Source organism: Numenius arquata, chromosome 5, assembly GCF_964106895.1.
Source record: "Numenius arquata chromosome 5, bNumArq3.hap1.1, whole genome shotgun sequence".
Taxonomy (NCBI): Eukaryota; Metazoa; Chordata; class Aves; order Charadriiformes; family Scolopacidae; genus Numenius; species Numenius arquata.
Genome location: NC_133580.1, coordinates 65,382,363 through 65,526,541, shown reverse-complemented (window position 1 = coordinate 65,526,541; position 144,179 = coordinate 65,382,363). Strand labels below are relative to the sequence as shown.

Here is a 144,179-nt window from a genome sequence, read left to right as displayed (position 1 = left end):
AGGGATGGGGCAGCCACAGCTTCTCTGGGTAACCTGTTCCAGTGCCTCACCACCCTCACAGGAAAGAATTTCTTCCTGAGATCTCATCTAAATCTCCCCTCTTTCAATTTAAAACCGTTACCCCTCATCCTATCTCTCCACTCACTGATCAAGAGTCCTTCCCCATCTCTCCTGTAGCCTCTTTAGGGACTGGAAGGGGTTCTAAGGTCTCCCTGGAGCCTTCTCTTCTCCAGGCTGAACACCCTCAACTCTCTCAGCTGTTCTTCACAGGAGAGGTACTCCATCCCTCTGATCATTTTCATGGCCTCCGCTGGACTCATTCCAGCAGGTCCATGTCCTTCCTGTGCTGAGAACTCCAGAGCTGGACACTGTACTCCAGGTGGGGTCTCGCCAGAGCAGAGCAGGGGCAGAATCACCTCCCTAAATGCTGGTCACACTCCTCACATGGACAGTCCTACATCTTCCCTGTGAAGGACAGTGCCCTCACCGGGATACGGCAAAGTTAAGGAAACAATCTCAAGGTTCAATACCTCGAGAGGATGAAGTCATGGATGACAATACTCAGAGAAAAACTCGTTAAAGTGGAAAACATCTATACACAATTGTAAACATAACTGCAATTAGATACCTGTATATGCTGCGGCTGTTGTCATGAACTAAGCTTCTGAAAAGCTGGAGTAGTCTACAGAGACCAGCAGCCATTTTAATTTCATTTCAGTGAATAAAAATAATGCCCTCTTTCTCTCTGATGGAGCTTTATTTTTGTTCCTATTTTCTTGTCCTTAATTTAGAATGAGAGTCATCCCAACAAGAAAATATCTGATTGCTCTTTGAATGCAGGGAAACAGAACGGAACAGATTAGCTAGGTGGTTTGCTGGTACCGATGCCTGTTGCTGGAATCTTTTGTCAGAAAAGTATTTTAGGAAAGCCGGTAGAATCTGTCAAGTCCTCAACATTAGTCTCTTTCTCTCTAACAGTATTTCCACAGATTAATTAACTCAAATGTCATTCTCTTATAGCTGTACGCACTCCACAGAAGAGTACTTGGTAGCTGCTGTGTGTTTTGGATCAAACAAAGCTCTGCAGGGATACAATCATAACTCCTGTAAATTACTATTGCAGTGGAATGCTACAGAATAAGCTTTTCAGATATATTCTGGGAAACATCTTAGCACAAATACCTTTCCAGAGCAAAAGGTTCACCATGGCCCTTTCTTCACCGCTCAAGGCAATCTGCAGCTGCCTTTCTGTATGCATTCTGAGGGTGAAAGACGCTGCCTTTTAGTAGAGATGACACCCACTTTGGCCATTACATCTCAGTGGAAATATTTTATTTCAGGACATTCATACCTAAGGTACAGCTATATAACATTTATTTAGCGACATGGGAGGTTGTTATGAATAACTCCTGTTTGTTTAGTTAACCTGCATCGTGTAAACAGCCATTCTCCTGTGGGGTCTTGCAGGTTTGGCCCTGGCACCCCAACCCTTGAAAATCAGACCCGAGATTAACCTCCACATTCAAAAATATGTCAAAGCCATTCAGTGACTTCTACAAAATTCTTACTCTGTTGAGGCAGATCTCCTTGTATCTTCAAAAACATAAATGTGTCTTTATCTTCAGGGAATAAAACAAAACAGAGCTGATACGGCCGTGTTGGTCAGTATGAACATAAGTGCTAGAGTATGGTTCACCAGGCTCAAATGCTGCCAAGAGACTCCAAACAAACTTTCATTGCCCCTTACTGATTTTAGTAAGTCTGAGTCTGTCTTTACCCTCATCAATGGCTCTTCCCTCCTTAACATCCATCCGCAGTGACAAAAGTTCACAATCTCTTTTTCAAAGGTTTTTCCTTTCCATTGCCATTCCTAAAATAAGACCAAGAGAAGGGTGTAGCTCTAATCTCCTTCCAAATGGTGTAATGATTTCCCCGTTGCAATTTTTCCTGCCGTGGTTAGAACGCAAAGCAATTATCCACTGGCATTTGAGGGTAAATGACACCTAATATAAAACCTACGTAGGTAAATCAGTAAATATACAAAGAAATAGCAAAAACACCTTGGAAAATCCCATTTCATATTTGAACCTCACGCAAAGCAAGTCTGAATATTAGATTTATTTTAACACAAAAAAACCACTATCCAGTATAATATAATTATTGTAGAAGCCAGAGGGATAAAAAGTCCTCCGAATTCTTGCCATTCTCTGAGCAACTACTAAACTAACAGTTAAAAGAGGCTGAACGCTTTCTAGACTAATATAGGGAAGCATTATGACAATCCTGCTCCTGAGCTTAAATCAGCATGGGTATATTAAAATAATGTCACATAATTTTCCTCATGAAACTATCATTTCGCTGTTACCTGGAGGGATACTGTAAGATACACTATAGTACTATAAATGTAAATATTCTGTACACCAGCGTTCCATGAGAATGGAAACTTAATGATGTTTATATTACAACATCACTGCTGGAGTTAGGGTTGTATTAGCATTTCTGTGATAACCCACCCCACCATTTCCCAGAGGTTTATAACTCAACTGTAAAAATTTACTACAAGCTGAAATTTAACGTATCAAGTCCACCCCAGGAGCAATTTTTTTTTTCAAAAAGGAGACAGCCATCTGCACATTTTGAGATGCAGAATGTATGTATAAATATGTTAAACACGCTTTTTGGTATTCAATTTGATTTAAAGAAAAAAAAACCTACTGATAAAATGGTTTTAAGAAGAAAAAAAAATCCGTAACCACAGCCTGATCTGAAGGTATCAAGTGGAAAAATATGATGAACAATTAAAACATAACTTCAGAAAACAGTTTATGAACAGTCAAAGTAACTACTAGGAATAAAAGCTGATGAAAAATGCCAAGATCCTGAATTTCTTTAATGTGTGTTTATTTTTCTACCTTGTAAAGACCTAATTTTCATCCTGTTCTGTTTGAGGACACAGCATTGATTTTGCTGGTACAGCTACAGATTCAGTCCCTGAGTTATTGATATGCTTTTAAAATACAGAATACACTGTAATGTAAGCTGAGCCATAAGAGAGTTTCTTCTCCTGAAACACACTTCTTTCTCCCCAGATCTCAGCGTTTCCATACCTCAGACTTAGCTCACCCTGGTAGCCACCGTGTTCAGCTCAAATCCCAAGTAGTTGGTAGGGATCAAAGCCTTCAGCTCCTTATTCTAGTGCCTATAGGTTTTGAGGCTAGTTCTCAAGATGCCTTTTGTTTGCTGAGATCATACCTAATACGACTAAGATAGACACGATTCTTTCTGTGTCTCCACCTGTATTGTGAAGCTTCGATACTCACTTTTATTTCCATTGATTTTTCTTTGTTATTGCTGCTATATACATTTTAGCTTCTTGAATATAAATGAGGTTTATTGCTAAGGCCTACGTTATTGCCGTGAGCTGTTCTAAGGAAATGTAAACTATTTTTTTTCCTGTAAGACTCTGGGAATGATCCGAGCCCAAGCTCAATACATATTTTTCCTCAGAATAACCCTGAAGTTCTGCAGCATAGCCCAAAACTGGGAAATTGGGGGTGGGTGAACACATGCAAATTTGAAACTAGGATTTCAGAACTACCTTACCCTTTGTTTTCAGAAGATCAAATTATCCCTGTGAAGCTTCATTTTTTGTCTTGAAAGTTAAGAGGAATTTTGGAATTGCCAGAGTCATTCAAAAGGTAGTCAGAATAGACCTTGAGAAGGCAGGACCTGAGCATGAGCATTATAGACAGATCTCTGCCAAAAGTAGTTTTAAGAAACCCTTGGTGATGTAGACACCCTGCCTTTCTCCAGCAGTCCTTGTCCGCCCACCAAGTGGTCAGGAACCCAACAACTAGCCTAGTCCAGGTGACTAGCCCATCTGAAGGAGAGGAGGAATAACAGAGCTCCAAGTGAAGTTTAAATTCAAAATCTGACCTTCTCACCACCAGACACTTACTTTCCAGGCAAGTTGTATATTGGCTCTGCAGTCTCAAGTCTTGCCAGCTTTGATAAAGTTGCTACTTCCCACTTTCAGAGGGCCTTTTTTCCTAATATTTCTCATTTTTTCCTCTTACAGCTCCCTTAGCAGATGCGCTGAATGATAGTGTTATACAACTCAGCCTGGAGAACTCTCATGGAAATCAATTTGGCTAATGCACACACAGCATAAAAGGGGATATTTAACTGCAAAGAGGACGGGTTTTTTTTCCCCTGGACTGGAGAACAAGAGCAATCATTTGAGCTAGAGTTTCTATATGGAAGTTGGAGAGAAGTGATGGTTTCCCCATGGATTAACATTTCCTGACTTTGCTCTTCACACAAAGGTTACAACTACTTATGCTATATGCAAGCTATGCATAATAATTAGGAACAGGGCACACTGTCTAACTCATCATACTTGTTAGCATTTCAATACAGCTATCGTTTTAATCCTTGAATTTCTAATGTCAACAGTAGCTGCTTAGAGTTGTCATTGAAATCTTTAATTTCTCTCCTCTTCATACCGCATCTATGTGCACACATTGTTTCATTGATTATGGTTTGGCATCTCTTCCAGGTTTTTATAACCTTGCAGTAGATTTATGTACATGAAAACTTACACTGGCAACCTAGTACATGTTATACAAGAGAGGAGTTAGATTTGAATGAAAAGTATTGAAGTTACTTAAGATCCCATCCAGCAGGATTATATAGCATAATAAAGGTCAGCTGTGATGCATACTATTATGTTAACAGGCAGAAGGATGTGTAGTAGATGATGGGGGGGGGGTTATTTATTATAAAAGCAGGTCATGCTTTAGGAATAAGTTTCAGATAGCAGTAGACAGACAGTGACTGGATTATGGTAGGCTTATGGGGAAAATAAAAACATTTTCATATCAGATGAAACAATCATTTTAAAACTGGAGTTAGAGTCCCAAATCCTCACAGGGCACAGAAAAATTCCTGAGGAGCTTTAGGAAGAAGCTTTTGTAAGGGCTCTGAGCCGGCGTGGCTGTTTCCATCAGCAGGTTTCCTCATAGTGGATCTATCCATTCACATTAAACTCACACTGAAAAGTCCTCACAGTGACTTTTGCACATCGTGCATCCAGAATACAAGAATTTGCTGTGATGTACCATAGTCAGTAACAACTAACAAAATCAGGACATTCCCTGATAATTAAAAATAAGCATTTGGGGCATTTTTTTGACCCAACATGGCCTCCATCACCATTCTTCCAGATTTTCTGTGGTTTGGAAAAGAAAGGGGGAAGAATTTCTCTTCTCTGCAGTTTCTTTATGGAAAGTGATGAGTGTTAAAAGGTACTTAAGATCCTGTACAAGTCAGTTCTGAAACACAGTTCATGCATTACTTATGAGATTTTGCTGCAATGTAAATCTGAGTGATTTTCGTTTGTTCCCTTGGTCTTAAATGAAACAACATTTACTAAGTCCAAGGAATCATTTTTCAGAGTTCGAGTTCTGAGGAGAAATGTGTGGTATGGTAAAAATTATTAATAAAAAATAAATACATGTCCAAGCAAATAAAGCTCCTGCACTACGAAACTTCACATTTGTCTGTATTAATGTTTAATGCATTTGTAAAAAGCAGTCCTGCTTTGCAGAGTACAGCCACAAAAGTGTCCTGCAACCTACTAGCACTTACGATCACAGCATGGGTCCAAAGAGGATTGCTAGAAATGCATCATCCGTGTTTGATAGATCAGATGAACTGTACAGAGTATATTAAAGCCGTATTATAGTTACTAACAGGAAAGTGAAGGCAAAAATATTTCTGGATTAGCTCTAAAATAAGATACTGACTTATCATTTGATTGGCTTAAGCACACGTAGGAAACTAGCAGTAGGTGTTGGATCTTGCTAAAATAACTCATTTCTGACCTACAGAAACCAATTGCACAACAGGGAGCTAAAAAAATAATTTAAAAAAATTACACTAATCATAATATTTTATAAATGGCATGTCTTTCCATTATAATAAAACAAAACAAAATACACCTTGAAAGATGCTGAAGTGCTCTGCCATAACTAGTTTACACCTGTGCTATTGAGAGCAAAGCATAGCCCCATAGCTCCTTAGGCATCTTTATAAAATGCCTAATAATTTATCCGGAATATTTTCTTCCATCTCTGAGTTACTACGATACGTAGCATTTAAAAACAATATGAATTTAGAACACAGGCAGGATATATTTGCTTTGTCATTTATTCAGATGGCTTCTACCAGAGTTATTTCAGTGATATTGCTGCTGTTCCTGCATTTGTGTCCAGGTAGGAGTACCATGATCTGCCAGAGCAATCGAAAATATTTCCAACTACAAGATATTTCAATTTCTACAGAAAAAGATGTTTTAAAGGGGTTTTGTTATATGCAAACATTATAGATATGAGTAAAAATTAAAATTAAAGCACCTAATCGAGTAATTGCACAGAATTTTAAAGAAGTGTTAATATTTGCAGTAAATGCGATCCCAAATAAACATGTTAGATTCGGACACCTTGTAGAAACGTAAGCTCAAGTTATTCTCCCTTGAAAGATCAAAAAAGGGCAGGGGATCTGACCATAGTCTCAAGCTTGTTATACATACACACACATGATTAGTTACAATCTGAACTTGAGACTTGAATTCTTTGTTATTGGACAAAAGCTTAATCCTCCAAACTTCTTGGGGAAATAGCTTTAAACAGGTGAAAATAAAACACAATTAACGAAGAAGCAAAAGGATATGAAGAGCCATTTGAGGCAGCAGTGCACCAAAAAAAAAAAAAAGTCAAAATAAAATAAGTTTTCCAACCTGAATAAATCTTTGTGGGAAAGACTAAAATCAAAAAGGATAAGTGGAAGAAATTAAACAGATCTAAAATTATGAGAGCACTAGAAAACACAATACAATAAACTTCAAGCCAGCCTCTTGGGGAAAGATTAAAAATAAGAATTGTAAACTATATGAGAAGTATTTTGTAGAAACTGTACCTTGTTCAAAAATAAAGCAATCTAACTTATCTTCCCAGATGCAATATTCTGCAGTTTAATTTGGTAAGCTAAGTATTGGTTTTGATCTTTTGGCTGATTTCTGCCTAACTGGCTTTAATCATAATGTTTACTTTTAATTGACACTCAGCAATTCTTCATTATGTAAAATGGCTCAAAAATATCTTGAAGTCAGAACAACCAATTAAAACGCTGTTCAGAAAGTCTCAAAATACTAAAGAAGAGGTTCCAAAAAGGTCACAAACTTTTTCTGTCAAAGGAGGGGTCCAGAATGACTTACAATCTGCTCTCCTAGTGAGTGGCTCACACGCAAGAGAAGCAGGGCATACCCCACCACATCTTCAAAACTTTTTATGATTGAGCTGTAATTTGTGAGATAAGAAGTTTTTCAAATATATGCCATGTGATTAGGAATGCACTTTCGTGCGTTGCACAGAATTCACGTGCGTGTGTTTGTAAGGCAAATTGGTCTCAGAGGGGGATTTTCCAAAGTGTGCGGCATAATGGGGCTCAAGGGACCAAGAAGATGCTGAGCTTTTCCAAAAAAGTATGATAAAGTCAGTCAGACCAAGATTTCCTCCTATCAGATTCCCTAGGATTCTAGTCTCAGTCAGGGTAAACTCCCATTCACAGGATAGAATGGGTGGAAAGTTGAAGTACTGGAATATTTACCAGTTTAATTTACCATTTAATTTGGCAGCAAGAAGTTAAGCCAAGGTCTCCAGTTTCACAGGAGAGTTTACATCCAAGAATAAAACGTTCATGGGTGTCGTTGTGGTAGCTTCGATACGCACCGTAATAAAGCAGTGGAGACACAGTGAGAGATTGGCAACCACATACTTTCAGCCCCCAGAGAGTTTGATTTTTAGCTGTGAGCCCCTGTGTTGTTGCATATGTAGCTGAAGAGATGCAAGTATATTCATTTTATTCTTAGTATGCTACAATGACGCCTAGATTTTACTTTGTAGTTAGTCCTTTAGGGAGTAGCTCTCAGGCTGATTATGTTGGGAAACTTCCCAGGAAAGGGTCATTCAACCTTTCTATCCTCTCTCTCCTGTCCCCCTCTGCCTCAGCCACCTCTCTTCCTCCTGAAGTTTTCTGCTTCACATCAAAAGTTTACTGTTATTGTGAAGCGATGGGAATCAAGGACAAGGGAGAGAGCTGGCTCTATCAGAGCCTGTGTTGAAAAGTTCCCAAGGAAGTGGAAGAGAGGGAAGAAAGATGAATCGCTGCAATACAAGGTAAAGAAGTTGGAGGATGGGAGGCAAGGATTTTTGGACAAGCCAGTAGAAAAGGGGGTGAGGTATACACATATTTACACACATATTATATTTGAGGGGCAAAAGGAATTAAGATTGCATAATGTTTCTGACATCTACTGCAATAAGCTATTCATTAAAACCTTGCTCTACCTCCATTCAGCCCATTTCTTGGTACCATTTCAAAATGAACTCAGGCTTAAATAAAAGAGTTATAGAAAATACCTGCAAAGCTCTTCAGAATGAGTACAATAGGCAACAACTTTTTGGAATGACAGAGAGAACGTTGATATGTTGAGGCACTTCATCCATTTAAAACCTTTCTCCCTTTTATCAAGTGTGTTTTAATTTTTATAAGTTCCTAGAGCTAGAAAGAGGCCTCTTTAATTATAAATGTGAAAGAATAAATACAAATCTTTAGCTTGCAACACTTCACTTCAGATTTGAGAATAAATGTGATTTAGAATATTCCTTTATTGTATATCAGTTGTTAGTCACTGGAAGTCAAAGCCGCCGAAGATTGAAAGAACAATCTAACCAGCTTGGCTTTGAGAAATTCAGGGCAACTGAGAGGCTCCTCTCAGGCAAAGACACGACATACAGATGTCCTAGAATTCATTTGGAAGGAACGCTGTGCGCTCCAATATGCATTTCTGCAGGTAAAAATACAAACTATAAGCAGAGAAAAAAAAAAAAAAAAGTAAAGCCTGCTCGTTGCAATCCTATAAATATTCCTTTAAATCAAAAGGAGGTATACTTGCTAATATCCAGTCTGATGTCCCATTTTTTAAGACTCTCGGACGGGAGCAAACTTTTTCCATTTTCTCTTCAACGCTACAGGGATCATTAACAAAGATGAGAAGTCACCACAATAACAATAAAGCCCCGGTTGTGTCTCCAAACATATGCGGGCAATTCCAACACTGCAAAAGCAATAGCCTGGGCTTCAGCCAGAAATGGAAACAGCAAGGCAGAGATTGCATGTCGGTGATATGAACAGACAGGACTGCAGCTCTGCCAGTCATCTCACCATCTGGGCTTGGATGGGGCATGGAAATACAGGTCTGGAACACAAGCTATTTCCCCTAGCCACAAAAACAACAGCATCTCCTTGACCCTGCACAGCGGTAGATGTTAGGTAGCATTTAAACGAAATAAGTGTATGGATCAGGACAGGGAGTGGAACCGGTACCTTTGTGCTAACCCTTCTCCTCTGAGAAGCAGCAGCTCTGGTTTCTCTGATCCGCTTAGCCTGGAAATAGATTGAAAAATCAAGAAGGTAAGATGAAGACCAGCTGCTCAATGGTATCAATTCAAAGTGATTCCACCAGCTTTTCAGCAGACGGAGTATCGACTGTGCCATATCTGCGAGTCAACATCAGTAACAGCAGTGTGAAACTTCGGTGTTTTGCTGAGACGTAACAAGGGGAATAGGTGTTGAGTAGCAGGGGGAAGGAAAACAGAGTTCAAATTATGCATAAGCCTTGACCATGCGTGGATCTTGCACATTTTTGCAGCTTTCTTCTAATTCTATGGAATTTCACCTTCGAGTGTTGTAGGGGTGAGGGGAAGAAAAAAGCACAACTCTAGCTGTCCCTGAAACAGAGAAATCCTGCAAGTTTGAATCATGTTCAAAAAGCAAGCAAGAAAGCCAGAGACGCAGTAAGATCAGAAATGAAAAGTGATGCTTCTAATCACTCCTTACACAAGAAACACCTCAATTTGGGGGTGAGAGTTATTGCCCTCCTCCCCTCACCACAACCTGACACATGAAATACAACAGAAACAGCAGAAGGGACCAGAATACCCCGTTAGGAACTAAACTAAAAGACCATACCATCAAAAGGTGAGAGGTCTGCTTGGGGCCAAAAGTGCTGACAACCACCATCTCCCTTGAATTTATCAACTGCAAGTCCTCCTCCCGTTGGATTCTCTCCACAAACTTCAGACAACATCACTGCATAGATGACAATGGTCACATCTCCTCTCACAACCAGGAGGACAAGGAACATCGTACCCAAGAATTCAAGCCTAATTAAATTTATATTCCTGCCAGGTTTAAAAAAAAAATGCGCATATATATATATGTATATCCTGAAATACTGAGTCTTGAGCCTTATATATGTATCTTTACCTAGGCTGGTGCTAAGCTTGGAGATCTCATCACAGGAATTTTGATCTTCTTCTGGACACATGTAGAGCCTGTTATGTGAGGATCACAGGATAATTCAGCTTGGAAGGGACCTCAGGAGGTCTCTTGTCCAATCTCCTGCTCATAGCCGGGCCAGCTCTGAGGTCAGACTGCTGGAGCCCAGCTCCATCCGCTTGATGACCTCCTCGTAGGTACTGGGAGCTGCTGTTAGGTGTCCCCAAAGCCATCTCTTCTCCCGGCTGAAGAAGCCCAGTTCCCTCCATCTCTCCTCACAGGGCAAGCCCCCTCACCAACTTTAAAGTAGTTGAACATCAGCTTCTACATAGAAATAGAGTACATCACAAATTCCTTCATTCATCCAGTAACAATTTATGGAAGAAATACAACAGAAAGGTTAGAAATGAGGTAAGATACGCTTTTTGGTAGTAGTGCTAAGATCTATATTGGTGCAGTCAAATGCCAAACTGCTACATAGAAAATTATTGCTATAGCATCTCATATAGAAGATAATTCATAAAAATCACAGGAAAATTCAGGTTGGAAGGAGGTAATCTAGACCAACCTCCTTCCCAGAGCAAGGTCAGCTATGAAGTCAGGGTTTTAATTCTTCAGTCATCCATTATCACTGGCAGGAGATGAAGGATTCAACCTTATTTTCCAAAAATCCATTTCTTGCTAACTCACATTTCATTATAGGATTCTAAGGAACGAAAATAATTCAATATGAACATGGGAATTATAAGACAAGAGGGAGGGGTAGCCATCTGTAGTAGAACACGCTGCTCCTGTTTACATTCATCTCATCAGTTTGTTTACAGTGAACCCTCCTAACCTCTCCTTGCTAGATAGGATGCCTTCCCTTTGTGTTATGCAGGCTTATGCTTGAAGTCAGAATAAGCAGATGGAAAGAAAAGTTTTAACAACAAGAGTGCTCTTCCATTGTACTTACAATGACGAAACAGTACAAAGTGTCAGCAGTAGGCAGAGTCTGCTGCCATCCATGACATTAGGTATGTTGCTGGTTTTCTTGAATCCAGAGTAGGCTGTTTCTGAGCAACTCGAAACATGCAGAAAAAAATTTAAAAAAAAAAAAAAAAACACCTAGTCAACTGAGGACAAAATTCAAAGGAAGGCTTTCATTCCACGTCCTATCCTTTTGTATCAAATAAATATAAAAGAGGTAGTCAACTTACAGCCTTGGTTCAGAGGTAGCTCACAAGCACAATTCATCTACCTCTCCACTTGCTGTCTTTCAGTCAGAAGCACCTTCGGCACAGGCAGGAAGGGAAATGAATGCCTCAAAGAGGCAATTACAACCTGCTTCTAGCTGACCTCCTCAGAGTTAAATTCAGGTGCAGCAGTTTCTGGACTCTCCTTCTAGACATTCCTGAACTCCTAGGATTGCTGGAGGACCTCTGGCAGCTCTCTGAGGAACGTCAAGGTTCCTGCTGCTGCCAGGAAAGGATGGCTGCAGGAAGCTGCATCTTCTAGCAAGGTCCAGCATCTTCTAAAAAGATCTGGCAGCTGTTCTTGATCAAAGGCTGTCCGAGCTCTCATCAGGAGATTAGGAAGGGTCCACTACCCTTTCAGCAGGTGCCAGAGAGAGGCCTAGAATGCAGAAGTTTCTGCAGAAGGTGGCCAAAAAATCTTTATATGTAGCTATGCAGTGGCAGTGACACGACATAGGGCACAATCCCCATCAGTGACTGGGACAACTAACCCTGTCACCCTCTTTGGTGACTGAAGACTGCTTGGAGGAGACAGGATCCACCCAACCAAGTGGAGCAAAAGCATCTTTGCCAACAGGCTGGCCAACCTGGTGAAGAGAGCTTTAAACTAGGCACAAGGGGGCCAGGAGAGATCATAGAATCATAGAACGGTTAGAGTTGGAAGGGACCTTAAAGATCATCGATGGCAACACCCAATACAGCAAGGAGTTGGACGGAGTTGGCAAGTAAAGCATGCAGCGTGATGTGGACAAGAGACACCTCAATCAACGGAACTGGGCTGAAGGGGCCACCCCAAATATATGCAGATCGAAATCAATAATGTTGTAGTAAGTGTCTGCTACCATCCACCTGATCAAGAGGAAATATGGGATTTTGTGGCCTTCTTTAGCCACCTGGAATAAGCCTCACATGCACAGGCCCTGGTCTTCATACAGACTTTGACCAGCCCAATATCTGCTGGAGGAAAAATACAGCAGGGCACAAACAATTGTGAATGTCTCAGGTGTGCACTGAAGATGACTTCCTGACACCCAGTGATCAGTCAAAAAAGGGGAGGTGCTCTGTTGGACCTTATACTTACAAACAAGGAAGAGCTGATTATGGGTGTAAAGGTTGGGGGCAGCCTTGGCTGCAGTGACCATGAGATGTGGAGTTCAGGATCCATGGAGAAGGGAACAAGGCAAATAGCAGGATCACAGCCCTGGAATTAAGGAGAGCAGACTATGGCTTGTTCAGGGATCTGCTTGGAACAATCACATGGAATATGACACTGGAAAGAAGGGTCCGGGAGAACCATTTGATTTTTCAAGGATCACTTCCTCCAAGCCCAAGAACGGTCCATCGCAACAAGCAGAAAGTCAAGCAAAGATGGCAGGAAGCTCCTGAAAAACTTGGCTATCCAAAAGAATAATAAGAGGTGGCAACAGGGACAGGTGACCCGGGAGGAATACAGAGATACTGAGCAGCGATGGGGTTAGGTACACTAAAACCCATTTGAAGCAGAATCTGGCAGGGAATCTACAGGGTGGTCTCCTGGTATGTGCTAGGAAGAGTGTTTCCAGCAGCCTGAGAGAGCTGATTTTTAATTCTCCACTCAGCACTGGTGAAGCCACTGACTCCTGGGTCGAGTCCTGGAATCCCCAGTGCAGGAGAGACATGGACATACTGGAGCAAGTCCATTTAAGGGCCGTGAAGATGATTAAGGGTCTGGAGCCTCTCTCCTATGAGGAAAGGCTGAAAGAGCTGGGATTTTTCACCTGGAGAAAAAAAAGGCTCACACTTGATGGTGTGAGTAAAGAAGGTGGAGACAGACTCTTCTCAGTGATACCAACCACAAGACCACATACATTAAACAACATTTAACCATTAGGGAAAAACAAAGAAAGAAAAAACCCACCTTTTTACTGTGAGGGAGATTTAACTTTGGAACAGGTTGCAGAGCCTTGGTCCTTGGAGATATTCAAAAATCCCATTTGACACAGCCCTGAGCCACCTGCTCTATCTGACCCTGCTTGGAGCAGGGGGGCTGGACTGGATGGTCTCCAGATGTCCCTCTCTCACTTCAATGAGTCTGTGGGTTTGTGATTAGTTTGATCGCCTTTCTAAACACGTGACCAAAGCTCAGGAACCTTTCATCACATCTCATGTGCACTTGTGGTGACTCAATGGGAACACTTCTCTGTTTTAGCTCTATTACAAGGGTGCGTTCACATCCATAGCAGGAGAGGATCACGACCTACAAGCCCTGGAGTACTGTAGGAACACGTGTACGTCGCACTGCGCCGGAAACATTGGGAACCGCTGACGGAGTAGATTCTTTTAGTTAAAAAGCCTAAGTGGTAACAGAAACTTTATAATTAGCTACGGATTCAAAGATGTATTTGCTGGCAGTGGAACACACAGGAAGACTTACTCTGATTTACAGTAATTTGCCACTGAGGGTTTCAAACTTCACCAAAAAAAAAAAAAGAAAAATCTAATGAGTTCATAATATAACAGCAGAGATGAGGAAACTCCCCAGGAAGGTTTTCTGTGTTGGAATATTTTTACATCCTTTCTCCACTCTGATTACATACAAGACTGTACTTGCTGGCAAAAGAATTAGGAAGATTGAAAAGATATTCACTGGACTCAATGATGAAAAAAAATGGCTGTCTAGTTTGCAAAATATTCCTAGTTTTCAAATTATTTTTTTTTTATTTCACACTGGTTTGAATCAGGATTTTTTTTTAAAAAAAAAAAAAGACCAGACCCAAAAGAGAAAATTCCATTGCAGACCAAGCCATTGACTCTGGAGCTTGCAAAGGAAAGCAGAGATGGAGGTTCACTCTCCTGCTCTGAATTAAGTAAAGCAGGGCCTTGAAGTTTGGTCTCCAGAATCCCAGTCAATGCCTCGTGGGAAAATTCAGTGGAATATGTTAAGCAAAAAAAAAAAAAAGTCTATGGTACTAATATGACTTTTCTATCCCTGTACAATATCAAGCACTGGAATTAATCAGAGTTCTAAGATTCATACAGTTTAACTTTCTAGCACTTATCACTTTTTAAAATTTTATAGAAAACATAAAAATAAGCAAAAAAGAAGTTGAAATCCAAAGGGAGGTATTTCTAAATGAGGGTTTGTTTGTTTTATGAGGGAATCTTTTCTACCACCAAGCACACTGCACAGGATGATTACAGTGTCAACAGAAGTCCTTTTTAGGAGAGCAAGGCATTCTGTGAGATGAATTAGGTTAATTTTAAGAATAAAAAAGAACAAGACAAAATAAGAAGCACCCAAAAAATCAAAAAGTTAAAACATATAATACCTGTTTGTGAATCTTATACCACCACATGTTACAGTTACATGATGTGTATATACACATACCCGCACACATGCCCAGAGATATGTGGTATCACTGCTGTTTGCACAGACACACCAAAGTTGGCTTTAAAGTAATTAGATAGTTGTTGCTATCAGCGTAATCACAGCAGCTCAGTGTAGAGCGGAAGATTTACCTTAGAAGCTTACTCAAGACCCTTCGGTAGCTCCTACCAAGACCTACGCTTTCAAAGCAATACTAATAACTATATTTGTCATAGAAAGTTTAAACCTAACCTCATACATTGGCACAAGGTGTAGTTATTCAATACCACTGGAAGGGTATTCTCTAACACATAAACCATCCGTGGACAGACAAAGAGAAGGAGCAGACCATTGAGCTGCCAAAGAGGCAGCGAACTCGTAAGCTTATACCACTTTTACCATCAAGAAACATCTACCTGCATCTGAGTTCAAAGGTTCACATCACAATGTTTCAGAAGGTACAGTCTTACCTGGCTAAGAAGCGGTCACAGCAGGGATTGGGGAGCCTGTAAGAGTGAGACATTCATTTCAGACACCTGAGACCCATTGACCAAAACATCCTTTAGGATCAACTGTCTGGTCAGTCTCTGCCTCTCCCCCAAGCCCAGGGTAACCAAAGCCCAGAAGCATCTTAAAGAATCATAGAATGGTTCGGGTTGGAAGGGATCTTAAAAATCATCGAGTTCCGACCCCCCTGCCATAGGCAGGGACACCTCCCACAAGAGCAGGTTGCTCAGTTCCATCCAGCCTGGTCTTGAACACCTCCAGGGATGGGACATCTTGAGGGATCCCAGGATGTGGCAGGAGCTATGAAATTCAAGCTCTTCAATCTAGCTTCCCTCCAGAAAGCAGAGAGGTAAATGGATCGACAACTAATTGTTTCAACCGCCCGTGTTGTTTAATCACCAATTAGACCTCATTTCTCATCTGCTAAACTCAACCTATCGATTTCCAGTCAGGCAGACTTCTTGTTTACTGTAAAGATGTGCCTCCTCTCAGCTCAGAGAAAGCAGCCACGTGTGGGTCCCACTTGTGCCCCACGGCAACCCGGCAGCCCCATGAGCACCCAGCTCTGCCCGTGCCTAGATGTCCACCCGAGGAGCAGGATGTTTTTATGAGAGGCAGAGCTGCACGCCTACAGGTCTGAGAGCTCGGGGCTGAAGCAGGCTCAGAGCAAGCATCTGACTATGCAGACACTACAGCTGAAAGCAGCCCTTGGGTCCTGCCTGCAGAGCTCTCTGCTCCCATCGGTTTTCTAAATTTTTCAGATTTTTCTTAGAATAATTTTACATAAGAGGTCAGGATGGCAGTTGAGGTAGGTATAGCTACATACCCCTTCATATATTCGGTATTCCTGATGCTGAGACACCTTCCTGACAAAGTTTGATTAAAACCACTGTTTCCACAAAACAGCTTCAACAAAATAGTATTTCCTGACCCCAAAAAAAAAATTTAAAAAAATTTTTAAAAAGTGCATCCAGTAATGTTGAACAGTTCCACCAACTCCTTAAAATAAGTAAAAGCATCAGTATCGGGAACAGTGAATTGCAGTCAAAGGCACAGTAGAGGTAGGGAAAAAAGCAAAGAGTGACAACGCAGCCCACAAATGAAACTCAAAAGAAACTTTTGCCTTTATTGTCTGGCTATTTCTATTTTGTATGCTAACCTGTATAAACCTATTGTTGTTGTGAGACATCAAGTCATCTCAGCTGTGTACTGTACACTTCCCTGTTGCAGAGAACTGAATGGGTCATTCTTATCTACCTTTTCACAGTTTATATAGCTTACTGAGACTACGAAATCAAATTTTTAGCAAAAGGATGGTCTGTCATTTTGTGGAAAGAAATATATAATAAAGCTATGCTTCTGTTAGTTTATCTGCATCTATCAGACCAATCTGATCACTTCTAAGCTTTCCTAAACTATTTGGAAGGAAACACTCTGTTAGAATTAGGAGTTATGATTATTATGTCCTTCTAATATGCTTAACAAGACAAATCATTACAGAATTCAAACACTTTGGCAAACATATATTTCTGGCAGGGGAACGGACATTAACATGGCAGCAAAAGCAGTTTTTCATGCTCAGGAGACACTCTAGAGGGCTGCCCTGGACAGAACTTTAGTTCTGGATGGGCTTAAGTCAGATAAAACCAGCTGAAAGAAATAAAAGAAACAAGAATGTGGGAGAACAGAAATTTCAACACCTCTTATGAAGAAATGGGAAAAAAAAATGCAAACCTACCATCACAGATAGCTGCAGAGACAGAGGCTGATTAACAAAAAAAAAAATATAACATCTGATCCTGTATTTGGCTAGATGCTGAAAAGCAAAGTCCATTTATTTAGAAGAACAAGAAGACAACGATACAATCTGTTTAGAACAAGAATGTAATTTTCAGTTGCATGTCCACTTTCAGCAAGTGCAGTTGCTGGGGGAAAAACAGGAATCGAATCACACTTGCTGCTAAATACATATTTAATTGCTTATGTTTTTTTTATATTTTGTTTTGCACCAGACTGTTTACTCTGCTCATGATGATGTGGAATTAAGTGTTGCAAAGTTTTCTGCTTCCCTTCCTCAGTCTTAAAGTGCCCCCTAGTGCACGCTTGAGGAGATATCCCAGCCCGATACAGTGGTGCCAGAGTCGAGCACACAGGATATTCTGGCGGATTTTATTTCGCGTGGAAATATTTCATTATCTCGCTCCAGCCGATTCCACTGAATTTTAGTGGCTGAAGTGGATTCTGCACCTCTGGGGACGTGAATCAGTAAAAGTGAATCCAGTAAGGTCCTAGATTGATGGAATGGAAGAAATACCGCTCCTTTCTAGCCTTCTAACCCACGCAGCTGTGACAGAGGAGACCTTGTCACCGAGGCTGGAGCACTGTGGTGTCAGCTCTGGGCTCTGTCTCCCACCCACCAGGACACTTCCAGTGCCATCATCCCAATGCAGCGGGTCCGGATCCTGCCCAGGGCCCATCACCAGCCCTGCAGGGGACACCCAGACCCCCTTTTCCCTTATCCATAGGATAAGACCCTATGACTCTGCTTAGATTTAGGAAAAAAGAAGTTAAGGAACAGATTTACCTCTCGTCTGAGGCTTTGGACTGGAGTGCCAGGGCCTGGTGTCCATCCATGGAGTTACAGCATCAGAGTAAGCAGCTCCAGCAACAGATATTGCTGAAAACTGCAGTTATTTAACCACACACAGACACGGGATTTTACATCGTCATAACAGCTCGTGTTTTCCTCAGTGGTGAAGAAAATCACCAGTGCCCTGTGACACAGTAAAAGGAAGAGAAAAGAGGGATTATCCCATTTTTAATCACAAAAATAAAGAGAGATGACTTACTCAAAAACCTGTCAAGAATAACATGAAAAATCGAAATTTCCTTAGCTTTTGATTACCTGACTTTTGCTTGAACCACAGACTTTTCCCTCTCTTCCAAAACAGGGTATGTCCAAAATGAGCTCTGCTTTTCACTCCCTGATAATCTTAACACTGCAGTGGTACAAAAGATCTTGTTTCTCAGGTGCTTGAATATTACTCCTGATGTACAGGGATCTACCTGTCTTTCGTGATATGTTGTGATAAGCTAATTTCTTCTGTAGAGTTTTCCTGGAAAGAAATTGTGCTGCAGTATGGAAGTCAAATGGAAATACACTCTTACAACATTTTCAGCTGCACAATAAATTTAAAAAAAAAAAAAAAATTAAAAAATTAAGAGAGTCCTTCAGTCATCACTATCACATATAAACCCCCAAACAATTGAGGATCAATAACTGTATCCAGGTGACAAAATGTCCTTACAAATAGAGCAGCATCACCTGTGGCATGGTTTCTAACTGCTTTCCCCATCCCTCCCCCACAGAAATCACTTCACCTGGTTAAATATTTCACTGATGAGAAGAATATAAATTCCTAAACAGAAGACACTGCACATGCACATCAAGAATATTTTAATTCCTCTCAGAGTTTTCTTCTCTTTGGGATTAAATCAGAGTTCATACCATGACTCTACATTTTGTGGTTTTATTAATTTGTGTCTAATTACTTAGAAAGCTATTTTGGCTTGATGTTATTCCTACTTGGGTTCTGTTAAAAGATCTTCAACAGCTGTTCCAGATCAGTGTAAGAATTGATTTCACATCCATTTTATCATCAGAATTAATGAAGAGAAAGAAGCATCTGACTTGCTGTGTGGTCCATGGCAAGTGGTTTTGTCTCTCCTTGAGTTTCTACATCAGTACCACCCTTCACGGAAACTTATCAGGAATCACTCTTTTTATAGTCGTACAGTTATAAACACAAAAAAAATGCAGAGAAAATAACCAAATGCATTCTTACATGCATCTTATAGTGGAGTATCTAAAATTTGTCTAGTGCCGATTCCAAATATTTTAAAATGTCATCAGATCGTAGATAATAGGACCCAAAAGATCATTAGTCCATCTGGTCAAACCAAGACAATAAGACCTTGTACTACAAGATTTGAAAACTCCCTATCACGCCACAGCAAGAAGTGTTAGGCAGTAATGAATTAATTTATTTACACTTGCCACAAGCAGCTTGTTCTCTCATTCTCTTCCCTGTAACCAAATTATATATGCAAAGCAGGATCTGGTAGGATTGTTTTTCCCTGCATAAATATATACATGCTGCTGTGTGCTTGTATTAGAGAAGTCAAGGTCAAAAAAGTATACTTACCATTTGAAGCAGCAACTCCCACTGTGGTTCCTATAGGAGACAATTACACAAACTCTACAGAAACAGACCTTGCTTTCATGCTGAAGAACAGCACTTGGCCAGAGAGCCAAAGTGTCTGTGTCTGAAGGGTTTCTTATGAAACTTAGAACGATAGAATGGTTTGGTTTGGAAGGGACCAACACCTGGAGGTGTTCAAGGCCAGGCTGGATGGGGCTTTGAGCAACCTGGTCTGGTGGGAGGTGTCCCTGCCCATGGCAGGGGGGTTGGAACTCCATGATCTTTAAGGTCCCTTCCAACCCAAACCATTCTATCATTTACATTCAGCTACAGTTGTGCTTTCAGGGCCTACCTCTGGATCATTGTGATGGGAGTTGTATCACCTCACGCAACTAACCAACGCACTACGCCATGCATTAAATTGCTCGTATCTTAGCTCAGCTCTTTCTAGATATTGTCAGGTTGCATAATGCTGCCGCCAACTACACCATCCTAATGGATCTTTGTAACATCTCCATGTAAACTTTAAGTAGGTCTGGAAGAGGATTGGACCACGCGAGAGATCAGTTAGCAGACACATGGTACTCTTGGTACTAATTTTGCCTTGGAGCAAATACATAAAAGTCCTGTATTTACAGCCAAAATCTAAAGTGGACACATCAACAGAATAATCACAGACACAATTTCATCATCAAACTGAAATTAAAATGCGGACTGTAATTTTAATATACCTTCTGCTGTTCATACTCTAGCTCCAAGCAAGAGCAGCAGCCTGCAAAGTGGCCCTCAAGGACCACCTAAAGCTAAGGCTAACACGGGATCTCCATTTTGCAGCTCTTCTGTCAGTCGCTTCCTTTCCAGCCATTGGTCTAAAAATTGCCTTTTTATCTGTGGACATTTCGACTTCAGAAAACCACTCCAGTAGTTTTAGTTTAGAACAACTATGTCAGCCCCCCTCTTGCCTGAGCTATATCATATTTTCCTCAGTCAGACCTACTTGATCCAATGCATCCAGTTCACTGGTTCTTGTGGCATCCACATTCGGAGCCCTGTGCCTTTCCAATATGTCAACAAACAAACAGAAAAACAAGTCAGACTGTGACAAATGTCAAACTTCGCAAAACAGAGAGAAGCTGGGACAGGATTTACGACAGACAGCACATCTCAAAATTTCATGTAAGGGTTGAACAATGAACTTCTGTTTGTGAGTTGCGTGGTCCAATTTGTAGATGCTGTTCTGTAATTTCACACGTGCACACAAACAAATGAGAAAAAAAAAGGTATGTTACTTTTCTCTTTCAAAAGAAAAACAGTTTAATCCTGGATCTGAAAGTTTTCTGGATGCCCAGAGGCAGTGATAAAACCTAACATCTACCCTACCTGCCAATGTTTGTGTACAGATAACTCATCTAGAATCACAAGGGGTTTGGCTCTGTTTTAATCTAGCAACTGTTCCTGAGGATTTCCATCACGTTTACACAAATGCGAATGTTTTCCATGCATTGTTGCACACCAGCAACATTTTCCAATGTATTTCTCCAATAAATTTGTACAGAAGACCACAGCAGGAAATTCTACATGCCCCATTGGGCTAGCAATCATTAAATATACAACATCCTAATGAAAGGCAGTTTACAGTACCAGCAAAGAACTTTTCACACGCTGAAAACCAGTTTCTCAGCTTTTGAAAGCCACATAAAAAGGCTTCCAGCTGCCATACAATATTTGCAACCAAACAAAAACTAATCCTTGGCAAATGTCTTCGCAAAAAATAACTACAGAGAATAATAAAGTGGTTAAAAATGGAGTCAACACCAAGAGGAAAAACAAACATTAAAACAATGCTTTTTAGCCCCTTTTCCCATTTCAAATTTGTATGACTCACTCTTCCACGTCATCCTCCCACCTGTGCAAACTTTGAGGCGATATACCAATCCATTTCCAGTCCTTCCACGCAAACAGATAATAACAACCGTCCTGGACACAGCCAGATCTCACATATCTCAGCATCCAACAGTACACAGTCCCCATCCAGTTCAGCAGAAGCCTAGTGCAGGCTGAGAGTAGTATTTCAACATTTAACTACGTTTTTCGTAAAAACATGGTCAATTCACGAGTGAATTTCCTTTCAAAAACGTGACCAAGACAGGGGCGTGCAGATTCCCAGGACTCTTGCCTTCCCTTCCCCCTTGGCCGTGCGTAGACCACAGGGCAGCATGACCATGATTATGACCTGGACACTAGTGAGAGAGAGTAGAAACCTTTCAAAAGGGTTTGCATTTCATTCTTTTTCAACTGCAGGAGCTAGTCAGCAAGACAGACGATGGCATTAGCCCCCTCCGATACAGCTAGAGGAGGACCTACACCCAGAGGAGGAAGGCCCAAGGGCAAGCGAGGCCAGTGAGGTTGAATGGGGAGTATTTGGGGTTGTTATGGGTCGGGCATCAGCAGGACAGCAAAGACCATGCTTGGCCATGCACCAAGGTACAAATCCAACCTGGCAAGAGGTAGACGATTTGAATCAACATCAAAGGCTTTATTCACAAAGCCCTCCTCCACATCCTACTCCAAAAAAAGTATCTCGGCATTTGGGAAGGAAACTCAACATGATACATGTGGAACAAGCCCTTGTGGGAGCGAGTCCATCACGCTGCCCTCTCAGTAGGAATTAATCCTCCCAGCCAAAGCCTGCATTCCCAGACAGCCAACTGCAAATTTCTCAGAGCAGACAGTGAGTTTGCAGCTATGTGATATGACTTAATACAGAGCCAAAGGGGATGCCACGCATCTGACCTATTTTAAAACACAAAGTGTGGAAACAACTCTCAGCAAGAAAATATGAGCTTTACTTTCAAGTGCAGGCAGGCCAAAGCAGCCCAATTATTTACCACCCAAGATGCTAAGGAGGAAAATAAGTCTCTCAGTTTCCAGCGTTGTTACAGAATCTCAGAAATATTCATGTCTCTAATTAGTAGATGATGATCCTCATATCCTTCACTAATGCTCTCCCCTCCCATTTTTTTTCCTGGTCATCAGCAAGCTCAAATTATAAATCTCATGAACTGACCCCATTTAATACAGCAATGTTTTTGTCTAGATTGTGTTACGTTATTTTCTTATTTACTTTGGAAATAAGTAATATGTTACTTAAACATAAATTAGTTGGCATCAGAAAGATGCAATGTCAGAAAGCAATAATAAAGGGACCAATGTGTGTTTAACTTTCAACTCAGCTTTAATTTTGTAGTTCCAAAAAAGAAAAATAGGCTTTTCCTGCTTTCTCCATCAAAGCAAGCAAAAATATCACTAGTGCAGAAACAATACATTGCAAACGTACAAAAATTATTTCCCTATTTCTTTAAGGCTGTCCCCAAGAACTCCCTATGAAAAAAAAAAAACAAACCAAACCCACACCAAAAAAAAAACCCAAGTAGAGGGTTCTTTTAAGAATTTTGACTTAAACATGTCTTTTTCCCTTGTTGTATTTTTAAACACAGGGAACAAAATTGCTATTTGTAACTTGCACCTTAAAAAAAAAAAAATAAATAAAATAAATCAACGTCAGTGTGTTTTTTCTTCTCTCTCTCGTAAAGGAACTTGTGCAAGAATCACCTTTCAGCATATCTGCTAAGATTATTGGCCTGGTCATAAAAAAAAAGAAAAAAAAAGAAGCAAAATAAAAGCACAAGTGTCTAACGCTAGAACTGCCTAAGGTAGCAAGAGCCAGCCAGGAGCCTGCCTCCAGTGACATCTATGAAGATGTCCCTTCACAAAAAGGAAATGTTTGCTCCCTCTCATCGCTGATTTTAGTAAGATTCATTGGCGGAGACAGCTATTCATGCAGAGCAGTTATGATCCCCTCAGACTTTCATTGACCTTCAGGGAATTACAAAAGAAGGAACGGATTTCAGTTCCTGGAAAGGAGGAGGGAGAAAGGCGAACTGCCTTCCCCCCCTTCGCAGGGTAAAGGTAAATACTTCAACAGAAAGAGCTCTGATGCTATAAAAGAGTTCCTAACAGCAGGGAAAGAAGGCATCAAATCAACCGCTGTCATTTTAAATATTTCCTACAAAGGAGGAAATATGCTTTAGTGCAATGAGATATCCAGCAGCGGATTTTTATGTAGCACGCTCAAGAATTAATCTCTATGTTCAACCCTGCACTACCACTGCTGAGTCAGCACCATTCTTTTAAATGACCTGATTCTGTAATCCCATTATTAATATCATGAAAATGACTTTCCTCTCTGCTGTTTTGTGCTCTCAATGGAAAGCCACGGAACCAAAATGCATTAGCTCTCGCAGGTCTCCTCTAGGATTATTTGCATCAATACAAACTGAATTAATCATGGAGACATTTGAATAATCACCACTCGCATGCTAGTGCCAGAGCTATGTTAGGAGCTGCGGTTCACTTCTGTAAAATGTTGCATTTTATTTGTGTTATCATCATCTGAACCATGCATATTTTAGCATTCTCTATCAGGATGATATCTTGCAATCTACGTTGTCATTCTTTGCTTATTTCCTGGCGTATTCTATACACTCTGCCTGCTTTATGTTCTCTAATCAGCAAGCCTAAATTTTTAAGTGGCACATGTTTAAATTTATGCATCTGAGGAGGGGAGTTCATTACAAGAAGTAAACAGAAGAAATACCAACATAATGGAGGCTCCCTTTATTTTTGCAAGAACGTTGACTCAGCCTTTGATTTGCAGCGTTTTATATAGCTACAGCTTTTAACTGCTGAGAGGAGAGAGTCTACCATGTTACCAGAGGGTTGCTTTGATGGCCAGTAAAATTTAACTCTTATTTCTGAGCAGTGCTGTAATTCAAGGGGGCTGCAAATGTGAAGAGTGAAGTGCTCTAGAAAGAAAAAAAAAAAAAAAAAATACCCATGATAAAATTGTCCAGTTCTAATCCAACCGAGGTGGTAACCAGAGGGTTCAAGGCAATTTACGGAGCTTGTTTAGCAATCTAAACCCTAAAGGCTTCAGCATTTGTAGCAAGGTATTAATAACTATTTTAAATGCGAAAGAGCCTCAGACAGCCAGTATCAGAACTCTGACAGAAGTGCTGTACAGTTTGTTAGCATATTTATTCTGCAAAATAAATTAAAAAAAAAAAAAAAACCAAACATGCTTCATGAAACAAAAGCAACCAAAATTCTCACAAGACAAAGGGCATGCTAGGAGCTCATCAGACGCTGGGATATACTGCTGAAAAAAATCACAAATCGCTCAAAAATAATGCATAAACACATATGAAAGACATATGCAACAGGCACAACAATTGTGATAACAAGCAAAAGCAGGAGTGAAACAAATTACTTGCTCTGAAAATAATCGTAGAAAAATATGTTTATGTCACCGTTAAACATGGTTGAAGCAAGTTAACGAAAGAAAGATATCCTTATCCAAGAGAACTCAGAATAACTAGGGTGCCACACAGTTGCCATGGGCTCTGGAGGAAGGATGGAGGCAGTAGCCACTTTGAGTCCTTCCAGCTTTCAGGCCACCTGTGTTGGAACATAAGCATGTTTTCCAAAAGACACAAAATTTCATGATGCAAACACCCTCTAAGCAAAACTCTGGAAACAATAAAGGAATCGCCATGCCAGAAGTAATAAAACTGGAATAGCAAAAAGCAAAAATGTATTAAAAACATCCAACCAAAACAAACATTGACTTTCAGTGGAGTAAATATATTCATCTCCGCCTGAGAGGCGGCAAGACCTATCATTTATGAGGGGCAAGGCCTTTCATGAAAGTACAACAGCCAATTTACACAAACATTCAACTGGGCTATTTTCTCGTTAATTTTCTTCTGAAACGTTTTTTGCTCTTTGTATGTGGAAAACAATGCTTCATAAAAGTCCACACAGGGAAAAAAAAATAAATAAATAAAATCAAGTATTTAATCCTACCCTGTTACTGTACAGTTCCAGTTACCATAACAACTTGCTGTAGCTCTTCTCATAATAGGCTTAGGGGGTAGCTTGTCCACAAAACCATTTTGTGAGTGGAGCTACCATGAGTATGCTATTCCACATCCATGCAGCCTCTCTGTTGCCAAGAGTCAAATCTATTTCATTTTAAGTGTGAATATAATTCTCAATATTTTGTGATTTCACACCTAGAAAAGTCAGACTACAGGAAATGTTAGTAATCACATCACTTATCACTCAATGTGGCATTGGATTCATCATTTAAAAATAAATAAATCAGCCTTTACGCTACCGGTGCTCATCAAATGCTTCAGTTTTTCACTCTGCTTATAGCAGGAAATAGACAGTATTTTAAATACATACGTGAATTTGTAGCTATATTTTCAGTCAGCTCACCAGTTCACTTACACCAAATCTATAGTTCTTTCATTTCTATATTTTAAAATTAAATGTTATTTACGCCTGCACTGTACAGCAACTCTTTCTTGGGTATCTTTAATTCTTGTTCTTTAAGAAAGTACTGCAGCTATGGAGAACGATTGTGAAAACTGCCAAAATCCTGTGGGTAAAGTTGAAAACACGGTGCTCAGTTTGGCTCTTTAGTATTTTTTGGAGCTCCGTTTCACAATACAGACATTCTTTGATGTAATTTATTATTAAATATCAGTTTCCCTCAGCCTAATTCTGGTAGGAAGTGTTTGTACAGAAGCTAAGATGGAGCTTGATGTCAAAGTATTTGGTTTGAAAGAAGGATCCTCAAAATATCTTTTAGGTGTTTTGATCTCTAATAATTCCTTTATGAATTATCTTTTCAAGATAATTATTCTCAGTGCCTCAGTGCAAGGGAAAATGTCTACACTCAACCTAGATCCAAGACTCAATGGCATCTCAAAGTAGCAGAGGAGAGGTGCCCTCGCTAATTCTACAGGATCAATACCGCAAGATGGGGTGAAAGTCTGGGTGGTGATGACTTCCCCACAAGAGGGAAATCTTAAATACTCACCAACATGCCTGTGTTTCTAGGAACCAGGATGAAGGTGGGCAGCGCTCCTGACCTACAGAGATGCAACACCCCCACAGTTCCACTGGTTTTCTGTGCAATTTTCTGTACTCTGAGACATTTTAACCACTTTGTCAATGGAAACAACAAAATTAGAGTCCATTTGCAGGATTTTTTTGTAATTTCTTTGATTCCTTTTTAAAGGCGTTTCCTAATCTAAATCCTCCCCCACTGAAGATTATTTCTATCTAAGTCATTTGTATCTGCAGAGTTTTTTCGGCTCTTCAGATTTGAGGTGTGTCATTTTATGAAGCTTGATGTTTAAAGCATTCCTGAATCAAATTAAACAACGTGACATACTTGGACTTAATTTGATGTGCAAAGACCATTATTATCTAGTTAGCAATCTCCTCTCAACTGTATGTATTTTAAGAAGATCACTACGGGAAAAAATCTACAGTGTCACAGTGCCCATACAGGTCATTAGCTAACACAGTAGCTATCCTTAACCATGGATAGAATTTTGTCTTTTAAAATAACAAGTGACGAAGAACAGCAAGATTTTTTTGGATGTAGGCATCCTAGGTGGTTCTAGTCTAATTGATTAGCCTTCCCTGAACAGAAGTGGCAGGGCAGCAAACACCACTTTGCTGATCTCAGCTCAGCTCTGACATCAGTAAAGTCCCTGCTGCAAACTTAACGAAGGACGGGGAAGCACAATGAGCAGAATTTTATTTCGGACCCATTAAAATGCTGGAGGTTGCATTGTCAAATAAAACCAGAAAAATGGATATGAAAAGCAATTATTTCCAACTTTAAATATTACGATGAAGAAATGTAAACTAAAATAAAAACGTACTTGAAGTTTCCTTGGAAAAACAGCAATATCGAATTCTTGGAAATTCATTAATCTCTACAATATGGTCTGGCTTAATGTTGCAAATTCCTCAAGACACATAACTAAGCAGCCTTCTGTGGAGGGAAATGCCGTGTAAAAGAGAAAGAAGAGGAGAGGAAATAACATCAGTAGAAACTGAAGGTTATCAGAGCCTTACAATTCTAGTTACCTCCGTGGTCAAGTTAACAGGTTTTCATTGTATATAAACTAATGCCTCATTTCTATTAAGAAACAGATGTGGGATCCATGGCAATCACTAACCACTAGACAATCCACTTAAATGAGGGACCAAATAAACACTCCTTTAGGAACATAAAGTTGTTGTCCGAGACACTGCTCTCTAAGACTTTCATACATTTTCTTCATACATCTGGCATACATAGGAACAGGACAGTGCCAGAGAAACTCTTGCCTCATCATGACCCTCCTCTGAACAAGCCCTGCCCAGAAGAGCCTCAGCACTGCCCACTCAGCCTCAGCATCATTTCAAAGATCAAGAATGCTAAAGGCATTCATATCCCAAGATGCTGTAACAGCTACACATCTACAAAAGACATGAAGAACCAAGTGCAAAGCCACATTCAAGGATACATGGAAAGTCAGCTGTATTGACATAACATGAAAAACACGTTTGACCAAGTGAGATTCTCCTTTATAGAACCATAGAATGGTTTGAGTTGGAAGGGACTTTAAAGATCATCCAGTTCCAACCCCCTGCCATGGGCAGGAACACCTCCCACTAGACCAGGTTGCTTAAAGCCCCATCCAGCCTGGTCTTGAACACCTCCAGGGATGGGGCAGCCACAGCTTCTCTGGGCAACCTGTTCCAGTGTCTCACCACCCTCACAGGAAAGAATTTCTTCCTGAGATCTAATCTAAATCTCCCTTCCTTCAATTTAAAACCATTACCCCTCGTCCTATGGCTCCCCTCCCTGATCAGGAGTCCCTCCCCATCTCTCCTGTATCCCCCTTTAGGGACTGGAAGGGGCTCTAAGGTCTCCCCGGAGCCTTCTCTTCTCCAGGCTGAACACCCTCAACTCTTACAGCCTGTCTTCATAGGAGAGGTGCTCCAGCCCTCTGAGCATCTTCGTGGCCCTCTGCTGGACCTGTTCCACCAGATCCATGTCCTTTTTATATTGGGGACTCCAAAGTTGGACACAGTACTCCAGGTGAGGTCTCATGAGAGCAGAATAGAGGTAGAATCACCTCCCTCGTCCTGCTGGCCACACTTATGCTATTCTAAACCCAGGCTTCATGCTGTATCTCTTAACAAGAAGCTGGATGTTGCACCAATTCATAACAGCCTGAGTAGCACTGCTTGCAAATTGCTTCCAAGGAAGTAAGCACTTAGGAATTTGTTGGAAACCTGATTAGATGGTGAAATGAATCAGTGTTAGAACTGCAATAGACTTTGATCAGTTTAAAAATGGCTTGTTTGAACATTTGAAATCATTAGCAAGGTGCAAATGGGAGTGATATAATATAGCGTTGAGAGCAATTAGATTGGAGTTCATTTTGTAGTGTCTATTGAGTACATTATTTTTATCTGTTTTAGAAACATTATAATACTTGCATAATGGATGCGACACCCATTCTCCTTGAACGCTATTACAGATGTCTTTTCAGTAATTTTCATACACATGAAAGCAGCAGTAAAAATAGTATTTGCTCATAACTTGATCTTTCTCTGAGAGAAAGCTGAAGATTTCAGTGGATCAAATACTTATTCTGCCTTCCAAGCTCTTTAGACATTTATCCAAAGATCTACTAAAGCAATCAATGCAGATGGAAATGAAACTTTAAGACCTAGAAGGTATATAGATTGATTTGGTTTAGAAAAATCCAACTACACAAATAGAACACAACTTCTTTAGAAGATACCATTAATCTGGAAGTTACAGCTCCAGTTTCACCCAAAATTTAGACTATTACTTTTACAATAAAGTCAAGTAAAATGAACATGCTCCAGAGAGATTCTATTCAAAAAGACAGTGATCAAAGTCCCAGAGATTTCTGACATTTATCAAATAAATTTCATATTTTCTATGTGAAATTATGATGGTTGCCTCCCTGGAGTCCTGCCTCCTTCTCCAATAATGAAAACTTAAAGCTCTCTCATACCACATTGCAGCAAAAAGCAGTTAGGAAATATAGCTGTTTTAATAGCAGCCTGTAGGAAAATAAACACATTGATTGTAGTGGTTTGAAAACCAGGATACATAGCTCAAGAAGTGACCCACTGACAGACAACAGGGTTTTCAACATCTTGTTGTTCCACCTAGTTAAATATTTTCTTTCATCAGAGCAGATCACATTAAGGGCCTGATCCGAACCATCTCAAACTCAACAGCAGCCTTTCCATTGTTATTAGTAAGCTTTGGATCAGACACCTAAGCATGGAAGTTTATATACATGAAATAAAAAGTAATAGAAACCAGCAGTAGGACTGCCTACATATGGTCTTTGTGCAAAGAGCAAAAAACATGCAGAAACATACTAGTAAATGGGGAGGATGAGGGTTTTTTCTAATGGCTGTGTTCACCATGAGTCATTTCTAATATACAACATTTACCATTAAATGGACCACCTCAGTCTTTCGAGTAGTTTTCCTCACTCTACCTGTGTGCAAGGTATGGAAGTACTTTAATCTTCATTTATATATAAAAACTTGAGATGCTGAAATACGGTCACGAACAGAAATCTTGTGGCAGTAAAGGAAGCTACTAAGACAAACCACAAAGTTCATGCAACCAACATTTTCATCCCCACCTCTTAAGTCTTTTGCTTACTCAGGCACTGGTGCGATATTTGTCTCTGTACCATTCCCAGTCAAAAAGCCACACCTTCCTTCAAGGAAGCATCAGGAGTTCAGACCAGTGGCACCAGCGTGCTCCACAGTGGCTCTGGATGGGCATTAATCCCAAATCGGAGGACGATCGCCTGTTTCTCAAAGTCCTAACCCAGGTTCCACAAGCAGATTTTTGTCGTTTCTAGGGCAGCACTGACATGGGAATCTGCTTTTGGCACTTCCCATCCCTGGAGGTGTTCAAGGCCAGGCTGGATGGGGCTTTGAGCAACCTGGTCTAGTGGGAGGTGTCCCTGCCCAGGTCAGGGGGTTGGAACTGGATGATCTTTAAGGTCCCTTCCAACCCAAACCATTCTATGATTCTATGGTTATCTAGAGCACCAGCAGCAGCTCTGCTGACAGGTCGGAGGAAAGCAGCGTAAAGGCAGAAACCTGCACCATTTAATGTTGTAAAAGCTCCTCATCTGCCAGATAATTTATGCCTTTTACTGAACTTTGCCTAAATCCTTAGAACAAACATATTAACTATATACCGAATCAGTTTCAAGTAAATGACGACTTCTGCTCTGATACCAAGCTTTCACTCGGGAGCTTAAATTTTTGTTGTCAGGCAAATCAAAACCTGCTGTTCCCCTTGTTAGCACTCCACAGCTATCGAACTATTACTTCTCATTCAAACCCTTCCTAAAAGCTCAGCTTGCTTCAACATACAACTGGGGGGGGAAGGGGGGACGGACGACTAAATCCATGAACTTCACTCATTCCGCTTTTTCAGTCAGATATTTCATAACAGCCACACAGTGAGCACGGTCTTTGTCGTATGTTTTGTAAAGCAGAGAGTACACCAATAATCAGTAAAAGTAGCAATAAAAGGTTAAGAAACAGAGTCGAGCTAATCAGAAAAAGAGGTTTTCCCAGCATCATAGGTATTTCCGATACTTTTTTGTTACTGGGTTTCCCTCCTGGAGGACATGGCGACACGGAGGGCAGAGCAAAGCAAAGGCAATCCAGCTCACGAGCTACCTCTAGTTCCCATGAGGCGGCTGAGAAGAACAAGATTAAGTGGAATCGTCCCAAAACATTTCAACTATGAGTTATTTTTCCAAAGAAAAATGTTTCGTTTTGCCTGTGCAAAATCCAGAATTGTATAAATTAAAAGTTTTCTGTAGAAAATTGGCCATGTTCAAAAAGTAACAACAATCACATTTTTCTTCTGCAGATGGCCAGATGGAAAATAAACCAACAAGCTTTTAAACACCATTTGTCCATCCTAGGTAGTTTCATTGTTATGAAGAGGGAAGGGTTTTTAATATTATTTTCTTTTAAACAATCAGGCCTACAAGAACATCAAGTCACTTAAAACAGAACCAGTAAAATAAAACCAAGAAAATTCTGCCCTTGTTGGAAGATAGGTAAAATCAAATAAAAGCCAACAACAGTGAAAGCAAGATGATTTCAGAGAGAGAGTTAAATAGAGAGAAGCTCCCAGAGGACCTTACTAACAGATGTGGATAGTATATTACGCCATTGTTATCAGGCAAAAACTATTCTCTTTGCTTGTAAATTAAGTTAATGTGTCAGTATCAATACTTGGGGATTTGAATAGTAAAACAGATTTCAATTACCAGCACATTCCTGTACCTGGTGAGGATGGAGCCCATCGTATCAGGATGCATCTTGCAGAGTATCAGCCACCTACAAGTGATTTCCCTGTTCATCCACCTCCACGGCTCGCAGGAGAGCGGAACGGGAGCAGGGGAGGGAGGGGAAGGTGGGGTGGGTGGCAGCAACACTGCTTCTAATGGGGGGCCCTCAACTGAGCCCCCACCTAGGGTCCCAACACCACCCATGTGGCAGGGCTGAAAGACAAGAAAAATTAGAACCACAGAATGGTTTGGGTTGGAAGGTACTTTAAAGATCGTCAAGTTCCAACCCCCCTGCCATGGGCAGGGACACCTCCCACTAGACCAGGTTGCTCAAAGCCCCATCCAGCCTGGCCTTGAACACCTCCAGGGATGGGACATCCACAGCTTCTCTGGGCAACCTGTTCCAGTGTCTCACCACCCTCACAGGAAAGAATTTCCTCCTAAGATCTCATCTAAATCTCCCCTCTTCCAATTTAAAACCATTACCCCTTGTCCTGGTACTACATTTCCTGACAAAGAGTCCCTCTCCAGCTCTCCTGTAGGCTCCCATCAGATATTGGAAGGCTGCTATGAGGTCTCCCCAGGAGCCTTCTCTTCTCCAGGCTGAACAACCCCAGCTCTCTCAGCCTGTCTTCACAGCAGAGGTGCTCCATCCCTCTGATCATCTTCATGGCCCTCTGCTGACCCATTCCAACAGGTCCATGGCCTTCCTGTGTTGAGGACTCCAGAGCTGGACACAGTACTCCAGGTGGGGTCTCACCAGAGCAGAGTAGAGGGGTAGAATCACCTCCCGCGACCTGCTGGCCACACTTCTCTTGATGCAGCCCAGGATGTGGTTGGCTTTCTGGGTTGCCAGTGCGCACTGCTGGCTCATGCTGAGCTTCTCATCCATGAGCACTCCCAAGTCCTTCTCCTCAGGGCTGCTCTCAATGCATTCTCCGCCCAACCTGTATTTGTGCCTGGAATTGCCACGTCCCAGGTGCAGGACCCTGCACTTGGCTTGGTTGAACTTCATGCGATTTGCACGAGCCCATCTCTCAAGCCTGTCCAGGTCCCTCTGGATGGCATCCCCTCCCTACAGGGTGTTGACCGCACGATCGAGCTTGGTGTCGTCGGCAAACTTGCTGAGGGTGCACTCTATCCCACTGTCCATGTCTCCAACAAAGATGCCTCCAACTAGGTTGCTCAAAGCCCCATCCAGCCTGGTCTTGAACACCTCCAGGGATGGGGCAGCCACAGCTTCTCTGGGCAACCTGTTCCAGCGTCCCACCACCCTCACAGGAAAGAATTTTTTCCTAAGATCTCATCTAAATCTCCCCTCTTTCAGTTTAAAACCATTACCCCTCATCCTATCACTACATTCCCTGATAAAGAGTAAATTAGGGCCATCCTATACAGCAGTCAATTGAAAATATCCCCAGGACTGATCCGAACAGACAGGGCAGAGCTCAGGGCTGTAACACACACACAAGTGGTGAGAGGCAGCACTCGGGGGTCTCACGTCTGATCCAGCCAAGAGAGAAGGAACCAAAAAGCTTCCTCAGATCATCTATGTTCTCCAGTTTGACACCCCCCCCAATGATGGGCCTGGCTGGTGGCATCTCCCTTCATCTGGCCAAGGACCCCCTACCCTTCATATTCATGTCCCCTGAGAACTTCCTTTTGCCAGATCCAAGTGACGCAAACCAGGCCAGGATGCTCCTCAGTAGAAACAAGGAGCTTTTCCCCCATCTCTACAGAAAAAAAAAAACAAACAGGAAACTTGTATAATTAGTTAATTTAGACCCTGTAATGAACGTTGTCTTATGTTCTGACATTAAAGGATGTAAGAATCATTTAAAACCTGGAAGGCAAACCCACTGTTGGTGCAAACAGCTGACTTCAGTGACATTCAGCTTGTTTATGCAAGCAGCAAATTTGGCCTGCGTGTACTTTTTGCTCAACGCTTCTGTCAAACAATGCAGAGCAAACAATATTTGGCTTCGTCTCACTCTGGGCAGACCGACTATTTGCACCCAGGACTTTTTTTTCTTTGCCCGCCAGTTTGAATTTTCCCCCAGCCCAGGCTTTGATGTACCTTTATAACAGCTGCAAAACACATTTCATGCCAAGGAGCAATTTGCAGGCACAGCACTAGACATTTCAGAGCATTGCCAGTTATTCATACAGTATTTTTTTTGGCAGCTTTTTGAAATATACCACCATAGAACTGTCGTCTCTCACAGTAACAAGTATTTTCATGCATTTGTCTTGTCTGTGAAAATAATTTATAATTTTTTTTACCACAACAGAGAACTCATCCTAGCAACACAGAAATCTTAAATCTGATAGTTTGCTTTTAATAGGGCTAATTCTAAAGCAGTCTTAATGAAAGCTATTTTGACTCGCGTGTACAAAACATCTCTTGCAGGTAACAGAAAGAAGGCAACAACAACGAAAAAAAAAACCCTTACATCTCCCACTGCATGCTTCAGCTGACCTACCTTCCCCCAGGGAAAGAATGCAATGCCTGATAAATCATATGCATGCTGTGAAAACCAAGACTCATCTCTCTGTGCCTGCTTTTCCTGCACAAAATGTACAAAGAAGTGCTTCTAATTTGGATAATAATTCCACATAAGAAAAGGTTTCTGTTAAGCAGGCATAGGTCATACGTACTCATTCAATTGAAACTCCTAAAACCAGGCTAAGGAGGCTCTGAACTTTGTAATTTATGAGTGATTTCACCATAAAGAAATGGTAAATCATTTATTATTTTTTTTTTAAAAACCCATACCTTGCACTCATACTTGACTCCCAGCAGCATTAACAGCCAAAACCAAAACTGTTCACAGCAGCTTTCCTGAATGAGGAGAGTTTCCATCACAAGCTAGCTTCTGGAGCATGAGAGGATCACTTAATTCAGTTGCCTTTTAAGACCACAATGTACTTCCTACAAAGCTGTCCAAGGACAGTTTCATCACAGAATTTAAATTCCATTGATGTTCAACTTAGTAATCCATTCCAACAGGGCACCATTTCTAGCCTTCTATCTTTCCTCAGTTCAGCAGGAACATCACTGTTTCGTCACTTTTTGTTTCACATCACAGGAGGCTCAGCCATCACCCTGAGCTACGTTTTCAACGTAGGAATCAGACATCCAAATCTCATGTTCTGGAAGACGTCCATCTCCGCTCACCAAACCCTCCCCACCTCAGTCACCTTGTCAAACAAAACCCCATCTCACCAGACTTAAAGGCAGCCTGATATTCTGGCTTTTAGGAAAGTACTAATTCATCCCTGGGGCGTGGGCTGGAGGCACTTCCAGGAGAACCTCTTGAGAAGAGCTACCTGCAGCAAGTTTCAGCTCACCAGCACAGGTTCCTTCTGTCCTGGAAGGCAGGTCAGCCCTGGTTGTCCAGGAAGGGACGTCCTTCCCCCCATCTGCTCCAGCCCCAGAACCTCTTTGGGAAAACAGAGAAAAGGAGAACCGCTGCCAATTCACCACTCTGCTCCTGCCCCCTCGTGCACCGTCCCCAGCTGCCAAGCGATTTGATATTCAGTTGGCAGCAAGCGTCTTGTTCTCTCGGAGAAAGTAAGCTAATTGGCTTCATTATTACTGTTGTTTCTCATATCCCATTTGTGCTTTGTGCCACTTGGCTCTTTTGATCATTCATCTTAAATATACACAGACTTCAATCCATTTAAGATTTATCAGTGTTGTATTCTGCAGGTTAATACTCTTGCCGGAAAGTAAGATTTCTTACAGTTTGATAGTATTTGGATAAGGAGTCAGCGCCTCCCTTTGCACCTTATTTACTTTTCCCCCTCCCTCCGTATATCAGTTAATAAAAAAATATGGATGCAAAGTGTGAGAAAATCTTACGAGATAAGAGCAACTGCAGATACATACAGAGAAGTTAAACACCATCACCTAGAAAATCAATAGCAAAGTCAGAAAAACTTCCAATCTCTTGATCTAAATCCTAGACAGACTCGGGGGGGGAAAAAAAAAAAAAAAAAAAAAGTACTTTATTTCTAACATCACCTTTCATTTATGACATATTTCTCATTTCAGTTACCTGAAATACTTTCAACAGTGAAAGAAAAAATACATGATAAGCTCTCCTTTATTTTCCTGGTTTAGTTTTAAATTAAAAAGAAGAACCTAGCATGATCCCTAAATCCTATATTTCAAAATTTAGGTTTGATTAAAAAAAGGAGATATCAAATGGACAGTAGAAAGTGTGGAAGTTTTTTGTTTAAATGAGGCGATTTTTATTAAAAAATGGAAGAAAAATCTCTACAAGTATTTCTCAACTGTATCTTGCTAAAGATACAGAGATATAAAATACAAACATTTGACTCCAATTTGGTGTCCAGAATAATAACTGCATAAGAACAATAGTCAAAACATAAAGATTGAGTTTTCAGGATCTTCTAACACAGAAAACTTTGCTTGGAAGCATTTTTGGCTAACTATTTGATAGATTAAAGAGATACATATACCCAAAATGATCAGAGCAGATAGCGCAGCAACTGGGTAGCCTTCAAGTTGTCATTTAAGAGACTCAGACAGCAAAAAAAAAAAAAAATAAAAAAATAATTCAGCCAGCAAAGCAGCTGGATGCGTAATTTATTTCCAGTCTCTTTTCTCATATTGAAGACTATTCCCTCTGTCATAGCAGCAACATTCATTATATTTGGAGTAGTGAAACAAGGCAAACATCATCACCACCACGCTGTAATTGGCCCAGGGGAGGGTGGCATTAAGGCATGTCGGTTCTTTCAGTCGGAGGAAGATTGTGGCTCGTCCCTCCATTGACCCCCACCCAGAAACAGCTCTGCAGCCGAGAGCTCCTACACCTTTCCTTGTAGCTATTAGTCTATCCCATCAAGCTTAGATATCCTAAAACACAGTAAGCAAACCCAAAACGAGCAGTCAGTCATCCCTACTGGATTCCACTCCGGCTTGTAACAAATTGTGGTTTTTATGAGCAATTACAATTAAATCATTTTGTGATGAAACTTTTATTGAGAGGCACCATAGGAACAAAACCAGCAGCATAATTCAATTTGTTTTCTCACTAAAGATACATTGTTGATCAGTATTTTTCAAATCAAGGCCTTCCACCCTTGTGTCTTGTAAAAGACAGAGGACATTTCTCTAACCTCATTAAGTTCATAACAAAGACCAGAAGGAATACTGTCTTCAGTTTTCAAAAGATGACATATGGTGTGTTCCACAGGATTGTCAGAACTAATCTCTGAAATCTTCACCTTAAATTGGCTGACAACTGTGCTAAGCTAAATTTATTTTTGTATTAACCCTTAGGAATACAAGCACTTTCTAGATTGCCAGCAAACAGTAAAACTAGTAACCTTTGCAATTCTATCTCGCTCTTTGTCTGAAAGCCTCAAGGCAGAGTACGTGTGCCAATCTTCAGAACATCCAGTAGGAGCGACACCAAAGCCACTTTAAACGTACATACATAGAGTAACAAATAGAGCAAATTAAATGGCAAGGTAAGGAAGGACATGGACCTGTTGGAGCGGGTCCAGCGGAGGGCCATGAAGATGATCAGAGGGATGGAGCACCTCCCCTATGAAGACAGGCTGAGACAGTTGGGGTTGTTCAGCCTGGAGAAGAGAAGGCTCCGGGGAGACCTCATAGCAGCCTTCCAATATCTGAAGGGAGCCTACAGGAGAGCCGGAGAGGGACTCTTTGTCAGGAAGTGGAGTGGCAGGACAAGGGGTAACAGTTTTAAATTGGAAGAGGGGAGATTTAGATTAGATATTAGGAGGAAATTCTTTCCTGTGAGGGTGGTGAGACACTGGAACAGGTTGTCCAGAGAAGCTGTGGATGCCCCATCCCTGGAGATGTTCAAGGCCAGGCTGGATGGGGCTTTGAGCAACCTGCTCTAATGGAGGTGTCCCTGCCCATGGCAGGGGGGTTGGAACTCGATGATCTTTAAGGTCCCTTCCAACTCTAACCATTCTATGATAAGATTGCAATTCAAGGACAGACTAATGGAGCTAATTTCCCAATTCCTAGCTCGTAGCTGGAGACAGTCTTACTGTTAAAGGAAGACTTTCCCAAATGTTTGCCAGACCCTCTACAGTATCAGCATCAGCCAGTTTGAAAACTTCTGAAAACTACCATTTTCACCTTCACAGAAAGCCATCCACACAAGGCAGCCCAGTCTTGTGGGCTTTATAAAAGCTGTTCTGGCTGGGACCCAAAAAGATATTAATTCTAACACTTCCATTCATTTATGTCAAGAATTTGATGAAGCCTGGGAGACCTCTGCCTTGTTAGAGAACCAAATTGCTATCGTCCTGAGCAAGGACCTTTAAGTGAGATGCTCAAAAATATTAAGTAACTTGTTTCCTCTACCCAACCACCCGCCCCAAATCTATAAATGGATAAAACATCATCCTGTACTTCACAGATTCTATGAGGAAAGCTGATTAAATACTAAAAGACTCGGTTATTACAGCCAGCAATCACATAGACAGGACAGGACTTTAGTGAAAGGAAAGTTTTTCCATTAAGCTCAGAGTCACCAGGTAAAACTTCTCCTTCCATCATTCCAGATGGTCTCTCCCAGCTTTTTCTCAAGGTTGTTTCCAGCATTACTCTGCACAGCGTGTGAGGCTATCGAAAAAGATCAATAAGATCAGTGAACACTAGAAAAATCAGTTTTAACAACACTTCCAGACTTATATTTCTCAGAAACCAGACAATGTAGGCGTTCTTTAGCTTAGTAGCCAAGAAAAGGAAAGCTTCCATCTCTAGAAATCATGTCCCTTTGATCACTTCTTGATCAGACACAACAGCTCCCCTCAACTTCACCTAGAGAAGTTGCCTTAAACCTTCCTAGGTTTTCTTTGCACTAAGGTGTATCACAACATAATGCTGTTCCAAGGAGAGGTATTTTTCTCATAAAACATTTGACTACAAGGAAAAAAAAAAAAACCACAACCTTTTTGGAACAAGGAATATCTGTTGTCCCCAAGGTATTTTTTGTCCCCTTAACCACGAGTTAGAGATTCCTACACATTTTTAACTCTAAACCTAGCTCCTCACAGCTTCTTCCTAGCTGTATTTCCATAAGCAGCTACAACCCATACTTATTTTTGATCTGCACATTCATTGTGTTTGACTGTAGTATTAGAAATCGCAGCCCATCTAGGTATAGCTTTTTTTTTTCCTTTATCCGACTCCTGTTTATTATGGCTAACAAGAATTTGCCTCTGCATTCTCCCCAAGCTGTGAAAGTGTGGTTATTCAATAAGGATACATAAAGATAGTTCCGGAGACAATCTCAGATTCAACAAAAAAAGTAGAGGCATTCACTTCATGAACAAAAAAGAAAAAAAAAACTTTAGCTGGTGTTGTTCAGGCAACAACATCAACCCTCACGCAGTCTTTGGGAGACAGCCCTTGGATTCTCTGTGAATAAAGAGTCTTCAGAGCCAGAAACACCCTGTCACGCACCAAAAATTAATCTTGCAAGCTCCTCTAGGCAGAGAGGAAGAAACAAAGAAAACGTTCAAGTCCCTCTTCCATCACACACACATAATACACAAGTGGAGGAGCAAAAATAACACCGGCACAAACCCTTCATCTAGCAGCTCATCACCCTCCGTCGGAACTGCTAAAGCAAAGACTTTGTGTCAGCTTGGTATTGATCGCAGATGGAAATCACTTCACCATTTTCCCCGCACAAAGAGACTCGCCGTGAAACTGCGAGCATTTTTGTGCTCTAAAAGTTACTCGCTCCACAACACAAAAGAGGCTTTAGCTTCAACAGTCCCGAAAATTAGGCCGCTAACTCCATTGTGCCGCAGCCTATATTCAAAACTTGCTGCGTTCAAAAGCATTAGAAATGCCTATCTACTGCTCAAAACCATACCTGTTGATTTTATGGAGGGTTTTGTTTTGTTTTGTTTTGCTGCTGTACAGTCATAATAGCATAGGTATGTCTAGATATTTGTCAAATTTATTTCAATTATTCCCTAAAAGTTAATGGTAACCTTTTGCAGTAGGCTAGTACAAGTTCAGTGTCTATAGACTTTTTTAGAGAGCTCTGCAAGAGGCATCCTCGAAAGGAATACAGACATTATTGATGAAATTCACATCATCAAAATACATGAAGCGTTACACCGGAGAATACTGTCAGGCTGTAAGATCAGACAGGCACAGTTGGCCAATAATTAATATCACTGCACTGACAAGTGCATGCGTGTGTATATACTGAAAATGAGTTATATGCATAAAATGTTTATACCTTGCATAATATCAATTTCAATACAAAGTAATATGTAACATGAATTATTCTCCCCTGCAATGATAATGGCTTCCAGTTAGACCTCGCATACAGTAAAAGCTCGTGCCTGTGCCAAAGTGCTAAGTGAACACAAGACTGTATCAGCAAAGCACTCGAGAGCCACCAGGCCTTGGGTTCTCAAACATCTTTGAATCCAAGCATTTTTTACACCAGCTATATTGGCAAAAGTACTCTGCTTTTAAACCAAAGCCTTGACCTTTCTGGGGCAGCAAAACCCTCTACCGTGTGTTGTCATTTTCAAAGACAGGCAGAAATAGCCCTTTCTGTAGCAGGTTCACAGAAAGGAACTCCAGTTCATTTTCAAGTGAAATACAAACCTATTTTCCCCAGCAAAGCAGCGAAAGGGTAGGGAAATGGTTGCTGCTGGCCCTGTAAGATGTTGTCTACTAGGTGAAGCTACATAACTGGCCAGGGTCTAGGTGTCCCAAGCCATGTTTAGGACAACCTCCAAAAAGCACAAAGAGTGTTAAGGTTCTGTATGCCCTAGCTTGCAGAGTCTTTCCTACTGGTTCCAGTGGTCCAATTGGTTTTACAGTTCCTGGCCACCCTCCAGTAGGCTCAGACTCCCAAAATGCGTTCAGCCCTGTCTCTTTGGGAGGGGGAGCAGCTCTCAAACAACAGTAAGCTCTTGTATGAGCTGCTGGAAACAGAGACAGCCCAACAGAAGAGGACACTCTCACCCCTCCCTCATGACATTTCCAGGCTTCGGTGTTTTAGCAAAAGGTTCATAGAATCATAGAACAGTTTGGGTTGGAAGGGACCTTAAAGATCATCCAGTTCCAACTCCCCCTGCCATGGGCAGGGACACTTCCCACCAGACCAGGCTGCTCAAAGCCCCATCCAGCCTGGCCTTGAACACCTCCAGAGATGGGGCAGCCACAGCTTCTCTGGGCAACCTGTTCCAGTGTCTCACCACCCTCACAGGAAAGAGTTTCTTCCTAATATCTCATCTAAATCTCCGCTCTTTCAGTTTAAAACCATTACCCCTTGTCCTATTGCTACAAATGTCCTACTGTTCATCTTCATGACCACAACATGCTTCGAATTCTCCTTGATGACTGATGAACAGGACCCCACACACATCTGTTGCCTTCCCTTGACTTTCAATTCAGCAAAGCTTTAACTAAATCCCATCATTTAAATAATCATGACACTAACATGAACATTTGCCACGACTATGTTGCTTACTATTCTTGTATCTCCATCAGGTTCATTTAACTTACAGCATCTCCGAGATGAGGACTAATTATTGCTTTGTGTTTGCACTCCAACATGATTGAGCCCTACTTACGAGCGTTTAAGATAATAATTGCATACTTATATAAATTGCCACAGAGACAATTCAGGCACAACTACTTTTCTTCAGTGCATGTAAAAAAAAAATCTCACTTTGCTGTTATTTGGAAAACAAGATACAGCATTGAGGATGATAGGAATTAGCAAATATATATATACACACACACACATATATCAAAGTCCCTGTCTAAAAACTTCAGGACCTAGCATCAAATTTTCATGCCTAAGCCTGTTCCTATCTGAACCAACTCTCTAGTGAAGGCAGAAAACAATTAAATGAAGCTCATGAAGTAGCCATCCTTGAATTTTTGGTTGAAGATGAAATTGCATGCAATTTTTACTATTTATTTTCCACTATTTGGGGTTGAATTAACTTGGTATTTGCAAGATGTAGACATCATTTGAGTCTAAACCAGACATTACGTCTGATCTGGCCTCAAGTACACGATCAAGTCCCTACTGTTTATCCAGGGGAGCAGGTTTTTTTGCACGGAAAATAAGTAAAAATGTTAATAGCTCCACTTTCACCCAATATTTTGTATAAATGATGGCATACATTAATGGGACACAAGCTTTCCAAAGAGTTAATGATAGAAACATTTCAGCATTCATGCATCAGTGTTTCAAATTTATTTCTAATAGCATCACAACTAATTATTTGTTTTGTTCTCCATTAGACTATGACGGGTTGAGTTTTGGGTTTTTCTAAAGTGAAGAATCTGAGAAAAAGTGGATATTTTAATCTAAAAACAAAATTAATTACCTAAATTTAAAGTAAATCTAAATCTAAAGTAAATATAAAACTACACAAAACGATTATGAGACAGTTAATGTGGTACAGAAATTAAATTAACCTTCCTCACTCAACATCCCATGAGGAAGAAAGCTGGTCTATCAAGATCAGCTATAATTGTTTCATGCGGATGAAACCAAACAATTCAGAACTGATCGTGTAATTCACAGTTAGTGTGCGGGTGTTAATGTGCAACACCTACGTGAGATAGGCTCTATTGATACATTTTGAAAACCCAAACCCTATTTTTTTTTTGTAGTAATTGTTTAGAGTGATGAGGTTGAAGCTTTAGTTTAGCATCTTAGAAATGCCAAATCAGAATTTGAACAACTTAATACATTGTTGTACTAAACACCCCAGTTTTTTCAGAGAACAGGAGAATGTTTCCTGAGATGTTATGGATTAAGACATTAAAATGTGGGAAAGCATAACTGTGCCCCCTTGTGTGCATTAGTAACATCATACGACATGTCTCTAACACACTACCTGCTCGTCTGCCAGCTTAGTTTTCACTTTCTGAAACTTTTCCCGAAATTTAGCTAACTCTGAGAATAATTCCATAATGAGCAGCACAAATGTGACAGGTAAGAGGCAGCAGAGGGAGATGTACCGTAGGCCAGCCCTCCATCCCCGCCGCTCCCCGGCGCTGTTTGCCCGCGATACCCTCCAACACCCCTTGCAGGCAGAGGAAATTAAAAAGCCGAATTCGAGCTGAAGGGAAGAACAAAGTGAAATACGCCCGCAGCACACGACTCATTCAATATTCGCTGCCCCCGGGCCAGCCATGCTGGGGAACACCACCACAGGCTGTGCTTAAAGCCGCCTTTAATATGCTTAGCATAAGCCTTTTTTTTTAATTTTTTTTTTTTTTTTTTTTTTAAATAAGCTATACTGAGCGAGGAGATTTTTTTTTTTTTTTTAATTAACAATAACGGAGCACAGTCTCCAGAACTCCAATGAGTCCTTCCAAATAATGAGGAGTAGTTGGAGTGACAGCCCCTGAGCTTTTCTAACTTTGCTGTCACTGGAAAATGACATGGGCTGGAGTATTCCGCTCTGTCCACGGGCTGATGTACCCCCTCAGAGGAGAGCTATTGAAGATCTTCAGGCAAATTTGTCCCCCATTCAGAGTGACGTGACTAAATACGACTTAGACGAAGTCAAAACCAGAAGTTACCGATTCTCTCTGCTTTTAAACAAGTTCATTTTGAGGTACCACATGGATGAACAGAGCACACGAAAGTCTCCCTGGGTACAGCGCTGAAGTTCTCTTTGTAAACAAGCTAGGTTCCCAAATAATTGGAAAAAAAAAAAAAAAAAAAAAAGGATTTCTAATTTAGACAATAAGGTTTAATTTTATAAAGATCATGGGTTCGATACTAAGGAAGAAGAGAAAAAATAAAACACCACAACAACAAATTTTAGGAGGATTTCAGTGTGTAAAGCAGGGAACAGTTTTCTTTGTTCCCTCCCTCTGCCCACCAGAGTATTTATACGCTTGGCAGAGTGGGACAGAGCAGTACCTTAAAACAGTAAGTAGGATATAATTGTTTTAAAATATATTTCAGTACTGACTAGGTCTGACTACCTCACCACAAGTGTTAGTGTCCAAATTGTTGGTCTACAGGAGAAGGGAGTCTCTACAGATGGTTGCTTGGCCTTTGTAGGAGGTTGAAGAACGTATTAGACCTTTTTCCCCACCCACATGTCCTGTTCTCCCTATTGCTGGCTTTCTGGTTATCATAACCAATAAAAACAGAGAACTGCAGGCTAAACAGCGTTCCCAGACATGGAAATAACATTGCAAATATTGGGATTAAGGCAAAGGACACAAACTTGTAGCCCCCAAAAGACAGTACCTAGAAATTGTGAGGAGGTACGTAAGTATATTCTCATACACAGACACACGCACACAAGAAACAGAAGGTGATGCCTAAGACACCATCTTTCAGAATTTCAAAAGGAATAGGATCTGACCCTTGAAAAAGGGCAAAAAAAAGTTTCTGAAAAAGTATTGTGTGACATTGAAAATACATTACCAAGCTACAAACGCGGTAGCTGCATTAGGTAACCGGTGTATTCTCTTTTCTGTCTGTATGACCTGTATAGTCTCTCCAAAGACACTCACCTCCCTGTGGTTGTAAGTTGTCCCTTCTGTGGTGTGTGACCAACCACGTGTGCTGCTTCAGGAAGTTCATTTGAGACACGCAGACCCATAGAAACCAGAACAAACTGTGCCAGGGAGGCTGCTTTTGGGGCAATCTGCCCCGTTTTTACCTTCCCCATTCCAGCCACCATTGTAGAGGAGGAAGAACATAAAAAGGAGAAAAACCCCAGAGCCTACAAAAGAAAAATTAACAAAATGGCAAATCTAGGTCTGCAGAGGTGCAGGTAGAGCCTCATTGCCAGAAATGGAGGAACCTGGGACAAGTTCAACCATCCTAAATATTAGGAATTATAGACAACTTTGCTGTCTAAAATCCTTCCACACCGATTACCATGAATAAGTATCATATTTTAAGAATCTGTGCAGGTGAAGGACATGGAAATTATTTTTGTAATCGGATTTTGAAGTGTCTGGGTTTTTTTCTTTCATGTTGATTGGACACTTTGAAGAATCAAAGGGCCATCTTGTCTAGACCATGCTTTTGCAGAGAAAGGTGGGACCAGATGGCCCTTGAGGTCCCTTCCAACGTGGTATTCTATGATTCTTGAATAGTGTGGCCTTTTCACAGAAGACATCAGATATTCACGTGTATTACTCAGCAGACGTTATAAACGCTAAAAAACTTCTGAAATACAGGCAAAATTGGTATTGAGCTACATCAAGAGAAGCTTAAAAACCTATTTCAACATGTAATGGAGAGAGTTTTAGCATATTGAACAAACTTTAAAAATCCCATTCTTGTGCTGGGTGCAGAAAAAAAAAAAAAAAAAACAAAACACAAATTACCCCCTGAAGCCAGAGAATCTGCTTTGATAAGAGTTTTATGTGGCTAAGCATGATTTAAGATGGAACAGTCTTTTTTTTCCATGTAATTTTCTGTTTCTCCCCATTCTCCCTCCACTCCAGAAGTTCGTTTTCAAGCGAATCAAGAGAAGTAGTTTTCCCCTTGAACTGGATTTTAAACACTCAGCATTACAACTCTGTTAAGTAAGACTGTAAGCACAAGTGCTTCCCTCAGCCAGAAAAATCTGTTGTGAGAAGTAAAATTTTAAAACTGTTTAGCTCTCAGGTAGCATCTTCACTTTGATTGCCTTTTTTTTTTTTTTTAATAAAATAAGAAAGAAAATTTCATAACTCCTGAATAATCCAGTTGGCAAACGGATCCAGTCTGCTCAAGGAACTCCAATCCCCTATGCGCCACCTTTCTAATCTTGACTTTGCCATTTTCAGTCATTGATGATGTTCCAGCGTTAATCATTCCTCAAAAGCCGAGGAACGATGCACCTGCATGGATTTTGAAGTAGAAGGTTGACTCTTTATTAGCTGTGAGGCGATCCTCCTCTCCCAAAAACCTGAGACCTTACTGGGTCTAGGCTGAAGTTAAACCATCTCTTACACCAGCCAAGGGATCATCGTTAGCACTTTGAAAGCAAATCCCTTGACTCCTCTCCTCCTTATGAGGATAAGAATATGCCAGCTATACCCTAAGACCCTGTTCATTATTTACTCCGGGAAGATGGTTTTCCTCAGCTTTACCTTCTTTAGAAGAGTTGTAAATGGATAAACTGTGCCCCTGTAATATGAAACAAATCCTATTCTCACTTCCCTTTAAAGCAAAAATGTCCCTAAAATGCAAATAAAGACAGAGCCAGCTGCTCTCTCTTCTCCCAGACGGAGGAAAACACTTCAGGCCAAAAATACACAGGCAAATCCGATATTTAGGGTCTGGGCAGGATCTCCACTGTATAGGAGAAGGGCAGCAGAACAACTGTCTGATCCTCAGGAGTGCCTTAAATGAAGAAAAGACTTGTCAGATTGCCAGCGGCTGCAGGAGGAAGACCAGACCCTCTCCTCCTTCGAAACTGGTGTAAGGAGAGTTAATGTCCCATAAACAGCACATTTTAAGGGCAAAGCTCTAAGGTCACTTTAGCTAGAGACACATTTTAGGTAAGCCAACAATGATTAAATATAATGATTAATAACTAAGCCATATCCCAGCACACAAACTCCACTGAAACGCCTTTTAATTCTGAAATATTTATCTTAATTCTCTCTGAGGAGAGTAACCTCCACTAACGCAGGCTCAGCATTTACTGGATTTGAGATGCTGCACAGACTATACGTCTTTCCTCAGATAACATTTTGAGAACTACTCAACTTTAAGTTATTTTTTCTGCCTGTCAGCTGGAAATAGAACTTCCTCCAAAGGCTCTTTGTAGGTCTAAAATCATCACAAATTTTTATACTGCGTGTCCTAAAGCATTCTTACGCAATCACAGGTTTCTCACACCTCTCTTCCCTCTGCGGGTCATACCAGATAAGATGTTACAACCATCCCCTAAAACGGCCTGTGCCTCTGTTAAAATACGTTTTCCAGGAAGAAAAGCTTCAAATTGAGGATAAAAAAAAAAAATAATAATAATAATAATAATTCTGAAAACTGACTTCTCTCTTTTGATTAAAAAGGCAAAATATTTGAGCAAATCCTTTTTACTGAGGGACCTGCAGGTTTTCTCAGCGAAACTACAGCAGCCCCACCAGGCAGCTGGGTTTAGGTTCTGGAGACAGCCCTGGCTGGGCTTCTCCCAAGGGTTTCGATGGCATCAAGGCAGGTCCCCAGGGTGGGCAGGAGTAAGCACAGCACACGGGTTTCAAGAGGCAAAGCAAATCATTTCAGCCACCGCGCGCGAGTGTAAAACACTGACAGGATATTGCTAAAGGAAAATGAGGGGAACAGCCATACAGAGGAAGGTCAAAACACACACGCCGACACCTCGGAGAGAAGCAAAGCCCGTTTTTCTTAATGCCGCGTTAATAAGGGGCGGAATAGATACCCATACTGTTTGCAGCTCATAAATAAAATTACGTGCGATACTTGGTGAAGTGGTGGGTGTAAAGGTTTCGCTTACGCTTTTCTCCTGCATAAAAAGCAAAGTCAAAAACCTTTTGTAAGATAGCTGCATTAACATTAAAAAGATGTAAAAGTCTGACATTCTTCTGCTACAAAGAGCAGCTACAGAGGGTAGGAACCCTCACCTCCCGAGCAGCACTTCACGTTACTCAGTAGCAAACCCCTGCGGAAAACACATTAAAAAATATTAGCATAGAGCTTCCCCACTTCACAGAGAACAGAATCTCCTCGCGGTGACTAGAGCAAGCCAGAAGAAAAACGATGTCGCAAAAGGTGACCTCAGCATAGTTTTATAGAGAAGCGATAACATAAACCTATTCTCCCAAAATAGAACAGCACAAGAACTGCGGTTACAAGCTGAAGAGGATTAGTTCAATTGCCCTATAAGCAAGGAGAAAGTGTTTTGTTTAAAACGAAGAAACTACAAATTAAGAAGTATGGTGGCATTAAGCAGAATTCGGTTTGGTACGACCTCTCCCATCGACGACAGGCTATGAGTAATCTACAGAAGCACCAGTCTTGTCATATCAAGCAGGGCATAGCGGCATTAATGCTGCAGACCTTCAGGACTCCCTGATGATAAATGGGGGCGTTGCAGTCGCAGCAGTTCACATGCAGAGCCCCAAAAATCCCTTGAGAGTCAAAATATTCCCACAAAACTACATCACGGATTACAGTACCGTAAAGTAAACACAGTGGATTCCTAACAAACAAATTGAGCAATTCGATGCAGTCTTCAATTTTATTCAGTAATCGGGTTGATTTATTTTTTTTTTTTTTTCAAGAAGCGGCAAGAGTACAAATTCATACCAGTTTTCGTCAATAAAAAGCTGCCTTTATAGTCTATAGAAATGCTAAACTTGTAGGCTTGGAGGATTTATACATAAATAAAGCTGAAGCTCAAAAAAAAGCAAAGTATTCTTCCATTCCTGTTAAAAAAAATATTTAAGAGTCTTTGAGCCAAGTTGACTGGCAGGTTTTTTTTCATAAATTCAAATATTTGTTTTTTCCTGAAACTTTTACCCTTACCACTTTAGTCCTCCCCGATCCCCCTTCCCCTGCACGTTCCCCCCATCAGCTTGTGCGGTTCTACCGACCCCCTGCAACATCCTGGACCCTCACTTCTGCATCCTTACTGGCTACAACATCCCAGTTTGCCTGCAGTTTCCTGAGAGGCCTTCAAGTTATGTTTCTCTGTCGGGCCTGTGTCCCTCTATTTTGGTTAGTGCTTCCCCCCGTCTCCTTCTCATCACATTTGGCAAGGTCCTTGACCAGATAATCTTGCAGAAATAAGTGTTCCCAGGTTCCCCCGCACGCTTTATCAGTTAGCATCGCATACCCCTACCTACTCCCACATACCCTTACAAACTTCTGACTGATGTTAAGTGAAATCAAGTAAAAAAAATTTAAAAATGCACTTCAAAAGTATCCATGGATAAATTGCCATGGGAGTCTTCCACCTTCTATTTTTGCTTCTGTTCTGCTCAGACAAGGACCGTCTTCATACTCGTGTAGAGAATTTATACTCCCTGCATTTACAAAGTGGCTCCATTTTATTTCAAAGAATCCTTCGGGGAGGAAACTTATACTCAGTGTGAGTAAAGGGTACTTTCAACTCAAAATACAAGGCAGATTCTACTGCAGTAAGCCAACCTTAGAGGAGAAAAAAAAAAAATAAAAAAATCTAGCTGCTCCACAAACCAAAGGCAAGCAGTTAGTCAACAGTTCTACTTTCTAAGAGAAGGAGGAAACTTTGAGGAGAGGTTTGCAAGCCAATGCTATAGCTACTTCATTCTCTTTTTAAACCACTAAAAATGTAGAAATGTTTTTGGTCCAGTGTAGCATAATTTTGAAAGAAAGCTTGTTGTGTTTTCCCTCATCTTCCAATAGTTCTAGTTACATGCCCAGCTACCTCTCCCCACCTTGCAAAGAGCAGCAACATCGGGCTCTGGAGAAGCACCACGCAATAGTGCTTAAAACTTCCACAACAGCAACTCTGCTACAAAATTTACAACAGATGGTAAGCACAGGGAGAGGATTTTTTCCCAAATAGGTTTCATTTGGGAATAGCAATAACATGCTGGCCAAGGATGGCCAGGGAGTATAAAACATGGGCAATGAGAACACATAGAATCACAGAATGGTTTGGGTTGGAAGGGACCTTAAAGATCACCGAGTTCCAACCCCCTGCCATGGGCAGGGACACCTCCCACCAGACCAGGTTGCTCAAAGCCCCATCCAGCCTGGCCTTGAACACCTCCAGGGATGGGGCAGCCACAGCTTCTCTGGGCAACCTGTTCCAGTGCCTCACCACCCTCACAGGAAAGAATTTCTTCCTAATATCTCATCTAAATCTCCCCTCTTTCAATTTAAAACTGTTACCCCTCGTCCTACGGCTCCCCTCCCTGATCAAGAGTCCCTCCCCATCTCTCCTGTAGCCCCTTTAGGGACTGGAAGGGGCTCTAAGGTCGCCCTGGAGCCTTCTCTTCTCCAGGCTGAAGTGGGCATAGACCCCGTGTCTCTTCTCCATACTAAACAGAAGAACTGGCATCATTAAAGCTGGAGAAAGAGGGAAAACATGACATCTTTGGAATTCTCTACTCACCTCCACAGCTGCAGAAAGAGTTTCTAGACTTCAAGTGTATGATCTCCTGAAAAGTCTAATTTACTTCTCTTGAAAGCTTTGTTTTTCCTCTAATCTAAAATTCAGAAGCACTGTCAGGGGGACACAAGAGATTATCCTTAAAATTTATTACATTGAGTGACAAAGAAATTACAGCCAATGATCCAAACCAAAATTATTTGAATTAGAGGATCTAGTGTGGAGCTTTTGTGGGAGCGTTGATCTGGATAACCACGTAACCATCGGACCAGCTCAATCCTTCCAGGCTATCACAACGCACCCGACGGACAGAACCCACAGACGCTCAGCAAACACATTTTAGCTTAAAAGAGCTGGTTCCCTACAAACGTGTCTGAAGCGCCCCAGCTCCCTGTTTAACATGCGTTTTGTGTTAGTATTTAATCCCTCCATAAGCAGAGGGCTTGACACAACGCTGTTGGAAAGATTAACCCTTCCCCCAGCCCCTCCTGGGGAACTATACGTACGTGGCAGTTCATACACGTACCCAAAAAGTTGCTCCAAGTATCAGCGTTTCACAGCAATTGGACTTTACAAAAATATTCTGCAGCTTCTAATTGAGTCAGGCAGGTTTTGTGAACAAAGGCTTTTTTTTTATTATTATTATTTTTTGTCCCCCCTCTTAAAAAAAAAAAACCCTACGGCTTATGAATCCTACCTGCTTACTGATAAATTTGACACTATTGGAAAAATAAGGCAGCTGATTCAGGAAACAAAAATTATTCACGCTGGGGAGCTATACATCATTAACCATTTTTTGTTTCTTAATCTGTTCTTCCTGTGCTGTAGATAGAACAATTCTGCCACCTAGAGAAAAAGCCAGGCCTGAGATAAGAAAGATTTGGTTAAACACGCACTATCTGCTTGACTAATTTGAAATGGGGGACATACCTTGCATAGCAGATATATTAAATGCAAATATTATAGGTTTATTCATTTTTTAAATCATGCTACAAAATATTTAGTAGGCTGCTTGCTATCAAAACCAGCAGCAGTGCCAGAGAACTAGGTGAAATATATGATAAATACAGTTGAGATCATTTACATTTTTATTGGCCCTTTCGTTACACACATCTCCAAATATTTCCAAAACTTCACAAAGTAGTTCTCCATTTGCCCATATAAATAGGATAGAACTCCCTTAACAAGGTTTTAAATTAGGAATTAGTCTATTTGGGCAAATAAGGAAATTGTAACCCAATTTAACAGAAAAATGGTTCCAGTTCATATATATATATCTATATCTCACATTTCCAAATATTTCTATTTCTGAAGCCAAAAAACTGCTGCCAGTTGATATGTAAAACACTGTCTATTAGCTGGGAGGGGGAGAGTGAGGTAATGGCAAGGCAGAGTAATCCCTTAAAAAGGACTGATGATCCTTAGTTTAATTTATATAAAAGCTAGGATATTAGCAACTTATTAATATGAACTAAGGCATCTACCTCCAGTTCTCCAGCTCACAAGGGTGAAGAACTGATGCCTCCTTGGATATGAATCTGTGGTTTTAAAGATTCAGATAAATTTAAAGCAATAAATCATCCTATTCTGAGGGCTGAAAGGGCGTGCGCTGAGCTCTTCCATGAGCAGTTATGTCAAAGTACCAAATAGCACATAATTTTTCCTCTAGTGACTGAAATACATTTGTCATGGCGGTAGATGGAGATTTACTTCCAACTAAACAGACTAAAAATATGACCCCACCTGGAATATTGTGTCCAGCTTTGGAGTCCTCAACACAGGAAGGACATGGACCTGTTGGAACGGGTCCAGTGGAGGGCCACGAAGATGATCAGAGGAATGGAGCACCTCCCCTATGAAGACAGGCTGAGAGAGCTGGGTTGTTCAGCCTGGAGAAGAGAAGGCTCCAGGGAGACCTCATAGCAGCCTTCCAATATCTGATGGGAGCCTACAGGAGAGCCGGAGAGGGACTCTTTGTCAGGAAGTGTAGTGACAGCACAAGGGGTAATGGTTTTAAATTGGAAGAGGGGAGATTTAGATGAGATAGTAGGAAGAAATTCTTTCCTGTGAGGGTGGTGAGACACTGGAACAGGTTGCCCAGAGAAGCTGTGGCTGCCCCATCCCTGGAGGTGTTCAAGGCCAGGCTGGATGGGGCTTTGAGCAACCTGGTCTAGTGGGAGGTGTCCCTGCCCATGGCAGGGGGGTTGGAACTCGATGATCTTTAAGGTCCCTTCCAGCTCTAACCATTCTATGATTTTCTTTCTCTAGGTTCTGTCTCTCAGACACCCTAAGAAGGGTGTGCAAGGTTAATCCCCCAGCTCACCAAGCGCTGGTTGAAAAGGCATGGACAAGAATTCCTTTCAGAGGAAGGTTTGGGATGTAACCTCCAGAATACAAAGTCTTTAAAATATTTGTTGCTAGAAGCCAGGAGGGTTTGCCAGATAAAGCATCTGTCTTTTCACAGTTCTCTTTCTTAAACACCTGCTACTCCTGGAGACCAGATAGCGAGATAGCTGGACCTTGGCAGGAGCCGTGATGGCCATCCTTCACGTGGTTGAGTTTGTGATAGGAAAAGCACCAAGAATGAGTTGTTGCTGGAATTAAAAACAGCCTGTGTTTATTGGCAATAATGTGTTGCACCGGATGCACATAGCACACTTCATCTGAGGATCTAAGTGTTTTGCAAACATTAATTAAGCTCTGCACTGCTGTTATGATTCACAGAATGCCATTATCACACCCAAGGGATGCAGGAAAGACAGGCATTGAAGCAGAGTATAGGGAAGCAAGCCCTTGAAAGCACAATGACTCTGGTTCCATTTCGGATCACATCAACCTACATCCATCCCAGGACAAAGGAAGTAAAGTCAAGGATTACTCAGAACAGAGCATTTCATTTTTACATGATTTGGGAAGCAGAGATGCTTTAAAAAAGTACTCACTTCTTCTGACCATTCTTACTTTTCTTGTCACTTGAGAGATTATATATTAACATTTCCCTAATAACAGTCCTTTTATTATTTCTGTTTATTCTAATCTCGTCCTGACCTTGAGTACATTCACCTTTCTTTCCAAATCTGCTAGTCTTGACTTACTTCCAATTATTTGTCCTTTAAGTATCACATTTCCTCCAAACACCCTATCACTCACATTCTTTCCTTCTTCTTTCACTTGACACTCCCCACCCACACCCCCAAGAAGCCGGAGAACATTTTCCTCTGTCAGCCTTTACTGTTTCCCTGGGGAGCAGATCACAGAATCACAGAATTCTCAGAGTTGGAAGGGACCTCTAGAGATCATCTAGTCCAACTCCCCTGCTGAAGCAGGATTCCCCAGAGCACATTACTCAGGACTGCATCAAGGCAGGTCTTGAAAATCTCCAGAGAAGGGGACTCCATGACTCTATTGCTAGGAACGGGGAGTACACAGGCATAGGAAATCTCAGGAGCAGAGAGCAGCAACCAGCACCCATTGTCCTCCACTGCTTCCTTTCTTCTATCTCCATTGAAGCAGAAACGCACTGAAGGATGTGTCCTCAGAGTTTCAATAACTGGTGTGGTTTGTGATAGGTCTTTATAGTATCAGTCATGGCATCAACAGGAAGCCAGCATGACTGAGCACCTCTCCGAAGGGCCCGTACACCAACACTCATAACACGCAGAATGGACATTAAGACTTCGATGTCTACATGCAGGCCTACCATCTCACTGGGACCATGGGAATGTGGTGGGACAGCTCACACAACTCAACTGCGGTAATGGGTGGATACAGGGCATGATGCTGAGGAGGTAGTGTTGCCCTTGATGTGGGAGCACTGCAGGGATGCGTGGAGCTCTGCCTGGGGATGGGCGACAAGCCCCTGACAGCTTATGGGTCAGAATCATAGAACGGGTTGGGTTGGAAGGGACCTTAAAGATCACCGAGTTCCAACCCCCTGCCATGGGCAGGGACACCTCCCACCAGACCAGGTTGCTCAAAGCCCCATCCAGCCTGGCCTTGAACACCTCCAGGGATGGGGCAGCCACAGCTTCTCTGGGCAACCTCTTCCAGTGCCTCACCACCCTCACAGGAAAGAATTTCTTCCTAATATCTCATCTAAATCTCCCCTCTTTCAGTTTAAAACCATTACCCCTCGTCCTATCGCCCCCACTCCCTGATCAAGAGTCCCTCCCCATCTCTTCTGTAGGCTCCCTTCAGGTATTGGAAGGGGCTATAAATTCTCCCTGGAGCCTTCTCTTCTCCAGGCCGAACACCCCCAACTCTCTCAGCCTGTCATAAGAAAGCCACAATAAGAAAGGCTTCTACAGGCATATCAGTAACTTAGGGAAGAAATTCCATGAAAGGAAGTTCCAAGAACTTCCAACAAGGGCCTGCTGAATGGGACGCACAGCACATGGTGACAGCCAGCGCGGATACAGCTGAGGTACTCGATGCCTGCTATACTTCAGTCCTTACCAGCAAGATCTGTCTTCTCAGGTCCCTGAAACGAGCAGCTAAGTCTAGAGCATGGAAAACTTACTGTCAGTAGAAAAGGGACGCAGACAGGAGTGCTGAGAGAACTGGCCAATGTCATTGTGAGACCACTGTCAATTCTCTTTGAAAGGTCGTGATGATTGCGGAAGGTTCCTGAGGGCTGGAAGACAGCAAGTGTCACACCTTTCAAAGGACAAGGAGCAATATCTGCGGAGCTCCAGGCCAATTGACCTCACCTCAAACCCTGGCAAGGTGATGGAGCAAATAATCCTGGAAGCCATTCCCAAGCACACGAAGGACAGGGAGGTGATGAGTCAGGATGAATTTACAGAGCAGGAATCGCGCCTGAACAGCCCAATTGCCTTCCACAATAAAGCGATGAGTTCAGGGAGTGAGGAGAGAGCAGTGGATATGGTTTCTCTTGACTTGAGCAAGGCTTTTGACAGTCTCCCATAACTTTCTTACAGACGAACTGACAAAATGCAGGCTAGATAAGTGGACAATAAAGTAGATTGAAAAGTGGCTGAACTGCCAGGCTCAAAGCCGTCGTTGTGACCATCAGCACAAAGCCCGAGGCCATTCGCTGATGTTGTAGCCCTGAGGTTACTACTGAGGCCGGTACTGTCTAACCTCTCCATTAATGAGCTGGAAGATGGGACAGAGCACACCAACAGCAAGTCTGCGGATGATAGACGATGGGGAGGAGTGGCTGATACACCAGATGGGTGCGCTGCCACTCCAAGGGACCTCAACAGCCTGGAGAAATGAGCCAACAGGAACCTCATGAAATTCCGGAAAGGGAAATTTCAAGTCCTGTATTTGGGGAGAAATAACCCCGTGCACCAGCACAGGCTCGGGAGCAGCTGAAAGGAAAGCAGCTCTGCAGAGAAGGGCCAGGGAATCCAAGAAACTGAACGTGAGTCAGCACTGTACCCTTGAAACAAAGACCAACAGCCTCCAGGGTGCACTAGAAAGAGCCTTACCAGCAGGTAGAGGGAGATGATACCTCCAACCGTTGATACACACCGTAAGTGCTGTGACCAGTCCCGCGCTACCAAGTCCAAGAGAGAGATGGACAAACTGGAGCAGCTCCGGCACAGGGCCAGGAAGATGACTGCAGGACAGGAACATCTGAAGAGCGGCTCAGAGCCGAGATTTAGTTGGAGAAGAGAAGGCTCAGGAGGACCTTATCAATGTGCATCAATACCTGATGAGAGCAAGACTGAGCTCTTCACACTCTTCACAGCGGTGCAGAGTGAAAGAACACAAGGTAACGGCCATAAATTCAAATAGGAATTTCCACTCAAAGAAAATACTATTTTTACACAGAGGCAAATCACACACTGGTACAGGCTGCCCAGAGAGACACTGTGGGGTCTCCAGCTGTGGAGATATTCAAACTGAACACGGTCCTGAGCAACCTGCTGTAGGCGACCCTGCCTTCAGTAGGGGTGTTAGATTAGACAGTCTCCAGTGATTCCTTCCAATCCTACAAGTTCTGTGATTCAGGTTGAGCGGTGAGAATAAATTTTAAAAAGGGAACTTTTTTTGTTTGTTTGTTTCAAAATCAACATATGGAAAGAGATCCAGAGATTGCTAGAGATTCTCAGGAAACACACACTAACTGCAACCCACAGGCAGGTTAAGCCATCAGTCGCCTCACCCAGAATAAGATCTCAGGATACTTTTGAAGCACGTGGTGGTCTTACTGAGCACGTCGAGTTCCGATGAGGTCAAGACACAAGACCCTTTCTCAGGAAAGGAAATACAAACTCCAGAAACGGGGACTACACTTTAGCAGAGTACGTGTGTTAATGCCTTCAGCTCACGAGCAGCAATGACAGGACAAGCTTAAACATCCCTCTCTCCTGTATGTGTGCCCTCCATTAATTTAGAGAGGTTTTTAGACTAACTAGCAACACGGGTGTGAAATAGATAGAGAGCACAGTTTGTGATGGTTCCACATCACTCACACTTTATATTCTCAGTACATCTGGGTCTCGTCCTTCCCTCCACCACGTCACTTTATGAAACTCCTTGTTTAAGATGAAGGAAGGTCAAACCTGCTTCGTATATTATGCTCTTTCCTGGCTTTGCATTTTACTTGCCACTCACTATTTTATTTTCTTTTTCTCCCCTGAAAATGAATAGATTAGCGTATCCTGAAAGACAGAGCAGAGTTTAATGTAGCTTTGAAAATCAATACTTTTCTTTGCAAGAGAAAATGCTTAGCTCTCAGGAGAGCTTTATCCCTTAATCTGGGGAATTATTAATAATATCTAGAATTCAGAATGGTACTTTCAATTAAGAGAAGCTTAACATTCATTCAACCCCTTGCAGGGGTTGCACCCGCTATTACCTTTATTTTACGGAACAACTGAACTGTCTAATTTAAAGTCACAAAGCAAGTAAGTGACAGTAAGAATGAGATTTCAACTTTCTGTCTGAAACTTAACTAAACGTGTTATCTACATGTATTCATTAAAGCAAAGATCCAAAGGTACTACCCTTTGTCAATACTCACCTCTGAAGGGACAGAAAACAACAGAAATCTTTCACTTCGAGGTGATAATATGCAAAAAAACAGAATTTTTCACTTGAAAGATTCACTGCTCTAAGGTATTAGTGGGAATTTATATGGACCCGTAGCCATATATTTATTTTATACATATATATATGTATATACAGTTAGCTGAAGTTGAGTTTGAAGCAGAAAATTTCAATTTTCTTTTAAGTAAGTTGTTTGGGTGGTTTTCTCAAAACGTAGAAAGCACAACCAGCAGCAGCCCAGGCGAAGCGATCGAACACGAGCTTGGAGCGCGCTGGGAAAGCTCAGCCAGGGCTGCTTCCTCCCGCTGCTGAAACGGGAAAGAACAAAGTCCTACTGGTTGGTTAAAAGCAGCTCTGAAAGATCTGTAGTTCTGTAGAGTGTTTCCAGAGCAGCCATCGTGCCACATAAGATGAAGGCCACGGAAAGAAAGGTACACGAAGCAAAATTCTTCACAGTTGTGAGCAAGGCATTACTGCTATGTTTTACCACTAAAAAAAAACAGAAATGAAGAACACCAGACTACCACATTTTCATAGAAGCATGGAATGGTTTGGGTTGGAAGGGACCTCAAAGACCGAGTTCCAACCCCCCTGCCATGGGCAGGGACACCTCCCACCAGACCAGGTTGCTCAAAGCCCCATCCAGCCTGGCCTTGAACACCTCCAGGGATGGGGCAGCCACAACAATATTCACCAAGGAGAGGGAAATGATTTGCAACAGTGCAGAGTATACGTAATGGTAAGTTATATTCTTATGCTATAGACACAAAGTGCAGTCTCACACACAACAGCCATTTCCTACGTATTTCTACAATCCAATTCTCCAGAGCTGCGGAGCGCTAAAAATTCAGTAATTAAGGTTTTGGTTACACTTCCAGCCTGACTTAGCAAGAATTTGCTAGTTCCAGCTGGCCATATGATACTACCAGAGATGGGGGCACAAGTGTAATAGAAACATTAGTAATAATCATAGAATCATCCAGGTTGGAAAAGACCCTTGGGATCATCAAGTCCAACCATCCACCCTACACTACAAAGTTCTTCTCTATATCATATCCCCCAACACCACATCTAAACGGCTCTTAAACACATCCAGGGATGGTGACTCCACCACCTCCCTGGGCAGCCTATTCCAATGCCCGACCACTCTTTCTGTGAAAAATTCTTTCCTAATGTTCAGTCTAAACCTACCCTGTTGGAGCTTGAAGCCATTCCCTCTCGTTCTGTCATTAATTACCTGTGCGAAGAGACCAGCACCAACCTCTCTACAGTGTCCTTTCAAGTAGTTGTAGAGAGTGATGAGGTCTCCCCTCAGCCTCCTCTTCCTCATACTAAACAGTCCCAGCTCCTTCAACCGCTCTTCATATGATTTGTTTTCCAGGCCCTTCACCAGCTTCGTTGCCCTCCTCTGCACTCGCTCCAGCACCTCGATATCTCTCTTGGATTGAGGTGCCCAAAACTGGACACAATACTCCAGGTGTGGTCTCACCAGTGCTGAGTACAGGGGCACAATCACCTCCCTACTTCTGCTGGTATAATCTATTAATCTGGTGATAATGCTGGTATTATCTACTAATATATAATCTTATTGGAATGCACTTAATTTGGAAGAAATCCCCAAGGTAACACGCATGAGCTATAATTTCAAGTTGGTGAGTGTGTGTAGCATTATTTAAGCGTTTCAAATTTACAGGATACTATTTTAAACCTACTTAAAACCCAAAGGTTGTTGGTAAGTCTTTCGGGTGCCCGTACCAGTAAGCTCTAAAAATTCACGAAGGCTTCCAATTATAGATTCACAATCCAACAGCATTTTCCTGAAAAGTAATAGCAATACGATCTTTGAATTCCCTGAATTCCTTTGAATTCTAGAAGAATCTCCTATTCTTCTCTTCCCCCTCCCAGATTCCTCATTGCTCCAACTACACCCTATAATAGAGAATTGATCAAATCAGGTGTCCTTTGCTGCCACAATCCCCTTTTCTTGTGTGGAAAAGCATCCGCTGGTAGGACACACAGATTTCCCCGAGTTCTTCAGCAGGCAAGTTACCAACGTGATGTATCATGAACACAGCACCAAAACAGTGATTTCACCAGTGCAAGACCCTCAAGGAAAAAAAAAAAAAAAAAAAAATAGAGAAAACAGCGGGTTTTTCAGCTGGGTTCAGGCTGCATTTAAAGTGTGGGAACTATTTGTTTAACTTCCAAGTCTTTCTGTTCAAACGAATATTTGACTTCTCCCAAACAGGGAATACAGTAAGAAATAAAAGGCTTTTTTTTTTTTTTTTTTTCCCCACTAACAGCTAAGAAATTGAGCCGCCTGCCTAGTTTATATAATTCTTTGTAGAGAAGTCATCCTCTAACGTGCATACCAATTTTCCCTCGTGAAAAAGGAGCAGCAATAAGAACCAGCAAGTTGAACGTTAGCATATTTGCCACCTCGCTGTCAAATCCCAACGTGTGAATTACAGTGCCGCTTTCTCCGCTGATGTTCGGAATTCAACATATGCCAGCTTACACAGCGCTTGGAGATGAAGAGCATCTTTAAAAAGGGATGGAAAACATACACGCCCCCTTCTTCCTTCCAGAACAAAAAGAAGAAAATTAACATTTGGTTGTAGCGCAACAAAAAAATCCATCACAGCTCTTTGATAATGGGTTTGTCCGAGCTCCCCTGGAAAATCGGACACTCGAGAATTCTTAACCACAGTAGATACAAATCCAAAATAGCCTTTGCAGTTGCAGTGAACTAACTCCAGGGAAGGCTGAACTATTTCCTGTACAAATCCCAGAAAGGATTGCTTCCACAGGAATATGGAAAGGTCTGGCAAAAGCCAAAAAGACAAGATGTGAACCAAAAATACGTCTCCTTTTACCCACAGCTGTGCACGGCAGGTAAGCAGCGTGGGGCAAACACTCTTCCCGAGTTTAGCAAAGGGTATATCCGAGAGAATCTAGGGAGAGGAATGAATGAGTGAGTACGTGTTATTGGGAATCTTAACGCTTAATTTCAGTAGCTCTAGATAAAACGGGAAGCATGAGCAGCAGAACTATATTCCCTGCTATACACCCAGGAGTGAGGAATAGGAAAGAATACAGCCTTTAGCTGTGTTTAGGGAAAAAGCCAGCAGGTGTTTCTGCTTTTTGCTCCCAAATTACAAGATCTCCAGATATTCCTCAAATTATTCCCGTTCAGCATTATAATAATGAGGGCCCTCAACAGAGCAGGAGTCTCTTCAGCCACGTGGAGGAGCCCAGTTTGGTTTTCTCTTTAGCTTGCTCTACGAGTACACTCCATCTCTCGATATGATTGATTCAAAAAGAACAAAGTTAGCTCTTATAAGAGAAATTAGCATCGCAGCAGCTAATGATTACCTCGCACAACTGGCCATAGTTTAAATGTCTTTATCGCTGTATTTTCTACGAACCCAAGTCCAATCCTGACATTGAGTATGTTCAGGTTGATGAGCAGCTCAAGACCAAATTCTATGTTGCCCTGCCAAGCCTCTTTCCTGACTTCCAAATTCCATCTAGAGCATTCTAGGGATCAAGGAGCTGACGTTTCTAACATATATTTATCAAATCTGATCATTGAACCACTCTTCTACACTTGTTTATACAAATTCCATCTTTAATGAAGTTAAATACTGGTAAATCTAGTATGGAGCCTTGAGGTGCCTTCCTGTTCCCACCAGCTATGCAAATATTACTCCTTTTAATTTCTTAACTCTTGGCTGCCATGCCACGAACACTTCCTTTTGTGGCCCTTTGCAAGGGCAACTACTGTGTCTTCCTTTATTCCCACTACTTTGGGATGCTGAAGGACAAAGTAATACTAATTTTTTCTTTTCAAGAAAACAACCTGCAAGTAACTAGAGCTCCTTCAAAGCTTTTTCTTAATTTATATCGGTGTAATTTAGATAGAAAAAGCCTCAATATTTTGGTGAAGGAGAATTTTCTCCACTTTCTGCAGAGCCTCAATGAAAACTGGTCTACTTGTCCATGGCTAATATTAGCAATGGCACTGAGCAGTCGCTCAGACACACGATCCCTAGCCATGCCCAGTAACGGTGGCCAGACCTGCTGGGAATGAAGTATTCCAGGCTTGACAAAACAAAATTCCAATTAAAAAACAAAACAAACAAAACAAAACCCACCTTTGAACTTGCAAAAAAAACCCAAAAAAACAAAAAAACCCCAAAAACAAACCCCTTAGGTTTGCCTGCAACATGAGGAGACACAAAAGGAAAGCAGCAGAGGTATCCCAGGCCTGATGTAGCCACTGGAGGTTGCAGAGGTGCGATGAAGGGCATAAACTGCACCAGCAGAAACTCTTCTTTGTGTTACACGAGACAAAGAGAAGTCAGATTTAGTACAAAACACAGCTTCATGTTGAGGTAGATGCTGGGAGTGATGGGCTGAGCAGAGAAAGAATTTTCTTTTTTTTTTTTTAATCTTTTTTTTTCTTATCAAAAGAAATCAAAACCACTGATACACAACTAATTGTTACATTTAGCTATTTTACACCAGAAAACTTGCCTTAAAAGGCTGGATTCTTTCCTATTTGAAGTTTCTCTACTGAGGTTTTTGGGCTTGGGTGTTTTTTGTTTTTGTTTTTGTTTTTTTTTTTTACTTCTACATATTAAATTTGGAGGTTTTGTTGTTTACAAATCTGAAGACATATATTAGCAAGGCAGAAACTATACAGTTAAAGCACACCCGTGGCTGAACAGCTCAGCAATGCCTACACATCCGAATGCAAGGACCTTTTAAAGTGTCACGAACATCATTAGAAGAAGCCCCCATCCAGAAGGCCCTTTGCTTGTTAGGCACCGGTGATACATTTTTTTATGAACTTTCATCAAATCTCAGTGTTTCTTTCTGATGTCTTATGTTCTTATTTCTTATGGCAGAAATTAATCAAAATCTCTGGCTTGTCACCCAGGCTGTTACATGCTCGAGCTAGGCAATCGCATCCTAAAAAAAGAAAACACTTTAATCACCACAGGGTTTGGTGGTTGGCTGGTTTTTTCTTGTAGAGATTTAGGGTAGCCATCTATCTTAGAGCATTCCCGGCAGATAACGTCGGTGGTATATCGCCACTGGAGACAGAATGCTAATTCTAAAGTTTTATTTAGCTTTCTCAAACTATTTTCTCTAAAATTGCTACAAAAAGATTAACACATCCTATAGGTTGAGCGGAAAGTAGAATGGAAATTCCACCCACCCCCCCCCCAAGCTGTATTTTCATTCACAATCCTCTTTAGGATTTTATCTCCACACCTTAAAAACGGGGTGTATTTCACAAGATCAGGAGTAAAGGGCAGGGGATGCTTCAGCAATTACAAAGTCTGCGTTTTGAACTTCCCTCATATATACCTCATCTTTCCAATCATTCTTCCAGACTCCAGCATTTCAGAGAAGAAACAAATAATGGTATATTCTCTCTCTTCTCCCCAGCCCCTTTTTTCACTCCCACACGTATTCAGATCCCTTCACCCACGTGCTGTAATTGTGACTTACAATTTCTGGAATATTTTCCTATTGCTAAGCCTCCCCTGTAAAAAACCAATGAGAAAAACTGGAGAACGAGTAGTTTTTAAGATGGAAGTGGTATAACAGAACAAATGGAAATCCAGCACAAGGTTCAGAAATTGCCCCCAGAGTGCTAGCAGCCACTAGCTGAAAGATAAGACCTCTTAGAACACGGACAAACCCTGGCCTTCAGAAGTCAACTATATTTATATTTTAGATTCATGAGTTCACCACTTCTCCTCTTGGAAACAATGGGGAAAAAGTGGTAATTTTAAGTACAGAAGTAGAAGAGAAACAGGACCGAAGCAGACAAGTACTGCAGCACCAAGCTGATAAGAAGCTCCACTAAACTTTACTTTGAATACAGAAAAATTCCTTGAATATGGAAATATTTTCTGCTGTACAGCTACATTAGCAGAGACTTAGCGCATCCTTACCAGGCACTCAAAAAGAAAAGGAAATATGGGAGACCTTTATGAAACTGGCCCAGAATTAGCTTAACCAGGAGCACTCTATGCTTAGGAGCAGCTCGATGACCGAAGGACCTTAGAGGAGACTAACTGTCATCCTTCTACCCTCCAGGGTAGAGGGTTCACACCCTCCAGGGCAAGGAGGAGGCTACACAATTCCACAAGTAATGCCATCACCCAGTGGAAACGGCCAAACCATCAGTTTAAAAGCCTAAATTTGACAGGGTAAGGAAATTGGACTTGAATTCAATAGTAACCAAAAGCAGTTCATCTAAGAAAAAAAAATATCTGACTTCAGTGAGCGAACACCAGCTCGCTGAAGTTGTTAATTAACCAAAGTTCAGCAATATCCCCTGGGATTAGAATGCTCTTTGTTCCACTTGCTCGGGTGCCAAGTCTTGCGGTAAAATAAAGAGTTTTCTCATAAGCAACGCTGTAATAGCTCAATCAAAATTTGCAGGAGAAACGAACAGCAGGTCCCCAACGCAAAGGTATTTAGCTCTCCGAAGACGCAGAACCGATTTAAATATATACACTTTTTCCATCGGTAACAGTCTTAACCAAGAACACTAAGGACAAACCGAAGTGAAAGGAGCGACCAACTCACACCCACCAAGTTCCTGCTACTGAACAGGGCCGTACTGGACAACTGAAAATAATATATATGCAATTACCAATACCCTATTTTTATTGAGGTAACAGCGACATTTGTTTCACGCTAAGTTTTCTAAACACAATTCGTATCGATCCCATGGTCCACACCATTAGTGTCGCTAATTTATCTCACTGCAATCTTGTCACCTCTGCACAGAGGGGACTTTTGCTTACAAGAGAAGCCGCTTTTTAAAAAGCTATTTTTGACGTATAGCTGGTGCTTCTTCCTTCTCAGAGTTGCTACGGTTATAAGGAACATTTAACCAACAGCAAGGGCATTTTCTTTTATCTTGGTAGAGAGCCACGGGTTCTCAAACTAATCCTCACGCTCAAAATCACAAGGCTCTGCACTATTGCAACAGTCACTTGGAAAGGCTTTTCGCCTTGTTTGGAGGTAAAAAAAAAACAACAAACCCACAAAATCCCAAATCTTCAAAATATGAAGCCACTTAAACTCAGAAAGGCTCTTTTTCAAGCGAAAGCAGTAAGACTCAGGAATTCCAAGCCTGAATTCCAAACCTGTCTCCACCTTGCCCTTCCCAGTACGATCGCTTCGATAACAGCATGAAGTAAAGAAATATTGGCCAGAATCATAAGCGGAACAAAGAAAATCGATCTCAAGTTTAAAAAAAAAATAAATAAAATAAATAAAATCTAAGTCCATATACTCTGGGAACAGTCTGAGATGAGTTAACGTTACATAACATTTTCACTAACACAGTTTCACTTTTCAAAACGGAAGTCAGATTTATTCAACATTAAGTGTAACAACACATCAGAAATCAATATCCACTTATAAAATAAAGCAAAGTAACATGAATAAACATAGGAAAATACTGTCTGAGACTCTCCAAGCAGGACATTTCTCATAAGACTCACAGGAAAAAAAAAAAAAATAAAAAAGGAAAAAAATAAGATTTTTATATGCAAAACAGACTCAATTCCCAAAAACTCAGTTTTGGTTTTTTTTTTTTTCCAGTTGTAAAGCAATATATAGCTAATGGGAGGGAAACCAGAAAGGGGAATGAAATGCATCATGCTGTACAACACCAAATACTCCAGCTGCATTTGTGTACAGCACCCACAACATGCAGCCGATGAGGTTAAAAGCAAGTTCAGGGTGTGTTTGTATTAGAGAGACAGAAACCAGTCAGTCTGAGGGCTTTGTTTCTTATTTTAGTTCAACTAATGAAAACAAACAGAAGCCGAGAGCAAACAGAGGAAGAGCAGAATCTGCGTGAAGGACAACCCTTCCCAGAACAGGAGAGCATCTTAAGTTAAGGTTTGGATTGTGCACGTATTTACTTGGTCTTGGTCCTCTTCTTGCTGTGTCATTGGAACATCCCTCGATCCAAGGACAGGCTCTATGCAAATATCTACATTTTTATAAAGCTGTAATTAAACAAAACAAGGCAAGCCGTTCAAACGCTGTTAATCTTTTAAGTCAGGCATTAATATGCTGAACGCTCACTACAACTCAACGTTATTTAAATTAAAAACAAAAACAGGGCAAGGCATCTCCCAAATATCCTTGCTGAAATGTACGGTATTTTAATTGGTTTTGTTGCTTGGAGGAGAGCAACGTGAAAATACACATGCTACCGAATTCATTTCATTAAGAACTATTTCAACAATTCTTTTAGACAAAAAGCTGGGATCTTTGTTGTTTCCAGTCGGTTCGCAGCCTGACAGATTTCTCTTGCCAGTCTTTTTTTTTTTTTTTTTTTTTTCTTTTAAAAACAGCAATTTCTTTTTTAAACAAACCCCCAAGATCTCCTACAGCTTCTGTCAGCTATTGAAAAGCAAGCAAGCACAGCGCACATGCAAGTTATTAGAATCAAACAGCCAAATATAATTAACCACAAAGTTCCAAGCAGTAAGTACATCTACGTTCCCCTGGGGAGACTCGGTCTTAGTGGGAGATGGATTTGAAAAGCTGGTGAAGAACTGGCGTTACCCCGTTCACTCCAGAAGTTCTCTGCCTTCCACCCAAAGACTTCCAGGAACCCATTCCACCACCCAACAGGCTAATAAGCTAGTACAAATATTCAGGATTTTAATTCATTTCAGTGAGAATGGACCGATGGCTGACGATTGAAGACTGACTTTTTTCGGGCTGGACATACCGACCTTGATTTTAAATGAATTCGAGTCTGAAAATAATTGTGCAGCATCAAGCTAAGATACAAATCAAGAACAAACTAAGGAGAATTTCGGAAGGATAACTTTACCACTCGTACACGAATTGCACCAGTGGATGCTGTACCTAGTTCAACTGAAGTACAGCAGTGGTTTTGCAACAATTTCCAACCATGATCTAGGCTTTAAAAAGCAAAAACCTGGCACTTATCTATTAGTATTTCTCAGCTGAATAAAAAATAGCGTATTCTAAACACGAACATGAGTCAACTATCGGTACATGGGTGGGGTTTTTTTTGTAACAGTAGAGGGATCACAAAGAATTGAGTTGAATTAAAACAAAAGGAATGTAAAGGCGAAAGTCATCATTCAGATGTCTTTTAGCCCATAATAAACCAAAACTGACTTTAAGACACATCAGTGAAATCGTTATTTGAAACTGCTCTGAGGTCTGGAAATCACACAAGTTAGTGCTGTAACTACCAAATTTAATGCTGCTGGGTCAAAAACGGAGTAGAAATATGAAGGTAAGGCCCCGCACGGTAAAGAATAAAAGTTTCTCTTGGATAAAGAGTTACTGCTCTGAAAGTTTTGAGACTGAATGCGCATCTCATCTCCAGCAATATAAATTGTAAGCATTCCTCAAGTCTTCTGACTTAGGAGCAGATGAAATACCTTTGAACTCTGCATCCTCTGCAACCAGCAAGAGGAACTTCTTCTGACCCTGCTCAAATTTGCTTTCCTTAACATCTAAGCAGAGACCAACCTTCCCAACTTTCCATTTCGGAGCAGCAGAGAACACACACACCGTTTGGAAAACTTGGGGTTCAAAGCTGTAGAGGATAAAAAAAACCCAAACATAAATCGATTCCATTTTATTTCGGAAAGACTGAAGTGGACTGATAAGTACTGCATATGTAATGCAAGGGGCAAGAGCAAATTGGGACTTTTTTAAAGGTTAATATTGTTACAATTTTGTATGAATCAGTGTGTTCCGTTTAGGCACTGAGCGGGGTTTTGGGTCAGCATCATCTCTCAAGGGCTGGAAGGGAAAAACTGTGTTCAAAAGGTGTACGACACCGGTGAAGCCTCAAAGAAAGTTCACCTGAACGTTGACCTGCTGCCGGGCAGCCAAACGACTGGCAAAAGCCTTTTTTTTTGGGGGGGGTGTGGGAATCGGTTCTACCAACATCTGTGTTTAAGCCACTAGTAGAAAAGTTCACCAGCGCTTAGAATCCGACAGCCTCAGGGGGCTTAACCGTTACTCAACCGAGATAAAACATCCAGGACTGAAACGCCTGGAGCAGCTCTGAGAAAGCAGCGTTTAAACCATGACATAGACACTTCGGTCAGTGCAACTGGAACCGATTAGAAACCCACGTTCATCCTACTTAACGTATTGCACAAGGCCATAAGCAAATAGTAAAGGGGTCCAAGAACCAGGAATTCTCCATTTGACTTTTTAAAGAAAAAAAAAAACAAACTTTTTTTTTCCCAAGTTAAGCATTCGGTTTATTTATACTCCTCCCCCCTGCTTGTAAAGAAATGAAAATTAAACACTTCTTTGCATACATTATAAAATTAAGGTAGTAATCCCTCTCCAGCAATGCATCTTGGAAATGGAATGAAACTCTCCTGAAGCTCTAAAAACTGGTGGTATGAGAAACGCTGATTAGAGATCATCTCTTTCCTGTGTGTGCTGTTTTCCTATATACTGGGAAGCAAAAGGGCAAAATATTAAAAGCTTCAATTTCTAATTAATTTTACCTTTCTAGACTTTCAATCAGCTGTAAGCTAATGCCAAACTCAAGCTGGCATCCGTAAGTATCATAAGAAAACTTAAGGTGAGTGTCCTTCGCTTCACCACCTTCAAGGCTTCCAAGCGAGGAACTGGATTCTTACCATAACGTTATTACCTTCACTATGTGGATGGAGAATCTTCTCTTTCAGCAAATTGCCCACCAGAAAGCGGAGGGTAATTTGCTCCCCAGGTACCAGTGAAGCGGGGAAAGAAAAGCTGATGTGTACCTGGAACTGTCAATGAGCAATTTGAAATTCCATCATCAAGCAGGGAAAAAAAAAATTAAAAAAAAAAAATCAGCAATTGTTTTAATCTCAAAGTCCACCGTAAACTGGTGAAAAGCATTCCCCGTGGCAACCAGAAATGCCTTTCCTAAATTTTTTTATGCTATTAGGAAAAAGTATCACATATCTTTAGTAAGAATTGTAGAAAGGTATGGGTTTGTTCAAGGTTTGGAAGAATGAGGGTGGGGTTTTTTTTTCTTCTTCTATTTATAGAACCCCACACTTGACACTTCTTCCTTTTACAGGTGAAAGACAAAATGGTAACCTCTTCAGGGAGAACCTTTCAGGCAGTTTCCACAAAGGGGCTGCTGTCCTGACAAGGGACTTTAACAAAATAGTTAAGAAAGCAAAAATCCTTATCTTCTGAAAAATACTGGAGAATTTAAAATAGAACATGGATTTTAGCTACAAAAGCCCAAAAAAAAAAAAAATTACTCTGATCACAACCATTCTGAGCTCAGAGCTTTGGAAGTCCTCAGCCATTAAAGGATGATGACATTAGATGATTTTGTCTCAAATAACTAACAACAGAGGAAAAACGGAGGACCTTGTAAAGCACATGAGATGTTGACATCCTCCAGGTACTTCAATGTTAAGATGTTTGCCAGCGAGGATCTACCTCGGAGTCAGTTCTCTCAACACACCTTAGCAACAGGAAGCTAACAGTTTGAAGACGAGCATTTCTACAGTATATACCTATATATACATATATACAGTATATAGCAGGAGCAATGCAAGTCACGTACTGGATGAATTCAGGTGGCAAGATGAGCATGTGGTCTATTAAAATAATTAAAAAAAAAAAAAACAACTCCAACATACCATGCTCGCCACTTCTGGTCACCTTAACTGAAGCTTTCAGTTCTATAATATTAATTAAGTAGCAGCTACAACGTTGCAGGACAGCTGGTGATAAACTGAGCATTGAGAGCAGTCATTTTTGGTTTGCCATTTGAAGCCAAAAATGCCTACGATAATGTCATCAGATTTGTCTGTACACCGCCATGACATTTTTTTGCCAGAAGACAATCAAATTGTGTATTTAAAAAAATATTTAACGTTTAAACTCAAGAGGCAATGAAGAGTCCAACACCTCCTCTACTTCAGTTTTTAGTTATACTTACTACAGAAAACTGGATTTGTCTGGTTTGGCTTCTCAATACTTGAGTTTTCCTGACTTGGATGTCAGGATTAAGAAGTGCTGTCCTCCCACTCCTCAGTACCACATGTATTTTCCCCCCCACGTGTAAATATGTGTATCAAACGTCTATCAATATATATTTTCACGTGCATCAAAATGCAGCTTCATCTTCTTTGGTAACAATAAGAGACAGAGTTCCTCAAATCTCACACTGCAAGATCTACTACATCCAGATCCAGATTTTACTTTAAACTCAATTATTGCTACAGCCTTCTCAAGTGCAGACATCAAAACTGAACGTTTTCCTGGTAGTAGTCCTCTCCACGCTGTTTGGGAGGCAAAAATAAGTTCCCTGTTTTTACGTATTTTTTTTTCCCTTTGTACATGTTCAAGTACTTCGTCAGGCTTTTAACTACAACTCCGAAGGCTCAGCACTGAGATCCTTCTCTGGCACAAGTCTCTTTGCATTGCTGCTTTTTTTTGTCTACTACATACAGAGCATACAATCTTCGTTTGAAGAGAGCATTTTTACCTTGTGGTTTTTTTTTTTTGCAACTATAGCTGTCCAACTTGCTGATTCAGAGAATACTGGAACAATATCGTATTCTCGTTATTTTCTATTCCACCAATTTTTCTCTTCTCCAAACTTTATCGAATGGTTGATTCCTCCTATGCTTTTCTCTATAGATGACATACAAACAATCTTTTTGTTAGACAGTAAAACTCTGGATTCCTGCTGTTAAGGAATTAATCAATGTACCAGGACTTTTAAGGTACTTGCACATGGAAGGTCTCCATCCCATTTTCTAACCCTTCTAACTATTTCTCTACCCTTCTGTTAACATCACCAGCACAGAACTAACACATCAGTGCAGCGGAACCTAAATAGAAAGTGATAGGAGAAAAAAAAAAAAAACAACCATGTATCACTTGATTTTAATTAGCTACAGGTTTTGAGGGCTTCTTACTAGAAAAAAAGAATTTAGGCAGTCAGTGAATTAATCTTTCATACAGTACAGCGTGTACGTACTGGCAAGAAGCGAGCCCCCTAATCACAGGTCCCTGGCAGTGGTACCTGTTACTGAGGCAACCACAACACCCCGATGGAAGAGCTGAAACCATTTATCATCACTGGGTAAAATTGCTTGCGTTCACTAGAGCAAGAAGTATTTCTTCGGAATGTACCTCAAAAGAAACCCCTGCTCAGTATTAACGTTTTCAGACAAACTGAGTAAAAGGCACTGTTGCTCAAGCAGTACATTTGTTGTCTCCAACTGTTTCAAAAATAATAAAAAATAAAAAGATGTTTTTGAACAACTAGCTACTGTTGCCCTAAGAAAGCTTCCTTGTTAACTTGCAGTAATTTCGCCTCTCCCTATAAAAGCTTAACATAAAAACTGCTTTTATCTGAAGCATGTCGAGTCTCACCTTTATATCTATCTTTATATCTAAAATTATGAGTTAGTATAACAGTATGCATTATAAAATTATACCATTTACTTCAGACATGTCTGAACAGCTAGATCTTCAAACTATACAAAAATAAAGTGTATGAAATCTTACAAAAGGAGGACATTAAGACATTAAGAGCTAATCCAAAAAATATAATAACTTATACAGAGCAGTAAGCATAAGCAATGTAGCCTACAACAGCTTTCAATTAACAGGATCTCTGAAACACGTCTGTAACAAGCATCAGCTAAAATTGGAACATTCCCAAGCAAATAATGTTTCCAATTTATTATCTTTACCACAGTACAAACTTTCACAAACCCAGTGTCCATTGTCTGTCAGTCTGTAAACAAAAGCTACTATCCCCCCTCCTTATTTTAAGAGGGTGAATATTTTCAGTCCTCGGTCAAGTTTCATATCCATCACTTGCATAAGGAATCAAGAGCCTCTTCTCTTGTTAAATTACTTTTTCTTCTTTTTTTTTTTTTTTTGTGTGTCATACAGCCTGCAGTGAAGTAAAATCACAGTGAATGTCCTGGGAAAAACATGATCTTTACAGCAGGACTTGAACCATTCTAATAATAAATGCATCTAACAAAGCTTCCCATAATAAAAGCATGGCATTTCCATTTCCAGAAATCAAGTCAATTAGAAATCCTAAGTTCTACATAAAAACCCCAAAAGATCTAAAAGTGAAAAGATTCATCTTCTCAGTCAAATACAAGTCTTTCAGTTTCACTTGCAGAGAGAGACTTTTCCAGTCTGTAAAACAGTAGTGCAATTCAATTTAGTTCTACTTCTTTTATTTCTCTTTAAGTCCAGTAGATAAATGTCCTAGCTCTACGGAAAGATAGGAAGATGCTCCGGTAAACAGAAACTTTGGCAAGCCCAAGAAGGCTTACTAGTCCATTAAAGCTTAGAAGTCCAAAGTGGCTTAAAAATGGTTTATGAACAAACAACAAAAAAACCCCACCAAAACCCAAAGCTAAATTAAAAAAAAAAAAAAACACTAAAAAAGACAAACTAAAAAAAAAAAAAAAAAGAAATAAATAGGCAGAAATGAATGTAAACTGTCTGAACTTTTTAATGATTTCTCATTGACAGCTGGCATGGCCTTTGACAGTACAGTCAGTTAAATATAGTTGACCTACAGAGCATTCCATTAGGGCATCCATTCGCAAATGCGCCAATGGAATTACATTCCTAAAGATTTAAAAAATAAGAGTTCTTATAATGATACTCTAGGTTTCTTCTGCCCACCTCACTTACTCCTCTTCTTAAAGAGGCTTTTTATTTTCGATGGCTTTTTGTTTTTTTCACCATTTTGGTAGAGGTCCTGTGGGATGCTACTTATCCTAGGGACAGAGGCAGCTTCGGGGCTGGGTTTACTATCGCTGCCGGCTGAAGAACAGGAGGTGTGCCGAGGCTTGGGGACTGGGATCCCAGTGGAAAGCTGGTTCATGCTGCAGGACTTCTCCAGGATTCCGTTATAAACTTTGCTCGCAGGACTAAAGATCATGCTCTTAGTTTCTGCCATGCCTACACAGTCAGGAGAGCCCCTAGAAATATCTGCAGTTAGAGAAGAGGAGTCTCCCGTAGATGATTCCTCCAGTGAGAACTCTTCCGGGGATACTTTCTGAGGAGAAAGTGTCTGGTACATCTCAAGGCTTGCTGGAGGAGACTGCTTCCTTCCAATGGATGAATTTAAGGAGTCACATTCCGAACCTGTTTCCTGTACTTCCCTGAGTCAAAGCAAAGAGAGGAGAAAAACATAATGAAACTACTATGTCTTTCATGCCGTTAAAAAGGAAATTAATTTAGAATCATTAACATTAGTCTAAAAGCACCACCCACACTTTTCCTTAGTAGTTAATTAACAAAAAACATTAGTTAAACATTTTAACTTACAACTTGCATTACATCATTTTATTATCTAGACTTAAGATAATTAGTTTGTGCAATCTTGGTTTTGCGGGCAGCAGCATCTGCCCAGAATCAGTCATTTGCATCTCACTTCAAAGAACAAAAAAAAAAAAAAAAAAAAAAAACAAAACACAACTCTTTCTGGCACGTGAAGTCAGAAAAGTTATGAAACGAAAGAAGGAGAATTAAGCCTATCATATACAAAAAGTTTCTTCAGGACAAGTGTCCCTACCTTTCAACAAGCTCATTTGCTCCTTCCAAAAGGAATTTAACCTTTTCCTATGAGGCCATGTAACAAGAGTAGGTACACGCTCAACATGCTGTAAGAATTGTGTTACCATCCATCTTCTCTTCGCCCAGTAGCTGACACTGCTTTTGATCCTAGTTTCAGATGTAAAAGCCAGTAACATATTGTAATGGAGAATCAGGGTTAGTTCAGTGCACCCTGGATTGTAACATTACTTAACTGTATACGACATGCTAGCTATTCACATACACAAACCAGACAAGAACTCGCTCTGTTCCATGTGGACTATAATTATTTATATTATCCTACAGATTACGTTAACTTTTGGCTTGGTCCAAAACGCTAATTCTAAACTGTTAGTCTCAAATAATCCTAGCAGAGTTCCAAAGTGCTGTTTGCTAATCTCCGTACCATTGTTTATCAGCAGAGAAGTAAATGGCTTCCTCCTCCTCTTCAGTTCGATAAAGAGCTGGGCAGCTCGACACAGAAAGGATGTCGGGGTCGGGGGAGTGCAAAGCGTGCTGAGACTGCGGAGACGACGGCACGACATTGCGTCGCGATCGACACAAGCTACTGCTTCTGGCCAGCGTGCTGGGAGGTTTTACAATGGACCCTGAGGCAAAGAAAAAGCAAAACCAAAACCCTCCAAGTGACATTGATGTTACCAGTATCTACTCTCAAGACTCAATAGTAGGTATCTGCTTCAGCCACAGTGATTCTTAAACAACTTGGACATTGCTCGACGGTTCAGAGGGCATGACCTTAGAGATGTACCTTATCCAGTCCCTAAAGGGGGCTACAGGAGAGATGGGGAGGGACTCCTGATCAGCGAGTGAAGCCATAGGACAAGGGGGAACAGTTTTAAACTGAAAGAGGGGAGATTTAGATTAGATATTAGGAGGAAATTCTTTCCTGTGAGGGTGGTGAGACCCTGGAACAGGTTGCCCAGAGAAGCTGTGGCTGCCCCATCCCTGGAGGTGTTCAAGGCCAGGCTGGACGGGGCTTTGAGCAACCTGGTCTAGTGGGAGGTGTCCCTGCCCATGGCAGGGGGGTTGGAACTGGATGATCTTTAAGGTCCCTTCTAGCTCTAACCATTCTATGATTCTATGACACTCTACAGTCAGATGAAGCAGCTCACCGAGACGCAAGTTCCACAGTTTCATGCCTGCCAAATGTTATTCTGACCGTGTGCACCAAAGCTCTGGCTCACTACGCTCTCTTGAGAACAAAGAGAAAGATTCGACTGAAATTCCCAACCCTTTATAAACTAAAAATAGCAGTGCTGAAATTAGTATGTTACACAATATCCTGTATTTCACTTGTGTGGTGATTTGGAGCTTAAAAGAATATGTAAGAGTTTTGCAATGTAGGTAATATCTAACCAAACAGTCAACTGAAATACACTGCATTAGCTCAAAGTTACGTTAGACACGGAAGACCAATTTCATTTATATAACATGACAGAAAATATATAATTCAACCTCATTTTAAGCTCAAGAATTTCCGATTTGATAACACTTTCTTTTGCCAGGCTAACTATGAATTTCTGGAAACAGAAGTACTAATAACGGGTGGAGACAGCAACACAAGACTTGACCAGGAAAGTATCTAACAGGAAGTGACAAACTAAAATGTTCCTAATCCATTTCCTCCCTCAAAAGATGATTAGGCAGCAACAGCTCTATGAAAATAAGTCTACAGACCTGGTTTCAGGCCAGCTGTTATAAGCCTCCAGATTTTTCATACCCCTCCTCAAACTGTCCCACAGAACATATCACTGCTTAGGTAAGACAGACCATACCCTTACTGATGTTCAAAATATTTACCAAACACAACACACTAAAAAAAAAAAAAAATTCCATTATTTTGTAGACAAGGACACCTAGCCTGACAAAATGCATTGTATTTTTTAAGATGCCAGTTTAGCATTGGGTAAATTACAGTTTGGCTTCCTGGAATCTCAGAAAAGGCTGAGTTGCCGTTCTGCTTTCAGTGCAGGAAATCACAGCCTTCACAAACCAGCAAGTAGCTGCACCTTCACCAACACTTAAAGACTTTGTTTCCTGCCGGGCTGAGCAAAAGAGGAAAATTTGCAAGTCCCAACATGAGAGTTGCCATGTAACTCCCAACTTTTCTGATTTTATGTGCGATGAACTCCCCACTGACCTGGAAAAGTAGGTGTTGGCAGCTCAAAAATAAGCTTGTGTCATTACAAAAATATTCCTAAAAGAGCAAATGTGAACTGAGATAAGAGAATAAGAACCCCTTTAGGAAAGTTGTGCTGAGTCTCCAGGTAAATCAGATGCCAACCTACTCACTGATGTAAAAAAGAACAAGACTGCACCATCAGTGAATTTTGGGAGAATTTACAAGCATTTTGGTTCCTTCTAGGTGTATATACAGAGGATTATGAAGGATTCAGCTATGACACTGTAACATATAGAATTTTTTAGTACAATGAAATTCATTAAATCAAGGAATCAGCTGAATCCTAATCAGTCAGTGGAAAAGTAGAAGTTTCGCTATCACCTCACTGTATGACTTTGTTCCAGTCTCGTGCATCTATTTCTTGATCCCCTTTTGTTCTTCAGCTCAGGACTGATTAAATAGATCTATTACTTCACACCATTTTAGCCTATCATCCCAACCGCTGTGGCAAAGAGAAGTCTGTCTGGCAGTCTCCAAATTTTGTCGATCTCAAGATACCAAAGGATGCTGGGGCAAGGAAACATCCCAGACAGTTCCGTTTAGGTCCAGAGACTGAAAACAACCTTGCTCAGAACTGACCTGTCCACACACTGCATTTTGCCTGCAGCTTCATGAGACAAGCCATTTTGCACAGGAGGAAGGAGAGAAGCATTTGTCATTTTGGTCTAAATGAGGGGAATAATTTAGCAGTTACCAAACTAACCTACAATAATTTGACTCCTGAACTGGTTTCAACAACAGATCATTTAGCACGTTTTCCTTCTCTTTCCTCACTCCCAAGTGTTTCCAGTGTTTTTTAACTGCGCAGAAATTTTAAAAGCTAGTAAGTCAAGGAGAAGCTACTTCCCTCGTGGTCAGTTTAGCAAAATCAGGCTCTCACACCTTACCAAAATTCAGAAAAACACATTTAAAGTGTTTCTAATGTTAGTAATATTCAAATAACTTCCATCACTGAGACAACATCCACTATTAATTACTTCCAAATTAACTGAACTTGACCAAAACAATTAAGCCATAGCTGCAAAAGCATAGAGTAAAGTTTCAACTAAGTATGCTCTTACAGACTGTACAGTCCTCTAATTGTTGGTTCCTCTGAACCAACTGCACTTTGCTGTCTGGCTTCACTTCTGAGCAAGACCTGAATGAGAAGAGTGACTGGGAAAAAAAAAACAACAAACCAACAAAACAAATCACAAGTCTGAAGTCTTATATACATATCTAAGTGTTTTTTCGTCTTAGACCACCTGAAAAGTCAAGATAATAAATGGAGCTCTTCATTTTGAAATCACACCAGAGGTTTCTCCCTACCAACTTGGAAGTTTAGCTCTAGGCATCCATATTTTACTGGCACATCCAAGAAATTTGTTGCCAAGTTTTAAATCAAAGCCACAGAATCACAGAATCTTCTTGGTTGGAAGTGACCTTTGAGATCATCGAGTCCAACCGAAAAAAAAAAAGAAGCCAACAACAAAAAAAAACCCAAACAAACAACACAACACTAAACACCAAAACCAAAACAAAACCAAAACAAACGCCCACAACCACAGACCACCCCACCCACAAACAGACACAAACCCACAATCTCAGGCACTAGAGCATGCCCTGAAGTGCCATGTCTACACGCTTCTTAAATACCTCCAGGGACGGCGACTCCACCACCTCCCTGGGCAGGCTGTTCCAGTGCCTGACCACCCTCTCAGTAAAGTCATTCTTCCTGATATCTAACCTAAACCTCCCCTGCCCCAACTTCAGACCATTTCCTCTGGTCCTGCCATTAATCCCTTAGGAGAAGAGGCCAACACCCACCTCTCTACACCCTCCTTTCAGGTAGTTGTAGAGGGCAATGAGGTCCCCCCTCAGTCTCCTCTTCTCCAAACTAAACATGCCCAGTTCCCTCAGCCTCTCCTCATATGGTTTGTTCTCCAGACCCCTCACCAGCTTGGTGGCTCTCCTCTGGACACATTCCAGCAGCTCAATGTCCTTCCTGTAGCGAGGGACCCAGAACTGAACACAGCACTCGAGGTGAGGCCTCACCAGTGCCCAGTACAGAGGCACCATCACTGCCCTGCTCCTGCTGGCCACGCTATTCCTGATACAGGCCAGGATGCCGTTGGCTTTCTTGGCCACCTGGGCACGCTGCTGGCTCATGTTCAGCCGGCTGTCCACCAACACCCCCAGGTCCTTTTCTGCTGGGCAGCTTTCCAGCCACTCTGCCCCAAGCCTGTAGCGTTGCCTGGGGTTGTTGTGACTGAAGCCTTCACAGTGAAGACGACTAGAGAGACACTGTTTTTTAAAATGATCAGAACTTGCAGTAAGTAGATTCACAAGGGGATTAATGACCTTTTCGGTGCAGCATGTAGAAAAAAGGTTGGTACATTCAGAAGAAAAACGTGTGCCCAAGGCACACTAAATGCAGCCAGCCAAGTGGCGACCGTTCTCCTCATGCCAATTTAAAATACAGTTCTAATTTCTCTTGAGAATCCCAATCCTGGAAGAAAAATTGTACACATATGAAAAAGTTTTCTTCCCTACTCACTCCTCAGCTTGATATTGCTTGTTTGAATAGCTACATGGGAGCTCATCTTTTTGATTTGCCTCTAGAGTCCAGTTAAGCACAACTTCCATGAAACAGGCTCTTGTATTGACGCAATGACTCAAGATACGAGGGTGGTCTGAATCCCCAGTGTATATCTTTTGATCATAGTTTAACCAAAGCTGGATTTCCCTCCCTCCCTCCCTCCCTCTAGCACTTGGCCTCTCTGCCTCATGCTCAAACAACCCGCTGTATCCAAAATGCAAACATTCTGCCTGAAAGCTTCCCTTGGAAAACAACATGATTTTGTTCCAGCCACTGAAGAATGCTTGAAAAGCTACGTAGCATGCGGCCTCTCAAAGGGTGTGAGCTTCCCAGTAGCTCAAGGGACTCTAGACTAACTCCATCCCTTCCGTTTGAAAAGAATAAATGTGCTACCAGAAATTCAGCATTACTCATAATCTTTTATCAAAGTCAGAATCCAAGCATGACAAACAGACGTTCAAAACCTTAGCTGATTTACGCCCCGTTTCTCCACTGAAACAGAATAAAGGTCTTTTCTTCATGTTATCTTTATCGCAAAACCCAGATTTCAGTTCATGCAAGTCCTGAAAGATGCATCGGAAATGCTAGACAAATGGTCCTTTTGACTTTGATCCTATCCCGTTTGATTTCAGCACGCTTCTCCCCCCTGACTTTAAAATCCCACACCACCAGAACTTTTCCCCTTTCTTTTTACTGGGCTCACCACTTACCATGAAACTGTGAAACTATTGGAGGAGTATCTTCATCTAAGTCATCGACTCCCCCTGCAATTGGGTAAGGAGGAATGGAAACTCGAGGCATAACTACCCAGCTGTGATCAGAGTAGAGAGAGGAGGTCAAGCTTGGTAGCCCAGAATTGTGCGCTATTTGAAAGCCACAAATCTTCTCAATCTGTTGCCATCGATAAAGACGCTCTCGCAAACATGTCGTCAACTCAGAGAGTGCTTTCCTGGAGAAAAGCACATGTTAAAGTTACGTAGACTGTTCTTAATGATAGAGCAAAGTAACAGAAGTGCAGTCATTCTAGCAAACCAAGAGATCCATTAGGACTACCCAAATATTCACATTTTAGCATCTTTTAAATAGTTTTACTTAAAAGTGCAAAAATCCACCAAGACACTACCTTCCATAAGTCTCAAAAAAAAAATAAAATCCATTCTTCCAGGAATAAATAATCACAAAAGAATATGCGACATGCTAATACTCTTACTTTGCTTCAAGGATTTTATGGTCCACTTCATCCAGGGAGGAGCTGTGTGCAACATGTAATGTTCCAAATACAGTGCTTCTCTTCTTTTTTATCTTTTCTGCCTAAAAAGAAAGATAAAATGAAACACATAAAACTAGGAGTTATATGCTTAACACAGATGGCAAAACATTAGCAACATTGACAGGTAGCAAACAACAACTCAGAGGAGAAAAAAAATTCCAAAAGCTTATCTGAATAATTTGTATTTACTATTTCATCTATCTAGCAATGGATTAGAAAAGTCTTTAAGCAGCTAGAGTTGGTACCTCATCTTTGGCAATTGCTAATTGCATTTCTGCATGCTGTCTTTTGATATTGTAATACTGTACTTCAACTTCATGTGTTAACTGAAGCCACTTCTGCAAAGCCTCAGGAACAGACCAATTGCTTCTCAGCTCAAACTCCTTCTCAGCCTTTTTTAAAGCCATGCGAACCTAGCAATCGAAAAAGAAATAAAAGTGTCACCAAGAGTATCATTAGAACTGGCAGCAGAAGAAAGTGAAATACAAGCACCTTTATACCCCACAGCAACATACTCGGCTTTACAGAGCTCTGGGGTGTGCCAATTGCTGTCAGGGAAGGCAGATCAGGCATTTCTAAAACACAGCGTACAAATTTCCATATACTATATTATACTCAGATTGTTTTTCCTATAATAAATAGTTCCCCAACTTGAAGCTTAAATATTTTTTTCAAGACAGCATTTTTAATTTAGTGCAATAAATTTAATCTATTGCTACTCGGAAGAGCGAGACAAAGCTACTATCTCTCATCTGGTAACAAGACAGAAAAAAAGCCTTTGTTTGTATTTTGTTCCATGAATCCAACAACACTATGATAAACTAATATACAAAGTGTATGTCCCTTTAGAGTTTCAGGATTATTTTACGAGATAATAGCATGATTGACAGACCATCATTAAGTGCTCTTAGAATTTTTCCATTCAAATCTAGCATTAGAGAAATGCTATTGTCAACACTCCTAAGGATCTAATAAAACCATGACGAATTTAAAGTCAACACTAAAATTATGAACAGTTTGGAGATACCTGCACTAGCTCTTCCTCTGCATATTTGAGCCTGCTGAGCTCACATTCTGCTCCCTCCCTCAACTCCCTCAGGCGATGAGCTTCCCGTTTTGCATCATTGATCTCATCCATCATTTTGCGCTCCAGGTTTTGCTTTTCCACAGCAACGTTTCTATTCTCTTCTTGTGCCTTCTCAAGCCTTCACAATTGAACAAGAAATACACAGCACGTTCATTAAAAGTTGCAGTCCTCAGGGGGAGAAAAAGTGTGTCCAGCAACAAGGCAAGAGGCAACGGGCACAAACCAAACCACAAGAGGTTCTGTCTGAACATCAGGAAACACTTTTTCACCGTGAGGGTGACGGAGCACTGGCCCAGGTTGCCCAGGGAGGTGGTAGAATCTCCATTCTTGGACATATTCAGAAGCCGCCTGGGCATGGTCCTGGGCAACCTGTTCCAGATGATCCTGCTTGAGCAGGTGGGGCTGGACAAGATGACCTCCAGAAGTCCCTTCCAATCCAACCTCAACCATTCTGTGGTAACAAAGACTGCAAGCTTCATGAATCAGCAGCAATTACATTGCACAATGTGATGTCCACCTCAGACAAAATATGCAAACTTTTAGGTGAACCTTCATGAAATAAGATCAAAATATACGTCTTTATAGACAATTGAGTTAGAGGTGCACCAGAGAAGACTATCAACTCGCACACTGCTAAATAAGGAATAGAGAGTAATTAGTCCAGGTCTGTTTCAGTTCTTAAGAGGTCAAAAACAGGACAAATGTTCTCACTTCCATGTATGCAAAGATCCCAACTGTAATTATATGAAAATAACAGTACATGCTTCTAAATCTGTAGGTAAAAAACAACTGAAATTCTATCCTCTACCTTCGTCCCCAGGTTCATATTGCCTGCTGAAATATCCAGGAACAATCTCTACCCACAAAAAAACCCCACTGTCATCAAAATCACAGTTTCCATGCAAAATGAAGATGAACAAAATCCAAAGGCAGCTTGCTTAATGCAAATAATTTATGATTGTAAAAGATCTGCATTGGTATTTAACCTCAAAACAAAAGGACCACCAAAAATTAACTTTTTTTTAGTTTTTATACCTTTCCTGCAAGTCAAGAAGACTTTGTTCTGCTGTTTGGAGACTTTCCAAGTCCTTCATCATTTTTGTGATATGTTCTCTTGAGGTTCTGTTCTGGGTATATGCAAACCAGCAGCCTCCAAACCCAATAACTATGGAAACTGTTAATATGAAATCCTTCATCCAGTTGTGAGGGGGACCTGTGCAGAGAATAACACCATCATTAACTAGTTCATTGATACAGACAACGACATACCATGGGCTTCCTCTCCGCAACCCCCCCCCGCGAGACTAAAATGTGACAGAACCTGATGCTAAACAGAATTCCAAGCTCGTTTATCTCAAACCATCTCCAATCTTTCAAATGGATTCCAGAGCATTTTCCACACAACGTAAGCAACTCTGCTCTAATACAATCTACTTAGTCTATAGTAAAACACATATTAGATGGAGGAAAGCTTACTAAACTTTTACAGTACATAGTCTGTATCAGTCAAAAACTCTTAGAGGACACTTTTTGTGACAGAAAAGCCAACATCCATCCATCAAGTGGGGTAACACTAAAGTTTCTATGTGATCTCGCACACTGAAGTGGACCTTTGTCCTAATCCCAGCATACTGCATCAGTAGCAGTTTTAAATTCATTGCCAAGCAATCCATCAGTGCACCCACAAAACAGATAAGCTTGTCCAATCTACAGTATCAGGTGTCACTAAAAGTATTTTCTGTTGAATTCTTACAAATAAGAGATAAGAAAAAAAAACAAAACAACTCCAAAAAGTTACTAACGTGTGAGAGGCCCAAATAAAACAACATCCAAGGCTTTAAGCTGAAGCTTCTGTCTATGGCTCCGGTCAATTATTTTCAAGTGAGAGATCATGAAAGCATGTTCATTTACTGCTATCCTGTTAATGATAAAACAAAGCATTACTTATTCCACAAGCTATGTTCAAAACCAGTTTATGGAAAGAAATACATTAATAGCATTTCCCACAGTTACATAGATTACAGTTATGCGATTGGAGTGAGAGATATAATACAATGACAGTAGTGCTATTAAAAAAAGCATATCAGCATGTGGCAAAGGAAGAACATCAAACAATTTCCCTATTTTTTATTTCTGGAATAATCATAAAATAAATCCATTTGGCATAGTTAAAAGTAACGGTATATTTGCAGACTTCTACAGCGACTCTCTTGAAATACATGCAATACTCAAGTTTAGTAGCTATGCTCAAGAAAAGGGGTTCTGCAGGGGTTCTGCAAAGTTCACTACCATATAGAATTATGTCATCCTGAATAAAAGCTTCAACAGCAAAAACAAAACAAAACAAAAAAAAACCACTACGACAAAAGGAGTGGCAAGAATCATTTATATTTTGAAATATTTTGGCCAAAAATAAAAATAAAAAGGAGCTAACTCTTCAAAACTGCAAGAACACTTCTCTCTTCTTGCATTTGACCATATCTTGATAGAATTTAAGTTCACGTAGCTGTTCCCACATACAGACAAAAGCAGCAACCTACAGGGAATTATTTGAAACTAATCCAGAAGAAACCTTCACCTGGGAAGCGTTGTTCCATTGACATTGCTGTCCCTAAAATTCTTTTCATATTGGGGTAGTTCAACAAATTCTGACAGCCACTGAAGAGTGTCCTCTTGAGTCCAGTTATGAACTGAAAGAAAAAAATCAGTTTAATTACCTTTAATTTTTGTAAAAACCAGTAGCAAGACAGAGAAGACAAGCAGTAGGAAAGCAGGTTACAGCGAGCAAGAGCATTTAGCCAGATATAATTGCAGAAAAGTTCGCATTAACGTTCACCAAGGATGTTCCTGGCATTTCGCCTTTTTCATTATATGCTTCTCAGAGGAAGCTTAGGCAAGCTATAAACGAGCAAGCGCGGAACCAATAGAAACACTTCTTTATTAAAAATTCCACAGAATAATTTAGTGTTTTCCTTAGTTTAAATCAGGACAGCGTCTTATGACTTTTATCTGCTTAAACTGATCTCAGCCTCAATCCTTTTGTCCTTGCTACCCCTGAAGATCTAAATGAACGTCAGCAGGTGCTGTAGCCATTTAAGGCAATGTACCAAGATCTTTCCGAGGATGATGGCTTAAGAACTTGTTTTCGTAAGATTCTCCACTGAGGCTCATGCCTACTAACCACGAACTGGAAGCAGAGAAGATGAGACAAAGAAAATACTGAAATACAGAGAAAATTCAACAGGAAAACAATTAAATCTCAAATATGCCCAAAACAGCTATATTACATGCAATAATATTCCCACTAAGAAAAATTATTTAAATATGTAGAGAATAATTAACAATTTTCCTGTGTAACAGCAACAGTCTACATAACTTTTCAGAGCTACAGATGCTCTAAGAAATTAAGGAAATACTACCCACAGATTTTACCAAAAAAACAGTTAAAAAAAAATACACTTCTGGCCTTTACAGGCCAGCTGTTAGAGCTTACAGCTTCACACTGACAGCGTTGAAGAGAAATTGTTCTCTCCATTTATGAAGACTGGAAAAGTTTGTCTGCACGTGAAAGAAATAAAGTGACCGCCTCCTTCTGGACAGGCATGTCTTTGCATGAACAATTTTTTATTTACTTATTTAACATTTCTCTATCCCAAACTATTTGCATGTGACAATATCAGGCAGAGATTTCTTTAGAAACCTTATCACAAGCACACAGTCTCGGTGGAGAATTTTAACAACGATCCTTTAGAAAGGGTTGCTTGACAGGTAAACTGTAGGCAACAGAAATTTTTTTATGAGTTCAAATTGATGTTTGCACTAAAACTGAAAATAAGGACTCCTAGCTCTCTTGTCTACACCAGTGTAGCTGAAAAATAAGCTTAAATGTTTCAGATTTTGATCACTGCAGACAACCAGAGAGAAAACACATTTCACAGACCCGCTTATAGCTTTAAAAAAAATAAACTTGCAGTACAAACCACTTCTATGCTGTCTATATGAATGGCTACACCTCCCTCCCCAGCCTGCTGTCCCACTTCTTTCTCTGCTTTTAAGCCACAAACCATTTTCCAGGTATTGATCTTGCAACGGACTCAGATTTGTCATATTACTCTCAGCTTTTATGCAAAATGTCTGGGCTCTATTTGCAAACACAGAATCACAGAATGGTTAGAGTTGGAAGGGACCTTAAAGATCATCGAGTTCCAACCCCCCTGCCATGGGCAGGGACACCTCCCACCAGACCAGGTTGATCAAAGCCCCATCCAGCCTGGCCTTGAACACCTCCAGGGATGGGGCAGCCACAGCTTCTCTGGGAAACCTGTCTCACCACCCTTCACAGGAAAGAATTTCTTCCTAATATCTCATCTAAATCTCCCTTCTGTCAATTTAAAACCATCACCCCTCATCCTATGGCTCCACCCGCTGATCAAGAGTCCCTCCCCATCTCTCCTGTAGCCCCTTTAGGGACTGGAAGGGGCTCCAAGGTCTCCCTGGAGCCTTCTCTTCTCCAGGCTGAACAACCCCAGCTCCCTCAGCCTGTCCTCACATCAGAGGTCATCTTCACGTTGCCAAGATTCTTAACCGTTTCACGAACAAGCCATGAGATTTACAAGTTGTCCTAAACATCTCAAAAGGCTCGTAAGATCATCCAGAAAAATATCACCTTAACTGCATTCCAGAGATATGTTTATTAACTGATCCAATGTAACAGCATTGTTTGGATGTGACATAGGAAAAAAAGAAGGAAAAAAAACATCACCTGAAATAGCTACTACATGCTACAGGCTTTATCACCGGCAGAACGGAACACGCAATTTTGGAAGTCACACAATTCACCGAGCTTATAAATTAAGGGGAAGAAAAGAATAGGAAAAGAAAAAAGAATATCGAGAAGTCTCACTTCTACCGCTCAAAGTATTTTGTAGTCACTCTGTGAAAATTCAAGTAAATTTGTACTTTTTTTTTTTATAGTTCAATAGTAATTTTAAAGAAGTAAAACCTACTCCTTTCAGAAATCAAACACCATTGGGTAAGATCATTTCACGGCAAGGAGTGAGCAACAGCCATACGTAAAGTTGGGAACAGGCTGACCAGGCAATGCAGAGAAACACAAGATTGTTCCGTATCAAGCACACCCAAGGATTCCAAAGTTAGTTTTGTATTAGCGGGACCTTCAGCAGCAACACCAGCATGACATACGCTGCCACCAGTAGGTTTATTAAAACAGCATGAAAAAGCAAAAGAGAGAAGTGACCCTGACTATCTTTTCCACAATTTAACATCACAACTCTTGTTTCCTCTCTACTGGTCCTGACTGGAATTCAGCCTAACCAAAACCTGCTTGCATGTATTTCCAGTCTCCGGATATTTAAACCCTAAGACAGCAAACCGTTAAGAAAGTGCAAGGGAACTGTAACACTTTTGTGGAATGCAGTTTAGTCCCTTGTGCAAGAACAGTTGTGCAACGTTACCTCAGAACACAACAGGTGATCACACATATAAAAATAAAGCTATTTTTTTAAATCTTTCCCCCCCCCCCTAATAAATAAATAAGGTACCAGACCTTCTGTCACCTTCTACTTTCCGCAGAGAAGGAAAAAGAGTTAAAGAAATTAAAAATACACACATGAGACAGTGTGCTGATTTTACAGACTCCCTTATTATTGAGACTAAATAGCTACACATCTCTCTTCAGACATTCATACCATCTTCACCCATTGAAGGCGGGGGGAAGAGAAGGTAGACACCCTCAAGACACAGAACTTGCAAAGATAATTGTATGAAGGCTGGTATTCAGGCATCAAAATAAATGTTCACGTGTCACCTTTGCTGCACCCACACCTACCATCTCTTAAATGCCTTTATAGAAAAAAAAAAAAAATACTCAAGATGCACCTTTGATTTTAACCCAGCAATAACTACTGAGCCTGATACTTTAGAATAGCTGAAACGCTCTGAGGATGCCTAAATATCTCTTAGAAAAGGAGATAGTCAAAGGAAACACCATACAACCAGTATACACTGGCATTTATATTTAAAAAGCAGATACACACAATAATAGGAGTCAAAGGACTTTAAAGCATAGAAAACACTGTTTTCTGAAACAGCCGTGCTAGTTCCTAGCCATGCCTCTAAATCGAGTTCTCCGCAGAACTAGATTACGAGACTGAAACCTTTAAACGGTCACAGAAAGCATAAGTAACACCAACTAAATTAAGTGACAGTCTTGTTTTGTACTAGAGGACTTACTGAAACTGTGTGGCAACCCACTAACAACATGCCAGATGCCGATTTAAGTTATGATATGATTCCTGCCACGCGGGTAAAACCTATGGCAGCCTTGAAATTCCTTTAATTTGCACCAGCGCAGGTCATACCTTAAGGATTCCGCACCAGGTGGGAATACCAAAAGCCTGTCCAGAACCAGAAATATTAAAAAGCAATATTCTGAAGCTCTTTCTTTAATTTTATTAGGCAATTTTTAAAGCTTTGAATGGAGCCAATCCTCTGGGTTCTGTTTGCTGTGTAAGAACCTTCTCAAGCAATTACTTAAAAATAACCTTTGTTTTTCTTAATCCTAGAATAACCTTTGTTTTTCTTAATCCTAAATCCTAAAACAGCAATGAGGCACTTAACTATACCATAAACAACGTTTTCACTTTCTTCCCTCAAATCTTATCTGTCTCACACCACCAATATCTTAAACAGAAAGCAACTTCACGCTATTGGACAAATACTTTAAGACAAACATCCACACAAAGCAAGCTTTGTGGGAAGGAACGGGCAATTCCACCCGGCATAAACTACGCAGGGATAGATCCAGAAGACGTTTCTCCATAAGCACTAAGGGGCACTATCAAGAGCTTGTGGTTCTCACAGAGATACCTCAGACTACTTCTAGTTTCAAATAACCGATACGGTCATTTACACTACCTTCCACCTTCTTGTTTAATGCTGTCGAATTACATTACACTGGCTCTATAAACTTTTGAGTCGTACTCACACCGCTCACTACCTTCAAGAAAACTGGAACAAAGATAGACACAACAGACAAATTAAATACTTCTGGTATCACTATAGCCTAAATTTTTTGAAGAGATACTCATAAGTTAGCTGAACAACTGCAGGGAGATAATTTTCCCTGATAATTTAGTTGCAGTTGTTTTCACTGAGCAAGATCTTTAGTGAATAAGTATTTGCAGAATATTTGAAGAGATGAGGCTAAAAATCACTGGTTAAAACATAGATATTTAATTACTACACAGCAAAGACTTAACCGATGTATTACCTCAGACTGATTTCCTATATTAGTAGAATGAACCAATGGCATGTTCCTAGTTTCATTCCTTTTTTATTCCTACTTTTAGCAGTTTGAATAATACCAACTTTTAGATCTCTATACGCTCACCATTAGCACACCACCTTCCGAATGGGGTGGAAAAAAAAGTTAAGTATTTTTCTCCTAACAATTCTAACATTCTGGAACTTCCTGAGATTTCTTTTTTAATCAGTACATCCTGGAACGTATTTGGCAATGAACACTGTACTGCTCATTATATGTCTTGATATTTAGAATATTTGGCTCATCTTGCTTATTTCATTCAAAACAAAGCAGGGGAGGGATGGTGATGGTGGATTGTCAGTCCATTTTCCTGTATCCCAAGCTTAAAAAGATTTTCCAAAATGCTTTAGACTACAAATTCTACCTCTTTGTAGCCCAAAGAAAATTTACACCAAAGTGGAAGCACATTGGATTTTCCACTTAATACGGTGTATAATAAATGTTTAAAAACAGCTTGACAGCAGCCCTTGGAGCTTACTAAATTAAAAACATGCTTATCTGGAATTCAGCGCTTGCAACAGTCACCTTCATAAATTACAACCTCACGCTAATGAGTATGCAAACTAGATTAGTTTGCATACAATACACCCAGCACCTCAAGAGGTAATTAACACTAGCCGGACTGAATGAGTTTTCAGTCAGCTTTACATATGCCTATCTATAACTAACGGTACCAAAACAGACTCATAAAGACGCTTTAAGAGGTCTTCCATTTACTACTTTAAATGTCCTGTGGAAAAATTCTTGAATAATGTCCATTTCAATAACCAATGTTATTTTTAGCTATTCTTCTTTACATACCTTCAGACGTTTTCCAGCGCTTCCACAGATCCTCAATGGTGATATGTTTGTCTTCTCTGTGCAGGTGACTATGCTTATTAGAGGCATCCTTGTATTGCATATCTTCCCGCAGAAACTGAAGAAAAGGGAAAAACATCATCTTAAATGCCAAAACAACCATTTCTAAATAGAAAGAACAAGGAAGCCAGGCAGAGGAGAATCTTTACTATCTCCTCCCCGTGCACACAATTCATGGAAGTTGACTACATCAAAGACTCAGAAAGCAAGTTAAACACTCTGAGAGGATCTGATTAAATCCTAGAAAGACTGAAGGTGCAGTTGCTACTACATTGGTTTAACAACATTATTAGCGTGCCTTAGATTTACAGTGATTACAAGAACGCACTGCACAAGTCATACTGTGTGCTTCTCTATTCTGAAGACATTTAACCAACTTCACCTACTTGAAGATAAGACCATGTAAGATTTGAAACTGTGCAAGTGCTTTGTGGATGAGTGATACCTGAATCCTGCTATACCAGTTAAATGCAACTGCTTCAGGGATGAGAGAAAGGTGTCGATTAAGTATTACTGAAGTCTTCTGATAAGAGAACAAAAATCTGACTTCTACTTCATCAAATTAAAAAAGAGAAGTCATCTTAGGGCCAATTTTCTTCTTCCTAATCATTCCTCAGTGGTCACACTGCAAGCACAGAAGCATTACACAAAGTTGTTTCATTCTCAGTAATTAACCGAATCACAGAACTGTCTAGATTGGAAGGGACCTTGAAGATCATCTAGTCCAACCATCAACCTAACTGAAAAAAACCATCACTGAACCATGTCTCTAAGCACTATGTCAACCTGTCTTTTGAATACCTCCAGGAATGGTGCCTCAACCACTTCCCTGGGCAGCCCATTCCAATGGGGGCTCTTTCAGTGTAAAATTTTTTCCTAATACCCAAGGCCTACATCAAATATAGGAAGCCTATGTCAAAATCCCAGGCTTTGCCTTTTAGTAAACATGATAAAAAAGGAAGATCCTGCAACCACATCACATATAGCAGTGTCCTATCACTATTTCACAAGTCACTACAAACAGGTTCTCCAAATACATAGAAGAAAAAAAAAAAAAAAAAAAAAAGGCATGGAACTGTAAAACTAATTTTATTTTTATTTCACTCAGGGCTAGAAAAGCTGGAATACCGGTTAACAAACCATCTCCTGTTAGTAGTGGAAACCTTCCATAGGTATCAGTCCCTAAAAGCACAGCATGAGCAGTCCCTGTGGGTGGAGATCTTAATATTAGTGCCAGAAAACCAACACAAGAGCTAAGTAATCTCCCATAGCAGATTGCTCGCTTGCTTCAGTTCCTCAAGAATAAGCTGCTCAAGCAAAACCAGCTATAGATAGTCATGACAACTAACTCAAAAACCAGCTTTTTACGTTTCTGGTCATATGTAATCACCACTTCAAGCAGAGGTGAGGAAGAAGGCCAAGCTAGCAATGCACTGCAGAAGATTCCACCTTCTTAAAACTTTGTCCCGGTAATAATTTATTTGCAGAGCTTCCCGCGTACACCTCATTTGTAACAAATCTAGAGATTATGTCATACAGGAAACTGCGAGAGAGACTGGAAAGTAGTCAACGTTAAACCATAATATTAACTCTTAATAGAAATATGCAAGAAAAAGCTAACACTTATCAATTTCCCCTTATTAAAAACTTCATTCTTACTATGAAGTAAGGGAGTCTAAAAATATGGGAAGGCATTCAAGTATCTCCTCTAACTGCCAGACTTGGGGCAAAATACTAGTTGCCTTCCCTAAACCAATCATAAAACCACACGTCTTTTGGTTCCAAATACAGATCGGATGCAACCCCTCTCTCATTTATCTACCACTTCACAACTATTTTGGTTGTCAGACATTAGTTTTCTAAAGCCTTTTGATACCTAAAATAGTTCCATTTAGCCCATACAAATGGCACAAGCATTTTTGACTACTCTTCCCTATGCATATGAGGAAGGCATTAATGCAGATATATATACACTTGATAAATAGATGAAACATCTAAGAACAATTGAAAATAGCAGCCTGTTGGGCAGAGGCAATTACAGAACTTCTAAAAAACCACGGACCAGCAACTGCAAAAAGGCAGAATAAGCACAGAAGAGGATTGATTGCTGTAACTATATGCAAGTGTAAAAATATCTGCTGCATAACCACTCTTGCCTATTCCATAGTCCAAGTGTACCAAGCACTTGCCAAATTGGCACAATTGGCCACAATGACCATGAAGCTGGTAATTTCCACAGCTCACACGCAACACACAATCAAAGGTGGATTGTTTTATTCGTTCCTACTCTGTGTTTATCAAAGGGTAAACCGAAAAGGAACTAAACAATAAGAAAATAAAAAAAATACCTTCTTATCCACTAATGTCTCCAAGCCTTTCCAGATCAAAGTACAGTCTCACAGATAGAGCACCAAGAAAGAACTGCTGTTTGCCCACCTCCCCTTTTCCCTTCACACTGCAAGTACCTACACAACCACCATCCCCAACGGGTCTTTTGGGTGTGAAAATGTACTAAAAAGGAACCTGTAGTATTTACAGGTTTCCCTTCATATGGGGGTAAACGTACACATTTACATTCCCTTTTCAGCTTGCCAGTGACTGGCCATGCACTGCCCTGGGAGACTCCCAAGTGTCAGGTGTGGATACTTGTTTTAAAAACCAAACACTGTAGAAGTTTCCGAAGAGGAACAGAATGGAATATAGGCTGTATGTAAAGGTTTCAGCACATTTTGCATCTCCTCAGCTAAACCTCATACCTCAGATGGGTTTTGCTCGAAAGAAATAAACTTTCTTCTATCTTTATTGTTAGTTGCCAGGAAAGGTTGTAAAATACTTTAGGACGAGAAGGTTCGAACAGTTACAGGTGCTGTCACGGAAAATCTGAATTGCTGTTAACGATACTACATAAAGGGTTAGGAATAAAGATGAGAAGGAAGATGCCAGCTGATAAATAGAAAAATCTTCAAGGTGTTAACATGTCACCCCAAAGCACTCTAAGGTACTGTAAGAGAGCATTTTGATTTTAAAAATGGGACACACGTAGGTTACCTTGGCACTCAGATAAGCAGCACAAACAGCAGCTTATGGAAAACCTGCAGCATTTGATGTCGTTCTGCTATGGAGCCCGCAGAGGGAGCAAGAGTTAAGCTGTGAATTCACGTTCTCCACGCAGCGCTGGAACACAACCGGGCACGCTAACGAGTTGAGGGGAAAAATATGAAAAGCCCCATTTCAAATTTCATCACAAATACAGGAAACAAATCCAAGTGGGAAGGACAAGATTTCCTGGGAGAAGAGGACGCTGATCCGGTTTACGCTGAGAGACTGTTCAGGGTTTTTGACCAAGTCCCTTTTTCAAAAGGAACTGCCAACAAACTTGGAAGCAGTTTGCTTTTAGTAATTTAGTAATCAGTACGCAGTTACTTCTCAAAATGAGACATTATGCATTTATGAGAATTTCTTCAAGAAAAAAGCCCCTTCTGTTCAACCCACCCATATTGCTCCCGGATCCTGTGAGAATTACCAGGGTGAGTTCCTCAGCGAGGTTCTCTGACACCGGATGGTCACAACAGTAAAGTTATAGCTCGAAAGGGGCCATCACATCTCAAAGAATGAGGACGTTTACTAATGAAGAGATATATGACATCAAAACACCTTTTTTTGTTTAAAATATCTTTGTTTCAAAACTGGCCCCATATAGAGGTTCTCCTTTAAGAAAGGGAATTGTGTCCTGAATTGAAGAAAGTCATAAAAACCAAACAACTCTGGTAAAAAGAGGATATTTCTGTTCCTTGTCAGGGCTGCTGATCTCTCTTCTGTTGCCCTGGCCATTAAGTATACAAAGAAAAGGTTAGAAAAATAACTCTAAATAGGGAGGTTAAAAGAATAAGCCCTAACAAAAAAATATCTAAGGATTATCTTAGCCAACATAATTACTCCAGAGAGAGAAAGTTGTTTAAGACTACAAAGTTGAGACCAAGAAAGCAGCAGATAAGTTACGTAAAAACTGCGTGAAACAAAAAAATCGTTCGTCAAAGTAGTTACTTCAAAAATAAGTAGAGAGTAAAAAAAAAACACCACGCCTAGACTCAAAACTGGAGGTTTGATCCCAAAAGTACCATAACAACTGTGCCTCTACAAAGATTCCCATCCCAAAGCCCAAGGGTCAGCAGTGTAATAGATGGAGAGGAAACTTTCTCCTCTCTAGAAGGGACAGGACTTGGGGAGCCCTGGAAAAGTTACAAAGTCAGGTTTGCCGCAACCTTCCTTTCTCTAAAGAAAGCTTTTAGTACTATAACATTCATCAAAATCCAGTCAACTCGCAACAAAAACTGAGCTGAAGCAAGAACCACCAAAAAAAAAAAAATCTGACCCTTCCAAAAGAGGAAAGAAGAGGCACCAAAATGCAATACCCGTTGGACATGGAGAGAGCACTTACAAATTAAAGCCACATGTAACAATACAAAAATATGTTAAAATACATTAAAATATGGAAGCTGGAAGTTGCAAGCGACACTTGCTCCTTGAGGAGTAGATGAACAATCGCATCCTTTTGCAAACGCCAGCGGAAAAGTAAAACTAAGCACAGTCAGTAACTGCAGAAGGAAGTACTCATATGGCGTGTTTATGTTTTGTTCTGGGTGAAGACTCAAGTTTATGACTTCCAGTTTCACCAACTTAAAATAGACCCTCTAACTGACAAGTTTACTTTAAGAGCAATTAGCAACATCTCCTGGCTAAGTACTACTGTCTTCCTTGAGCATCTCTTCCTTAAACAGTGTTCCTTCCTTCAGTTTTAATCCTTCAAAAGAAAACCTGCCAAAGTTACAGCTTTAGTTTTCCTTTAATTCCACCTTTAGATACAGCTGGTCACAGCCTTTTGGGACGTTCTCTACCATCTCCTTGTTGCAGTGTCCCACTTACAGACTAAGTTATGACGGCAAGCGTGCTTTTAAAAGGCAACATGCTGGGATTCACAACTGTCTACTCTATAGAAACGGCTTCTAAACATGTTACACAGTAGAAGAAGAAAATCTATTTAAGCATAATAGAAGCATTACTAGAAAAATGTGGGGCGTAGCCGTGAAAGTGTTACCAAGTAGTAATCTATAAATTCTATTGGAAAAAAAAAAAAGATTATTGCGGCTCAAAACAAAATCGCAGCTATTCTACAGCAAAGAAAACTTTGCAATCTCTTCAAAGTTAAGAGTTTCCAAGGGGACATTTCACTGCAGCAGGACTAAATGCCTGCAGGGCTCCATAAAGAGGTGCAGACAGCTACATATTAGCTTAAGTAGCTCCAGGCAGGCAAGGCATGAGGCAGGTCTGATCCAAATCACGTTGGAAGAGGTTTCTATGCAACCGTACCCACGATAACACCCGCTGCCTCCCCTGCACCGCTCCTGCGCACAGGCGCAGCCGTAGATTAACACGGCCATAATTATGTTTTCTGACAAGACCTGGCTCCTACCTACCCCGCTCCAAAAAAAAAAAAAATCAGACGGTGCAGACACGCTCGGAGTCGCTTACAAAAACTTCAGGGGGGTAAAAAGACACTCCGCCTGGGGACAAACAGATTGTTAGTCAAAGGATAAAATTCAAATTTTCTATGAACAGATCTACGACACGCTAAGGGAATCAAAGCAACTCAATAGCTTTGGGGGAAGAGGTTTGTACGCTGGTCAGGAAGCTCAAAATATGGGTTGGAAAGATCAATGTTCTTGCACAGTCAGATGTAAAATACGCTCAGAAGCCATCCCAGTGTCGTGAAGAAGAGCTATAGTGTTCTCAGTTTCTGAGCCACTGCAGCAGGTATTTCACAGAATCACATGGGGTTGGAAGGGACCTCTAGAGATCATCTAGTCCAACCCCTCTGCCAGAGCAGGTCCACCCAGAGCAGGTGGCACAGGAACGTGTCCAGGCGGGTTTGGAATGTCTCCAGAGATGGAGACTCCACCACCTCTCTGGGCAGCCTGTTCCAGGGCTCTGCCACCCTCAAAGGAAAGAAGTTCCTCCTCATGTTGAGATGGAACTTCCTAAGTTCAAGTTTGTGCCCGTTACCTCTTGTCCTGTCACTGGGCACCACTGAAAAAAGACTGGCCCCATCCCCCTGACACCCATCCTTTAAGGATTTATGGGCATTGATCAGATCCCCCCTCAGCCTTCTGTTCTCCAGACTAAAAAGACCCAAGTCCCTCAGCCTTTCATCATAAGAGAGATGCTCCAGGCCCCTAATCATCTTTGTAGCCCTCTGCTGTACCCTCTCCAGCAGTTCCCTGTTACTCTTGAACTGGGGAGCCCAGCACTCCAAATGGGGCCTCACCAGGGCAGAGTAGAGGGGGAGGATAACCTCTCTTGACCTGCTGGCTGTTCTCTTCCTGATGCACCCCAGGATGCCATTGGCCTTCTTAGCCAAAAGGGCACATTGTCAGCTCATGGTCATCCTATTGTCCACCAGGACTCCAAGGTCTTTCTCCTCAGGTGCTCTCCAGCAAGTCATCCCCCAACCTCTACTGGTGCATGGGGTTATTTCTCCTCAGGTGCAGCACCCTGCACTTGCCTTTATTGAAGTTCATCAGGTTCCTCTCTGCCCCTCTCTTCCCTACCACACAGAATTTTTGCCTAAGCAGCTGACACTGAAGTTTAAACTAGTTTACAGAAATACAAACACCGGTTTAAGGACCTTTATTATACAAATGATAAGGAACACATCAGAATACTAAGGGAACTTTAAAGGGCATTTAACGTCTTGCTGAGTGTATATTTGCAAGCAACAAAATGAAGCAAGAGCTTGGCCTACAGCAGACCCTCTCCCAGCTGGAGTTACAACACCTGGGGTGGGCTTCTGAAGTTTAACGAGGTCTCCAGATGCACTAAACGAAGGGAGATCAAGGTTTTGAACTGTCATCAATTATTGTTTAACATCTGTTCCATACATTGCTGTACTTCCCTCCCTCCCCCAAAATCTTCTCCCTCCAAGATGCAACAATTTGCTTTTGTTCAACAATACAGAAGGGCTTTTCACTTAGAGTCATCCCAAGTTTAATCTTAAATTCTGAAAGTGTTTTTTCACCTCGCACTTGATGCTCCTAATATCCAAAATACACACACTTAAAAAGGGAGCACCACACTGCCCTGGCAACTCTTTCTTTAGCATTTCCCATCACAGAATTTCTTCCAGTTTTGCCAATTTCTTTGCCAATTTTCTCCAATTTTTCCAAATTTTTAAAGTAGTGTTTAGTACTCACTACTGTCCAGAACAAATTACAGAAATGAATAGGTCTCTGGTCCTAGTAAATCATGTTTCATTCTTTTTTTTTTAATCTCTTAAGGAATTAAAGAACAAAGATATCCACACTTATTTCACCAACTCATCTTCAAACAAATTGAACGGGCAGCTCTATTTCAGCAGTAATTCAGAAAACAATTTCATGTTGGAAAGTTACATGTTAAATTTTATCTAGATTCTCCTAAGACAGTAATATAATGCATAATATTTTAATTTAGCATGCTTGTAAAATAAATTGTGATGTATAGATGCATATACCATCTTAATTGCTAGAAGAAAGGAAGCATAAACCACCAAGAATATGACTAGCAAATTAATTACATCATAAAAAATAAGTAATATGTACATGAACTGGTTCTCCTTTATCATAAAACCTTTAATCACAAGTGACACATACTGAACTCAAACTCACCCCGGTTCTATAAATTATTTATTAACAGAGTTGTTTACACTGGAGCTCTGTATCTTCTCCTTTTTTATTTCCTTCTGGAGTTTCCCTTTGGCTATTTTTTCTTTATTTAGACTCCGCCTCTTCATCTCCTCTCAAAAAAAACACAGCATAATCTCCCAAAACATTATGTTTGTTCCACCCCTCTTGGATTATTTGCATCTTGGATGCAAATATGACCTTTAAGCCCTCAAAGAACAGCTTCACAGAGCCCATCCCTTCCAAAATAGTCACTTCAAAGGGCTGTCAAATACTCTGCCCCGTCAAACTTATTATAGCCAGAGCGCCCTATTACTATTGCTATTCCTGATCCTCCTCCCTGTTTTAGGCCAATAAAGCTGGATTCTTTTTTATTCTTGCCTCCAGACAACATTTTAAGTCAGGCGCTTCTGTGTATCACCCCTGAGGTTCCAACTTCTTTGACCGTACTATTAAAAGCCATTTTCTGATCATTTCCTGCTTTCAATACTGAAGTCTCTTCCTCTCTTCACAGTGTTTTTTGTCTTTCTCTTTTTTCGGTGTGTTCTTGTGTGGGGTTTGTTAGGGCGGGGGGGTTTGTTAAGTAATTACGCAAGCGCACTCATAAAAAAAAAAAAAAACCAACCCTCCAGCAAAATATCAAGATATGAAGGGATCTATCCAAAGATCCCACGCAAAGCTGAGAATTTGTGCCATTAGCTTTGTGCGACATGAGAGACACGGTAAGATACTAACATTGCAAAAAACCAGCAACTTATTCTATTTCTACAGAGAGATTCCTTGAGGAAGTGACTTGATGTAGGATCTACATATAGAGGTTCTCCGGAAACAGGAAAAACCTATGTAAATAGCGAGCATATGATAAGTCTGTCTTTCTGCTTGTGTGTCTTCATCGTTAAAACAAATCATGGACGCGTGGTGCGACAGATGCTTCCTGAGGCAGAAAAACCTCCCACAACACATGACTAAAACCTCCATCAGCAATACATCCTCCCTTTCGCTTACCCTTTCACAGCCTACCTCTTGAAACCAGCTTAACCAATTGCAATCTTCTGTATGTTAGCAATACATTAGCAATAGCAGGAGCTAGATTTGATAGAGAAACTCATATTAGACTTGCCTAAGAGTAAGTACAGACTTTTTCCACATTTTTCCTTTTTTCTCTTCTCTGCTGTACCATATCCTCTGGTTTCACACTGCGATAGCCTATTTTATGGGAATTAGTTACCACACAGTAAAGCATCCTCTAAAGTTCGACAAAAATTTAGTATCCAAACCATTTTAAGTTATGTTTCTTGAAGTACATAATTCTATATTAAAAATCAGGGCAAGTATTAGAAACTTATGTGAATCCTGAGCTAAAAAAAATTCAACCACATGAGCAGCTATGACAAAAGCTCTTATTTCCAAGTATTATATGATAACTAGAAAAGCATATTCTAATGAATTTAAAAATTCACATTTTTTCATCTTTATAAATCTCAAATTATATCGTTTAGTCTAACCTGGGTAAAAAACCAAAGAATAAGAAAAAAAAAAAATCTAACCAGTCCCTGCTCAAACTAGAGCCCCTCTCTCTTCCTTAGAAGACTTCAACAAATCCCACATGTGTTTCAATGACTAATAAATCCTGTGCTAAAAATTTAGATCAAGTTTCCCCACATCTATTTCATCAAGGTCAAATACACGCTTCTTTCCACTACACACCAAAGCAGATCCAAAAAGCTTCCAAGTATCAGATAATTTTTGAGGAAATAACGTTTCTTATAAACTTTGAAAATTTCCTTATATCCTAGAGAAATTCTCTCTCTGCAGAATGATTTTATGCGAGACTGCATTTTACAAAGGGAAAACAAACTACAACATAAAACAGGGTGTGAGGAACATTAGGAAAAATAACGTCGTACAGATGAAGTGTCTGGAATCACTGTTGGGAGTTGTCAACTGGATTAGCAAATTAAAATAGTTCAAATAAATAGTTCAACATCTTTAGCTCTTGTTACCTTCCCCTCTCAAAATAACTTATTTACAAGAACTTCCTTCCTTGGTGTAAATATATACTTGTAATTCGTAACGTTGTTTTAGTGCTGGTAAAAGAGCAGAAGGTTATTGTACTTTGTCACATTTTTCCTGCCAAATAAAAAGCCAATGAGTATCTAATCAAAGTACTCAATATACTGCTCAACCAGGAATCCTGCAAGCAAAAACCATGCGGCATGGAACAGGAAATCCACTACCCTGCTGTTAAGTAAAATCCCTGTATTTCATGCATTTCATGTGAGCTTTACTTCTAATAAACTTTTTTTCTTTAATTATCACTCCTCATTCTTAATCAAAACTAGCAGCATTACCCACAGTGACAGAAAAAAAAACACCCTGGTTTTGAAATGGTGCATATTAGGACATATTTAATATACATTCAGACCTACTGTAATCAGGCAACTACATAACTGTACTGTTAAAATGTCAGATCTTTTAAGATTATGGTAAAGATCCAGTAAGAGTGCTACAACAAGAACGTACAGCTTACAAGTTGAATTTGCAACTAAATTGCATTTCTCATTAATTTCATATTTGCTTTTAATGTCTTAGAAGAAAGCATTCTATGCAAATACATATTCATCACTGCTTTGCATGGAAACTATATGTATGAAAAAGCTAATTTAGAGGGTTTCTTTGTTAAATATTTCTTCAATAATTAAAAAAGAGCTTGCAGAAAAAAGGGCTACATTTCAGTGATCTTATTTCATGCACAGTCAGTAGTCTGAATATATAGTTTCACTCATCACTCATTACTCCAGCTGTAAGAGCACCCATCATGAACTGTTCTAATTTCAGTCATTTTAACAGGTTTTAAGAGTAGCTTCTGTAGCTTCTGTTGCTTCCCTGGAGGGGTTCAAGACTAGGTTGGACGGGGCTTTGAGCAACCTGGTCTAGTGGGAGGTGTCCCTGCCCATGGCAGGGGGGCTGGAACTCAATGATCTTTAAGGTCCCTTCCAAACCAAACCATTCTATGATTCTGTGTTTTATCTTGACATTCCTCTGGAACAGGAAGAAACTTAAGGTCAGGTATAAAAGACCATCCACTGGAAACCAGGACAGATCTTTTGAATATCAATAAAAAGTTTCCCATGTATCAACATTTCAGTATTTTCTTTTCACTTTCTTAACTTTCATGTATAACAAATGCAGCACAAGTCAGGAGAATCACACGATGCTGAGAAGCTCTTCAGGAAGCTTATGCTCTATTACTGATAGAATCATAGAATCATCTAGGTTGGAAGGGACCTTCAAGATCATCTTGTCCAACCATCAACCTAACTCTGACAAAAAAAACATCACTAAATCATGTCCCCCAGCACCATGTCAACCCGTCTTTTGAATACCTCCAGGGATGGTGCCTCAACCACTTCCCTGGGCAGCCCATTCCAAGGCTTAAGAACCCTTTCAGTGTAAACATTTTTCCTAATATCCAATCTGACCTCCCCTCGTGCAACTTGAGGCCATTTCCTCTTGTCCCATCGCCTTTAACTTGGAAGAAGAGACTGACCCCCCCCCTCTCTACACCCTCCTTTCAGGGAGTTGTAGAGAGCAATAAGGTCCCCCCTCAGCCTCCTTTTCTCCAGGCTAAACACCCCCAGCTCCCTCAGCCTCTCCTCATAAGACTTGTGCTCCAGACCCCTCACCAGCTTTCATTGCCCTTCTCTGGACCCGCTCCAGCCCCTCAATGTCTTTTTTGTGGTGGGGGGCCCAAAACTGGACCCAGCACTCAAGGTGGGGCCTCACCAGTGCCGAGTACAGGGGGACGATCACCTCCCGAGTCCTACTCACCACGCTGTTCCTGATACAGTCCAGGATGCTGATTATGAGATACTGTTGGCTTTCTTGGCCACCTGGGCACGCTGCTGGCTCATGTTCAGCTGGCTGTCGACCAACACCCCCATGTCCTTTACTGCCAGGCAGCTCTCCAGCCACTCTGACCCAAGCCTGTAGTGCTGCATGGGGTTGTTGTGACCCAAGACATTCCGGTTTGCAGAGCCGATTGTCCCTGTCCCAAACATTCACGACAATAACCAAACATTCTGCACTAACAGAGCTGGACTATTTCCAGTGCCTGAACTACCTCACCATGACACTCCCTAAGGTACAGAGCAGATTTTTTTTTTCCTCCAAAGTCAAAAAGTACATTATTTTATTCTGGATTACTCTCTCCATTGTACTGTGTTCCTTCAGAAAATTTGTATCGACCAAGCATCACTCACTATTGAGGGTGCCTGTACGTGGTCACACAGAAAAATAAGGAGCATCACATTAAATTTGACAATGATAATTCGTACCTTAACTCATTCAAGGAGAACATTTTTCACCAAGATGTTAACAAAAAAAGAGAAATCAGGGCTAGATTCTTCTCCCACTCACCTCCAGTGAGAATAGGCTTCAGAACCACATGGCACTACCCTCATTTTTAAGGGCCAAGAGATGAGGGGACATCGTCACTCCCCTTGTTTTCTCAAGCCCGTACCTGACCACTGCCAGAGAGCAGAAGCAAGAACAACAAAACTACATGGGTATTTCCATCCCTACCCAGCAATTTTGAGAATCCTGGTGGTAAAGCTGAGTAAGTGTGAGGGCAAGTCCTTTGCCAGGACCACCAGGAGCCCGCCTACCAAAGTAATTCAAGCACAATCACAAAAAAAACCCTGAGGCAGGTCTGAAATATCAGGACAGGCTGCCCAGGGAAGCGGTGGAGTCACCATTCCTGGAGGTTTTTAAAAGACTGGTAGACGTGGTGCTGAGCAACATGGTTTAGTGGTGGTTTTGGCAGTGTTAGGTTGATGGTCGGACTTGATGATCTGAAAGGTCTCTTCCAACCTAGACGATTCTATGAACTACTACTGCTTACTACCTGCCTGCAAAATGTAAACAAAAGCACCTAAGAAAGCTTTCGTGACTGCTGCCTGTAACAGGGATTGTTTTGCACCACGACGTGCCTGGAACAGATCTAATGTAAACGGGAAAGCCCAGAGATATCTTCAAGCAAGAAAACCTTAGAGAAAAGAAACAAAAATACCAGGTGGCAGATCAGGTCAACTCTTAGTCACCTCATTGCTAAACCAACACCATTTGTCTACCTTTTACACTAATTACAAAAATAACAGCTTTTATACATAGTCATATAAAACTTTCTTTAGGCTAAAACAATGGACAACAATATTCCATTTCAGACAACTCTAGAAGTTAGACTTCCCTTCCACTTTTGGTCGAATTAAGAAAAACGGCGACGACTACTCAAGTGTTGGAACATAAAGAGCAGCTATATAAAACAGGCAGGGAAAAAAAAGACAGACCTTACGTATGCACAAGTCAAGGCTTTTTAGTCCTACCTCATCACTTTCATCTACTTCAATCCCACCATCTTTGTCATCATCCATTTGCTTATGGATCATGCGGAGAGCTTCTAGGCTGAATCGGTCCTCCTCAGTAAAGCACGGTGGGCTGAGGGAACTGCAGGGATCTAAAGTGGAGGGGGAAAAAAACCAAAATAAAAATATTAGCTACTGTCACTCTAGAGTACAAAGGTCTCAAGCAAGAAAGGGCTTACATTTCTGTATGTGTACATGTATAACCTAGTGGCTCTGTCATTGAAGTACATGTCAAATTTGGCTGTAATATAGCAATTCTTACCAAAAAACGTGAAGGGAGTGGGGGGAATCAACTCTATTTTTTTTTATCCAGGAAGGAAGCCCAAAGAATAGGCTGGAATAGTTTGACTCTTGACTCTGTTTTTCCACACCCCTGTAACTGCTGTCTCCACCTCTTCTTCTGTCTCTCATCCACCCTGAGTAATACATCACTGCAATAGCAAATATATAATATAATAGCAAATAGCATTTTCCAATCTCCTTTCCGAAAGCCTGGGCTAAACACAGAGCAGTGAAGGAAGAGAAAAAGAATTGTCACGTCCTGCAGTCACAGCTTCATAAACAGATAACGAAGGGACGGCGACCACGCTGCAGATCAAATTCAAGGTAGATAGTACCACTGAATGCAAAATATTCAAGGAGGACCGCAAGAGAAAAAAGCAAAAAAGCACAGCACAAAAAGTTCAACTGATAATAATATGTGGTATCTTGGACCTTTATGGCCTGATCAAAACCAGCAGTCACCACGGAGCAGTCAAAAATAGTACATTTTCATTTGCTTTCATTAGCAAAGGCTCACGATTTGTGCGCATCTGATGGCTCTGCTTTCACCAAGTCAGATGGTTCTATCTCTGTCCCTTCCCTTCTACAAGGTACATGCCAAACGCTCCAAAATCCTCCAATGCCTGATGATCAACCATCATTAAAGACTGGTCTTTCACAGACCTTGGCATTAACTAATTGCTAGCTATTTCATTAATTCTGATGTACCCAACACCATCAAAGAACAGAAGGTGGAGAAGGATAAAGGAATCCTTTTTTTTTTTTTAAATTTCAGCTTTAATTAGATAGTGAATTCCCACTGTAATAGCCATTATAAAATGCACTCACTAGTCCCATAAGCTGGTACTCTCCGCTTTACTCCTATGCTGCCTCAATTTGCATTTGCCTTGATGTGACTAATTTTTGCTTCTTCTGGTCTATCGAAGGATTAAGCTTTCATGTTACTACAGAATTTATTACAAGCTAATTTGTACAAGTAATGAAAAGGAAGCACATAGAGAAACAGATAGGATCAAGACTTTGCACAGGAAAATAGATTTATCGTGTTAGTATTTCCATTCCAATAAATTTAAAAATAATAAAAAATAATGGATGCTGATAAGACTCAGGTTGCATAAGGCAACAAAGCAGAAGTACAAAGGTAGCAACCATGGCATAGCTAGAACCTCAGACACATATTAACAGGACTGATGCCTACAACTACACATAAGTAAATGCATTCTTACTTTATACACCAATTTAATTATACAGAATTTAACAGATACTTGTTATCTGTGCCCGTATATCAATTAAAACAAAACCCCAAAAAATGCAAACAAGCAAACAAACAAAACACCCCACTAAAAAAAAAAATCACCACAAAAAGCCCGAACACTGACACTGCTCCAGAACAGAGAGGTGCTGGTTTTACAACTACTTCATATAAATCAGAAATACATATTACTAAACGTTAAACCAGACCAGCCACAAAAAGTTTTCAGCTTTGGGATGCAACTAGTATTCCTTGAAAAAAAGTGAAACTTAGTAAATTTTCTATATTTAAAAAAAAAAAAAAAAATCTGTAAATCCATCTTTGTTTCATTAGAAAGGTTCGATTTGCACAATACACAGACTTTAGATTTTTGCTTTGCACTGAAAAAAATTACCATTATTGGGGGGTTTGAAGCCTTACCCCTGCAATACAGAGTGCTTGGTGTAGAAAGACTCCCCTTGCAATAGTAATGAAGCTCCTCAAAGTTCTGCTAATAATTAATTTCCAATAGCCATGAACAAAGAATATGATGCTACTTAAATACAACCACGTATCAGAAGAACCATCTTTGTACTGCGAGATTAGATCTATACTGTGTTTTAAATTAGAAGAAAATGTAATTGTCTGAAAAGGTCCCTCAAACACACTCAATATGTTTAATTTATAATTAGTTCTATTCTTACATGGAAGAAAACGTGAGATAAATACTTTTCACAGTTTGCAAGCACCCACTCAAATGTTTCTCTATTTTTTTCAGCTGAAAGCCCAGCTTTTAAAAGGAAAAAAAAAAAAATTAAAAAAAAAAGTTTTCTCAGAGTACATTTTCTCAAAACTGAGGGTGATCAGTTTCTTAATCAGAGTACTTATTTATCTTAAATATGCCTGGTTTTGGTTAGTTAAGCCTGAAGGCACTTTAAAGAGCTATGGCTCTTCTTGAGAGGAGTAAACAGGCTGCTTGTGCTTCAAAATGTCCCGTGCTGGCTCCAGGAACACTTGATCTCTCTCTTAAGAGCCGATAAGAGTTCCAATTGCTCCTTCTGGGACTGAGAAACACGGAGCAGGACCACATCTCGACGGTAATAAAAATTAACCCACTCTAAAAGGAATCCAGATTTACCTTTTTTACTGGATTTACATATGGTAAAATTAAACATTCCCAGACTGACAACACTTGTCATCTCCCTCTTCAGAGAACAATCTCAAAACTAAAACAAATGACAAAGCCACAACCTAAAGAATAAGCGAAAAGCATTTCACCTATGAAGCCCTATCAAGTCCAAAAAACAGCTGATGGAAATTTAATCATCTGCAGCTCTGCAGAAGATTCTAAAAAGGCAGTATTTTTGCCTCAGTTGCACGGCAGAAACAATTCAAATTAATACTAGATGAAGTACGGTTAGAAACTTCTCAAACATCCAGTTTATTAAGATAAAAGAGGAAAAGTCTCAGGATAAAACAAGCATCATAAATACAGGCTTGGCGCCCCGTAACAAATTATAACACTAGTTGATAGTTTATTTTTCACTTTCAATCCATCCTATTGAAGGCGTTCTGGGATTCCAAACCTTCTGTTGTACTTTAAGGACAAACTGAATTTCCTATCCAGACCGATTTCTCTGTCCTCGTCTGTTGTGTTGTTCTAAGGACACTTAATCCAAAATCATCATCGACGCAGGAAAGAGCACAGAGAGACGGGAGTTCACTCAGCAAGTGAACCCGGTAACTTAGAATTCGACCCTTCCTTTAACAAACAGCGCAGAAGAATTAGCAAACAAAAGAGATAGAGTTTAGATGAGGTGGAGAAGAGGGACACAAGCACACCATATGTCACTCCAGGCAGGAGTTTATTTTACAGCCCGGTTTTTAACGCTGGGCAGAAGGGAGGAAGTTTCAGAACTTTGAGGTCACGTTAAGGAGGGAATTGGTGAGTGAATAATTAAATGTCAAATTTACGGCTCAAACTTGGCAGAGGTTTTTGAAGCAAACCTTCCTCCTGCCTCGAGTAGCTCAGCGACTGCCCTCCAAACTCCCAGACAAGAGGAGGAACTGGTCTTCTCGAGCCCAGGGAGCACAAACCAGTCTCACAGGAGACAGTTTAATCCTGAACCGAGCACAGAGTTATTCAGCCGGGTACCCAGGAAACTTTATATTTACAGATACGGGCAAAATAACACTTCGCACTTTTTTTTTTTCCCCCTTCCTTTTCTTTTTCCTTTTCTCTTTTTTAATAAGGCTAAAATAAGGCGAGACTACAAGAAAAGCTTCAATTAGAAATTCCCCTAAACTTCAGAATCCAGGCTTTTTCATCCCGTTTCCTGAAGCCAACAGGAGCTAAACTTACAAAGTGACACTGTCAACACAAGCCAGTGAGGAAAATTAATTACACCCATATCTTCAAGGGTTCGTGTCAGCAAAGCCCTTGAAATTTATTTTAGGAATACACCATTAGAAGTGGTTCCAAAGCAAGAAGGGTACGTGCACCTCGCAGTCTTTCGTCTGTCCTGCGTTTTCTTTTCCCTAAAATGTTGTGAAACATAAAAACTATGACTGTGACAGAGGGATCCCAGCCCTTAGTCTTTTCGACGCCTCCCAGAGCATTTTAAAAATGCAGGGATACACAAAAACTATACGATTTTCAGAGGTACCTGGAACCGGATACACACCGCTGAATTTTAAATTTAAATTACTTCAAAATTTCCCCATTAGTTCTCTTGGAGCAACTCAGCGGTTGGGAGCTATTTGGAGAGATTGGCTACTACACAACAATTTTGGCCTGTGAGGATGACGTTCAGCTTTCACCGAGAAGGAAGAACACTGGTTTTTTTAACGCTAACATATGGCAGTCCTATGGATGCCCTCGGTGCCTCTGCAACTGCCTTCTCCTGATCATAGAATCATCCAGGTTGGAAGAGACCCTTGGGATCATCGAGTCCAACCATCTACCCTACACTACAAAGTTCTCCCCTACACCATATCCCCCAACACCACATCTAAACGGCTCTTAAACACATCCAGGGATGGTGACTCAACCACCTCCCTGGGCAGCCTGTTCCAATGCCCGACCACTCTTTCTGTGAAAAATTCTTTCCTAATGTTCAGTCTAAACCTACCCTGTTGGAGCTTGAAGCCATTCCCTCTCGTTCTGTCATTAGTTACCTGTGAGAAGAGACCAGCACCAACCTCTCTACAGTGTCCTTTCAAGTAGTTGTAGAGAGTGATGAGGGTTCCCCTCAGCCTCCTCTTCCTCATACTAAACAGTCCCAGCTCCTTCAACCGCTCTTCATAGGATTTATTCTCCAGGCCCTTCACCAGCTTCGTTGCCCTCCTCTGCACTCGCTCTAGCACCTTGATATCTCTCTTGGATTGAGGTGCCCAAAACTGGACACAATACTCCAGGTGTGGCCTCACCAGTGCTGAGTACAGGGGCACAATCACCTCCCTACTTCTGCTGGTCATGCTATTTCTAATACAAGCCAGGATGCCGTTGGCTTTCTTGGCCACCTGGGCACACTGCCAGCTCATATTCAGCCGCTTGTCAATTAGAACCCCCAGGTCTCTTTCTTCCAGGCAGCTTTCCAACCACACTTCCCCAAGCCTGTAGCGCTGCTTGGGGTTGTTGTGGCCCAAGTGCAGAACCTGGCACTTGCCCTTGTTGAAACTCATGCCATTGATTTTGGCCCAATGATCCAATCTGTCTAGGTCTCTCTGTAGAGCTTCCCTATCCTCCTGCGAATCAACACTCCTGCTTAGCTTGGTGTCATCTGCGAACTTGCTGATGATACACCCTATGTCCTTGTCAAAGGATGATGATTCCTGATGAATTCAGGAACGTACCACGTTCTGCTGGTTTCACGATTCCTAAGAAGCCATCTGGGATAAAGGGAAGCCTCGCAGAAAAGGCAAGCACTACACACAACTACCACCTTCCCAAGTACATACTCTTGGCTTAAAATAGCTCTGTTTTAGCAAGCCATGATGACAGAAGTAGGATTTCTTAGCTTTTTCCAGAGCCGAAGCAGGTGGCCACAATATCCCCCAACCCCCTGCCAAACGCATCTTCATCTAACTAGGATTTCTGTCTCCTTATGTTTCTTTAGGTGCTTTAGTTTAACACTCTGCTTTTAATATATTACAGTTTCTTCATCAACTCAACATGACTCTTTTCAAGGCAAAAAACACCTGTAAAAGAACAATGATTTTTAAAGGCCTGAGTACAAATCTAAGTGTCAGGTAGAGTAGGGATTATTGAAATTACTGAAAAGCGAGTGTTTTCAAGAATTTCACCAGATGTTCAAAACAGCTATTCGCAGTAAAGGCAACAAACATGTTGCTTTTATCTTTAATCCTTACATAAGGTGTCATTAAAAACTTCAAAAGCTTGAAGAGACAGCCTCAGAGTGAGCTTCATTTAATCTTTCAATTAAAAGCTCCCAAAGCAAATCACTCCTACTCTTAATAATTAAACTCCTCCATATGGCAAGTAGGCTGAGCAGGATATAACGGTTAACTTGACAATGTCATTTGTGACATTTATTTAAATGATTAGAGTGAAAAATAAAGTTCATCATTGCAGCACATCTTTCCACTAAAAACATTTTTTTTAAAAAAAAAAAAAAAAAGACAAAATTTTGACAAAAAGGGCAGAACACACTTATCTTCTAATCACAACACTGTTACTTACATGAGATCCCTGAAGAGGAAAATGCAGGGAAAGGGGAAGGGGTGCAACGGAAAAGGAGATTCAGGATATTGTTATCTCCAGAGAACTTCAAAATGTAAAGTTTCACAATAGGTTTTTCCCAATACTCCTAGAAAACTCAGGTAATTTCTGAAACTGAGTTTATAAACTCGTGCAATAACGGCAGATGAGACTCAGAGATGAAACTCTTGAGTGCAAGGTCTGGTATTTGAAGCACTTATTTCTGATTATATGTGTAATTCTTAGTGATTGGTAACAATTCAGTTACAAACAATTCTGTTTGCAGTTCAGCTTCATGAATGCTGCCATAATTCTTTTAAAATCCACTAAAAATCCTTTAGTAAATATAAAAAAAGGTGACATTTCAAACAACCTTACAATAAACCATTACCACTTCAATACGTGTACAAGTGATCTTCTCATGAGAGATCCAAGCCTGGTTTTATCACTATTGAGAAGTGTCCGTTTATTCTGCTATTCCAGGATCTTTTAATATATGCAAATCGATTATATTTTTTCCCCCCCGCATGGAAACTTGAAACTTGATGAGGCAAGCAAGGCTTTGATTTTTCCTTAAATCACCATTAGCTCATCTCTGCTTTCTCCACACCCACAAAAAAGCTGTCTAATTCTGAACTTAGATTTCTTTTTTTTTTTTATACGGAGAAAAAAAAAAAGTGAAGTCAGTTTGTTATTTAAAGCAGAAATTCAGTCAAATAATGCAATTACAAAAGCAAGCGTTAAGACGGGTTTTGATTAAAGCTTTTCTAATCTTTCCTAGATAAAAAGCTTCAAAAGAAACTGCAGAACAGCAGACACTGTTAACTGATCATCTGTTAAGACGTTCAAAACATCATACACTATCTTAGAAAACTATTTAAGAACTTCATAGCAATAAAAATGTTTACTCAAAGGAAAAGATATGACAGGAATTCTCTAGAGAATTCAATCTGATGTCAAATCTAATTTTGCTTTAATTTAACCGCATTAAAAGCGACTATCCCAAATCAGCAATGCTTATTTAAATAGGAAGCTGCAAAAAGGAGGTTGAATACGTTCATCATGTCAAGGATTACTCTGAGAAGACAAAATATCAGTACAAATGCTTCATTTAGAGTGTTAGGAAATTAATTATTAAATTACAACTCTGCTCTGTCTGACTAAACAAAAATCAAGAAGATGGATTCATGGCTTTTCCATCTCCTTCCCACACCCTCCCCGAGCAACGACACAGTTTGAAGGGAAAAGGAAGTTGGACAATTATTGTATACAATGGTCAAAGTAGACTGAACTCCTGCCAACCCTAACAAAGCAGGATGAGAGGAAACTGGGAGATCCATCTTACGCAAGCCATCAAAAAATCTCCGTTTTTTTCTCCTTCCAACCTTATTGTGCTTCAACGATACTTACTAAAGAAACCTACACTTCAGTTAAACCTAACGTTCAGTTAAAAAAAATAAGATGCCAGATGTCTGATACCTACTCTCAGCAATAGGAAAGTCTGTTTCACTTCACTTACATTTATTAGTACCACAAGACTAAGAGGAGAAATATTTAACACAGTTTAAAGTTAAATTTTCATCCACGTATCTTGATTTGGTAGTGAAGATTATTTAACGCACCTTTAAAAAAACGTATGATGTACTGTTTGAATGTTACAGTAATTATTAACATCTAAAATTAGAATAGCTCCAAGAATAAAACAAATTTACATAGGTTCAACGATGACCTAAATTCATAACTTCACCTGGAATAAAAACACACCCTTAACCCAGAGAAAATGAACAAAACCATTGGGATTTTTGCCTTATATTCAGAAGTTGCAACTATGAAAGTAACAGAACTGTGAATTTACTATTTGAGTTCATTTGTCAACAGAATGTTAATTAACCTGATGAAACAAACTACAGGTGTGTATTCATATATATTTGGTGATTATTAATGCATAAAACACATCTAAGCACATATAACAACACATATCTAAGCTTTTTCTGTATTTTAGGTCTGACCAGTTCTCCACTGTTGTTCTAACAGCTTTCTCCCTTTTCCAACAGGAGGAAGCTGGAGAAGATGCGGTACATCCCTCATCACATACTTTAATCTGCCCAAGAATTTGTCAGCTCTTAAAGAAGAGCAGTAACACAGCATTTAAGCCACTTTCTTAATTTGGTCAGGAAATCACAAAGGCAATTTGCAGGTGACCTTCAAACGCCTGGCAGTATGTCTGTGTGATTTCTGAAGCAGACTTCCTAAATTTCATCTTCTTGCTTCGAATTCCATCCTTGTTCACACCTCTGCTGTGCATTAATCTGGAAGCCTGATATTTAGTCTCCTGGTGAAAGCGTATAATCAATATTCAGCATCCCAATTTCTATCTGGATACAGCTCAAGAGCTCAGCGGAACACAAGCCACTATATTCCTTTCTGGAAGACAGTGATCTGCAGAATACAACCACCACGACAGTACGGTTGATAACTTACGAATTTACAAACTTTTCTTATGCTGAAAAGGTAGTTCACAACTTCTTAGAATGAAAAAAAAGAGGGGAGGTCACTTGAAAAGGATTTTATCACATTACCTCATTTTCAAAAAGTTCACTAAAAGGCACAAAAAGTTTTACAGATGTGTTTTTAAGATTAAAAAAGTATCTTTTAAGACCTAAATCCTTACGTTTTCAGACAAATAAAGTGAAACATGCTAAAATTATAAGTTAGGGGGTTGTATTGAAGTCATACTAACTATTTTCATACAAATCATATATATCTTTAAATATATACTTTTAATCACACCAGTTTTTCCTCCGATATATTTGCTTTCACATGTGATTCATAATCATATCTTATATCCATGAATCAGGCATGTAAGCATGACATTGCTGACATTACTGAATTACTTCAGTCTTCTACACCATCTGATCTAGTACGTATATTATTAACTGTTCTAACCAAGGAATCAAATTTAATCCTCTGTGAGCACCATCTGCATCGTCAGTTCCCTCAGAGTTCCTGTAACAACATGTTGTCAGGATGTATTTATACTTTAAGAGAGCATATCAGAATTATACAACTGAAACCTAAATTAAAAAGATATAACGTTGTACTTACAATAAAAGAAATATAGCATCAGGGCACTCTGTGGTTTTTTTTTTTAATATACCATCTGTTAAGATTCTAGCATTTGAGTATTACATTTGTCAGCCTATACAGTGTTTATGCTTTCAGAAATACAAAGGCGCTGAGTGCATAAGATTCATTTTATTTAATCAATAACACCATAACACAACACTTCCTTTTAGCACCATTCAACATATCAGTAATTTTAAGGATGTCTAAATATGTTTCTTTAAATAGCCTATTAGCTTATGTGAAGAGTGAGTAGCACAAATTGCTGGCTAGTTAAGGACTATCCCACTTCCAGAAGCTCACATGAACTGCTCTGCAGTCAGCGCTCACATCCAGCTCCAGACACCACAACTGGCAGTTTTGCTCCTCCTAATATGCTGCTAAATATTTTCCTCGTGATGAATTTCACCAAGTGATAAACCGGGCTGACAAATCTACCGACGGTGTGTCTCAGTTCACCTTGGCTGATTTGATGCAAATAAGATCTAAAAATCCCTTTTTAAAAAAAAATAATAATTTTCAGAAATAGAAAAAATATATTGTCAGGTTTTATTATCAATTTTATTATCAATTTTATTATCAATTTTATTATCAATTTTATTATCAATTTTATTATCAATTTTATTATCAATTTTATTGATAAAAAACATAGCATTGCTCAAGCAACACAGTGATATTCACAGTTATCAGGATGTTAGAACAAACCATAGTTGTACATATCTTAGATACATCTTGACCGATAGTGTTTTAATAAATGTATTTCCGAGTCCATAAAACCAGCAGCAAATGGTGTCGTTTTCCAACACACATTCCTTAGTTGTTGAGGTGGTCAATAAAATAGAAGACGGTTCTTACACAACGAGCACACATCCAACACTCACACGCTCAGGCACTGGAATCACGCCGAGTAAAAAAGGGGAAAACTCAGTCCAATCACACAATAACTCCAAAACATACAGTAAGTCATATAATATTAGAGAGAATTAGCTCATTTAGCTTTTTTAATAGAATCAAATTCATACTACAAACACACGGCTCGGCCCATCAAAAAGAGTTAGATCCAATTTGCATACAAGTTTAAAGTAGTGATACTGCGTCTCTAGACAAATCTTGAGAAGTCACATTAAAAAAAAAAAAAACAAACCACCCAGTAAGGTTCCCAAATACTCTATGTTCTCCTGAACACCACACACTCCCAAATACTACTTGTGCAGCTTCAAATCCCCTCAGTTGCTCCCTGACAGCATGAGCATATCCAGGATGCAAGGGAGAGCCAAGGCAGTAATTTCACATATGCTCAAAAGCAGAATAAGCCAAAAACTAACACTAAAAGGATTCCCAACTGTTCGTGTTCTGCGCGTTGGTTCCTGTCCCTGTCCCATCCCCTTCCTCCTACCAACATCAGCACATTTGTGCCACCCCGCTGAAGGAAGGAGCGGGAATCGGTTCTCTATATGGACTTTAGCGCCAGTGGTGCTGCCATGCCCTGCGTTACAACCGAATCGAGGCAGCATCACTGGAGGTGAGCAATAAACTGAAAAAAAAAAATAAAAATGGAATTAATGGACTGGACCAACATCTACGCAACTTGAACGGAAAACTCCAGCTCCGTTTTTTAGGTCCGTGCCTTCTGTACTAGGAGGCACAGGACAAGGTCATGTCCTAGATGACCTGTTGCAATTAATAACCATTAAGTGGAAAAATTATATGCATTATATACTGACTCATGGCTGGACTTTAAATACAACATTGAACTCTTGAATCTATTTGAATTTTTTCAAGTAAATGTTACGGTCTGTAAGACTTTTGTAACACTCTAGTAGGAGTTAAGAGTAATAGCAAACACAAATAAAACACTCCGCAAGATTTAACAAAACGGTTTCCAACAACACTGCCAGGACGCTCAGAATTTGTCCCTTTCTCCAAGGCTCTCCCCACGAGTCCAGAGAAGTCACAAGCTCCAGACGTAGCCTACTTTGGCTGCGGTCAGTCCACATCATACATGGTAGATCTTCAGAGACACCTTATCTCTACAAACTTACACCAGAAAGCTCAAGGTATTGTCCCAAATATTGCTATAAATTATGTAGCCCCTTCATTTAAGCTCCAATTTTTTTTGAACCTAGAACCCAGGACACGCCGTAAGAATTTAATATGTAAAGCTATAGAAAAACACAACGTAATAGGATTCGTCCCAAAGCTGACAAACTCTGACACTTGGCTACGTAAAGCCAAGTGAGCTTGTGTTTGCGTTTTTCCTGTTTTATTTGAGGGCTTTTTCTTTTTTTTTTTTTTTTTATTTTTAAATTATTATTGGCAGAACAAGAAAGTTTTCTGAAGAGAAGAAACAGCCAGGAAGATACTTAGGGAAAGAACAAGAAAGCATAAACTAATACTGTGACAATTGAGGTTACAACCAACTACAAAAGAATATGTATGTTTCTGACATGTATTGGGAAAAATCAAGCTGAAATGAAGGGCATTAAAGTTTTTTCCAGGTGATGACTACTTTTACTTATGAAAGTCGTTACAGGTACTTTATGACCTATATACATATAGCTTATTTAAACATAGAATTTCAGAGCATTTTAGAGAGTCTTACATGAGACTTTAAAAACTAATATTGATTTGTATTTATCAGATTTGAAAAATAATATCCTAGGGGTTTTTTTAAACTCTTCTGGAAATATCAACACGTACAGGTAGACCATCATTTTCGATTATCAAAAAGGAAATAACTTTCAAAAGTTAAAAATGCCACCTGCTTGTCATTAAGCCTGAGCAGAAGTAAACCACAATCATGAAAGAATAATTCTACTTCAATACGTTCAATGAGATCACATTTCCAAAAACCCCAGGAACTGAATTTCACATAAGACCTTCTGTTTCCAACAGAAATATTTGACAAATAGAACAAACAGAAAAAACCACTTCTACTAAAGATTGTTTTCAAATATGTTGGGGTTTCTGTCTTGTTTTGTTAGGTGTCCTGTTGCTTGTCTGCGGATTTGTGGACTCCGTAGACAATAAAACACATTTGAAGTTCTTTGTTCACATCTCAAAGAGAAGCATGTGTTGTAATGCCATTCCACCTTGGAGTTTCACTTCGGCTTAATCAAATACAAGGAAAGTACGTTCTACAGAAGAATGTTCTACATTTTTCTCTGGAGAAGAGAAGACTGGGAGGGGATATGATCAATGCCTATAAATACTTAAAGGGTGGGTGTCAGGAGGATGGGGCCAGTCTTTTTTCAGTGGTGCCCAGTGACAGGACAAGAGGGAACAGGCACAAACTTGAACATAAGAGGTCCCATCTAAATATGAGGAGGAACTTCTTTCCTGTGAGGGTGGCAGAGCCCTGGAACAGGCTGCCCAGAGAGGTGGTGGAGTCTCCATCTCTGGAGACATTCCAAACCCACCTGGACACGTTCCTGTGCAACCTGCTCTGGGTGGACCTGCTCTGGCAGGGGGGTTGGTTGGACAAGATGATCTCCAGATGAAAGCTCAGTACGTTCCCCATATTCTCAGCAAAGAGATATCTTGCAGAATTACTTTCTCACTTGCTTTACCTACGGTAACATCACAAACTGCCTGTACCACAGAGACTACACTACTGACCTACTACCCTGACAATCATCAAGTTCTCAATTTTTTCCTTTCCTTTAAAATTTAATTTTGCTACCTAGAATCTTAGGATTTAAAGAAGAAAGCATCAAGGCATTAAAAATAAGTAGACTTCCATCCAGGCATATCAGAAATTCCATTTGAAAAATCTCTTTTAAACAATTCTATAAATTTACTTCTCTGGGATCTACTAATTCCCTGCCTCATGCAAAATAATACGCACTCAATAAACAGTCTTGATAGATGTTTTGAGTGCTAAACCCTCCTTTTTCTCACTAGAGCAATAAGAAATTATTCTATTTTCTGCTCACATACCTTCTAAAACTCAAGTTGAATAAAAGAACCTTTCTATATGAGATTTCACCAGGTTTCTCTCCAAAGCCTACTTGTTATTATCCAGATGCAATGGTCTCACACGTGAATAAACTCCAGGCAGAAAAATTCTTCCAAAAAGTGCACAAAGTACTTAGATGGAAGTAAAACATTAAATATCTTCTATATACGTTCTTCAGACTTTTGCTTTCCAAGTCTTACGCTCGATGAACTTGCTCAACTTCATCAGAATTAAAAGAAAACAAAGCTCTAATCCCATATAATTTCAAGGAGAACATTGACTTTCACAACCATACAATGGTTCGGGTTGGAAGGGACCTTAAAGATCATCGAGTTCCAACCCCCCTGCCATGGGCAGGGACACCTCCCACCAGACCAGGTTGCTCAAAGCCCCATCCAGCCCGGCCTTGAACACCTCAGGGAAATGTTGAAGAGAGCTGGGCTTGTTTAGTCTTGTGAAGAGAAAGCTACAGTAATCTAGTAGCCTGCAACTACTTAACAGCAGATGGCAAACGCTCCTCAGTAAGGACACCATATAAAATGGGGCTACAGCCAAACTATGCACAGGGAGGGTCAGGTGAGACATCAGGAACCCCTTTTTTGCCAGGAGGGTATGGCAGCACTATGGCAAACTACTTAGAGGATGTGGAGTCTCCACCCTTAGAGGATTTCAGAAGTTGGCCAGAAACCGCTATAGATGACCTGTTCTTGCAACGGTGACAATTGTTGCTTAGAGCTCAAGTTTGACCTCCAGTGGTGCCTTTCAACCAACATCTCCATCACCTCTTTTGAAAGGCAAGATTCTAGAATAACAAAACTGAGGGCTCCAATTCACAAATAAAAAGGTAGTAATCACTCGTACTTACGAGATATTAATTGTATGCTCACCATATGCTCCTAGGATGCTCTTAGGGACCATGCTGTTGTGAAGAAGTTGCTGACCCAACCAAAAAAGTACAACTCAAAAGTATTAAGTAAATAGCTAGTGATAACAAACAGAAGAAAGAACAACACAAGCCTAAAGAAACTCTTGGAAAAACCTGATCAAATCCCAAATGAGGTCTCACCGCACCGACATTTGTGTGCAGGTTTTACTGCCTTTTAATGTGCATAGAGAATCACAGAATTGCCTACGCTGGAAGGGACCTTTTCATATTTTATCAGAGTTAGGCTGATGGTTGGAGTAGATGACCTGAAAGGTCCCTTCCAACCCAGGCAATTCTATGATTCTGAAAAACAATTAAGAGAACAGGGTATTAATAATTGGTACATCTGTAGAAGCCCAGAGCTTGACAAGAGGCTGATAAATTCTTTCCTCTGAAAGAGGAATTATCACAACTAGAATAGACATGTTCCTTCAAGAATGACTTTTTTTTAAAGCTTTGCATCTTATAGTTCCATTAAGAAATACTTTTAAATTAGGAGACATTTTATATGCACAGCCTTATGAAGGCAAAAAGGCTAAAATGCTACTTTACATAGCCGTGTCTAGCCCCAAATAAATGACAACCTGTACTTTTAAGCGAGGTATCTATTGCAAAAATCTACACCTTTGTGCCATGGCTACAGAAACATTCTGGCTCTATTAGTTTTCTAAAGCTCCAGTAAGATTCAGTGTTGTTTTGGTAAGAAGCTTCACCTTTCCTTTCAGCAATATAAAAATTTGAGACATTTAATATTCTCTAGGGGCAAATACCTTAAAAAAAAAAAAGTTTTAATGCTTTACTGACATCTACACAAGTTTAAAGCTATGGATTTTGAGAAGGGTTATCAATTTTCATATGGAGAAGGAAAAGAAGAAGAGAAAAGACAGGGCTGTTTCAAAATCCTTTCACTGCTTTTATAAGCAGAAAAAGTAATTCATGAAGAAGTGTTACATAAGTTACTGCACCACAACTGCAATCTTGATGAAAAATAAGATTCGAGACGCTGTTAGCTAAGTTGCAGTCAACAGCAGGGGGGAGGGAAGGAGAAGGGCGTGGAAATGGTAGAAAAGGGGATAAGATGCTAAACCGTCAATTTTACTGATCTACTTAGAGCAGTCCAGCAAAAGCACCTTACAAAAAAAAATATTCAATATATTCACAAAAAATAAGAATTTGTAACTTGAGACTTTACCCATATTTTGATTGGAAAGCTGTGGAAATTATTGCGTACATGAAACGCATTAAGACCAAGAAGCGAGCAAAATCAGATAAAATGAAGTGAAATTAAGGAGATCTGCAGAATTAACGCAACACCCTGAAAAGGTACCCAAAGCTATTCCAATGGAGTTCAGTTCTTACACTGAAAGAAGCTCTACCTCAGGAGGTAAAATTCTGAGCTCCCAGCTCATTTGCGTGTAACTACCCGTGGCAGCACCTCACAGAAGGTCCAAACCCTGAAGCAAATTCCGGTTTTAAACAGAACGCTCTAACGAGAATTCATTCCGGCCTTTTCTGAACAGCATCAGCTGCTCCATGTAACCGCACAAACTGAACCTGAACATTATTTATTGAACGCTTGGCTTTAATGCAATTAACTGAAATCTTTTCTCTTAACACTTGCCAGGAATAGCTTACCTAGTAAGCAGAGTAAAGCTACTAACATTTTTAAGTAAGAATACCTAATTGGTCTCAAGCAGCAAACTAACATGTAAAAATCAATGTATCAAACATTATTTAATTTTACAAAATTTACTGGTGTAAACAACTGGAAGTTTCATTGGGCTTTTTGGGTTTTATTTTACTCTACGAGTTTTGAGAATATAGAAGTCAGTAGGTAATGTAAATTACTGGCAGTGAAATTTAATCTCTGCATTGCATAAAAGATTCTTTGTTTTGTGTTTTTGGTTTTTTAGTGTTTTTTTTTAAGGGTAATTATTTGAACCCAAGTTTGAATAAACAAATTTAAACACTAGAGTTCTTTAAATTCCCTTGTTTCATATGAGATCACATGGACTATTGATTCACTGATCCCTCACAAAGGATTATCTGTTGTAGCAAAACCTGATTAATCTAACAGAATTCTTTGAGCTTGGCAATTAAAATAAATATTACACCACTGTGTTAAAGCCATAGACAAGATTGCAAGACTTCTAGACTAAAGCAAAAATTAAGGATTCCAAGTACAGAATGCCAAAAACATACAGAAACTGTCAAACAAAAAAACACCCAACTCTTTGATAACAGGAAAGGTGAGATCCAAGTACAATCTTTCAAATGATAACAGAATTCTGCAAAGAGCTGCAGAGAAGATTTTAAAAAAAAACAAAACAAAACAAAAACAACTAGATTATTAAAAATGCAATCCTTTTTTGCTACCAAAGCACTGCCTTGAAAAAGAATCATTCCTTTCGCCATCATGTCACTGCGCCTTTCCATGAGAGGTCAAACAAACAGAAGAAACTCCATAAATGCAGACCAGTGAGGGGACAACTGGAATACCCAGCTCCAGAACACACATTTTCAGACTTCTACTCTAAAAGCAAGTACCCCATTTATTCTAATTAAATCCTGCCCGCTCTCTGCAATATGCGACATGATATACGCGCTTGTGAGTTTTTTTAACTCCTTAAATGAAGACAAGCACACCCTTTCCTTACCTGAAAGGGCTTTCTACCTGCAGGCCAATTTGAAGTGACTCCAAAAAGAGGTAGCGAGAAGGTGAAGGCTGTCATAAAAGGAGATAAATATTTTATATGTCTAAGCTCTCACTTGCACTTTTCAAATTAGATTAGCATTTGTCAAATCGTGTATTTCTATGTATGCACAAAAAACAGTACATTCACGAGGGCAAGAGAGTGTGTACTAATTGCTAAATAAAAGCTAGCCAAAGTAACAAAAAGCAAAGAACTAGATAAAATTAAAATGAAGACAAGCAGGATTTTAGCTGCAGTTTTTCAGAGACATCTTGATACAAACGGCCTCTGAAGACTTAAGTTTTTCCTCACAATTCTTTTATTTTTAATCCCATGGGTATTGCTACACCATAAACTACATTAGGATATGCCAAGCTCATATACTGATAACCGAGCACGGGCCCATTGACCTACTTAAGAAAACCATCTGCAGTTGCCCAGTCAACCCCGCAAGGGGGAAAGAATTTGAGAACGGTATTCAACCTTGGCCAAATTAAGCCCAAGGCAATTTAAAGACAAACCTGGGCAACGGCTTCGTGTTACGCTTGCCTTCAAAAAAAAAAAAATAAAAAAAAATAAAAACAAAATGCCAGAGTCCAGAATTTGTTCAGCACCTTGGTCCAAACCTGACAGTGCCACCCCAGCTCTACCCGCGTGCTCTCCACCAGTTTGATTAATCGGTTTCTGTAGTCTAGAGAATCATCCGCCCACGTGAAGATGGGGCCGATAGAAGCCACACCTCAGAGAGGTTTCAAACAGCAACAAGGAAATCAGGCCAAACGTTCCGCCACCCCTGCTGCATCCGAGACTGCATACTGACTCAAAAACCCATCTCTTCTCGTTAGCATCTTCCCTTCTACGAGCAAAGCTCCCCTGCCCAACCACCCCAAGGTCTCCTGCACGACCATGAGAGAGAAGAACAAACCAGCACAAGCCCAGCAGAAGCTGAAGCCTCTGTGGCGTGTCATTAACTCATCAGGAAGACAATAGAAGACTGATTTCATAAGTCAAGCCTTGAGATTTTCTGTACGGGTGCAGATATTTAGCTTCGGCTCGCACAGGACCCACAAAGCGAACATAAATCGCTTTCAGCACATCACTGAGCACTCTACGGCCGGAACCACCAGCCTGTGGTTTTCCCCTGCTCAATTCACTGCCAGGAACACAGCACCATTTGAACAAGCTACAGAAATATTTAGAGCTCCACACACTCCACTTGCTATCTAGCACAAAAACAAGTTTACAGGATGCTACGTACACTGCCAGATATCTATGGCTACGAAGAAGTATTATAATGTAAATCGAGGTGACAGGAGAAGCACACAATGCTCATTCCTACAATACACAAGCTTAATGTTTAAAAATGAGTTGAAAACTATAACTTGTTACTTTCTGCTTTCACTGCTGTCAGTTCCTGCAATAAATCAGACCGCTGCTCTTCCCATCTGTGTCGCTTCCCCCTCACCTCATCACATGCACACAGCTATTCCCTGCTTTGCTCATATCGCTCTTCTTCCCTTTCCAGGTTTTCTCGCCACGTCTTCCACGTTTCATTTCCAGTCACAAGGTTTTCCTTCCAGCTTCTCATCAATCTCCTTATCTGCGAAAGGAGTGTTATCAAACTATTGTCAGATAGTTTTGACGTTCTGATATCAAATCCATCTTCTTACTGCATCTTCCTAATCTTAAATAAACCATAAATATGTCATATGTAATTTATGTCCTATTTATGTCACAGTTCTCTTACTTGATTACAAAGACCATTACTTTCTTCTTCTCAAAATTTAGTTCTTCAATTTCTAAAAGTACTTTTTTTTTTTCTTTGTAAAAGCAAGGTCAACAATTTCTTTCTCTTCATCCTTCCCACCCCCAGCAATGTTACAGCAGTTCATTCTGGGTGGTTTCTCGTTTTATCAGCAGCAGAATGGCAGATATGCATAACTAGATATTTTTCATCAGTTAGGGTCTGGTTTTTTTCCACTGAACCAGCCAAAGTAATTTTTGCACGCATACATCATGTTAAGAACTAATTTTTTTGTTTTGTTTTAAGTTCTGAAACCTATCTCTTCAAATAGGACACTGCACAGAGGAGAATGAAGGAAATATCATCACAGGGACAAAGAGAAGTCTCAAGATGGGCAAAGACGATCGCTACTCATTGTAAAGGAAGCTCATCTTAAATCAGTGTAAGCCTGGAGAAGAGAAGGCTCCGGGGAAACCTTAGAGACCCTTCCAGTCCCTAAAGGGGGCTACAGGAGAGATGGGGAGGGAGTCTTGATCAGGGAGTGGAGCAATAGGACGAGAGGTGATGGTTTTAAACTGAAAGAGGGGAGATTTAGATTAGATATTAGGAAGAAATTCTTTCCTGTGAGGGTGGTGAAGCACTGGAACAGGTTGCCCAGAGAAGCTGTGGATGCCCCATCCCTCGAGGGGTTCAAGGCCAGGCTGGATGGGGCTTTGAGCAACCTGGTCTGGTGGGAGGTGTCCCTGCCCATGGCAGGGGGGCTGGAACTCGATGATCTTTAAGGTCCCTTCCAACCCAAACCATTCTATGATTCTAAGCACACCAATTCCTGATACGGGAACGTCCTTATGCCACCAGAGACTGATGAACACAAGGGCAGAAATGCCAGAGTGATACTTAAAGCTGTCTTGCTTGGTGGTTCATCTGTGTCTGTGCTGTACGTGAATTAAAAGCCCTGCCTTTCAAGCTCTTCCCAGTGTGGGCAGCCAGGACCGCCTGGTGCTGTGCAGATTCCCAGATAAAGCTCACACCAGCTCAAAGATGTCATCAAAGTATTCCCTCAAGCCATAAAACTTGGTACATCATACACTTATTTTCCCCCCCCAAAACAGCAGTTGAGTTCCTTCATTCCAAATTAGTATTTCTGGTGAAAGATGCTAGGGATCTTCTTGTTAAAAAGGCAGACAAGTACATAAAAGTCTCACCACTTGTTTATCCCCCCTAGGACCTTCCTCCATTAAACCAGATTACAGTATAACAAACAAACAAAAAAACCACCACAGAATCACAAAATTGTCTAGGTTGGAAGGGACCACCATCTGTAAGCATTTTGCTTTCTCTGTTGCTTTTTGGGAAAAAAAGAACAACAGAATTTCATTTTTGCACGATGAAAATGTGTGTTTATACGTGGTTGGCTCTGGTTTGGTTCTTGATTGTTGTTTTTTTTTTTTTAAAGATACTCACCCTTCTGTTAGGGAACAGAAGAGAGACAAAAAAATGCAACGGATCTAAAGGAAATAACATTCCCATAATTACATATAGAATTGGAGATACTGTAACTCACTAGAATCTAAGCAACATTATCAAGGAAGATTTGTGCATAAAGAAGAACAATATAGAAGTTCACATAATATGTAAATATAATGTTGCTTCTTAATAGGAGTTACACCAAAAACCAGGGTAGTATTCATCATTTGGTGGGTAAAACATTTTAAGAGCAGAAATTAAGAAAATTTTGCCCTGTTTATTTCAGTTTGGAGCCACAGAAATGCTTGGTCACACAGAGTCAATAGGTTCCTGATAGAATGTTCTCCATTTGTTTGCTGTTTAAGATCAAATGTTTACCAAATAAGGAAAAAATACACTTCCCCTTAATGTCTTCTTTTTACTCAGCCTAGCCGAGTACCTTGAGTTTTCTCTTCCCTTATCAATACAATAAATATTGCATAAATATGTTCTAGGAGAAACAGCTACATTCAGTTTTGTCTGGAAAACATAGACTTTGTTTCTTGAAGGTAATCTAGTGTTTTACCCAAAATCAAATCCAACTGCAAATAAATCGTACCAAATCTTTTTCATAAGGAGTTGTGTTCAGTAGAAGAGATGGTACAACATTGAAAAGTTGTCTTTTGTTTAGTTTTATGAGATGGGACACAAATGCAGCAGAGAAATATTGAACACAATGCAAGGAGCAAATCTTTTCTAATCAGAGGCTTTCTCAGTTTATACCCAAAATCTGAGACTTCTCTTCATCGCCATCAATGCTGAATGGCTACGAGTTCAATTGCAGAAATGATACCTTCCTTCCTACCGAATTTTGCTGTTGCTAAAGGAAAGAGCGTTAACAGCAAATCCCATCTATGTCAATGCGAAGACAAATCCAAGCCCGAGCTGCGGAGAGGGAGACGTGGAGGTGAAGGTGCGGAAAACCCCACTGTTGCTGATCCACACACGAAGTCACCTGAAGTAATTATACACATCGGAATGTTTTCACAGAGAATTTCTTACCATAAAGATCGCTAATTGGCGTTAACTCCATTAAGTTATTTGCTTAATAAGCAGCTATTAAAAGTTACTAAATGGAGAAATCCAGAGGTAATTATACCTTCCTTGCTTGAGTACTATGTGTTGTTCTGCTCCTCTCCAAACAGAATGAGTGTAATTCCAAAGGAAGAAAGGGGATATCTTCACATGCAAAAGGCATAGGATAGAAAACAAAGTAGAAATAAACCAAATGGTGATTTTTATTTTTTTCCCCAATTGATAGTATTTCAAAAAGCTACTAGCTTAAAAGAAATAAAACCACAAAAAAATACCAAAACAAACCACCAAACTGCCTTTATGTTATGCCCATGAGTTCTACGGATCATCACGTCCACAACCCTGAACATTTTTTTCAAAGTGAGATCGATGTGATAGAACATAAAGCCACGTTTGTATTGGGTAAGATAAAAATCAAGCCGCCCGGAACAAGTCTTCACACTTCGGGACATAAGGCAACTTGTAAACGGTTTTCGTTAGGAAGTCATACTGAATCCCTGTGCTGCAACGATGCGCTAGACATCTTGCAATATCCTTTTCTTAAGCCCCAGGTAGATGGTTATTTCAAGATATTAGATAAGCTACTTCCCCAGTTTTGTAAGGTAATGATTATGTTCTCATGCAAGGTTTTAACCAGTCACTTCTGCAGGAACGTGGGGGCAGAAGCACACAACATTATGCCTAACTGCATATTTGTGAATAATAGTGTCAATTGTTGTCTGAAAGAGCCATGTCTGGAAAAAAAACCTACGATTCCAGTATTCCTGAAGTGCCTCCCTGGACTTCCACATGACACCACCATGGATAATCACAGAATGATATGGGGCTGGAAGGGATCTCTGGAGATCATCTAATACACGTGGCTTTTCTCATAAAGCAGCAGACACCACAGTTTTAGCAAAACTTGACAGGAATTGAATCCTCTCCCCTATCAGGAAGTGAAATTTTAGCAAAATGGTTCTGAGTAACAGATGACAGTGACAGCTGCTGGGTAGAAATGCACAGAAGTTTCCTCCTTTATAAAAGCAGTAAAAGTACTGCCCAGGATCACTCTGTTCTGAGTACGATACTTCAGTGGTCTGTAAAGATCTACGGTCATGTCCAAAATTTGATTCCATTAATTCTTTTAAAAGATTTAGGTAACAGAAGAATATGATACATGCACAGAATCCTCTTTGTCTGTTATCCAAGTCTTTGGAAGTAACCAAGTACTCATAATCAGCATCCTGGCCTGTATCAGGAACAGCGTGGTGAGTAGGACTCAGGAGGTGATCATCCCCCTTCACTGGGCGCTGGTGAGGCCCCACCTTGAGTGCTGGGTCCAGTTTTGGGCTCCTCATCACAAAAAAGACATTGAGGTGCTGGAGCGGGTCCAGAGAAGGGCAATGAAAGCTGGTGAGGGGTCTGGAGAACAAGTCTTATGAGAAGAGGCTGAGGGAGCTGGGGGTGTTCAGCCTGGAGAAAAGGAGGCTGAGGGGAGACCTTCTCGCTCTCTGCAACTCCCTGAAAGGAGGGTGTGTGGGGGGGGTCGGTCTCTTCTCCCAAGTCACAGGCGATAGGACAAGAGGAAACGGCCTCAAGTTGCACCAGGGGAGGTTCAGGCTGGATATTAGGAAAAATGTTTACACTGAAAGGGTTATCAAGCCTTGGAATGGGCTGCCCAGGAAGTGGTTGAGGCACCATCCCTGGAGGTGTTCAAAAGCCAGGTAGACGTGGCGCTTAGAGATATGGTTTAGTGATGTCTTTTTATCAGAGTTAGGTTGATGGTTGGACTAGATGATCTGAAAGGTCCCTTCCAACCTAGACAATTCTATGATTCTGTAAGTAAGGCTAAAAGTGAAAAAAGCCTCTAGAGTTTCTTGCAACAGAATTTCAGTAGTACTAATTTTTGGACAATCAGTTCTCATGCATACGTTAACACAAAGTCTGCTAAACCAAGTGGGTTGGTTTTTTTTAATTAAAAAAAAAAAAAGTAAATTAATTTCTAAACCCTACCCTAGAAACAAAAGGAGCTTTATCAGTGAATTAGCTAACAACTTCCAGCCACCTAAGAAAAATATGCAAGAGCAGGCCATGAAGGGAATAAAGAACACAGACTGCAACCCGCCAGGCACCCTCAGAGTGGAAAATTTCAGAAGCATCACATTTCTCATCTAAAAATGAAGGACAGAATTAAAGATGTGCCTTAATTTAGCGTTTCTGCTTTGCTTTATACTTGTTTATTAAACGGCTATGACAAAACATTGTCTACTTATGTGAACAAACACACCAAAAAGAATGAGATGAGGAATAATCCGAAGCAACATTTCCCCAACTTGTTTACTGCTGGGAACTGCGTGTGCGAGCCTTTAAATGCTACACAAAGCAAATCTGTCACCACTGCTATCTTAATGACTTGTATGTCTAGCTGCCATTATGCAAAGGTATTTATTTTTATTTTCAGAGGCAGCATTTTTACAATGCATCATGAAGCACAATCTTTGCTACCCTCCCTTGACAGAGCTTTCCCCTGGCCCCACCCCTCATTTCACCAGAGAATTTTTATTTAGTTTCTCTCCCCATGTTCAGCCAGATCCATCTTCTGGTCAACATTTACGAGATCATACTGGCCTCGTAATTAGTTACCTCTCATAAGTCACCCTAATTGGCCTCTGATTTTCCTCTTTCTTCTCTTCTTTCTAAAATCTGGTTGGGCAACAGTGGCAGCTGGTTGGCATTAAGGCAACCAGGTGTATGGATGGAATGGAGGGGTTAATTTTTCACACACCTTTTGCTGAAAGCTGACAATGTCACTTTTAATTATGGAATATTTCATATTCATGGCATATTCAGTTATTTACTAGCATCACTATACGCAAGTAAGGTCCTAGTAGAGAAGTAGAGAATACCTACCAGAGAAGGTATTAACGCTGTAATACTACATATAAAGTCCTTTTTGCATATATTAAGTGCTTTAGACAACACAAAAAATCCCTCCCAACATTGTGTTGGGTCAACCATCAACTCTGAATGCAATGCTACGGGCATTCATTAATTGGGCAGAAAACACAAAAAGTCAAAGTCAATTCAGACAGTAATAAAGCCTTAACTAATCTAAATGGCTTTGCATCATACTTAGTAATTAAGAACAAACTCCAGATTTCTCAAGTACCCTCATATCATTCACCCCCCGTCTGAACTGAACCACCATACAAACAACATAAAAGCAAAAGCTTCACAGAAATCTACTTCTGGATTATTTTTTGTTTTCTTTTGAACATATTGCTTAGCAAGTTCCAGTGGACATTCAGCTGAGGAGGTAAATAACACGTGTGACCAAAAGTGAAGGTCATGTTGGTCAGGCAGCCAAAGCCAGAGTTTTGCCCAAAAAAACAGACAGACATTAATTTAAAAAATTACATACAGAATAAGTAATTCTAAACTAGACAAATCCCTACTTCTAAATATATTTAGTTATTAAAATATTTGCATATAGTTACCCTACAGATTTCTAGAAGCCTTAATTACATAAAATGTTCAGCTGTGCTTAGAAGTACAGTACAGAACTGAAGCATAAATGTTGATTTATTGCAACTTGCATTAGTCAGATATAATAGGTAAGAGCTCTTTGCAGATACCAATGTTGCCCCAAAAAGGGAACAGAAACTCAGGAGAAACCTATCAGATATTCTCAACAACTACTGAAAGATCCTCCAACACAGGACAACTGTAGCCTCCTAACGAGCTACAGATTATGTGTCACCAAACGTTCTTGAAGATTTTGAGTTTTCTCCGTCTCTTTGGTATCTCTCAAAGACAAGTGTATGCCATCATAAAAAAAAAAAAAAAAAAAAAAAAAAAAAGACATTGCCCACAACTCTTGTTCTTCTACTGCAAAACATGTATGAATAGCAATGAACCACTAAAAGCATCCCCAATGCTACAGTAGCTTGCAAAGACAGAGTGGGCAGACCAGTGTTCTGCTCGTGACTAAACCAATCACAGTTGCACGATACTGAACAATTGTGGGCGAGAATATCACAATTTCTAATTTAGCACAACATTCTGCTCCGAAGTACAGAGTGTTACTTGAAGTTCCCAGATGCAATTAATGCAGAGGTGGAATTGTTCTTTCCTTTTTCCATAGCTGCACACTTCAGTCTTATCTACAGATCTAAAATATTTCTGTGAAGAGTTTCAGAACCACATTAACTGATGGTAGTCTTCTTCTGGTGGTGCTTCTACTTCTGGTACTCCTTATGAACATAGACAGGTCTAAAAGCAGCTGAGCATCTTATATCTACCAAAAAAAAAAAAAAAAAAAATCTAGCAAAGCATGGAAATTCCTTCTGGAACCTACATGGCATTTTCAGTTGTGCGTGTTGTACCCGGCATTTTACAAGACCCACACAATTTCTGCATCAAAAGTTAGAATGGCTGTATTTAGCTTTTCAGTATTCCTTTTCCTTTCTTAAACTGGAGGAAAAAAAAAAAAAAAAAACCACACAAAAGTGGTGAATCAAAATGAGGTGAGAAGGTCTGTTAAGGAGGTTGGGGTACACAATCAGACCATACCAAACACGCACAAGATTTGTTGGGGTGGAGGAGGCAAGGCAAGGCAAATGCAACAGCATGACTCAACAGATAAGGCACTTAAAAGAATCTTACAAAATACATTATGAAACATTACATCCTAAAAAAAAAAAAAAAAATTAATTTCCTTACACTGCAACCCAACCATTCAAGTCTGTAAAACCATTCAAAAGACAAAATGAATTCAAGCATCAATCGTCTTCTGTAGTAAACCTAAAGTCTAAAACCTTCTAAGAGTAATAAATTATGGCTAACAAGGCTATCAAAACTGGGGTGAAGGAGTTAACACCACCTCCCCTCCCGAGTAACATATTAATTATAGCTTCCTAGGTAGTATTACTGATTGTCTGAAACCTAGTCCTGCAAGATTTTAAAGCTAAATGACATAGAAAACAAAACTGAAGTGCACTTAAGCAGCACTGTGAACATAAATATCAAATTAACATCCAACCTGTGCAGTAATTATTCATTCTGCAGCATTCAAAAAACTTAAACACATTAAAGAAACATGGCAAAAATACCTGACTCAAATAGCATTTAAGTTTATATCTAAACTTTAACAGGTTAGAGGCTCCTTAAACAGGATGAGGCACTGCTCTAGAACAGTTCTCATACAAAGCCAGGAAAGCAACATTTTTTTCCCTGTATTTGAAGTAAGTGTTCTCTTCACACTCAACACAAATCTAACTGACACAGCCAGTGGAATTAGTGGTGGGATCCACGTGTCCGAACAGGGCTTTCTACCTCACAGCAAAACAAGTTTCCTCTGTTACAGAAGGAGCCCAGATTCAGACACCTCAAGAGGTGTGAAATGAATCCCATCCTTGAAGCTTCTGATCAAGTAACACCTTGGGTAAGCACTTTAACGTGCCTGGGCCCTACGAATTCAATACTAAATGAAAATAACAAACAGTATGAACACTGTGCATAGTATTTACTACCTAAGTATGCTTTTCCCACCACAACTTGAAGTTTGCATGGTCTGAAACACCAGCTCCCAAATGATGCCACATTCTCAAAGTCCAGTATAACAACAGCCGGGCAGAAAAGCCCAGGAGAAGGAAGCAGGGTCACCACTTCCCTCTGCTCCGGGCCCTGTATCCCACCAGTACCCATCCCACATCCTCTAATCCCTTCTGGAAGCATCATTGAGGCTGACAGCAAAGCTTTCTGCCCACCCTGCCAAATGCAAATCCTTATTTCCCTATTTCCTCTGAAAGGAATGACAACCAGACAAGAGCTAGAGGAGGCTTGAAAGTCAACCTTTGGATGATGACACCTTAACAAAAATAAAATATAATGTCTGATAGTAAAAGTATTCAACCCATATTCAGATAGCTAGGTATACCCAGTTATTTTTAAAAATCTTTTAAGTTAGGAAAGAAAGAATTGAGGTTGCTTTCTTTACAACTAAACTTCATACCCATTTCAATTAGTAAACAGAGAATGACTAACACGCAATCAGTAAAATAAAGGGGGTTTGCCCATTTATCAAACCATCTAACTAACTAGAACTTGCACTTCGGAGTCATCTGTGTTTAAAAGAGGTTTGAGATAGGCCAAAGAGGAAGAAAGTTTCAAAATACTTCTAAGTGAGAAATCCGAGACCATCATGTGAGGCTATTTCATAAAACAAGTGAACATGTCAGAGCCAAAGGCTCATTACTCATGCAAATATAACAGGCTACTTACAACTCTTGGACAAGATGCACAGGAAAAGTACAGTATTTACCTCGCCCTAGCACTCAAAACCGCAATACTTTGAGAACTTCATTATTAGTGTTGGCACCTGTACTTGCCACCAGCATGAACGTCATAGTCATGGAATAATCCACTCTCTATCGTAACTTACTCTTACTTCATCGGGTACCCAACAACCCCGGGTTTTAAGTAAAATACCAAAGAGAAATGCCTTATGTGCTTTAGTTCCACACAATACAGAATCATTTATATTCAAATTCTGATCTTAAATTCGCTACCCGGCCAAAGAGAAGGAGCTCTTTGAAATAAATATCCGAGCCGTGGTACAAACAGCAGCCTCCATCGTGATCCCAAGACAGATGCTGTTGTTTTCCACAGCAGTTTACAGCTGACGTTTCCAGTTCTCATCTGTGCACCAGAGAACTTCATATTTAAGCCTGACTTCTTCAAAATAATGAATGCAAAACTTGCCAAGGAAAACATAATTATAGCTCTGTCTTGATAGCGAAATACATGCTCCTTCCTGCTTCTAACAAGTCTCTTGCTACACTCCCAATAAACAGATCAGAATTCAGCTTGTCCTTTCTGATCACTGAAAAAAACACCACGGATGTGGGAAAGCAAGCTGAATTTTCACTCACTCGAACACTGGACTTCTCTTAATTTTCTCATACAAAACGTCCTCGTTCCTAGCAAAGTTTCACTTCCACTTTCATTTTATCGTGTACACCAAAAAAGTTTTGAAAAAGGCAAACAGAACTAGACACATTCACAAAACGTTCCTACAGTCAGTTTTCAGAGCAGAACCCATGGGCAAGACCAGATAGTTTCACTTAAAGTATTCACAAATATGCAAGCAGCAGTGAAAAAATCATTTCCATTCCAATAATAAGTTTAGAAATCTTTTGGAGTAAAAAATTAGAAAAAAAAAATAATAATTAAAAAAAAAACATTAAAAAAAAACCAACATAAAAAAAACATAAAAAAAAGACAAGAGGCTACAATGTCTGAAAAGTTATTTCAGGTTATTTTCCCTCAACATCCTGCAAATAAAAGTAGCCTGATAGGAGCTATAAAGCAAAAGCCCATTTGCCAAAGCAAACTGGGTTGACTGATCTTCAGCAAAATGTTGATTCATCTCCAAAACTGTCAACGCTACAGCTGCCTAAAATCTCCACTTCACCCACAGTCAGATCTGAAGGTAAAAGACTAGAGACTGGTTCTTTCATCGCAGACAGCAAGGCACTACATCTGAATTCCAAGCAGGTTAACAACAGCATTCTGAAAACTCGGTATCTTCAGCTGGTATGCTTAGTCCCCTGCCTACAGTCTTCTCAAACACTTCATAGACCCCAAAAACTACAGCATCAGAACAACAGTCAGTGATCAGAATTAAAGCAGCACTTATTGAAACATTCGTGCTAAAACTTAAAAAAAAAAAATCCTATTCGAATGAATAATCAACTACTACTTTCATATTTAAAGAATAAATGCAATAATTTGGGTAACAAGACAATGACTGTCTTGTTCTTTGGCTTCTGTAAGAATGTTAATCTGCTGCTGACAGCATTTTGGGCATAGAAAGCTAGAAGCGGTGAAAAAAAATTAAAAACAAAAAAGTCATTGTAATTTTACTAACTTCTGGCAGGAAAGAAATTTCAGCCTTAGGATACCATTTAGGAGACTGCAAACCAATACAAATCAACAGAAGAAACACAGTTCAATAAAACCCATTTGCAAAGTGAGTCAGTTCCAGCAAAAATTCTGCCAGTCCTCAAGCTGAAAACCCCCACTTGGTAACACCTCTCAAAAATTTATCATAGAAATTACGATACAGCTTATTACAAAATTATTACATTCTCCTTTAACCATTTTACCCTTACTCTTTCTACGTTAGCAGTCACTTTAAACATTTGCACAAAACCAAAACCGAAAAGCTAATGCAAAACAGCAAGTATTTGCCAAACTTGCAGATTCACAGAGGACTAGCAAAAAATATGAATTGGCCACACTGACTGAAACGTGTCCATCTAGTTCAACCTTGCACAGCACCAGGTAGCAGCAGATGAAGGGTGATGGCAAGAACAATTTTTCCCTAAAACAACACAATTTTTGTTTGCAAGAGCAGTGAGATTCCTAGTTTAATACTACCTTTCACGCAGGTGTGCTCTCTCCTTCCCCCCAGGAAAAGAGGAAGCATGGGGATATATCTATGTTTAAACCTTCTTTTGTTTTTCAATGAACGCCCCACATCTCATAGCATGAAAATAAGTACCAGTCTTCCTAGAGTTGCTTCCTTTATAACACTCATGATTTCAAAGAGGTCCACCACATCCTCACTAAAACCTGAAACCCATCTGGCCACCACAGTGCTCTTCCATTCCTCCCTCCATGGAATCATAGAATGGTTTGGGTTGGAAGGGACCTTAAAGATCATCGAGTTCCAACCCCCCTGCCATGGGCAGGGACACCTCCCACCACACCAGGTTGCTCAAAGCCCCATCCAGCCTGGCCTTGAACACCTCCAGGGATGGGGCAGCCACAGCTTCCCTGGGAAACCTGTTCCAGTGCCTTACCACCCTCACAGGAAAGAACTTCTTCCTAATATCTAATCTAAATCTCCCCTTTTCCAGTTTGAAGCCCTTACCCCTCACCCTATCACTCCACTCCCTGATAAAGAGTCCCTTCTCCATCTCTCCTGTAACCCCTTTAGGGACTGGAAGGGGCTATAAAGTCTCCCCAGAGCATCTCTTCTCCAGGCTGAACAACCCAAACTCTCTCAGCCTGTCAACACCCCACTACACGTCAAACTTCCACTCGCTTCGAAGCTTAATAGTACAACGCTCTATCTGTAACCATCTAGTACTGCGAAAATGCATCCTTTTCCTCCCCATTTTACCTGTGACCATTTATCACTCTTTTGTAAGGAAACAGCAATTCCTGTGAAGCTGATCCCAGCCCAGGTTGGGTACTGAGCTTCCATTTCGTCAAAATAAGGAAGTTTTACCACTCGTCAACATCAAGAGAAATTAGAGCCCTGACTACTGTTCACAGGATACTATAAACAGACATGAGGCAACATAAAACAAGTGTCCGAGGGCTTTTGTGGCAAAAAAGAAACACAACACAGATGCATAGTTTCCTAGGAAGGATGTTTACTTAATAAAGGAAACAAACCAGTTTTACTTGGATTCCTTTACAACAAAGTTGGATGCATTTAGAGCTCAGATAGGTGGTGGCTGGTTTTTTTTTCTTTCAAATATCTACAACTGAATCATAATGGGACGTGTCTTCATTATCCTGTATTAATAAAATCACGTTTCATCAGCTTTGCTTTATTTATAGTTATGCCTGGAAGTGATTTTAGTTTTGAGACATGAACTCTCTCTTACAATAAATCAGCTGGTCAAAACCAAATTAACTCCCAAAACAAAAGTTTCATTCCAAAACCTGGATGTTTCTATAATCTAAGTTACTGTCATCTGGAGTAACTAATGTCTTTAAGAAGCCCTATTAAAATACTGGCTCTACTCATAATCTGAGTCTCCCTCTACAAATTTTATGGATTGCTGCAGTATTTCCTTACCAATTTTCAATGCCATTTTCAACTCCACAGTTGGTAACATCTGTGTAAAATGTTGGGTTTTGTGAGTAGCTAAATTTCCCTTATCTACCTTTCTCAATCACTTACTATTTACTTGGCACGCGTGGGCTTCTACTAAAATGGTTAATACCACTTTCCTCCAAAGCTGTTATCTTCTCACAGATGCCCTTGACCTGAAGCAAGGACCTGATCCTGCTGAAAAAGAAATAATTAATATCAGCTTCCAGCTCAATCAATTCCCCCAAAACGAGCTCACGTCCAGCCATAATAGCGTTAAGGGAGCAGCTGGAACACACAGAACAAGGAAGGAGGAGAGAAAGCAAAAGGAGGAGCCCCCCTTTCTGCAGCAACAGCCCACGCCAAGGTCAGTTTAAATCAATAACAAAGCGACATCCTTCCGAGACTGCAGAGCTACAGGTCTCCTCTTTCATAGGAGCAAAACATTAATTTACTTAAAATGCAGTCTCAGAAAGAAATCCCGGAGAATACGTAATACAGGTTCATACACTGAAAGCAATGGAATCAATTTCACTGTCTCTTATCTGTACTTTAAACAGAATTATTACTGCGTTGTTTCCAGAGCAACTACAATACCCTCCATGGCTCTGGCAGCGGTGTTTCAGTAGATGTATTCAGGGAACATCAACCAGGTAGGAGAGGAGAGAAGAGATTGAGGCAGCCAGGTTCCAAAAAGTACTGGTAAAGTTAAGCTTTTCAAAGAAAAATTAAAAATATACTCTGGGGAAGACAGAGCTATCATGATGCATTTCATTTGCAACTAAAAATTGCAAGTAGGAGAGGATATAAATATATTTCTTCCTTCCTGCCACATCATCATAGAAGTACTAGAGCTACATGATATTATACAGTCTAATTTTCATATTTAGCAAAAGAGTAAACAATATTCAGCACTAAAAAAATAATTTTGTTTTCCCTTCAAAAGCATTTTTAAGTTTTTAGGCAATGAAAATAACTTAAGACAAGAGCATTTTTCATATAGGCGTACAGTGTTACAGCAAGAAGTTATCCTGCAACCTTCTATATATAGTAAATTAGGATTAAAACTACAGTAGAAGGAAGTCTCCTACTCAGAATAATTAACTTTCATATTTGTTTCAAAATCATCACAGACCACATGGTTTGAGTGCTTTTGCTTATTCATTATCAGTATAATACTTCTTGCCTGCTGTTCTTCAAATAAAAATACCAGGTAGCATTTCAAATCGAGGAAAAGCCAATCAAACTTGTCCTTTTCAGAGTATAACTCAATTGAAACAAGGTAAGACTTATTCTTTTTATTTGCTGTAGATCTAGGCATACAAAATTCACCTGCTTTCTGCACCTAGTGAGGGTGGGAGGGAGGAATGCACTTCAAGTAAAATCCAGTGGTTGGCATTAAAAAGAATAATTCAGCTGATTGACAAAAGGAATGTTGATAATTTCCTAGCAAAGCTCCCTGAACATAGTCCAACATGTAAACAGAGACTGTAGTGTAAATCTAAAAAACAAAAAAATCACTTACTGAGCCATTCAGTCCTTCATCAAACGCTACACATACAGAAAAATAAACAAGAAACATTCAGGAGTCACTGATGACCAAGCTCAATGGAGCACAGAGGAGTTATTTACTATTAAGAATAAAATAACCTTTGTCTGAAAATTTCCTTCCTAAAGAACATATTTAAATTGCAGAGAAACCTGAATTTTAACTAATTCAGTTCACACGGATCACCTGATGGAACTGAGAAAAACTGGTCCTTTATCTGTGTGACATCACTACATGTGCTTAATAATCATATACAACTGACCCCTGCTTTATTCTCAACCACAAAGTGAGAATGAGCATTCATACCACACCTCCAGGTACAGAAAGTTTCCCCTTTTAAGGAGAAACTACACAGAGCTAAGAAATCCAAAATGTCTTCACCAAATTTTTATTCAGAAAAAAAAAAAAAAAAAAAGTTTAAATTAGTACCCTACCACAAGGTTTTTTCGCTTTTTAAACACAGCTTTAAGAGATAAACTACTGTTTATTGCTCATCTCAGTTTTAGAAACAGAGCACACAAAAATTTTTTTACAAGTTAACAACAACCACAGAAACAAAGTACAAAAAAACCAAAAAGGATTAAAAGAAAGGGTATTAAAATTGTAACTGGAGACAGCACGACAGGGCTGGGCTGGTGACAGCTTTTAATTGCCTTATGATGCAGAAGAAAAGGAAGGAAACAGAAAGCGTTGCCTAGAGAAAAAAAAGGATCAAAGCTGTCTTTGCATTCCTGTAAATCCTGAGTTACTGCAGAAGTTAAGGCTTCACCCAATCCAAGCAGCCTCAACACAATTCCCAATTTCCACGAATTTTGATGGTGCTACTTGTAGGTTGAGATAAAGCTGCAATAGCCAGTGATGGGCTCCCCTCCCACCTCTGCATCCAGGATTCAGCTGCAGCAGCGTAACACCACCTGCACCCAGGGGAAAATTTCTCCAAATATACTTTAAAAACTTTGCCAGGGACCACAAGAACAAGATTCAAAAGGTGAGTGGTTCTTACCTGATAATTCAAATTCTGTTGACTCAAACGAGTCAACAGTTCTATTACAAAGAGTGCTGTTAACTCAAATTCTTAACTGCCCTGACAAGAACATTACCTTCAATTTCCCAGATTTTAGTTAAAACTCTGGAGTATTTTCATTATACAGATTTAAGGATTCCTCTAACAGGTCTCTGAAAATTTGCCATGGTTTTGGGATTGGAAGAAAAAGGAGCAAAGTCCAGAAGCAGGAAAACAAAACAAAACAACGCCATGAAAGGTACAGTAATAAAACTCTCTTTGGTTAAGTTCACAGATGCAAATTTTACAGTACCCAGCCAGTCCTCACATTCTATTTATGCTGATTCTGAATTTTAACGGCGCGTTATCATTTTATTCACCCTCCTCCCCCTCTCAGATATGCAAAGATAGTTTCCATAGTAACAGGAGAGACTTTAGTAGTATCCAAAGGCAGAATAACACTAACTTATGTAATAACTTGGAAACTCACCTTGGTTTGTAAAATGTGTATGTGCTTATTTTAGGCCATAAATAGTGGTTATTTACTCTTAACACATACCATATGGGATCAAGATAAACATCTCAAGTTCCAGTATTTTAAAAAGCCTGTTTCAGAGAGAGGATGTGACCAACTCATCCCAATGAAGTCTTCTCATACATCAGGATTTCTGCAGCAACTCTTATGTAAAAATAATATGCTTTTCACTTCTGAGGAGTTTTTAACAATGCATTAAAAATTACCAAAAAAATAACTATAGCAATTTTCCTAGCCTTCCCAGCAGTTTTCCTAGCCTTCCCACAATATCAGAGCTCTTTGCAGTATGTTCCTCTCCCCTGAAGCTGATTGAGAACAGACATTAAACACAAAAAGGACATACAAGTTACAGCACACAAGCTAAAAATCAACTATAAGGGCATCAAATTGCTCACTTCATACAAACTTAAAAAAAAAAAAAACCACCTAGATTTTTAGGTGTTTTTTCCCGGTGATAGTATCATCATGGGAAATCTTATCAAGATCAACTGCCTCTGCAGTTTGGTCCAGTCCTCCTTTGACAAATCCATGGCAGCTCAACCTAGTTATGATAGATCGGTATCGCTGAGGTTAGTGAGAAGAAAATGAGTCATGCCCAGGGTGCGTAGGAGCAGGCAGCCAGAACCTGGTAGGAGGTCCCCAGAAAAGCAGAGCTGTCTTCAAGAAAGATTATAGCTGAAAGAGCAACACAAGAACCTGCTGATGCGGGGGGGGGGGGGATGATACTGAGTGAAAGGGGTTTGAAAGGAAGGGTCTACTACAGACCACTGCAAGGCAAGAAAAAGAAAACACCAGGTAAATAACCTGGCTAATACCCAACAGTGAGACCTGGGACATCTTCAGAGGACGTGAAGGTGGTGGTCAAGAAAACAAGCTCACAGGACAGGAGAAGGTGCAGAAGAGTTAGGATGAAAACACTGGAAGGCAACAATACTCGGCTACGGGCAAAGGAAGTTACAAGTGCTTGAGATCTTATCTCTGAGCGGGATTCCAATGCCACTCAGCTACTTAAAGGCCAAGACTTCTCCTGGTTGACTGGTTTTTAATCTTTGAAAAGCCTCTACAAACCCAGCCAACTACAGCCGTTTCAGCTCTGTCTGGTAGTTATGACAATTCACCAACTGCTGATTGAGCTGTCAAAACCTGGAAACCTTGCTGCACAAAGTTTCTTCGCTGGGTTTCTCCTATTGCTGGGTTCCTCCTCTTCATTATCACTAATAGTGAAAAATGCGCCAAGAAATTAAAAGCCTAACGAAACTGAGAACAGAACAGAAACTGATTATATTTCAGGGAGAGATAGTAAATGACAGCTTGAAGTTGATAACCTTTAGTGGAGAAAGGACTCAAAATTTCTGTCCTCCCGCCAGAAATCATGAAGAGCTTCACTAGAGACAAACAAATAGAAGTAATGGAATAAGAAAAGCCGTAAATAAGCAGTTTTCATCACTAGAGAAATCTACTAGCTTTAAAAAGCAGTTTGCCAGGGAAGCGACAGAAGTCGCATAGCTCACAACCCTTTAAGACCACTGAATGCCAAAATAATCACGCCAAGATCATTTTGCTACGTGACCAAAATCACTGCAGCCTTCCTATTGCTCCACCGCACATGAAGTCTCACCACCAACTTCCAAATGGAGCATTCAAGCCAGAAAAGGTCACTACTGCAGTTTCAGCATCACCTTAGCGATGCACTTTTATGGACATCTAAGCTGATGCCATTGCAGGAGGCCATCTATTTACTGAAGAAAGAACAGACAACGTAACATAACCTTTTCCTTAAAGTCACTGAATTTTATTTTTTTCTTTTAATTCAGTTCCTGTTCTGAAACTTATCCATCAAGGATAAGTTATCCACCCAAATTATATATTTATATTTTATATTAGTATATAAAAATATAAATATTTGTACATTACATAAAAATATAAATATGCATACATTATATAAAAATATAAATATGTATACATTATATATTTTATATAATATTTCTCTACTGTATGTTATTATTTTTATATAATATATATTATAACATAATAAGTTATCCAAAGATAACTTATCCACCCAACAAGGCCACCCTTCTTCTCTACTGCTGGCCCCACCTGCGCAGTCCCATCCTCTCCCTTCTTTGCACTGGTCCTAGCACTTAAAGCAAGTCAGGTAAGAGTCCGAGAAGAAATCCATGGGTTCTTCTGTTGCCTGCATTTCTTTTTACATTCCTGAAAGCTAAAGCAGCACAACGCTGGGGGCAAAGAGGGCACAGAGTAGAAAAGGAGCAGGAACTCCCTCCCTCCCCTCCTTGTGGGCTTCATGAACTGGGATGAGGATGCCTACTCCTACCAGCTCTCTTGGGCTAACAATGTCCCTTGCGTGGCCAGCTGGGGTCACCTCCAAAGAAGAAAGCCACCCTTCAACAGCCACCCACATGAGAGTGGCTTAAACCAGTTCTGCAGTCACAGCTGAAAATACACTTTTTTTCTAGAAGCCCTGACTTCTCTCGGATTAATTTGAAGAGCTCAGAGCATTAAGATGATGGATAAATTCCAGAACAGAAACTCAATTAAAAGGAAAAAAAAAAACCAACAAACAAACAACAACACTTCAATGACTTTCAGGAAAAGGTTACATTACGTTGTCCATTGTTTCTTCGGTAAATACAATGCAGTGCTGTAGTTAAAAACAGTCCAGCTCAACATTATAGGCCATTGTTTGAGAGAAATTTATTAGCCAAATACAGGTCTGTGTTCTCTGTCTCACCTGAAAGGCAGCCAAATTAATCCACGATCACGGATTAAATTTAGACTTTTAAACAAGAAAAGAATCCACAATTATGCAGAATTACAAAGCAAGTTAATTAAAAGTCAATGAATAAACTGAATGTGAAAAGCCAGTGTTATCTTCAGGCTCAGAACAGAAGGTTCCTTAAAACTTTCTACCAAATTAAGTAGCGAACGAGCAGAGCCAGAATGAATAGAAAATAGCCTCATGGTGTTCCAACCAGTGGAAACACGGTTTTGTTGATCTGATTTTCATAACCGTGACTAAATACCTTCAGCACAGTGTCAGATGTTACATATACAGCTGTCATTCATAAATAACCATTAAAAAGGTGCATATACATAGGAAGAAGACAGTGACGATAATCTATATAAACAATTAAGTCAATCCCTGAATATCTGATGAAATATAGCAGAATTTTAGGCTCTTTCCTAGTCCCAAAATTCATCGTACATTCCTTTTCTGTCAAGTGTCTAGATTATCTTTGCCAGCATCTTCTCTAATCCAATAAAAGCCTCCAATAATGGGAACTTGTTGAACGATCTACGTCATTTGACTGTTATAGGTGAAAACTTTCCAGCCTATATTTAACCTAAATCTCACCCACTACAGTTCACTTCCTGTTAATCTACATCTTAACCACAGAGCAGACAGAAAAGTTGGGTTTGTTTTTTTTTAAAAAAATCAATATGCTTCTGTGAACTATTTCTTACATACACACCCCCCACAGCCTTTTCCATCCCCCAAAATAAAGCAATTTTTTATTTAATCGGTCATAGGTTCTGAGCCTCTCAATCCACTTTGCTACTTTCCTCTGTACTTTTTGGATTGTTTAATACTCATGACTAGACACACAAGTGCAATCAAAAAGAAAAAAAAAAAAAAAATAAAAGCCTTCTGGAATTTACACTGGATCAACGTATCCCAGGATAGCACCCACTTTTGCCAGCTGCATAATGTTGCTTATTGCGAGCAATTTGTGACTAAGGATTCTTCCCTACAGCTGTGCTGCCCATACACCTCGATTTGAGCGCCTGGTAGCGCAGCATTTCATATTTAGCAGCTTTTTATCTTCTGGATTGTACTTCTCAAACCTATCAAAATGACTGAATTTAAAAAGTTTATTCTATTCTTCTCCAGATGCCTGTCGGCAATCCCTCCTAACTCCCCAGGCATATCTGCAAGTTTTATCTTTTAAGAGTGATAGATAATATGACTAAAAATCACCCCCTGAACACGTCATCTGGTTTTCTCCCAACCTTCAAGAGTTCTTCCAGCTTTGCAAAGAGTAAGTTAAAAATATTTGGGGGTTAGTTACCAAACAACTTATGTGATCAATTGAAACACTGTATTTATCAACTGTATGAACATGGAACTATGTTAAAAAACTCTTAAAAACTAAAACTGGCTCTGGCTTGTATGTGTTTTCCAGACCACAATGTCACGTAACATAATAAATCCACTTATAACAGGTTGGATTTCTCAAATCACTGTATTCCTTCACCAGATTCACCACAACAGCTGACAAGCATCTCAGTACTTTTACAGTCTATAAAATACCAAAAAAAAAATTACTTTTCCCCATACAGACCGACACATCAAAGAGCGTCAGCACTACACATAGCAAGAACCGTTTAATACCACCTACAACCAGATTAATTACGGTCTGGAAAAAAAAAAAAAAAAAAAAAAAAGGAAAAAAAAAAAAAAAGCTGTTCCAACACAGCATTTTCTCAACACCCCTGGGAGGTACGACTGCTGCTTCACGGGCTGCGGATGTTCCAACTTCCTTAGTTTATACTGCGAGCCAACAGATTGGACAATTTAGGTTTCAGAAACGCCGTGTCCTCAAACAAGATCGCCAGGTCATGCAGCCTTGCATCTCCAGCTCAAGAGTAATTTTCAGGAACACCGTGGAAGTTTCATTAACGACAATTTAACTTCAGGGCTTTTAAAGCGTCACGTTGAGAAGGAACCTACGGCTGTTTCACCCACTGAAGTTTAGGAATTCTAGCTCAGGATGTCAATACTATTCCAAACACCATCAGAAGTTTTGGAGGGTTTTTTTGATGAGAAGCCCACATTACTTTGATTCAGAAGGGGTATGGTGTTTTTTTCCCTTCTTTCTTCCACCTTCTGCATACTCCCTCCAACGAGAGTGCTTTGTGAAAGGCACATTATGAGACATGGCAAACTTCTAAACGTTTTTTTCAGCGTTTCCGAAGATACATATGCCGTTTTTCAAAGCGAACAGTCAAAAGACCGTAAAGCTTCCTCCTGCTCATTACCAGGCTGATTAAGAAGGCGTACAAGCGATTCGGAGCCGCCAAAGCCTGCCGAAATTAACTATTTTAAACGCTTCTGGTGCAACTCGTTTCTAACTGCAGGCGTTACCATTTGCGTTAAGTGCCGTAGTATGGATATATTAACTTTAAAAAATTAATAATAATAGTTAAGTGAAGGTCAAAAAAAAGCTTTCCACGCTTTTCTGGAGGATTAACCCCTCCCCCGTCTCTGAGGGCAGGGGATGGACATCTTTGTCTCTTGGAGCCCCGCAATCATAGGGCATACGGGACCCGCAAGTTCGCTGGGTGTGCGGGGATGTGGTGTGGTGTCTCACCTCGTTCCCCCCTCCCCATCATAATCATCATCATCATCATCATCCCGGCCGGGCTGAGGGCCGGGGGGGGGGAACGCCGAGCCGCTGCGGGCCCAGTCACCAACCCGCCCGGGCGGCACCTCAGGGCGGCGAGGCGGAAGCGGCGGCTCCGGGTCTCAACAATATCGCTATTCAACAGGATCCTGCCCGGTATCCTGCGGGCGGCGGGCTCCTTCCCGGGCAGGGAGGGAGGGAAGGAGGGCCGGCCGGCCCCCGCCGGGGCTGTACTGCAGTGCCGCCGCCGCCGCCGCAGCCGGACCCCCCCCGCCTCCCCACACACACCCTCTGCAGAGCCGCACCGCGGCGGAGGGAGGCGGCTCGGAGGCGCCCGGGAGCACCGCCGGGATCCGTCCGTTACCTCCACACACACACACACACACACACCGCGATACCGGCGGGATGCTCCCCCCCATCCCTCCCTCCCTCCCGCCCCGCCCCGCCGGCGGCACGCGCGGGAGCCGTTACCTGTCACAACCGCCGCCGCCTCCGCCGCAGAGGAGGAGGAGGAGGAGGCGGCGGCGGCAGCGCCTCCTCCCCGTCCTCCCCGCCGGCCACCGCCGATGTCCGCAGCCTCCACCTCGCATCCCCCGCCGGCGGCGACGGGCAGGAGCAGCCCCAGAAGAAGCAGGCAGGTCGGCACCGGGGTGGTGGTGGCCGCCGCCACCGGCCGCCCACCGGGCGCTCGGAGCCTGCTCATGGGTACCGTCCGCTGCAGCGGAGCGAAGAGAAAGAAAAGGAAGGAAGGAAGGAAGGAAGGGGCTGGAACTCCGCCGCTGCGACGCTGCCCCGCTCCGGCAGCACCAACCCGCCTCAGACACCGGCCTCCCCACGCCGCCTCCCGCCGCTTCCGGCGGCCGCCGCCGCCGCGCCGCCCGCGAGACACGTCACCGCGCGGTGACGTCACCGCGGAGGGAGGGAATGAGGGAGGGGGCGGCGGCGGGTCCCGGAAAGGAAGCGGGTGGTCGCCGCTGCTCCCGCGGCGATACCTGCTCCCACCCCCCGGGGAGGCCTCAGCCCGGTGTCCCCCCCCGGGCAGGGCTGGAGGGGGTGTCGGTGGGCGGCAGAAATACCTCCCTCTCCCCCCTCACTCGGCTTCAGGGCCGGTCAGTCAGCCCTGAGGGTGCGGGAAGGGCCCGCTGAAGAACGAGGTGGGTGCCTTGGTGGTGGAAGACACAGAGAAGGCGGGGTTTTGCTTCGCTCTTCACTGCCAAAGCTGCCCCTCATGAATCCCAGCCCCTGGAGACACAACTGGAGTGCTGCAATCATAGAATCATAGAATGGTTAGAGTTGGAAGGGACCTTAAAGACCATCGAGTTCCAACCCCCCTGCCATGGGCAGGGACACCTCCCACCAGACCAGGTTGCTCAAAGCCCCATCCAGCCTGGTCTTGACCACCTCCAGGGATGGGGCAGCCACAGCTTCTCTGGGGCAACCTGTTCCAGTGACTCACCACCCTCACAGGAAAGAGTTTCCTCCTAATATCTCATCTAAATCTCCCCTCTTCCAATTTAAAACCATTACCCCTTGTCCTGTCACTACATTTCCTGACAAAGAGTCCCTCCGGCTCTCCTGTAGGCTCCCTTCAGATATTGGAAGGCTGCTATGAGGTCTCCCTGGAGCCTTCTCTTCTCCAGGCTGAACAACCCCAGCTCTCCCAGCTTGTCCTCATAGGGGAGGTGCTCCATCCCTCTGATCATCTTTGTGGCCCTCCGCTGGACCTGGTGGCCCTCCGCTGGACCCGTTCCAACAGGTCCATGTCCTTCCTGTGTTGAGGACTCCAGAGCTGGACACTGTACTCCAGGTGGGGTCTCACAAGCGCAGAGTAGAGGGGTAGAATCACCTCCCGTGACCTGCTGGCCACACTTCTCTTGATGCAGCCCAGGATGCGGTTGGCTTTCTGGGCTGCCAGCGTACGTTGCCAGCTCGTGTTGAGCTTCTCATCCACCAACACCCCCAAGTCCTTCTCCTCAGGGCTGCTCGCTAGCAATTCTCCGCCCAACCCGTATTTGTGCCTGGGATTGCCATGTCCCAGGTGCAGGAACCTGCACTTGGCCTGGTTGAACTTCATGCGGTTTGCACAAGCCCATCTCTCAAGCCTGTCCAGGTCCCTTTGGATGGCATCCCTTCCCTCTAGCGTGTCGACCGCACCATCGAGCTTGGTGTCGTCGGCATACTTGCTGAGGGTGCACTCTATCCCACTGTCCATGTCTCCGACAAAGATGTTGAACAGCGCTGGTCCTAGTACCAATCCCTGAGTGGCTACCAACTCTTCAGAAGGGATAGACAAGGAAGGAGAGGTGGTGGGGTGGCCCTCTATGTTAGAGACAGGTTTGAATGCCTAGAACTTAACAATGGGAATGACAGTGTAGAGTGTTTATGGGTTAGAATCAAGGGGAAGGCCAACAAGGCAGACATCCTGGTGGGAGTTTATTACAGACCCACCAACCAGGACGTAGAAATTGATGAAATATTCTATTGGCAACTGGCAGAGCTCTCGCAATCATTCGCCCTTGTTCTCATGGGGGACTTCAACTTCCTAGATATCTGCTGGAAATATAACACAGCAGAGAGGGAACAGTCCCGGAGGTTCCTAGAGTGTGTGGAAGACAACTTCCTAACACAGCTGGTGAGCGAGCCAACCAGGGAAAGCGCCCTACTGGACCTGCTGCCAGTTAGCAGAGAAGGTCTTGTGGGGGATGTAGAGGTTGAAGATCGTCTTGGGCAGAGTGATCATGAAATCATAGAGTTTTCAATTCTTGCAGAAGCAAGACAGCCAGCAGAACTGCCACCTTGGACTTCCGAAAGGCAGACTTTGGCCTGTTTAGGAGCATGATTGAGAGTGTCCCTTGGGAGACAGTCCTGAAGGGCATAGCTGCCCAGGAAGGCTGGTCATACTTCAAGGATAAACTCTCAAAAGTGCAGGAGAAGGCCACCCCCAGGTCCCATAAAATGAGCCAACAGAGAAGAAGACCGGCCTGGCTAAATAGAGGGCTTTGGCTGGACCTCAGGAAGAAAAGGAAAGTTTACGATCTTTGGAAAAGGGGGTTGGTTACTTATGAGCAATATCAAGGTGTAGTGAAGATATGCAGGGGAAAAATTAGAAGGGCAAAAGTCCAAGCAGAACTTAACTTGGCTACCACAGTTAAAGATAACAAGAAGAGTTTTTTTCAGTATACCAATAAAAAAAGGAAGGCTAGGGAAAATGTAGGCCCACTGAAGAATGAGGTGGGTGCCTTGGTGGTGGAAGACACAGAGAAGGCGGAGTTGCTGAATGCCTTCTGTGCTTCGGTCTTCACTGCCAAAGCTGCCCCTCATGAATCCCAGACC

General features: G+C 40.8%; 1 protein-coding gene across 1 annotated transcript; it reads right to left on the bottom strand.

Annotated features, from left to right (window-relative positions):
* Nucleotides 1-71,087: 71,087 nt before the first annotated feature.
* STIM2 (stromal interaction molecule 2) lies at nucleotides 71,088-141,554 on the bottom strand. The gene is made up of 12 exons (XM_074147102.1): nucleotides 141,318-141,554; nucleotides 101,204-101,334; nucleotides 88,048-88,162; nucleotides 82,480-82,591; nucleotides 81,704-81,819; nucleotides 80,937-81,114; nucleotides 79,842-80,019; nucleotides 79,060-79,227; nucleotides 78,755-78,855; nucleotides 78,255-78,493; nucleotides 73,170-73,371; nucleotides 71,088-72,330 (listed from the first exon to the last, which is right to left on the bottom strand). Exons 1-12 carry the CDS (start codon nucleotides 141,547-141,549, stop codon nucleotides 71,850-71,852), a joined length of 2,253 nt encoding a protein of 750 aa, XP_074003203.1. The 5' UTR covers nucleotides 141,550-141,554; the 3' UTR covers nucleotides 71,088-71,849.
* Nucleotides 141,555-144,179: the final 2,625 nt, after the last annotated feature.

What these genes read in the sequence shown, in the direction of transcription:
- STIM2 (XM_074147102.1), bottom strand. Translation starts at nt 141,549, where the DNA reads ATGAGCAGGCTCCGAGCGCCCGGTGGGCGGCCGGTGGCGGCGGCCACC. An exon ending in CATAAAATCCTTGAAGCAAA is followed by an intron (nt 78,494 to 78,754) that starts GTAAGAGTATTA and finishes GCTTTTCTCCAG; the next exon opens with GAAAGCACTCTCTGAGTTGA. An exon ending in AATAGTTTCACAGTTTCATG is followed by an intron (nt 73,372 to 78,254) that starts GTAAGTGGTGAG and finishes TCTTTGCCTCAG; the next exon opens with GGTCCATTGTAAAACCTCCC.